General features: G+C 38.8%; 5 protein-coding genes across 8 annotated transcripts; 3 read left to right on the plus strand and 2 right to left on the minus strand.

Annotated features, from left to right (window-relative positions):
- Window positions 1-1,619: 1,619 nt before the first annotated feature.
- On the plus strand, window positions 1,620-8,233 carry cfap144 (cilia and flagella associated protein 144). Its single transcript, XM_052131171.1, has 4 exons — window positions 1,620-1,815; window positions 1,894-1,953; window positions 2,709-2,812; window positions 5,237-8,233. The coding sequence occupies exons 1-4, from the start codon at window positions 1,686-1,688 to the stop codon at window positions 5,348-5,350; spliced, it is 408 nt and encodes a 135-aa protein (XP_051987131.1). The 5' UTR covers window positions 1,620-1,685; the 3' UTR covers window positions 5,351-8,233.
- A 29,922-nt stretch (window positions 8,234-38,155) lies between these two features.
- LOC127646892 (transmembrane protein 125-like) lies at window positions 38,156-64,877 on the plus strand. Of its 3 annotated transcripts, none has more exons than XM_052130840.1 (3): window positions 38,156-38,383; window positions 48,236-48,349; window positions 62,036-64,877. In XM_052130840.1, exon 3 carries the CDS (start codon window positions 62,100-62,102, stop codon window positions 62,766-62,768), a length of 669 nt encoding a protein of 222 aa, XP_051986800.1. In that variant the 5' UTR covers window positions 38,156-38,383; window positions 48,236-48,349; window positions 62,036-62,099; the 3' UTR covers window positions 62,769-64,877. The 3 variants fall into 3 exon arrangements, with proteins under 3 accessions (XP_051986800.1, XP_051986798.1, XP_051986801.1); XM_052130838.1 differs by having other exon boundaries at window positions 48,236-48,314; XM_052130841.1 differs by lacking the exon at window positions 48,236-48,349.
- Window positions 64,878-65,198: 321 nt separating this feature from the next.
- ap1m3 (adaptor related protein complex 1 subunit mu 3) lies at window positions 65,199-92,559 on the minus strand. The gene is made up of 12 exons (XM_052130921.1): window positions 91,796-92,559; window positions 84,107-84,263; window positions 83,899-83,966; window positions 83,571-83,701; window positions 81,195-81,342; window positions 76,214-76,340; window positions 73,371-73,513; window positions 72,886-72,957; window positions 72,456-72,614; window positions 70,610-70,735; window positions 70,210-70,285; window positions 65,199-69,273 (listed from the first exon to the last, which is right to left on the minus strand). The coding sequence occupies exons 1-12, from the start codon at window positions 91,835-91,837 to the stop codon at window positions 69,251-69,253; spliced, it is 1,272 nt and encodes a 423-aa protein (XP_051986881.1). The 5' UTR covers window positions 91,838-92,559; the 3' UTR covers window positions 65,199-69,250.
- Window positions 92,560-92,680: 121 nt separating this feature from the next.
- LOC127646858 (gastrula zinc finger protein XlCGF57.1-like) lies at window positions 92,681-101,163 on the plus strand. The gene is made up of 2 exons (XM_052130770.1): window positions 92,681-92,901; window positions 99,582-101,163. Exon 2 carries the CDS (start codon window positions 99,587-99,589, stop codon window positions 100,808-100,810), a length of 1,224 nt encoding a protein of 407 aa, XP_051986730.1. The 5' UTR covers window positions 92,681-92,901; window positions 99,582-99,586; the 3' UTR covers window positions 100,811-101,163.
- A 935-nt stretch (window positions 101,164-102,098) lies between these two features.
- Window positions 102,099-111,864, minus strand: c7h1orf210 (chromosome 7 C1orf210 homolog). 2 transcript variants are annotated; one of them, XM_052130842.1, is made up of 6 exons: window positions 111,725-111,840; window positions 111,311-111,509; window positions 106,757-106,874; window positions 105,290-105,725; window positions 103,465-103,560; window positions 102,099-103,299 (listed from the first exon to the last, which is right to left on the minus strand). In XM_052130842.1, exons 3-6 carry the CDS (start codon window positions 106,859-106,861, stop codon window positions 102,908-102,910), a joined length of 1,029 nt encoding a protein of 342 aa, XP_051986802.1. In that variant the 5' UTR covers window positions 106,862-106,874; window positions 111,311-111,509; window positions 111,725-111,840; the 3' UTR covers window positions 102,099-102,907. The 2 variants fall into 2 exon arrangements, with proteins under 2 accessions (XP_051986802.1, XP_051986803.1); XM_052130843.1 differs by lacking the exon at window positions 111,311-111,509 and having other exon boundaries at window positions 111,725-111,864.
- Window positions 111,865-130,687: the final 18,823 nt, after the last annotated feature.

The following is a 130,687-nucleotide window of genomic DNA, read 5'->3' on the forward strand; positions in this document are numbered from 1 at the left end:
ACAGGTGGCGTCTCCATTGGGCCTCAATGATGCCAAGTATATTCAGTACAATCACTGTCATCAGTGGTGTATGTGCTCATGTGGTTTATCTACTAGATAAGGATTTTGCAGCCGCCTTCTCTGCTTATGTGACTGAAAGAAAAGAGCATCATTTTAGCTGAAGGTGGTCGACAGAGAATGATGGTAGTAGGTGAATTTATCTGAACCTCAATATATACTTGCGCACACATAAACAAACACACTGTACACATTCACATTGTCCCTTTGTGTGTAAGATAGAGAATTATCGTGGTGTGCGTGTAGACAATAGGCCTTGAGCGAATGTGTTTGTATTTCTGCACAGATTGTGGTTATGGATGACTGCTCATCACAGACATAGCAGAAACTCCTTGTTAGATGCACTACAAACATTCTCACGGCTTTAAACTTCCATAGAACGAATCCAGCATGTGTCTTTAAACACTGCATAATAGACTGTTTAGAAATAATAATAAAATAAAAATCTTCACTGCAATAATTGTACAAATTGTTATCCTCAAACAGACACAATATCAAAGAATTAAGTGCTAATAAATAAACTTGTGAATAATATACAAATATTTCTGAAACAACTAAAAATACTTTAAATTGCTTAACAGTTTAAAGTTAAAGTTTAAAGTTTAAATAATCAAAGGAACCTGAAATGAATAGCTAAAATGCCAGAAGTTAAGCTCAATCGACAGCATTTCTGCCATAATGTTGATTACCACAAAAATGTTTTTTGACTCATCCCTCCTTTTCTTTAAAAAAAAAAAAGCAAAAAACAAGGCTACAGTGAGGCACTTACAATGGAAGTGAATGGGGAAAATTTCTGGAGGGTTTAAACAGAAATGTAAAGCCTATCATTTTTAAGTACTTACATTAATTTTCCTGTTAAAACTCATGTATTTTTTTTTAGCTGTAAAGTTGTTGAAATCGTCATTTTTACAGTTGTTTTAGGGTTTGTTAACCATCATCATGGTAACAAAGATGTAAAATTGGCTCACACTTAAAACATATTTACGTGCATATTGTTTATATCTTGTGGCTATACTTTTGGAAAAAGTGAGTATTTAAATGTAAACAATTGGCACCCACTCACTTCCATTGTAAGTGCCTCATTGAAGCCCAGATTTTTGAGGGATGAGTAAAAAAGAAATGTTGTGGTAATCAACATAATATGTAACAAATGCTGTCGATTGAGCTTAACTTGTATTGAACCCGGAACATTCCTTTAATTAAGACTTTATCATGATTATCCAGGAGTACCATAAAAAGATCCAGGCAATCTGGACATGTTTCTTGAGAATAATTTGACATATTTGTAAATTGTTTCATAAAGACTATCATGAATACATTAAAAAACTACATGAGGAATATTGCATTGGTTCTTGTACCACCGTGTTTGTTCAATGGTTTCTGAAGTAACATTATAACTGCCTGGCGGAGACCACTATGCATGAGGACACATAACACAGCAAGACAAACTTATGGCACAAGTCCGCCATCGCGTGGAGAAATTACGTATCACTTGTCTTTTTGTATTTTCTGTTGCTTAGCAACATGACACTAAAGAACACTAAAGCTGTAGCCATTGCAAGACGTGATTCGGCGAGCATCATACAAGCAAATATTTGTCATTAATAATAAATAGTACATTCTTAAATATGGCAAAACCTACAGAAAAAGATCCCGTGGACATAGTTCATCAAAATGCTATTCACGTGGAGACAATAATGAAGGAGCTGAGACACCAGAAGCTTTACACAGAGTTTAACATCAACCCCTTCAAGAAACGTGAGTGCTGAGTTTCGCTTTAACATATATTTATATACATCTATGACTAAATGTGAAAAAAGCCTCTTTGTTTTTCAGTGCACATCCTGACAGATAAGCCCATGACCAACATCATATATGGAAAAGAAAAGGAGGACCGTAAGTATTTACTCTATGCTTGACAAAATTGTACCAAATATCACTGGACCAAACAATATATTAAACCCACTACAGTTATTGTTACTACCTTAAAACTACAAAATCATAAAACTATAAATCCATACCTCAATCTTTCAGATTATTTTTATAATTTAGTTTGAATTCTTTTCATGACAGTGATGTTAAAATTAATAGTAGGCTACCGATAACCGTATACACTGTAAATACTAGTTATCACACACAACTCTTACAATTTACATCTAATTTAAAATTATCAAGTACTAAATTGCAGCTGTGTGGGATACCCATAAGCAATCTAATTATAAATGTTTGGTCAAGACATGTTAACTTATGGAGAAATATAATTATTGTTATTAAAAATGTGTATAGTTTTAATTCTTATGACTATTGTTGTTGTTTTGTTGTAATGGTGAAGTCACCATTAGGGTGATTAGTGTTACTTCTGGTCCAGTTGGAGCCTGTTAAATTTAAGTAATTTTACTCAATTGTACTTTACAAAATGCAGAATTATGTGCACTAAGAGGTTCTGAGAAGAATCCAAAGTGCCATATGAACATGTTCAGTTCACTTGTAACTAGTAAGTTTACTGTACTTAAGTCAAATAAGTATGTTAGAAAAAGTATTCAAAGAGATTGCATTAAAAAATCTAAAGGTCAACGAATTAGATTTTACATTGTAGTGGCTGGAAATCTGATACACCATTGTAATTTTATTGACAAAATATTTTTACACAGCTGCTTTTCTCAGGATCATTCATGGGGCCTGTCTGGAGCCAACAAAGAAGTACACCCACCCTCAGACTGAAGCACAAGAGATAGGCTGGTTATCCAGTCCTCTGGTAACCCTCCCCCCATGTAGCTTAAAATATTTTACATTAAGGGTAGACAGAGTAGGCTACAGTTGTAATGGAATACACAGTTGTAACTCTGTATGTACACTGATGAGACAAATTTGTATGACTACCTGCCTAATATGCTGTTGGTCCTTCACCTGTCGCAAAAAGAACGAGTGTCTAGTGTCCCGACTTATTCTGAAAATAATTGTGGTTTGTCCCGTATTCCCGCCTATTCCCTTCCTTTCTCAGCCACGTGATTATTCTAATCATATGTTGCCAAGGATTCAGCTTGTAAAACCAATAAAATCACACCATATTATTTGAAGAACATGATTGGATTAAACTATCCAATCACAATCACCTATCAATAGACATCCAGTTAGTGAACTGATTGAAGAGTCAGTTTGTAAGAGCAAACAGATAAAATTGCAGCTGGAAAAATGTAAAGGAAGCGTGCATGTACATTTAATGAGGATCTTCAAAAAGAGTTATAATTTCTTAAAAAGGAGTCACAGACAGAGCCTAGTAAAATGAGGTGTGAGATTTGTGGAGCTCGCTTTTCCATCGATGATCCTTGCACGCCCAACACCCTATCGCTGGTTTGTCCCTCCCTCTGACCACTGTCAGTAGGTACTCACCACTGCTGACCGGGAGCACCCCACAAGCCTTGCCGTTTCAGAGATGCTCTGACCCAGTCATCTGGCCATAAAAAGCAGCTCAGGTCTTCACTCCTGCCCATTCCAAGTTGAATACGAGAACTGATTGTTCGCTTACCATCTAATCTAACCAGACCTTGACATGTGGCCTTGTTAGGAGATGATCAGCATTATTTGCTTCACTTGTGAGTGGTCATAATGTTTTGGCTCATCAGTGTACAGAATTTCCCTTCTCATGCAAGTTCATACTTATCAGTGTTCACATTTGCATTATCATCATCTCTCTGTGTGCAAAATTTGAAGGACATAGTGCACATTATTTCAAATGTATTAGAGCAAATCTGTTTTGAGGGGCAGGTTTGGCATTTTCTTACTCCTCTTTCACTGTGAATAAATCATTATTCCTGTCTGACCATGACAGCAATCTTAGCTTGTTGTAATTATTGATTTGTCTACTTAAAATGTATGGATTTTGGGGCATGCCAGGATGCATTGTTGCTGAGAAAATCAGGTAAACATGCGAAGTGGTCAGCGGGGACAGATGTAACCAGGAGTGTAACTCCTGGGATGGCATTGTGGGTAGACACCTTAGGGCCTGGGGTGACAGGGGGCCTGAAACTGTCGGCCAAAAGGAACCATAAAAATGACTGTAGGCCCGACTGGTGTTAATAAATGACCCAGGCTCCCCAAGGAGTGGGCCCAACAGGTTCTTTGTACTGGGGCCCGTAAGATCCAAGTTACACCACTGGATGTAACACTGTTACAACTGTACCTGCTGCATAAGAAACTTGGTAGCAAATGCTCCTTATATAGTTTCTTTGGGTTTTATTCAGTCAGAAAGCTTTATTCAGTCAAATAAGAAAGACAAATAGAGAGACATATTTTATATTTTTAAATGTTATTTATGTTTGTTTGTTTATGTTTGTTATGTTTATGTTTGTATACATATACATATACATAAACATGCATTAGAAATATTTGAAAACATCAGAGTATAAAATGTGTCAGTTCACTGAAAGCTGAAGTGTTAAAATACTTTCTCTTATACCAGCTTAATATGGAGATACTACTAGAAGCCATTCATAGATTAATTTTCTCAAAAACTGTAAACACTGTGTCTCTATAAAAAATTAATGTTTTTGTTTTGAATGACCTGCTTAGACTCACCCCAACAACATTTCTCAACCAATGGCATTGGGGGCGGGACTATCAGACAGTTTGTATAACAGCAGAAAAGGGGCATATTTAGAAAACATTGTCGCAGAAATTACATACTTCAGCTTTAAGTTTTTAAACTGTAGGCCTAATGCTTTATTTAGCACATTACTAATGAGTGTTACAACTCTCCCTGGGTGGTGTTACAACAGTACCTGGCATGAGAACAGTTGTAACAAATGCATTCCTTGTCATCACACACTAATTGTTGAAAACAGGAAGTGTTACATCTGTACTCGGTCTATCATAAATTTCCTGATTCGCATCTATAGGATCCCACAATACTGAGTCCGAGTTCGGAATGGCATACTACCATACTACTCTTACTATTTCTGGCATAGACATACAAGGCAGAATTTGTAGGAGTAGTATATGTAGTATTCCATTCCAAACTCACCCTTATTTTATCAAGTACGCACTTAACCTTCATCTGCACATTATATTTCTAGTACGCGGTAACAACAGTTTACCTTAGTAACTATGGTTACCATTGTAACTTTTTGTAAGAGAAGTCCATAACCATCCTCCTAATCAGCTCTTTTCTGCAATATTTCAGCTTGTCTCAGATCGGAGCGACAGACGACTAAACTTTCCACGGCAGAACTCTGAAATCACGAAATACATGGACGCTGCCTGGCGCATGACGGAGCAGACAAAAAATCTTGGATAACAGTTTGGGTTGTATTTTCCTGATGCCATATAACATTAATACTATCAAATGCTGGATAGGATATGTGGACATTTTCAAGTGGCCATTCTTTTATGTCGGAAATAAACATACTTAATATGCACGTAATTTTGTTTCAGAGAGAAATATTCCGCATTCAGTACTTCTAAACTTCTAAAGTTAAGTTCAATCGACAGCATTTGTGGCATAGGCTAATATTGATTATCACAAAAATAAAATTTGACTTGCCCCTCCTTTTCTTTAAAAAAAGCAAATATTTGGGTTCAAGTGAGGCACTTCAAATGGAAGTGAATGGGGCCAATCCATAAACGTTATAAAGTATAGCCACAAGACGTAACCAATATGTGAGATAAAATCGCTTTCTAACCTTTTCTGTGCAAAGTTATAGCCAATTTTACAACTTTGTCGCCATGATGGTATAATGTCAACAAACCCTAAAACCTTAAAATTACTGTAAAAATTATGATTTAAACACTTTACTGCTCAAATAATACATGAGTTTTCACAGAAGAATTAATTTTATTTGTTTAGGGACAAGTCACAATAAATATATTGTAACAGTATTTGCTAGAAGCTAAATTTAAAACACAGTCCCTTGGTGGCAGTTGCAGTGCTGCCCTGGATAATTACAATTGTTTATTAATAATAATATTAATAACAATAATAATAATTACCCTACACAAAGTTAAACATTCTAAAAAATACCACATACACAGACAACAGATACAACATAATTCAATCCACAGTCACATCAATATACACAAATCATACCAGCTCAATCTAATGATCACATGACTGTTTTTCTTTCAGCACATTTATAATACCTAATTTAAAAAAAAATTAAGTACTACACTCTCTAATATTTCTCGACAGTGAATTCCAATATTCTACTGCTCTAACTGAAAAAAAGTTAATGTAAAGTGTTCTAACATTATAAGCTTGACAATTGTGCCTTTAAACCCTCCAGAAATTGTCCCCATTCATTTCCCGTTGCTTTTTTTAAAGACTAGGATGGACAAGTCTAAATAATTTTTTGTGGTAATCAACATTATGCTACAAATGCTGTTGATTAAGCTTAACTTGTATTAAACCTAGAATATTAGGCGTCTTTAAATCTAGTGATATTTCTACCTAAACTACAGTCTAGATAGGCAGTTCACAAAGTTTAGAGACACAGGCAGGGTGTTTAGAGTTTAAATTGTGTATCTGGAGATATGTAAAAATGGGTCAAAAGAGCACCATTAATCACTTTGTACGTATCTGTACCTGTCCAGCTGAACCTCTGCATTGTAAACATAGCAGATTAATTCATACATAATCAACTTTAGATAATGTCATAATATACAGAAAAAAATTATTCAAGAAGCTTGTTTTACAAATGTTTCTTTTTCACAAGACAAATCCATACCTGTGACCATAATTCACTTGCTGTTTATTGGAACATTTTATATATAATGCATTGACTCAGGTCAAGATTAATAACCTATTGAATTATAACCTAAAATATATATTCAAGATCACTTCTCTTTTTTATGGTGTCACAGTAATATATATGTTTCTTCTCTCTCACAGAAATGCATTGCATTTTCTTTCTAACTCATGTACTGATTTTTGGTACAAATTATAACATGATATTATTGTCTTAATGATTTACTGTATGAATGGGAAGCTATGTCCATGAATAAGCTAAATGTACAATTAAAACATATCTTAAACTAGAGTTCTTCAATAAATATTAGAATACAAAAATAGAGATCAATTCTCAGTGTGTGCTCTGATATGTAATTTGAGAAACCATTTGAAGATATTTGAACACCTAATATGGGTTTCTTGTCGCATGCTATGCTGTACAAATAACCTGAGATTATCATTACAAATTCAAAACCTTCTCTCTCTTCAGAAACAGCCTAGCCAAATGTTATATTCGATTATGGCCTTGAAATAATCCTTATCTGAATCATCAAAACCTCTTTCTACCCTTACAAGTCACAAATAATTGGTAAGCTTATTAGTGTACATTAGGCAATGCATAAAGTATTTCGCTGAGACAAGCCTTTCTTAGAATTTGTTCCCAATTGATCCTTTTTCCTAGGTCCCTTTTCCAATTATCCTACTCTTGTGTTTAAAGATGTTGTTTTGAAACCATATATTTACTAGTTTCAAGTAAGTATGTTTACCTTTTCCAAGTATTCTACTCTTGTGTTTAAAGATGCTGTTTTGAAACCATATATTTACTAGTTTCACAGTATGTGACACAATGTCAGTGTATAAAATACTTTTCAATGATATGAACATCCTGACTCTTTAAAAACAGTATATGTGCTTTATATCAACATTCTAAACACTATCCAGATTATGCCACATTAAATTGATTTATTTTCTTAGATTGCAGTGCAGTTATCACAAGTTTTTCATAGTTCCTGTTATATTAAGCTAATCAAACAATTAAAAAGTCTTCATCATCAAGGTGAGAGACTTTTCTGTGGAGGTCTTAACATTTCCTTTGAGAAGTCACATCAACCAATTTGTCAGCAAAGGGTAGAAGTATAAATTATCTGTAAAAAAGCTGTATAAATTGATATCTCAAATCAGGACGAACCTGCTGACAAGGAAATGTATTTCACTGCAACATCAAGATGTTCAATAAGGTCTTAAAAGGTTAATTCGAATTCTTCCAAGTTTTGACTTATTCTAATCCTAATGATCAGGATAAAAAGTTATCTTACCTCTCTCTGTCAGCACAGTCACTGGATTTGATGTGATTTATTGAATTGTGTTGAATTGTTGTGATGAGGCAGTGTCACCACCTTTTTCTTCTTTTTCATCCAAATTGGCCAAGACTGTGTAATAGTAATTCAATAAACAAAATCATCAACAAACTTTCTTTGTTTTGTTTTTTCCTCTGCATGTACGTATATACATCTTAAAGGTATAGTTCACCCAAAATTCACCCATTGTGTTCTCACCCTTGTGATGTTATTACCCTATATGACTTTATTTATTTTTCTTAACACAAAGGTAGAAATAATTTAAAAAAAAATGTACTCAGTGATGTTTTATTATGGCAGTTTATGGGGACCACCTCTTTAAGCTTCAAAAAGGATGCAAAAGAATAATTCAGAAGTCTAATAAATAATTGCATGTGACTCATGCCTTGATCTGAAGGCATACAATAAGGTTGGGTGAGAAACAAAATTTATTATTTAGTGAAACTCTTCACCGACCATTGCTCTCCAGTTCATGTTCACGAGAGTGCATGAGAGCAACAGAATATACAGCCCCCGCTTGGGAGATGAGGTGTTAAAGCAAAAACTAATTTTATTTATCTAATAAAGGTCCATCAAAGCGATAGAAACAACGGACACAACACAGTTGCACAAAAACCAGAGAACAGAAGAGTCTTTCCTCAGCCATGTTTGTTTGAACCGGACAACTCGGAAATCAAACAATGAGAAATAGAAGAGGCTGAGGAAGCCACAGTCACATCGTGTCCTAACCAGATGCCAAACAACACGTGATAAAATGTATCTTTTCTATTTTAATTATAGTTTTTGTCCTCTAAAGCTGCGAGACATAATGTTGATCGCTTAGTTTCTATTTGCAATGTCACGCAAGGAGCCCATCCACTGTAAATTGGCACTGGCCCAAAATCTTTCTCATAACAGTATGTTGAAGCCAGAATCTGTGGCAGTGATCACACCGAGGCAGCATTTGTGGATGGTTAGTGTTCTCACTGCGAGAACCTCACCTTGGTAACGTTGCAGTCGTGGCTTTCCTTCTTAAAGAGGAATGCCACTCCAGTAGCCCCCCGCGTCGCTCGATCCCACGTGATTGAGGACGACCCGGCTGGCGATGGAGGAGTTTAGGAATGACAGCGGGCTCGGTTTCGCCAGGTAGATCCCCATGAACCACCTGCCCCCGGCATGCTCGTTGACTTCCGTCCATGCTCAAGGTGAGAGTGGCTCGCCTCACGGCCAGTCTGCTTACTCCCTCAACCCCCCTGAGCTGGATGATGAGTTCGCTGCTACATCGGAGAGCGTTCCGGTGTCTGATGCGGAAGAATCGACTCGACTGCCACCTTCGGGTCAGCATGCCCAGTCTGACACGCCGACACGCTTGCCCGGGCCACCATCAGCATGGGGTTGGACTGGAACCCTCCGTCCTCCCCACAGACTGCGATTGGTTTCTCGGGTCTGGGCGCCGCTCACATCCACGCCTCCCTTCAGGTCAACTGGGAAAAGAGCAAGCTCGCCCCGGTTCAGAGCATCTCTTTTCTCGGCATGAAGTTAGACTCAGTCTCAATGACAGCACGCCTCACCAACAAGCGCGCACAGTTGGTGCTGAAATGCCTCACCTTATTCAAGCCAGGCACAGCATTTCCTCTAAAACATATGGCATCCTCCACGGCGGTCGCACCACTGGGGTTGATGCATTTGGGACCGCTTCAGCACTGGCTCCAGACTTGAGTCCCGAGATGGGCATGGCGCCGCGGCATGGAACGTGTGTCCATCACCCCCACCTGCCACAAGACTTTAAACCCCTGGACAGACCTCTGTTTTCTGCGGACCCTAACAGTCTTGATTTGATCAGATAGCACCGTGACGGTAGCGTACATAAATCGCCAAGGCGGCATGCGCTCTCGTCATATGTCACAACTCGCCCGCCATCTCCTCCTTTGGAGCCAGCAGCGACTCAGTTCGTTGCGCACCACTCGCAACCTCAACAAGGCAGCGGATATGCTGTTGCGACAAGGTACGCTCAGCGGAGAGAGGTGGCTCCACCCCCAGGTGGTCCAGCTGATTTGGGAGCAGTTCAGTAAAGCACAGATAGACCTGTTCGCTTCCCAAGATACCTCCCATTGCCCGCTCTGGTACTCCCTAACGGAGACTCCCCTTGGGACAGACGCACTGGCACACAGCAGGCCCTGGGAGCTGCGCAAGTACAACACCAAAGTGAGCCGGTGCAGTGCAAGGTCAGGGAGGATGAGGAACAAGTCACTCTGGTGGCCCCCTACTGGCCCACATGGGCTTGGTTCTCGGATCTCACTCTCCTCGCGACAGCCCCTCCCTGGCGAATTCCCCTGAGGAAGGACCTTCTTTCTCAGGGATGGAGCACCCTCTGGCATCTACGCCCAGACCACTGGAACCCCCACGTCTGGCCCCTGGACGGGATGCGGAAGATCTAAGTGGCCTACCACCTGCTGTCGTAGACACGATCAACTAAGCCAGAGCTCCCTCTACCAGGCAACTTTACCCCCTAAAGTGGCGCTTGTTCACGAATTGGTATTCTTCCCGGTCTGAAGACCCGCAGAGGTGCGCAGTCGGGTCAGTACTCTAATTTCTGCTGGAGAGGCTGGAGGGGAGGCTGTCCCCCTCCACCTTGAAGGTGTATGTAGACGCTATCGCGGCCCACCACAACGCAGTGGACGGCAAGTCCTTGGGTAAGCACGACTTGATTATCAGGTTCCTTAGAGGTGCCCGGAGGTTGAATCCACCCCGGCCAAACCCGTTCCCCTCCTGGAAACTCTCAGTGGTCCTCTCGGGCCTTCAGAGACTCCCCTTCGAGCCACTAGAATAAATCGAGCTCAAAGCCCTTTCCTTGAAGCTGCAAGCATTCTCTGTCAGCGACACCTGCCTGGAGTTCGGTCCAGCAGACATTCATGTCGTCCTAAGACTGCGACCGGGCTACGTGCCCAAGGTTCTTACGATCCCCTTCAGGGACCAAGTAGTGAACCTGCAAGCGCTGCCCCGGGAGGAGGCAGACCCAGCCTTTTCGTTGCTGTGTCCGGTTCGTGCTTTGCATACCTATGTGGACCGCACGCAGAGCTTTAGATGTTCTGAGCAGCTCTTTGTCTGCTTTGGTGGACAGCGGAAAGGGAAAGCTGTCTCCAAACAGAGGCTTTCCCACTGGGTTGTTGATGCCATCGCATTGGCCTATCACACCCAGGCCATGCCCGCCCTCTTGTGGGTCCGAGCACACTCGACAAGAAGAGTGGCATCCTTGTGGGCACTTGCCAAAAGCACCTCCCATGACATATACAGAGCAGCGGGCTGGGCAACACCCAATACCTTTTTTACAATTTGTACATTTTACAATCTATGGGTTGACTCTGTTGTGTGTTTTATCTGGTCCAAGCTGGTAGAACTCGGTAACGCAGAACAACTGACCGGGTGTACCGCTTGTACCTAGCGCCTTTCCCCTCCACTGAAGCGATCATGTGTGCTCTTATCCCAGGAGATTCCACTAACTCGGCTCCCTGGATAACTCCACCCTAGCTATCTTGTCCACAAATTCAGCTGAGGAATTCCCCGACCAGACCCACTACGGGTACAAAAATTACTCTGTACTGGAATAGGTGCTCTACAGGATGGGACCTTGTGTGGATTAAGCCCCCTGTGTGTATTTTCCACGGTACGGTCCCCCAACGGGTGGACCCGCGTCTCCCTTGGGCTGTCCCCAGCTGCTTTAACTCCCATGCTTGGCATGTCGCTTTGTTCCCCCCTTTGGGGTGCCGGGAACCTAAAAAGTTTATGACAATTTCATGGGGCTTTGGGGAAGGATACGTGCAGTCTGAAGCAGCCTGTTGCTTTGGCACGCAACAGCCTGCCCGCACCTGCATCAGCAAAAAAGACTAGGCTGGTTCAGCTGTGCCTTGCTGCATTGAACTTAATCTGTGTGTGTTTAAATGTGGAGAATACAGATACAAACATTGATGTGTCTGTGAATTGGGACTGATTATGATCAATATAGAAACAAGATAGAAATACCCAAAATTCAACATTTGTGGAAACATAGAAATTTCAGGGAACTTAAAAACTGTAATTTCCAGGCCAGGACCACTCATGGAAATTTCTATAATTAATTATAATTTTCTCTTTTTATATATACTCTGCAATATTTCATTGGATACACATGGCTCTTTGTGAGTGCTTGTGTAAAGTTATAACACCAATCTGGCTGTTTAGGGTAACTGCCTGTGTGATGTATTGGGTGCCAGCTAATAACTGTTACATACCGGATACAAAGTGGCCTTCCTCAAGGGGAAAACATGGGAGCCCAGAAAGCGGAATCCTCTATTAAGCCTCAATTCAATCATTTCTGTCTTATTGGAGACATTACACTACATTTATTCAATAAACAGATCGACACCAGAAATCTGAATAAAATTATGTAAAATTCCTTATCCAGTAATTATACATGTCTGGAAAGGTCATGGAAATGTATATTCCAACCCTCAAAATACAGTATAATTCAGAGAGAACAATCTCAATGTCTATAAATTATCTAGTGCACTTAAATGAGCCACACCTTCCTTTTGTTTGAAGAGTTATAAATAAATAAACCAGCTGAACTGTTGTGATGTTTTGTAGCATTTGTCTGTGATAAGAAGAATGTTCTAAATCTCACAGCTTAAAGTGTGGCAGAGACTCAAATTCAGTTGCTACTGGATACAATCACAACAGCATCCTTTCTGTGGCCTTGCTTTAGGACTGTTGAAATGTGAAAACTGATGACAAGAACGGAAAAATATGCATACCTTTCAATATATCAAATTGCATATTTACACACTGGGGCATGTGTTGTTTTACAATAATACAGGTTTATACCACTGGGGGTGGGGGGTGTTTCTCACTATGTACAGCTTGCTTCTTTTTAAGCATGCAGACAGATCATAATACAAATATCTTAAAAGTCATCATGCTTCTGTATATGTGTGTGTGTGTGTGTGTGTGTGTGTGTGTGTGTGTGTGTGTGTGTGTGTGTGTGTGTGTGTGTGTGTGTGTGTGTGTGTGTGCCTCTAAGCAATTGATGCAGATCCCTACAGCCAACTGTAGTTATGAACCTAGTCAGGTTGTGCATCTGGGATGATTAGTTCATTTTATGTGACTCTGGTCAGCAAGCAGTGACAGAGACTGGCAGTATGCAGGGGTGTAAATATTACTCAGAAATGATACTTGTGAACTAAGTGAAATTATGGATACTGAGTGAAAATATGACTCAATTAAAAGTCCAAGTATCTAGCCAAAAACATACTTGAGAGAAAGTAAAAAATTATTCACATTAAATTGTACTTAAGTATTAAAAAAGTAATAAAGTAACTTATTTCTAGCTAGAATGAAATGAAGAGATGAGATTATGTGAGAGAGGATGTTTTTAAATTCAATTGGTTTGTTAAGTCGTCATATTCCTCAACCAGTGGCATTCACAACCTGGTCATAGAATCATTTTATAATAACAACATTTTTGCAAAATTATTATTATAAATTTTTTTTGGTCTGTTATATGCAACACAGCAATTTCCTGGTCGAATGAACAGTAGAGGCGCTGAAACAATAATTTCACTTATCCCCTTTCACTCAAATCATGAGTAAAACGGTAGATTATCCATACATAAACAATTCCTTTCTGCTCTGTTCCTCACACAATGCTATCTTATGACATATAAGCACTTTAACTATAGCGCATGACTCATTTTAACTTTTGCATAAAATAACCAACTACATTTACAAGCTTGTTTAAATGTGATTAAATTGCACAGTAGCTCAATAGATAGAGTGTTGCATATGTGATACAAAGGACCAGGGTACGTATCCTGAAGAGCATGCAAGAGCATTCACTTCCATACTAAGTGCCTCACTGTAACGTCAATTTTTGCTTTTTTTAAGAAAAGCAGGAACGAGCCGAAATAGTTTTTGTAGTAATCAACATTATGCCACAAATGTTGTCGATTAAGCTTAAATTGTATTGAACCCAGAACATTTCTTTAAGGTTTAGGGTAGAGAGGTCGATTTTGTTGATTTTAAATCTTGTTAGAACATTAACCTGAAAAACCTAATCTATTCGGGGGAACATTTCACTCACTTTTAGCACCACAACATGGACATTTCACCTCGGAACTGCCCTGAGACATGTAATGAACCACATCATTTTATTTTTCAAAAACGTTGCCACAGTCACACAATGTTCGTTGCACGGGTGAAGGCACTCATGAACTGCAATGTCAGAGAACCCAGCCCCTTGAGACATAGAGAAAGATAATAATTTTTAAAAAATGAAGCTTTGAAGAAAGTTAGTAATGTTGTTGGTTTTGTGAACAGTTTGCTACCAAACAAATCTTGCTTTTGGGCAGATTGATGAATTCAATAAAATTCATAATTCATATTTACTCAGATTCCATAATTTTTATTATCAATAGGATTATTATCATTATCATGGCTAGTTTTATAGTTATTATTATAATAAATAGTTGCCTAATAACAACAACAACAATAAACATTCAGCAAATAGGAATTAGAAATTCATATATATGATTAAAATATGAAGGCAAGTGTATAAATAAATGACATGCACACATTTAATTACAAAAGCCTTTAGTATATATATATATATATATATATATATATATGTGTGTGTGTGTGTGTGTGTGTGTGTATTTGCAACATGAATTATAATTTTTTACTTCATAACTGTACAATCTGTAGAAGTAGCAGGCATTTAGAATAAAGTTTAGGACAAAACCCATCAGTGTTTCTCACTTTGTGCTCATAGTTTTCAATGAATACATCACATTCTTTCATGCGGTCACATACGGTCTAGTCGCACAAATATTTCAGTGTATCCAAAGCTCAAATCAGATCCGAAATGCGGCCTCCTCAGATGGTCGGAACTCCATTTGAAATGACTGACCTAGTCTGCTATCTGTCATTTGTCGGATAGGCTACAGTGAAAAGGTGGCTTCAATCCAGGAAGACAAAAGAAAATTATCTGCAATAATTTAATGAGTACTTTTCAAGTTTAAATAAAATTCTAGGGAGCAAAAAGTACTATTTTTCTTTGGAAATGTGATTAAGTAAAAGTATAAATATTCTGTTTAAACTGCACTTGAGTAAAGTAAAAATCGCAAAGGCGAGGGCAGCAGGTTTAACTTGAAAGCTAATATGCTGTAACATGACCAAAGTTTCACACAAAACTTTCACTTGTAGACCAGTTTTAGATTATTGTGCATTGAAATGCAGGACTAATCAAAGCCTTTGCCCTGTCTCTTAAGCTATTTATCTACTGTATATATAATTGATCATTGTAGTCTGTTATCTTGAACTAACCATTCGAATATGGACCTTTGAGAGGTCAGGGAGCTTAGCATATTCCTGAGATTAGCGTTATACTTGCCTATTATTTTGAAGGCTGGGAAGTAGGAATTGCTGTGTAACTAAGGAAGTAAGCAATATTGAGTACGTTTACAAGGGCAGTTACAATCAAGCTACAGTGGGTTTTTGTGTAGTCGAGCTACAGTCTTTATCTCTCTGCCCAAGGATACATGACACCATGCGTAATTGAATAGCTGAAGGAAGGACCTCAGTTGAGGAAGTTACTTAGACGGTTTACAGTTGACCTTTTGCATCATAGTAGTGCAATGAAATAGTCATTCTGATTATGGTGATGTCTGAAGGCAGAAGATTACGCATTTTTTTCCTGGATCATTCTAATTATACAAGCTGTTCTTTTCTTCACTTAGTGCCTTCAATTTCTAAGGACATTATCCTTATAAACTCATTGTAAAGCATCATAATAAGGTTTAGACTGAGGAGAGATGTTGTGAATTAATAGACGATTAATAAAATATATGGTTTGTCTATATTTTCCTAGCAATTGCTAGTATATTAATAGGTTTGTAGTGTACAATTGAACAGTTCTCCATCTGTCACTGGACCTGTCATTTGCTGCAGGTTGCATATTCTATAATTATGCTTTCTGCTTTATTCTATGATTGGAATCTACTTGTAAGTAAAAGAAGCTGTTATAACCACTTGATGTTGATTGAAAGTAAGATATATGCAGGAGATAATGTGTCATTTGTAATGTTTCAGCATTCATGGCATTAATGTTAATGCTAGCCAGCTAATCTTGGCCATAATGCACCTGTTACTCTCTTTTATTGTATTTTATGATGGAATTTGTGAAAATAGTCTACGTAATATAATGAAAACATTTGTATTTATTTTTTTATGTTTGTTTGTTAGACATTTGAAGCAACTGTAAAGATGGGTGTTTTGTGATATGGGTATTATGGCAGACATATAGAGAATTAGGCAATGGAAAAATTACAGGCAAAATAATAATAATAATTAGAAGGAAATCAATGCGTCACATGTGTGAATTGCTTACAGATTGCTGATCCCTCCAAAAGTGGACATTTCGAGCATTTGCCATGTGGGTGCATTCCATTCTGAAGTGATCATTAAAATCATGTTTATTGGAAATTCAGTTTGAAACAATCTCACATTATGACTGTTCATCTTTCGAGGTGCCCTTTGAAGGCTGATTTATCCCATTTGGAACACAGAGACATGTGTTTTTGCTGCTCTTCTTCTAAAGTGTTTACATGATTTCATTTAATGGGTTCTCTTACGAGAGGTTCTCTCGTATTGCGTAAGCTAGCTTACGCTACGGGAAAGATTCATCTTTTCTGAGATATTGAAGCCAAAAAATTATCCTTAATTTTTGTATCCATTGTCAACGCAGTGCGGCAGCTGCAGACCTTGAGCGGGCTAGCTAGCGAGCTCATAGGTTGCTCTGCGGCAACTGCTGCAGCCTATAGACGAGCTTGGGCTGAACTCGCGATCCAATGAGAGGCGTCCGCGCTCACTGCAACAAAGCCCGCCAAAAGGGGCGTGACTAGAGTGCATATAAGCGTAGTTCAGTAGGCTGGAACCCTATTTTTCATCTCTTCAGCGAAGCTCTTCGCATCTCTGAACTGGAAGCCGCGTCGCCGCTCGAGGGGCATCAAGCAAGCGTGGACAGCGCCGAAGAAGCCGGCCGTCTTCGCCACCTTCAGCCGCCCTGCGAGCTACGCCATCCGGCGACGTATCCTTTTAAAGCAAGCTAGTTCTTATGAACTTCACAAAAGAGTACGAGCGTCTTTTTAAAGATGCCTCGCTCCACTTGCGCCTCATGCCGCCCCTCTCAGCACCGGAGACCGCCACGCCATCTGGCGCCTCTGCCTGGGACTGGGGCATGCAGAGCTCGCCTCGCTGAAGGCGGATGCGATCTCTGCGAGGAGCTTCGATGTCGACCCTGCGGGCTCGACTCAGCGCCAGGACCGAGCCGCCGCCGCTTTCCATTCAGCCGCGCAGTAAAAGCGCCGCTCTCAAAGGCTGCCGGAACCAGTGGTAGAAGCGATTGCCTCGCCGAGCCCCTCCCTAGAGCATCGCCTTCACCCTCCCCGCCCACCCGGACACGCAGTTGCCGCCGAGCGGCTGCTCTGCTGCCATCTCGGATGAAGAAGCGGAGGATAAGGGCTGTTCCATCATGGCTTCGGACAGCCAGGAGTGGTCAGGCTCACACGCTCCTCCTCGCCCAGGAATCCAGCAGGACCCGCGCCGAGTCGGCGGGGAACTAACGCCTCCTCACACAGGCCGCTGACCGCCTCGGGCTCGAGTGGTCACCGCCCCTGAGCAGGCTCCCAACAGACTCCACGCCGCACCTTTGCCCGCCCTCCGCGAGATGGCGGTCTAAGCTGGTGCTCCCGCCTAAGGCCTGCAGAACTACTTCCGCCTGTGTTGGCCGCGCTTATACCGCCACCGCCAAGCTGCATCTGCTCTGCATTCCATGGCCGCCTTACAGACAGAGGCTGTTTCAGATCTGACTAGCCGACTTGGGAGAAGCTGAACACACTACGCCGCTCTCTCTGTCCGGTCTCTTCAGTTCCGCGGTGAGTGGCATTGTTGACCGCTCGAGCCCAAGCCATGAATCTCTTTCTGCCTCGTCGCGCTAGCTCCTCTGCAGGCCGCCCACGTGACCAGCCTCCTACATGAGCCTCTTCACAGCGCCCAGCTCAACAAGCCAGACTTCTCAGCGCCGACAGGGCGGCCGCCTCGATCGCGCTCAGACAGCCGCCGCAGACCGCCGCCTCTGCGTGGCCTCGGCCTAAGATTGTACTGAAACCTGAGCAACCGAAGTCCTCCTAGCGTTGTTGAGAAAACGACGGCTCAGTCCCGCCACGGCCGGACCACCGTCAAAGCTTCGCCCCTGTCAGTCCCCTTCTCTCAGGCTACTGCAGTGGTGGAATCAGCAGCCAACAAGCCGGTGATACTACCCGCTTGCCTGCAGACTCAAACGCCGCTTTCACGGCGACCCAAAGAAATCTTGTAAAGAGTAAACATGCCTTATGTGTAGAAAATGTGCCCACAATCCAGTGCTCACCCCTACACACAAGCATTACACATCCCGTGTCCCTATCAGAGCACACTCACATAAGCGGTTACGACCCGCCGAGTGTTAGAGTTAATAAACGCCCACGCAGCCCGTGGCGCGCTCTCCTCTGCCCGCTCTGTCACACGGCCAGCTGTATGTAAGTTCCGTAAGCCCCTGTCAGTCCCCTTCTCTCAGGCTACTGCAGTGGTGGATTCAGCAGCCAACAAGCCGGTGATATTACCCGCTTGCTCTGCACTCAAACGCCGCTTCCACGGCGACTCAAAATAAAGCCTTATGTGTAGAAAATGTGCCCACAATTCAGTGTTCACCCCTACACACAAGCATTACACGTCCCGTGTCCCTATCAGAGCACACTCACATAAAGCGGTTACGACCCGCCGAGTGTTAGGGTTAATAAACGCACCCACGAATCCGTGCGCGCTCCATTCTCTGGCCGCTCTGTCACACGACCAGCCTTATGTGTAGAAAATGTGCCCACAATCTAGTGTTCACCTCTACACACAAGCATTACACGCTCCGTGACCCCATCAGAGCACACTCAAAAGCGGTTACTGAACCACTCGAGTGTTAGAGTCAATAAATGCGCCACGAATACGCGCGGCGCTCCATTCTCTGCCCGCTCTGTCACACGGCCAGCAAACACTTCTCTGTATGTAAGTCCCGTGCCCGTGGCTATGCTTGTGCATCACTTAACAGACGTGACTCTTTCCCCATTCACCTCAATCGGAAGTCACTCACAGAACAGCCTGTCCATGCTGTCTGCGAGCAGTCCAACATAAGCACAGTAAGCGCTCACACATTCTGTTCAGCGCTGTGTGCGCAATCAGAGCGATTTGGCCATTCACCCTCTAACATTACGCTTCAAAGCGTGGGAAGATATTCCAGGGATATCCGAATGGGTGTTAAGCACAATAAAACAGGGCTATTTGCTACAGTTCGATCGCCGTCCTCCTTGCTTCAGAGCTGCTCGAAACTACTTTGAACGCGGAAGCAGCGTGCATGCTTCGTTCGAAATAGCAAACCTTCTGTGCAAAAGGGCCATAGAGAGAGTGCCGCCTCCCTGAGCTGAAGTCGGAGTTTTATAGCCGTTATTTTCTTGTCCCCAAGAAAGACGGCGGCCTCAGACCAATATTAGATCTCAGGGTTTTGAACAAAGCGCTTGCAAAAGACCGCTCAAAATGCTTACAACCAGCAAACTCCTCGCGATGTGCGCCAGGGGACTGGTTTATTTCTCTCGATCTGAAAAATGCATACTTTCAGATTCAGATAAATCCCTGTCACAGGCCATTCTTGAGATTCGCCGACGGCCAGGTTTATCAATACACCGCCCTTCCGCTCGGCCTGTCCTTAGCACCTCGTACTTTCACGAAGCGCATGGACGCTGGCGCCGCACTCCCCGCGGAGTCAAGGTTTGCGAATTCTGAACTATTTGGACGATTGGCTGATTTTGGCACAATCACATACGGAGCTTCTGTCTCACAGGACAGTTCTCCTCAGTCATCTGAACAGTTTGGGCCTTGCAGTCAATTGGACCAAGAGCTCACTACAGCCCAGTCAGGCAATTTCCTTCCTTGGAATAGAACTAGACTCAGTGGCAATGACGCTCGCTTATCTACACAGCCGGCCGTGTGCAGCTTACTCAGCCAGCTCATTTCAGATGAACAGCCTCACACCTCTGAAGAAATTTCAGAGAGTGCTAGGCTACATGGCCTCAGCCGCAGCAGTACTTCAGCTGGGTTTACTGCACATCGCCCGCTTCAGCATTGGCTACACACCGCGCGTCTCGCCGGGCTTGGGCCACAGGCCGCCAGCCCATCAAGGTGACTCAGACCTGTATTTCAGCTCTGCAGCCCTGGACAGTGGCCGAATGGTATCAGCGGGAGTGAATGGGAGCTGTATCTCGCTGAAAAGTCATCTCGACAGACGCGCCCAACACGGGTTGGGGCGCGGTCTGCGAGGGCTCTCCGGTTTTCGCCTATGGTCAGTTCAGGAAAAGCTCCTTCACATAAATTGTCTGGAAATGATAGCGGTCGAGTACGCCGCGGCGCTTTCTCCCGGTCATTCAGGGTCACCACGCCCTGGTCCGCTCGACAACAGGTCTGTGGTATCCTACCTAAACCGCCAGGGCGGTGTCAGATCCAGGAACCTCTTCCATCTGATCTAAACGCATACTGAGTTGGTCCCAGTGCCACCTGCGCCGCTGAGGGCGACGCGACGTGCCAGGCCACCTGAACGACGGCCCGACGGACTGTCCAGAGACAATATTCCCCAGGGAATGGTCCCTGCATGCTCAAACAGTCCAGACGTTATGGCACCTATTCGGCAGAGCGGAGATAGACCTCTTTGCGCCCAAAGAGAACTCTCACTGCCCAATATTTTTCTCGAAGCGAGGACGCCGCTGGCCCAGGACTGGCCCAGACGCCCGCTTACGCCTTCCCTCCCGCCTCGCTATTGCCACAGGTAATGCAGAGGATCAGGGAAACGCGCCACTCGGTGCTCCTCATAGCCCCACGCTGGGAGAATCAGACATGGTTCCCGGAGCTTACGCAGCTGTCACTGACAGCCGCGGGCCCATCCCAGTGAGAGCAGATTTCCTCTCTCAAGCTCGCGGCACAATCTGGCATCCCCACCCAGAGCTGGGCTGCATGCGTGAGTGATCAACGACTACCCGCCGCTCTGCCAGAAGGAGTAATAAACACCATCATACACGCTAGAGCCCCTTCCACGAGAAGACTCTATGCGCCAAAATGGTCTGTGTTCTCAAAACGGTGCACCGACCGAGACCTGGACCCGCGGACATGTGGGGTGTCGCCGCTGCTCAGTATTTCTACAAGAGCTGCTGGATAAGGGCAGATCCCCATCCACTCAAAGTGTATGTGGCGGCCATTGCGGCGTTCGCTGAACCCTGCACGGCCAGTCATGGGGTAAAAACGAGCTGGTCATCCGCTTCCTCAGAGGAGCTAGAAGGATGAACCCCCGCGCTCCATCGGTTCCTATCTGGGATCTTTCTATAGTTCTCGAAACTATGAAAGCCCCCTTTCGAACCACTTCAATCCGTGGATTTGAAATACCTTTCACTCAAAACCGTTTTTCTGACTGCCCTGTCATCAGTCAAACGTGTGGGAGACCTTCACGCGCTGTCTGTCAGCGCTGCGTGTCTTGAGTTTGGACCAAGTGACTCCAAGGTCATTTTAAAGCCTAGACACGGCTATGTTCCCAAGGTGATCGGTACTCCTTTCAGAGCACAGGTCATTTCCCTATCGGCGCTGCCAGCACCCGATAGCGAACGCGACGCCAATCTCCTTTGCCCGGTCAGAGCACTGAGATTGTATACTGCCAAAGGTCTCGCCGCCTCGAAACTGACACTATCTAGATGGATAGTGGACGCTATTGCTGCTGCATACGCGTCAAAAGACCTGCCATGCCCGTTGGGCATTAGGGCTCACTCCACTAGAGGCATGGCGTCCTCGTGGGCATGGTCCAGCGGGATTTCCATTCACGACATATGTGTGGCAGCGGGATGGACTTCCCCCTCCACCTTTGTCAGATTTTACAATATGGAAGTGCCCGCTCTGCAGGCAAAACTACTAGCGGTTTAATACGCTACAGCTCCCCTGGTGAGCTGCACTGATGGGACACATTCCACACAGACCGGCACCGCCGCTCTGTCGCTCCCTTCCCACTATGTGCTTATGTATTACACAATCAATGACCCGCATTCTTGCCGGCCAAATATTATTTCCCCACTCATAAGGGCTCCCCGGTCCCCCTTAATTCCCTGGGGCTCATACAGTGGATGCTTGGCGCGACGGCGTTGACAATGGGTTCCCGTAGCGTAAGCTAGCTTACGCAATACGAGAGAACCTCTCGTAAGAGAACGTATCGGTTACCTAACGTAACCTCGGTTCTCTCTAGATGAGGGAACGAGTATTGCGTAGCCGGCCGTGCTCGCGCCACCGGCTGACTTTTCGCTTCAGTCAATGAAAACCAGGGTTCCAGCCTACGAACTACGCTTATATGCACTCTAGTCACGGCCATTTTGGCGCTTTGTTGCAGTGAGCGCGGACGCTTCTCATTGGATGCGAGTTCGCCCAAGCTCGTCTATAGGCTGCAGCAGTTGCCGCAGAGCAACCTATGAGCTCGCTAGCTAGCCCGCTCAAGGTCTGCAGCTGCCGCACTGCGTTGACAATGGATACAAAAATTAAGGATAATTTTTTGGCTTCAATATCTCAGAAAAGATGAATCTTTCCCGTAGCGTAAGCTAGCTTACGCAATACTCGTTCCCTCATCTAGAGAGAACCGAGGTTACGTTAGGTAACCGATACGTTTTATTGTAGGGGGATGTGTTATTTTATGACTGTTGTACAGCACCTTGGTTAGTACTCATGGTGCTTTTAAGGTGCTATATAAATAAACTTGACCTCAACCTTGACCATGACATTTTAAAAAGGTGAATTTTAGTCTGACTGAAATCGAACTTTTAAAGTGCATTTAAACGCACTCATTGTTTTGACTGTATCTTAACAATACAAAACTTCCTAGATCCACCAGTTTTATTAGAAAGATCATGCTGGACAACCACTTTCACAAACAAAGTTTTGCTAGTGCTGAAGAATGGAGTGTGGATGGAGTTGTATTCTGTAGACAGGGATAGGCAGTATTTCAGATACATGTATTTGAAATACGTCTTTGAAATATAAAATACTATTTTGTAATTTGTATTTTAAAGTCTTTGAACAAAATCTAATTAATTTAATTAATTTGTATCTACAGTAAATACATTTATGTTTGGTATTTGTGTATATCAAAAAACATAAAATGCTTCGTGCCAGTCAACCTGTTTAGTAGGCTGATGATTCCCTGTATCATTCAGGCATGCCCCCCAGTCCCAACATTCATGCATGTGAGCTGCATATGCAGCAGCTAGCAAGCTAGTCTAATTATGGTTACCGAGTTTACTAGCAATCGTTAGCTAGATTGCTAGCTTGCCAGCTTAAATGGAACATCATTCAGATTTGCCTTCAGGTAAAATTAAGGAATAAAAGAGCACTGGCAAGGGGAAAATAGCATTAGCAATAGCACTGAACATTAGCGCTAGCTAGTCAGACTTGCTAGCTAATTGGTAGTTGGTGTTAGTAACTGCTTGTGTATTAACTAGCTAGCTATAATCAAGTGTGTAAAGCATTACTCCTTGCTAGATTTTTCATGTTTTACACATGATTTATTTAATAGGGTTCGCCACAAGTAATAGCAGGCTGCAGTGTAACATGGACAGAAATAAGTATAGAAATGTCTAACATTTGCATTTTGCACTATTTAAGTTTGTAATCATGTACCTGTTCATATATACACTGATGAGCCGAAACATTATGACCACTCACAGGTGAAGCGGATAATGTTGATTATCTCCTAACAAGGCCAGATATCAAGATCTGGGTAGATTAGATGGTAATCGTATCAGTTCTCATAGTCAACATGTTGAATGCAGCCTATGGGCAGGAGTAAAGTCCTGAGTGACTTTGACAAGGGGCAAATTTATATGGCTAGACGACTGGGTCAGAGAATCTCTGAAACAACAAGGCATGTGGGGTGCTCCCAGTCAACAGTGGTGAGTACCTACCGACAGTGTTCTATGGAGGGACAAACCACAAACCGCCGACAGGATTTTGGGCACCCAAGGCTCATGGATGCACAAGGGCAATGAAGGCTATCCTGTCTAGGCCAGACCGACAGAAGGTCTACTGTGGCACAAGACACAGATCGTTTTAATGATGGTTACAGGAGGAATTTGTCACAACACACAGTGGATCACGCTCTGCTGCGTATGGGGCTGCATAGTAGCAGACCGGTCGGCGTGTCTATGACTCCTGTCCACCGCTGACAGCACCTACAATGCACCTAGTGTCGAAACTGAACCTTGGAGCAGTGGAAGAAAGTTGCCTGATCCGATGAGTCTCTTTTTATTTATTTTGCGGCCGAGAACGTGTGTGCTGTTTACCTGGGAAAGTGATGGCACCAGGATGCACTGTGGGAAGACGACAAGCCGGTGGAGGGAGTGTGATGCTCTGAACAATGATCTGCTGGGAAACCCTGTGTCTGACCAGTCATGTGGATGTAAATTTGACACCTGCCAAGTACCTAAACATCTTTGCAGACCAGGTGCATTCCTTCATGGCAAAGGAATTCCCTGATGGCAGTGACATCTTTCAGCAGGATAATGCGCCCTGCCACACTGCACACATTGTTCAGGAATGGCTTGTGGAACATGATGAAGAGTTCAAGGTGTTGCTCTGACCTCCAAATTCCCCACATCTCAATCTGAGTGAGCATCTGTGGGATGTACTGGACCAATAAGTCTGATCCATGGCGGCTCCACCTCACAAATTACAGGACTTGAAGGATCTGCTGCTAATGTCTTGGTGCCAGATACCACAGGACACTTTCAGGGGACTTGTAGAGTCCATGCCTCGGCGGGTCATGCTGTTTTGGCGGCATGCAGAGGACCAAAAGCATATTAGGCAGGTGGTCATTATGTTTTGGCACATAAGTGTAATTGTCTTTAATTTATAAGTTTAAGTTTTACAAAAAAGTACTGGTGATGGCATCAAATGGTACTTTGATATTACCATAGTTTATGTCAGGTGCTATGTCCAAAAACATACAAAACACATTCATAACACATACAAAAAAATACAAATAATTCTAAAAAAAATTTTTTGTAATTTCTTATTTCCTACTGTTCAGGGGAAGGAAAAATGTAGGTGAAACGAAGCAGTTGTACACCAAAATGTGCTTTGCATTCAGAATAGGTCCAGATAGATTTCAGCCTAATAATGATACTAAATTGAAAGGAAAATTTTACATGTATTTTTTGTATTTTCAAGATGTAAAATATGGTATTTTATTTTGATAATTTTTTTCAACACAATATTTGTTTTTTTATTTTGATACATTTAAACTAAGGTATTTTGTATATTTATTTGAAATACATTTTCATGTATTTGTGCCCATCACTGTCTTTAGATTGGTTTTGAGTGGAATATCATCACCTGCAACAGAAACAGAGATCACAGTTGAGCACCTGCTGTCTCATCAGAATTGAAATGCATGTTTGCTCTGGGGTGAAGACAGCTCTCTGAAATTACAAAGACTCAGTAATGTCAGTTAAGTCAATTAACCTTTTTTCTTGTGTTTGAGTTTACCATGCACTGTCTGCTGTTATGGTTTCAGTTAAATCAGCATTAATAAAAGATCTTGATTTCCTGGGAACCAATTTCATGCAGATAGACTAAACACAATAATGGATCTTCACCCAAGACATACAACTCAAATAGCTTTTGGATGAAAAGACAACTTTAGTTTAAACCATCAGGTTCTCCTACAAGACTTCATTTGGTTATATGATTCCTTGGATATTAAAGCTGCACTACAGAAATTTGAGCTCCCTAGCAACTGTGGTTTAAACCTAAAATTGCAAGCAACTTGCAGATAAATATTTTACATGACTTGTGTTTCGGCACTGCTCTTCAGTGTGGATTAATCTCATAGTTAGGGATTTCCAGCTTTGCTTGTGATCACTGAGGTATTCACCAGCAGAACCAGAGTAATAATGTGCTATTTTCATGTTGATATAATGTTATTCATTTAAACGTTTATAAAAAAGATATGTCTTGCATTGAGGAAAATAAGCAAAAACCTTATTTACACATTTATATATGATAATTCAAGTGTTTTATCCACTATACATTATTATACTACACATATCAATTTAAGAGGTTAAGCTAGTGATATGGCTGGTATGAGTTCAATTGAAGACACTTATTTTTATATTGCAATCTACAGCATAATTGAACAATGCAAGTGAACCATAATACTACAATAGTATCCAGTCCTGCTGTCCTGATTTGAGACATTAACCCAAACACCAACCCTTAACCTAACCATCTGTGAATTAAAAATATATTTTCAGACAAAAAAAATGCAACCTCCAAATCACTCAATGTTTGTATGAACTGTTAACTTCCTACTGGACCAGAAACCGTGTCAAGCACAACATGCTATCAGTAGCGCTAGAGGGAAAGGTAATGTTCTTCCAAAATGTCTGATGGGGATAACGCTTGTCAGTAATTTGGCAGAATGGGGCTGATTTCAATATACATGAACTTACAAGAAGCAACATATCAAGTTCTAGTTGTGGCGAGCAACGTGTGGCTGAGTGGCATCTGGACAAAGGAAGGGCGGAGAGATAAGAGGTGAATGAGTTCCACCTGTGCGTCACACCGGTCTTGCATTTCAGTGAGGAGCAGCAGGAGTGACTGGGAGAGAGACGCACTGGGCTGTGTGTACATCTCAATGTGTTTGTGTGTGTCGGAGACCACTGAAAAGCAAACTGAACCTGTCTGTTTGTTGAATGTTACGACCAAAAAGACTTATGGTGGGACACTGAAAAGTGTATGTGCAATAAATGTCTTACGTTGAGTGTTCATCTGGCTCCCGCTTCCTCCTACAAAGGAAAGGCAGAGGTCTGCCACACCAGTCCTATCATGTTTCTTTTTCAAGTCACAATTATTATTTAGTATGACTGAATCAACCTATTACATAAGTTTAACACAATAACAAGTCATTTTTAAGGCTTAAATCAAGTAATTCCTTAAGGCAACAACTCATAAGATATATTACTTGTTACAGAGTAAAGAACTGAAGAACTGAAAATGTATTTGTGGAATTTTAAATGGTTTTCCTTTGGCATCAGGCTGTAGAACCAGCTTTTTTCTAATGGAAGCCTTTATTTTTAAGAGTACCGAACCCTCCTAACACCTTGAGCTGATACTCTTCTAATAGATAGCTCAGCCTTATCTCTCCATATCTGCCTTTTATCTCTTTCTCCAGTGCACATTGAGTGGGAGTATGGAGGAGGCTAAGGCTAGTCACCCCTCTTGGTGAGCAGGTTGGTACATTACTTGGTGTGGCAGCAGTATGACTGATATTAGAAAGGTTCTCAATTCTGTCAGACCAGCAGCAGTGCAAAGTACAAGAGATGGTCGCAAAGTGTGTATTAGAAATATCTAATAATTATATGCTCTCAACGTGTTTATTAGAAAGATCTATGTTGCCATCTACCCTGTAATCTTGCATCCTCATTTTTACACTTAAGCTGTCCAACCAACAGGACACAGTGTTTGTGCATGTCCACAGGAGGGCAAGCTCATAAAACTGGCCTATGTGTGAAAGCTGGGCATTTTTTAAACACATGGCATTTCTCTCCCGCTGTGACACTGATTAGAAGAGAGAAGGCAGATTAATCAAAAGAATGCTGGCATTTCGCCGAGGACATCACTGCAATCGCGAAGGAAATGCAACTTCTGCTTCCATCAATCCACGGGGGCTATAGAGCGGCAGGATGAAAGACAGATTGATGAAAAGCTGAACATAATCACTGTTATTTTACTCTACAGTTCCTACAAAATTAATCATATTATTCCCTGGTGCTAGCGATACCACCCTGCATGAAGATGACTGTCTTAGACACAGGACTTACAGAGAGCAGTTTAAGTGACATCAACATCTAAGCATCTAAAACGTGTCCAGTTTATGGACGAGCTATCCTCAACATGAACTCTACCTTCTGTCCTTTTTTGATATTTTCCTGTCTATAATTGGATTTTCTCCTAAGCTCTCCCCATTTTTTATTACTCGCACCTAAATTGTATTTATTTTTTATTTTTCTGTTTGCGTCGTTTCTTGTTTTCTTCTTCAATATTATCATCATTTTCTTCTCTTCAGCCCTGTTTGCTAGGGGGTTTGTGCAGTAATGGAGCATGCAGTCTTTCTCACACTCTCCCTCCCACACACACACACACACACACACACATACATACACACACACAATGTCAGGAAGACCCCGTATCCAGGTAGGGTGTTTGAGATGCTAAAGAGGCAGATGGATGAGAAGGAAGACAGACAGATCCAGGACATATGAATCAGTTAAGAGAGACGTCTGAAGGGCATGACAGAAAGCAGACTGCGGAGGAAATTTGACATGGAGATCTTAAATATGATTGTATGTCATTTTGAATGTGTTAACCTTAAAATGCATGGGTGTTTCTCCAAACATACCTCGGGTCATTAAAAACCTGGGCTCGTATTCACATAGATTTTTATCTTACAACTAGGAGTTCTCCAAAGAGTTCCTAGCTAGGAGTTTTTGCTTAAAACCTATTCACAAAAAAGCTTTGAGCAAGTTTTACTAAGGAAATCTTAAAATAAGATTAAGGCAGAATTAACGTTGCTATGGATGACATCACATTTTATTAGCACGCTCTTTTAAATCAACCTCAGTGATTGTAGACAGGGAACTGCTATTTTTCAGAGAAGATAGACAATGATATATATATATACATACATTCAGTAGACAGACAGACAGATAGATATGAAGAGGGTATACATTGTTTGATAGATTATTCTGCTGATTGATAGCAGAAACTCACAATTCATACATGCTACACTTTTATTTTGATGTGGCCAGGGAGCGAGTTGTCATAACCTTTATCTCCAGTGTAATTGTTTTTTGTTTGTTTGTTTTTTGTGAGAGATAATTACATCTCTAAGTTTACAATAATAAAAACACCATTGTGATTCAGACAATACCGTTTTAAAAGTTAATATCAGCATTATAATATTTATATGAATATTATATTATTAGAATATTTAGACTCAACTGTGATTCTGGCGATGCCTTTTTAAATGGTCAATGTTATAATAATGTTCTAATACATCGTTTTTAATGTGGATTGACGACAGCAGCATGCTCTGGATCGTTTCTGAGTCCTCAGGAGGACCTCTACATTTACATTTATGCATTTGGCAGACACTTTTATCCCAAGCGACTTACAGAGCCCTTATTACAGGGACAATCCCCCCCGGAGCAACCTGGAGTTAAGTGCCTTGCTCAAGGACACAATGGTGGTGACTGTGGGGATCAAACCGACAACCTACTGCTTAACAGTTTAGTGCTTTAGCCCACAACGCCACCACCACCCCAGTACAGCTCTCTTGGGTTTAGGAGCTACTTTTAGTGTTAAAAGACTTCCTGAATTACTCTTAGAAGAAAATGTTAGGAGTCCTAAAATTAGGAGTGACGCGGCCCTAAATTTTCGCATTACAAGCTACTTTTAGCATTAAGATGTTTTTGTCAATACAGGCCCTGGCACATATAGCAATCACAAATGGATCTGCAAAATGCCTATATAGTGTAAGATTTTAAAAGCATTTATAAGACAATTATATATATAATAATATATTTTGTTATGTTTTGCTGTTTTATTTATTATATATCAGAGAGATAATGCAACATATGTTAGAATAAGATTCCATACTGAAATTTTATGAGATGCAAATGGCTGTCAAACTCATTTTGAGCAACACATATGTATTTTCTCAGGCACTTGAGAAGTCTAAATAGACGTACAATTTAAAGAATTTCAGTAGTACACCCAATGGCAATATCATATCATACTGTTCATGTGTTGTACTTGCTATAGTTTACTTTCACTTCATTATATTCAAGTCAATCTCTGAAACAGCAGCACTACCTTGAGTAAGAAATATCAAAATGTGTCCAAACATATGGGATTCTGATAATTCACCATAATTGCACAGAAAATCAACATGCTACAGTAGTCATTTCTATGAATATAGGACTCATTTGTCTCGTAATAAACAAAGAAATAGAAATCATATGATAGTTATTATATAGATATGAAATAATAATAACATTTTGACTAACAACCCTATTCACTTTGGGGAATTAAGTGAATTTATTATTATTATTATTATTATTATTATTAAAGTTATTCTATTCATAAGAGAAAGGTTGAGGAATTTAAAAGAGGTGGGGACATATCTCTCAATACACTGTTATAATATGAATCTAAAATTAATTAACTTTAGGGATATCTGTATAATCTATGACATATATTTTTGACTGAGAGCACCATGTCATCAAACAAGTTATTGTGTGTTTACACTTATACAGGTTTACTAAGAATAGGGAGTGCTCAAAGTCATAATTACCACCAAAATATGCTACAATAAATAAGTTGTTATTTTCTTGGTGGTGGTGTAAGGTGTTTCTGTTTGTTTGTTTGTTTGTTTGTTTTCATTACTTTTAACATTTATTTAATTTTATCTATACTTTTCTGCTTGCAGTGTTGTGTTTTTCTGTGGCCTCAATATTTATGTTTACATTACTATTTATTAAGCTCACCCTTTGACATGTTATTAAACAGATTTCTCATATTTAATACAGTAGGCTATATCTTGGTGTGGTAACAGTTTTCAGGATATCTGAAAGTTATTATAAGTATTTTATGCTTTAAATACGACAAAGCAGTTAAGAAGTACACTGAAGATGAGTATCATTTATCTGCTCAGTTATGGCTCTGATATACAGAAATAGGAGTGGAAGTACTTCCTTAAATGCACTCATAGAACACCTGTACACCTACATATTCATGCAATTATCTAATCAGCCAATGATGTGGCAGCAGAGCAATGTATAAAAATCATTCAGATTTGGGTCAAGAGCTTCAGATAATGTTCACATCAACCATCAGGATGGGGATAAAATGTTATCTCAGTGATTTAGACTGTGGCATGATTGTTTTGTACCAGACAGGCTGGTTTGAGTATTTATGTAACTGCTGATATTCTGAGATTTTCACACACAACAGTCTCGAAGTTAACTTAAAATGGTGCCAAAAACAAAAACACATCCAGTGTGTGGCAGTTCAGTGGACAGAAATGCCTTGTTGATGAGAGAATGGTCAGACTAGTTAGATCTGACAGAAAGGCTACAGTAACTCAGATAACAGCTCTGTACAATTGTAGTGAGCAGAATAGCATCTCAGAATTTACATGTCGAACTTTGAGGCGGATGGGCTACAACAGCAGAAGACCACATCTGGAAAATTATTAGGACCATAGTGTTCCTAATAAAGTGTATATACTGTAGATAGAAGCAGTTAATTTCAAAGTATTTGAGTAAGAATGTGTACGTTTCTCTTTCTTTTTTGCTGACCAAGGACATAGTTGCTATCAGGGGATCTGGGATAATTGTACACAATCTGAATTTTATTTCTCCACCGGAGGACTATAAATTACAAACTGATTCTTGAGCTACAGCAGTAAGACAGTTTGATGATGATCTATAAGAAATTATCTGTGTATACATAGAGTAGTATAAACATTGTAAGCAACAAACAAAATGTACTTTCACTGCTTTTACTGGCACATCTATCATATACTGTCTTTCACTCCTCAGTCCCTGGACTTTCATATTTACTATTATTAAAAGTTCAGAGATATGCGTTCTGCATTAGCAGTCTGCAAACCAGCAAAAGGTCTTGTTCTATATAGACCTCTATAGTCTCTTTCTCTATTTCTTCAGTTTTACAGCCCATAAAATGAGATCAGTGAAGCGAATGTGAGGACTGAGCACATAAAGTAGCTACAGCCAGCAGAAGCTGCGGGCACAGTAGAGAGACATCTTTACCTTGCAGAAAGAAACTTAAAAGAGAGCTGAGCTGTCAGGGCAAAGGGAGGATGTACACGCATGCAAATATATTGCTTTTGTTAGTATGAAATAATCTAGGGAGACATGGTCTATTGTCACATGAGGAATTGTCACAAGGGCTATATCTCAAAAACACAAGCTTTATATTTAATTTCACCAAGATATTAAATGTCTAATCAATCAGCCAATCAGCATTTGAACTTTGCTCTGAACTTTACGAATATTAAAAATAAAAATTTCACAAAACTTAATTGTTAATATACATCAATGGAAACATAACTAACAAAGGTACATTTTTAGTGAAAGGTTAAACTGTGTTCATAGGACAAGTGTTTCATTTATGTCAGGTCAGGTTGTCAAATGTATTCCAAATGTTATACAATTATGCAATTTACAGTATTACTTATTATATTTGTTGGCTAAAACAATAGGTTTCCATGTTTGTGGATTACTCTTTTGGTATTTGAACAATTGTTTTGTGTTTTATCATTGTTCAACTGTTTACATTTAGCTTAAAAGTAAAAAATAGGCTGTGTAATGGAAGGTTCCACTGTCAAACTTACCCCATACAGTGTGACAACATGCCCCACTATTGGGGCGTGTAATCACAAAAGGTCAATATTTGTTCCATTAACTGTATTTTTTACCTGGTTAATAACTGTAGAAATATTCAATAGCATTTTTGTAGCCAATTCTTTAAAGTATGTGCTCAGACATCGACTTTAAAAAATAGCCATACCCTGAGAAATATTCACTAAAGTAAAAAGTGTGCCGCTTACTTTGCTTTAACTTAAATTTCAAATGACATATTAATTTAAATTAAAAATGTATTTAACGTCTATCCTCATATCTCTCATTGGTTTGCTGGTTAGGCCACAATAGCAGTTATAATGAGGGCGATATTTCTATATATGGCTCAGTCAAGGTGACTCTGGGACACGTTCTCAGTAGAGAGCCAGCAGCAAGACTGCAAGTAATGAATAATCACACACCATCAGCATGTGGAGACACACACCTGTTTTAATTCTCACTCTCTCTCACTCTCTCTCTCACTCTCTCTCTCTCTATTTTGTTCAGCTGTCTCTTTATCTCCCTCGCAAAGCATTTGAAAGAGCACATCTACAGTATTACTTGTCATTTATTGCATCCTCAAAGCCTCCAACTTCAACCACACCACTCTCCATGCATAATAACTGCCAGCACAAGCTTCATGTCTTGACGCAATTGATGTGTGACACCGTATGTATCTGTTCTAGTTTACAGAGAGAGTCTGTATTGTATCATCTGGATTATGAGTGGGAAAAGGGAATACACTCTGTGCTACCCCTCTCCGTGTTACACTGACTAAATTGCAAGTTTGTATTGTCTTTTAAATGTCATAGACTTGGACTGGGTTTTATTGTCTTCGGAAAGTAATTGGATTGAAGCTACCAAAAATACTGATGATTAAACCCTGAAATCCAGAGTCAAAGACATTAATTAAAAAACTCAGAACAAAAACACTCATCACTTTCATCGTGACTATTTAATCTGATGGCAGTAGGATGGGTTCTGAATAATATTGTATGATAAAAATGAAAAAAAATTTGATGACTGTGGTGGCAGTCTAAAACAGATGATGTTTTTAAGGTTAATGCCCTATGAAGTTTTAAATCAACAAAAATGTATTCCCTATAACCTTGAGAACAAAACCTAACTGATAGAGTCATAAAAAGCAAATGCAAGATAAACAACAGATGAGGTTTTCAAGATTAATGATCTGTTGAGTTTTAAATCAACAAAACCAACCTCCCTACCCTAAACCATAAACCTAAACCTAACAGATAGTGTCATAAAAAGCAAACATGACATGAAAAACACAATTGCTGAAGCAACCTAGTCATACTGTATATGTGACTTTGAGGCTCAGATGTGTCAAATGTAACATCAAAGCATAGCTGAAGACAGTCCTACACTAGTATTGGCACGGCATTGACAAGAAAAGGCCTTGTACAAAACGTAGCATGTCACTTCAAGGCCTGGCAATTAGAATACAAATGAGCCCAGGATGAGGCAGTGGGGGAATAGATCAGCAGTAATGACTGAAAAGAGAGATCGATGCCTGATTTGCTTTCCTGTGGGTGGATGAAAGAAAAACTGAACTCTTCCACAACAGAAAGACTAACCAAGAACTAAACATAATTCGAATCAAGCCCAAACTCAATACCACCGATGAGGAGATCCAAAGTGTGTGTTTTCCCATTACACTGACAGGAGAATGATGAGGAGAGACTGGTGCACAGGTTAATGAATAACCTTCATGAATATGTACAGTAAGCTTCATCCCAAGAGCCCAACAGACTAAGGGACAACATCAAAGATCTGAAAGACCAGTACATCAGGTAGCATGAGTTGGTAAGGCCAACATCTGTCACAAGATAAAGAGGTAGAGGGAGAGAAAGAGAGAGAGAGAGAGAGAGAGAGAGAGAGAGAGAGAGAGAGAGAGAGAGAGAGAGAGAGAGAGAGAGAGAGCAGGAACATTTAAGTGTGCCAAGAGAGGGCAGCAGATAATGCAATGCTCATGCTGTATGTGTAAATATCATTACATGGCAATAGTAATATGATAGCAGAACTGGTGAATGGCACACTAACAAAGATTGTACATCATTCCCTTTGCATGAAAAACAAAAACACAAAAAATAAACGCATGGTGCGCGTGGTATGTTTACCATGCAATAGTACTGTACATTCTTTTAAGAGAGATGGTGCCCTTCACTGGCTGTCATGAGAACACTATGCACTTCTCAAGGACACAAGTAGTCATTAAATGCAGGACTCTGTCTCAGATTTACAGGAAGAAAGACATTCCAAAACATTCAATTGAAATGTGCCAAAAAAAATCAAAGTTCTTTTTTGGTTTGGGTACAAAGAAACTTGCATATCCTGTGATGTACATTGACTGATGTCTGTGTATTCAGTAAGGGCACCACTGGGTGTCACCGTTTTCAGATAAGTGATATTTAGTACTACTCCCTGTGCCAATCTTAGAAAATATATAGGCCAGAATGGGGTTGAATTATGTCTGTAATACTCAGAATAAAAAGGAACATTCTATTTTTTATTTTTAAAGCAGACTGACTGACTAATATATATATATATATATATATATATATATATATATATATATATATATATATATATACTTTTTTTCAGGACCACTCTGTTCTGGCCTGGTATACAATACAGGTTCAGCTCTATCAACAGCATATGAGATGCTTCAAATTACACAGAAGCTGTTTTACGACAAGCTGTAAAAACAAACAAAATCATGTTTACATTTACATTTATGCATTTGGCAGACGCTTTTATACAAAGCGACTTACAGTGCACTTATTACAGGGACAATCCCCCCGGAGCAACCTGGAGTTAAGTGCCTTGCTCAAGGACACAATGGTGGTGGCCGTGGGGCTCGAACCAGTGATCTTCTGATTAACAGATATATGCTTTAGCCCACTACACCACCACTCCCTTTACAGTAATGCACTCACAATGGAAGTCTATAGGTTGAGGTATAGCACTGTAATTGATGTTAAAATATACACTGTTTCAAAGGCATAGCCACAAAACTTCAACATTATACTGTACAGTGCATGTTAACAAGAGACTGAAATGACAGAAATGTGCTTTATGTGTTAACATCTTTATTCAAGTCAGATATATTATTTAAATGACTGAATCAACCTAACTAAATTAGGTTACACCAACAAAAGTAAGTTTTATAGGTTATGCCAAGAATAAATAGACTGGACTAAATAGATTACCTTAAGCTAATTGCAGGTTACCACTTTATTGAACCCAGAACATTCAGACAACTCCCTACAACCTCAATACCAAGATACCAATCTCTGTAGGTCTTTATAGCCTTAAACACTTGGTTAGACTTTGGGAAAGGTTAACATTTCTTTCAAAAGAAACAAAGTTGAACAAATTCAAAATTCTTAAAGTGGAAACCTACAAATGTTACTGTAACAGTATAATGACGGGTAAGGAAGAGGCAGGAACCGGCTGTACAGTCAACGTAAAATTTAATCAGAAACTCAACAAAAAACAAACATAAACATAACGTGGCCACTTGCATCTCTCTCTCGAACTGGTGCCTCTGGCTCCCCTTTGTCTCACTCTCCCATTTGTTGGTGTAACCTAAATTATTCAGGTTGATTCAGTTAAGGTAAATACTATTTGTGACTTAAATAAAAATAGTTTATTTAAATGTTACCACACAAAACACATTTTTTAGTTAACATTTCTTTCAGAGTATAAATTATGTGCAAGATTTAACAATGTATTGTTTCTCTAAACTTTCAGTCGATGTTAAAGACAACGTTTGCTCGATCTTATGAAAATGAACATCTTAGAGTCAATTTTAGCAACATTGTAAGTAAATACAAAAACTAAAAATGTCAGGTAAACTAAAAAAATCTAAAGTATATTCTAAACATTTAAATTAACATTTAAATTATTTAGCAGAGACGGGCCACTATTATTAAAATGAATGGGAGAATTTGGGTTGCCCAACAGTCAACAGGTGTAGAATGGAAGTCCCAACTTACAGGTAAAAGAGCCAAACACCTTTTAGATACAGACATCGCCTGTGAACCAACTCAAGATGTGCAATATCTATACAAGCCAGGAAAATTGTGTTTTGTTAGCATAAAATAATGTAAAGCAACACAATTTATTATACCGTTGTTGGCAGATTTTACTTCTGATTTGAAATATGTTCGTTGATTGTAATCTTGACCAACCGTTTTGGTCTTTCCCCATTCAAGTGATAGGATGTGTACTGTCATGACTGGAAATAGCTCTGAAAGAGCTCCCCCGCAGCATTACAAAGATGGCTGCCAGTGAATTGACTTGCTAGAATGACTTTGATTCAAGTCAACAAAAATATAATTTCAATACAAGTTAAACTCAATCAACAGCATCTGTGGCATAATGTTTATTACCATAAAAAAATATTTTGACTCGTCTTTTCTTAAAATACATAAATGATAAATAATAAACAATAAAAGTTATAGTGAGCCACTTACAATGGAAGTGCATGGGGACAGTTTTGGAGGGTTTAAAGGGAGAAATGTGAAGCTTATAATTTTATAAAAGCACTAACATTAATTATTATGTTAAAATTCATGTATTATTTGAGCTGTAAAGTTAAATAGTTATATTTACAATCATTTTAGTGTTTGTTGACATTACATTGTCATGGCAACAAAGTTGTAAAATTTGCTATAACTTTACACAAAAAAGGTTAGTAAGTGATTTTATCACAATAAAATCACGTTAAAACATGCATATATTGTTTGTGTCTATACTTTTGAAACAGAGAGTAGGCCTATTTTAACGTTAATGGACTGGCCCCATTTACTTCCATTGTTAGTGCCTCTTTGTAACCCAGATTTTTGCTCTTTTTTTTTTTTTTTTAAGAAAATGAGGGGCAAGTCAAAATATATATATATATATTTTTATTTTTTATTTTTTATTTTTTGGAGGAAATCAATATTATGCCACAAATGCTGTCGATTGAACTTAACTTGTATTGAACCGGGAATATTCCTTTAACAAGTCTGAATCAACTGGACTACATTAGGTTACACCAACAAAACTATTTTAAGGATTAGATCAAGTAGAAATAGCTCCCTAAGGTAACAATTGCAGGTTACAACTTTTTACCGTGTATATGTGATCAAATAGCAGGTAGGAACTCCCCTCACCCTTAGTCGTTTTGTGAAATAAATAAAAAATTAAGAAGGTTGTTGTTGTTGGGTTTTTTTTTTATTTGAGGACCTTTAACGACAGACCTTTGGTCGAAAGGCTTTTTTTAATCGCTGCAGATATCCCAGCAGAGAGGTGCGGCGGGGTCACACTCCCATTTGAACTAAACGGAGGGGAGCTCCGCGCTCAGAGTAGCAATGAGCAGAGACCACACCCCCGAGCGGAGGGCAAAAGTCCGGACTGAACGAGCAACGCACCTGCAACGCCAGTAGGAATGTCAGCGCGCCGATAGGAGTTGCAACCTAATATAGTCGGAATTACTGCGCGAGACATAGATTAAACATGATGTCTCTATTAGCTCACCACGTTTCCCCTGTCAGTCGGATCAGAGTGGAAGCAAGCTGTGTGTTTGTTGCTGTATATTTGTGGCTGACGGGGTGGTTCGGGATGGTGTGTTGACTACCAGCACATCACAGGTAAGAACTGAAGCACGTAGCCGGATCTGAGTTCTGATAGCAAGCCTTCATAGAGACTCCCGGTTTTACAATTAGATATAAATATATGTGTGAGCTAAAAGTTAGAACGACTGATCAGAGGTTTCGCACCTTCATATATTATCACTGGACAGGTAAACTTTGACCAGGAGTTTTAACGCTTCCTTCAATGATTATACAATATGCAAGTGTAGACATTGCTCTCTCCTGTTACTAATCCTCAATCCACACATATAAAATAATAAACTTATAAAAGTTATTTTTTTGAAGGGGTTGATTTAAGATCCCTTTTCTTTATTATGCATTTCTATGTTATATAGTTAGTGAGTTTAATAATATGTTGTCATAATTATATGTTACATAAAATTTATTATAGGTCAAGTGTAGATTTAATCTTTGAGAAGTGACTGAGGGTTTGACCCATGTCAGAGAGAGTCTAGTAACAGTGTTTACTCATTTAGCTCGGCTTCATCATCAGAAAACAAATGGACTGATGTATAGCCTACTCTTTATATTCTCAAGTTTATCTATCATTAATTTCTATTTTATTTAATGTTGATATTATTGTGAATATTATATGTCTTTTTGTAGTACATTCATGCAAGCAGTGTTCGATAATTATGTGTTTGTGTGTCCTGAGTGCTTTGTACATAAAAGGAAGGCCAAACCTAGTTTACAATGTTCATTGACTGTACGAATACATTCATAGATGAGCCCCAGAAACATTACTGTTAACATGTTTAACTCTATCTAGCTCCTTTAATCACTGTCGATCACTCTTCTCAATATTATATTTTTAATTTACTGTTAAGTGGAAACTTTTGATAGAATTCATAGTGACAATATAATAGTTTAGGGAGAAGAAGAATGTAATTAGTCATGGTTACCCTCTCAGCTGTTGAACCAATGATGATCTATCAGCTAGTTACACTGGGGGGTGTTGATGAAAAGTCACATCATGGTTAGAGAATAAAGTTTAGGCCCAACTTTAAATTTGTTGTCTTTAACTACTATGTACTAACATTAAAATACATACAATATAATGTATTTATTGTGTAACTACATGTTGTTCTGCTAATTTCTCACTGGATTCACATATGCTGCTACTGAGTTTGAGGGTTTAGATTAGGGATAGGAGTTAGGGTTAATGGTAAGGGTTAGGGTAGGGTTAGGTTTAGGGTTTGGGGTAAGGTTAATAGTGTAATTACAGTATTAAATTGTACGTACTTTAAAGTCCAAATGCAATAACACGTATATGCATAATAAGTACATTGTATCAAATGTTTAAATACATAGTATATAAAGACAACTAATATAAAGTGGGTCCAAAGTTTATATATATATTTTATATATATACATATATATATATTAGAGATCGACTGATAATCGGCTTTCCCAATATTTGTTCCAATATTCAAGCATTTTTCTATTATCGGATTTCATTTTGTAATATCAAATCCACTGATACCTGGCCCCATCAAGCAGGAGTTTCTGAAATTCCATGCAAGATGGCCATTGCAGCAGTGCGTTTGAGAGGAAACAATGCTGGGGGTTGTCCACAGGTAAAGTGTAAAAAGGTAAAGGAAAACTTTTATTAAACGTAACAGCCATTCATGCTCTAGTGAGATGGGTTACATAAATGCTCGATGTGTAGTTTAAGTGCTAAGAACGCTCATGTTCCAATGGAATGACTGGCCGTATGCCAGAATGGGCATCATATGCCAGTGCAGTTTTTAACAGGATCCATTTGTTTAAAATTCCCTAAATTATATTAACATTTGCTATTAAACTTTATTTTGCTATGAATCATCATTTATGTGATTACAGCTCTGTGTAAATTAATTATCTTTGCGACACCGTTCAAGTAAAATCTACGTGTAAACGCAAAGGCACTCATGGGGCAAAGAACCTGTGTCACAATAAATGTGTCTAAAATAGCTTTGTGTTGGGTGACAATGATAAAAAAAATATATATCGATTGATCTCTAATATACAGTATATATGTATGTGTGTGTGTATTGTAGGATATATATACTGATGAATGTAGAAGGGAACTGTTAAAATGCCCTCATTCTCACACCATTATTTGTAAGGGAATTTAGGGTCTTGAAATATGTGAGCTATGAACTAAATTAAACTGTCCTTATTGTACATTATTAGGTAATAGGGCTGCACGATTTGGGAAAAATGTCATATTGTGATTATTGAGGCTAATATTGCGATTATGATATAATAAACAAATGGTATCATGAGTCAACTTGCTTGGTTATCAAGGAAAATGCACAAATATATTACTGATAATGCTGAAATGTGTATTTCTCAACTCAAACATACAAACTAGCAACAACAACAACTATAAATGCAGTGTTTTCAAATAAAAATATTTTTACAAAATTAAATAATAACATCTTTGCATTACTGCAAACTTGTTATTTTCTAAATATTACACCTAAATAAAATGGAAGAACATACAAATTTTCATGAAAATAAGATTGTCCAAACAAACAGGGACATTTAATCAGGATGTAACATGTACTTTCTAGAAACTCTTTTGAAAAGGAAACTGGATATAAATGTGTGGTTCACACTAAAACTGTTGTTGTTCTTGTGTTTTTTTTTTTTAAATGACCAACTGGTATTTCCAAATACTCTTTTTAAAAAGTTCTACTTATCGCTGGTACCTCTTGTCCAGTGTGTGGATCATTTTCTGAAATCCCACTTTGCTAATGGTGCATCATGTCTCTATATATCTCTGTGAAGACTTGTCATATGGTGTGACACTCGCAAACACATCAGTAATTGTGCTTTGTTTTGTTTACTGGGCTTTTTAATGTAGTTTTAGTCAATGAAAACTGTTGACATTTTAGTCATATTTTAGTAACATTTAGTCAACAAGTGCGCATCACCTGGCAGAACTTTAAATCTCTCCCGGTCTCGACTCCCGCTCAGATTGTGTCTGTTCTGCGACTGGTTGAAGCGACTCTGACCGCACCGAGAATGACAGTTTTGGAGTTGTGTTTATTTACCTGGCACGCTCCCGTATAATATGAACTTGAATTAAGGATGAAATAAAGATATATCGCCAAGCTATGATCTGTGTTATTTTTTTCTGGCCACCAGTTCAGTGTCTGTCTGCTCGGCGTCTATCTCCACGCTGAACACCGGAAACTCACATGACATGACCACACCTGTCACTCCCTAAATTGAGACTGACGTGTCATCTTTTTATTTGCGGTGTAGAAAATGGGCAAACAGCTCTCAGAGAGAATGGGCTGTCACGTCCACACATGCACTTATTTATTTAATATAATCGCAGCATTTTGCCGTCATAACAGTTTCCTTGCATTCTTTGTGTTGCTTGGTTCTTGGCCGAAAGTTCATTCCGTCAATGTTTTGGACCTCTGTGAGATCGGATAGTTATTGTCTGTATGAATGATGAGTTTGGCTTTGAAGCAAGGCCTTCTGATGAGCTTCCTCGGGACTTCGAGGACCGAGCTTCCTTGGACCTCACATGGCATGGATGTGGTCCCGACGAGATCCAGAAAAGACCACGAGGGAAGAGTCAGAGCAAAGTCTGAGCAGTCATAAGAGCAGGAGAGACAAGCAAAGAGGGAAGACCACAAGAGAGACAGCTCTTCCTGTTTGGAAACATTTGAACTGAAATGGGCCGCATCCCCAAATGTGCCCTGCATCAATCAGAAGTGACTTTTCAGAGCCACATGGGCTGTCTTTTCCAAAAGTTGATTTTATGGTCCTTTGTTTCAGAATCTTTAACAAAATTCTTGCTCAAAATAGTGCATGTTTAATCATTAACTTTATATCTTGCAAATGGTACAAGAGGCATGACATTTGTTGTTATCAGCTTTCTCTGCATATGCCAACGAACGTTTACATACTAAACATGACATTCTTTCATGGATATTATATGTGTAGGTAACAAAATCTGACAATCCCTGGTTACAAATCATACTGGTTAATTCACTGGTTATACAACATGGATAAAAATTTACACACATTTTAAAGAGGTATATCAGGATATAATCATTAATTTGTCATTTATACCAGTTACCACAGTTCAAAGCAATAGTCAGAATTACCTAGCAAGACAAGGTATTGTATGTGGGTCCATGCTGACTTGCTGTCTTGTATATTTTAAAGGATTGATTCAGCAAAGTACTGTGACTTTGTGTGAGATGTTTCTGGATTAAGGAATGTCCTTATTAAGATGCTGTTTGCTGAACAATGATCACAACGTCACGCAATCTGATGAGTCTAACTGTAGCAAACTGGTTTATATTGGAGGACAGAATCTTGTGTGTAGTACTAAATGTATTATATATATATTACTTTAGTTCAAAGTAAAAGTAATTACTCTTATTGAAAGTCAGTAATTGTAATCTGATTACAAGAATTTAAAATGTAATGTGTTTCATTGCTTTTTTGACCAAAACGTAATTAGACTACAGTAACTAATTGCTTTGTAATTGGATACACCCAACACTGAATATGAATATGGTTATTATTCAGTATCATGGTTAGAGGTCGACTGATATAGGATTTTGCCGATACTGATAACTAAGTCTGGAAGACAAGTTGATAACCGATTAATCGGCCGATAGTTGATACTGAATGAAAAAATTACATTTAAAATAGGGAAGCACCGATTCCACTTTTTCTCTTCCGATCTGATTCCGATACCTACACATATAACTACACATATTTCAATGTAAATGTATAGATTATTTAGAAACACTTTATTATTAACTAGAATACTGGATAATGTATCAGCAAAATGAACAGTAACTCCAGTCTTCAAGTCTTCAGTAGAAAAGAAACCAGTGTTTTATTTTTGATTTTTCTTTCTTTTTTTCAGTAAATATTGTTATAAATTGTAAACAAATACTAATGATGACAATAATAATAATAATAATAAATAGTTATTAATATTATTATTATTGACTTTTCATTTTAATTTTGAATACAAGCGTAATATATTTAAGTTGTGCACTTTTTAAACCCTCATGCTTTTATTTTGACATTTCATCCAAACTTTCCAGGAAGTCCTGTATGTGTCTGTTTGTAGGCAAGTTCACAGTAGTTTAATTCACTTCTTATTAAAGTTCTGGTCAAATGCACCTCCGGTACTGTTCTAAATGCATAATATAAGTGAACCGAACTATTGAGCGTCTACATCTGAGATGTTGTTTGTGAGTAGCGCTCAAATATTGCACAACGCGTGAGGCTAAAAATAGCAGCGAGTGTGTGTAAACAGAGCAGCTCTTTTCACTAATGCGCTGGAGCTGCGCTTGCATTTTATATATTTACTTATTAAACACAGGCTTTTGTGATTCACAGAGCTATTGCACATCTTCAAGTGGCTGATCACTTCACTACTGGTGAGGAGTCTTAAATGTGAAACTAGGGCAAACTAGTGAATTGCAATGCTTTTTTTAATGCTTCTATAAGATTCAGTGATATTTGTTTTTGTTACGCTCCTTTAAATTCTCAAAGAAACTCGTCACACACACACACACGATCACTTAATGATTATCTAATAAAAAAGACAAAAATACGTATTACTGTGAGGATAAAAAATTCATTAAAATCAGATGCGTTTCTGATTTGTTTATACGTTTCTCTTGACTGCATGAAGAAATTTTTTCACTAGCTTTAAATATACAACTTAGCTGGCTAAAGCATAAATGTGACTGGATATAAACGAATGCAAATAGATGGTAATCATTTTTATTTAAACATTTAACACATGTTGTTTTGTCACATTTTTCCAACCGCTTGAGGTTAGCTTTAATGTTAGCACCCTCTCAGCTTGGTCTGCAAACATACTGTTGTTCTCTATTAATGCAGCATCTATTCAAGAAATGAATTATTTTATAATGATATGACAACATGTACTGTATACATACCTTTTAGTTGTTGGTGTTTTAAATCTGCATTGTTCAGCTCCGTGCAGTGTTGTGTTGCATTCAACGTGCAGTCTCACATGTCAAAAGAACCACCACGAGGCATCAGTTTATTTAGCCTCTAGAGGACACTTTCATATTGTATAATGACAGCGCGCCCTTCCAGCCACTCCAGCACTGGACACAATGGGACAAAATTATCTGTGTGGATTTTTGTCAATAACCTATAGTTCCAGAAATCGTTATCGGTGCCGATTAATCGGCAAAACCGATATATCGTCGACCTCTAATCATGGTATTACCAGCTGATATCATTACTGTACAATGACAGAAGTCTGATAGATGTGCGGCATGTGGTAACATCTAAATAAAAAAAATATTATGTAACATTTCTGAATGAACCTACATTATATTAGGTTATACCAGCAAAACAAATTTGAAGGATTAGATCAAGAATAAATACCCCCCTAAGGTAACAATTGCAGGTTACCACTTTTAACAGTCTGATTTTTTGTAAGGCACAAATATCCTCATTTAAAATTATGATACAGGGTCTTCACTAATTAATGTGGATTGCTGTCTTGATAAGTTATGTTTCCAGATGCTAGTTGCTCTCCTCGAATTATAGATAAGCACACAGATATTAAGGAAACAACAGGGTGACTATACCCAGTAACATGACAATCAACCAGTGAGTGGATATTTTGGAATATTCCTTGAAACAGAGACAGACAGTGACACTGAAACTATGCCCAAAGAGTGAAGGAGCATGCCCAGGTTTATAACCTGGCTGGTGTCTATGTCACAGATGGAGGTCAGGGCAGAAAGTGGAGCTTAGTGGCCAAGCTGGATAGCTGCCCTGCATTGTATTGCATTATGGGATATGTTCACATTTCGGCTGGCCTGAGGAGACAACTAAACATTCTGTGTTAAGTCACTGTTTTGAGAATGAAAGGGGAGGCAGACAGGGAGAGAGGGAAGAAGAGAGGGAAACCTTTTTCTCATTTTCTGCAGTGTGGAGATGGGTAGACGCGCCTGTTAATTGGTGATTTAATTAGTGTTTAATATTGCAGCTGTGCCCAAACAGAAGGAAATCAGCCCCTGAACAGCAGTCAAAACTAAATATTATAGACCTTGCAAGACGACATGGCGCCCTTACTGACTTATTCTAGAGAAAGTTGACTCACATTATGTTCCCAATTTTTGTACATTGTTTTCAAACCCATAATAGCTGAACCATATCCAGTGTTGTCAAATTAATCATACATAGAAAAATTGAGACATTTTGTGTCGAGTAAGATTGAGTAATCTGTCTTTATTATGTTATTTTGTGTTCTGTTTCCTCCTACGTACTGTGACAGTAATGTGGTAGTAAGCTGCAGTAAGGACTTGGAAAGTGTATTAAGGGAATGAAACCACAGAGTGTAGTGAAATGATGGAATAAGGTACATGGAAAGACATATGTAAACTTTTATGAGAGAAAGAAAAACGGCAATGGAATGGGAGATTTGATTTTTAGATAGGATAACCCTCCCCAGCCAACAAAATGGTAGTATGGAATAAGAAAGAAAGATAGGCAGAGTAAGGTTATATTTAGTCTGACTGAGAAACATGCTGAAATTAACTGAGAAAGTCAACATAAAGAGCAGAGAAAGAAATACATGTAATATTAAGGGGGGAAATCAGAGGTGGCGTATAAAGCTCTGAAGTCAGGGTCCTGGCCAGCTGCTGTTTGCAGTTTGTTCCTAAGGATTTGCTTGACAGTAACCTGAGCCATGTGTGCAGGCTGATAAAATGTGGATTAAGCAGGAAGGAGAGAGTAGAGGGGGCAGCAAGTAGCATGACTGTAAAAGCTCACTCTTGGTCCTCAAGGACCCAGATCTTCATTAGACAAAACAGTCTATGATTAAGTGTTAGGTAGAAAGCTGATTTTTTTCAGATGGATAGAAATTGCTTTTTAGAAATTTAGATTAAGAGACTGTTATGTATTTGTGATGCCTGGGGTATTGTCTGGATTACATTTTAAATGGTCTTTTAGTAAAACTCATATATATGATGTGACATACTGACTCAAGAGAGCAGTCGAAGTCCAAAAATACAATAACAATATTAATAATTAAGTCTAAGGGTTCATTTAAAAGGGGAACAAAAAGAAATGAGTGAAGAAAAGATAACAGAGAAAACACAGATACAGCTTCTGAGGCACCCTGCATGAAGTTAACCCAGGAGGGAAAATGGGCTCCTCCTCTAGACAAGGACTGGACATCTTAAATAGGCAAATCCCAATTTAAAGCAGGGTTGTCTCTTAACTAGTAGCCTGTAGAAATATAGGAAAACACAAGAGATAAACAAAACAAAAACAAACAAGTCAGGGCCAAAACACCTCCCGCCTTAAGGGAGAGTGTCTCCTAGGAGGGCTTCTACATTAATCTCTCAAATGGTGAACATTTTCAAAACACAGATTACCTTTTCTATAACAGTTAATCCAACTACAAACCTTACTCAATGGTCACAAAGCTACCTTGACGGTTCAATTTCCCTTCAGTCCATACCCAATTTGATTTCATAGTCCAGCAATTTCCCAGCACCTGTAAAAAGCAACATTTAAGAAAAGGAAGACCAAGATAAAGGGAACAAACAGAGAAAAGAACAGTTTAAGGATTGCCCAGCTTTAGTCCATTTAACATGGGGTGAGGGGCAATACATCAGCTAAAACATTGTCAGTCCCTCGCACATGCCGAATATCCAGTGCATAAGGCTGTAGAAAAGAGACCATCTAATGAGACATTGATTTGGATTATGTAGAAAGTTGAAAGAAGTAAGAGGATTATGGTCAGTATACACCTCTATTGGCATAGTACCACCAGACACATAAACCTTGAAATGTTTTAGTTCCCAAATTAACTCCAAAGCTTCCTTTTCAATAGTTGAATAGTTGGCCTGGTGAAAATTACATTTCCGTGAAAAATAGCTGATGGGACGATCGATGCCGTCCTCATCAGACTGCAACAACACAGCTCCTGATCCAACTGACAAGCATCCACCTGGATCTTAAATGGTTTATTCATTCGAGGAGCAGTCAGTACAGGAAAAGAACTGAGCAATCTTTTTACATTCTCAAAAGCCTTTTCATATTGAGGAGTCCACTCAAATTTGGCTTTTGCTCTCAATAAATCAGTAAGCAGAAGAAAAATTGGGACAAAAACTCCTGTAATTCCCAGCCATTCCCCAAAAACACATCAGCTCACGTTTAATCCGGGTAATAGGACATTGATCAATTGCTATAACTTTAGCATGTATGAGTTGCAACTTTCCCATCCCAACCACCTTACCCAAATAAGTTACAGTACACTTTGCCAGGTTGACTGTGAGTTGAGCATCAGGTAAACATTCAAACAATGCATGAAGACAGCCAAGGTGCTGGTCCCAAGTGTTGCTATAAATGACAATAGCGTCAAGGTACACGGCGCAACCCTCTAAACCAGCTGTCACTTTGTTCATTAAGTGCTGAAACATTGTAGGGGCATTTCTCAGCCAAAACTCATAACAAAATAGGAATACAACCTGAAAGGTGTAGTAAAGGATGAAATTTCCTGTCCTCAAGTGGTCAAAGGCAGTTTGCCAATAGCCCTTCAGCAAATCAAATTTACTGACAAATGTGGCTTGATCCACACAAACTTCCATTCTCGGCAATGGATAGGAATCAAGTTTAGTTAAACTATACACCTTTCGCTAGTCTGTGCGAAAACATTGAGTTCCATCTGGTTTAACCACTAACAAACAAGGCAAAACCCAATCCAAGAAATAAGGATTGAAATGAGGAAATAAATTCCCTCTCTGTTAGAAGTGCACCTTCATAACAGCACTTCATCGTCAAAAATGTACCCACTAATATATCTCTCTGCTTCAACAGGGGATAAAGCAGCATCAAACAGACTTAAGCGATGGGTCCTCTATCTGAGCAGATGACCAATCCTGATGGGAAATAGAAGGTAAAGCAAGAAGACCAGGCATCAACCTCATAGAGGTCAGAAACAGAACCTTGGAGTCATTCAATTTTGTATCATCTGCTTGTTTACACATGGCACACATAACTGCACAAGCCACAAATACCTCTGGATACTGCTGAGATATATCAGTATCATCCAAAGAAACAGGAAATTAAGTGACAACAGGTGGAGGTTGTGCAAAACATGATCACCAGCAAAGTTATTCCCAAAGATAGCTTAAACTCCCTCCACTAGTAGCGAGGGACGATCTCCCATCACTACTGATCCATTAACCAAATCTGACCGAAGGACTTTATGCAGGGGAACAGACAGAGTTTGCAACCCAATACCCCTGATCACCACACAGCTCCCCGTATCAGACCCCTGTGAAAAAGACAAAACAGATTGCAAAATGAATGACTCCGATGCACCTGTGTCTCTAAGAATTTTAACAGGAACCTCCTCAGTTCTCCCAACTAGTGGCACAAAGCCATCTGTAATAAACAGCGTATTGCCTACGACTCCAACATTACATAATACCACTGATTTCTCTTAATCCTGCAAGGTGTTAATACAACATTCAGAGTTATCAATGTTATCAGTCGTTACGGATGAAACAGCAAGAGCAGATCTGGGATCAGATTTGACATGCATCAACTTTCTTTTCAGTGCCAGACAATCCTTCTTCCAATGACCCTTTAAATGACAATAGGCACATCGGTCACTTTTATCAGTAGTATTTTTCAAATATCTCTCTACCCGAGAACTATCAGGTAAAATAGTGCAAGTCACAATACGTCTGTTCTGTATGTCTCCAAATGTTCTAAAATATTTGTTGTAAGCTTCCGGTACTAACTAATAAGCTTTCAGCACTGCTTCTTTGACCTTGCAATACTCTTGGCTATCCTCAGCACTCAAAGTAGAGTATGCTTTTTGTGCCTTACCTCCCAACACACACTGCAACTTCAGTGTTTGTTCATTATCTGGCCATTTCATAGCATCTGCCAAATGTTCAAACAAACTGAAAAATGTGTCAACATCCACTTCCTTAAATTGGGGTAAGAGTTTAATATTATGGGCCACATTAAACCCCTTTTTAGGTAAACTGATTATCCCGCTAGTACTGTCTTCTAACTTACCCTCGCTAATCAACTGAAAACATTGTGCTTCAACCTCTAACTTACGAATCTCAATTTCCCGATTCAATATGGCTTTTTCTATTTCTAAGAGCATAAGCTCTCTTTGTTTTTCAAAAGAGAATGATGAAGCAGAAAAGTGAGGTTTATCACTGTGACGAGGTGGAGGGTAGGGCCGGGCCGTGAGTGTGCACAGGCGGCCCCCAATCGGGCTAATCAGCCAAGGAGAGAGATAAAGCCGAGCCGGATGTCGCAGTTCGAGAGAGATAGAGCCACATGCAGCTGTCGTGTGTGTTTATGTTTGTGTCTTTTTAAGTTTTCATTACACAATATTTTGACTGTTCAGCCAGTTCCTGCCTCTTCCTTGCCCATTTTAAACCTTGTTACAATCGCCCCTACCCAACTCCCCATCAGAAGATGTAGGTTTATCAGTTACAAAGACACTCAAATCCATAAGAGCTGATTTAAAATAAGCCCAATATTCTCCTTGAATCTTTTCTCTTTAGTAGTCAGACCTATGTCATAATGAGCTGCCAATTCTAACATCTGTTCTTTTGTCAGCTGATATAATAATGCCTCAGTAGGAGACTTTAGTAGAATTACTCCAACTCAGTATCCATTTTTGTCTGTAACAAAACTCATTAACAACAATTTAAATGTTCATTCAAACAAATTATAGTGATACTAGGTATATTTTGATTAGACCTACTTCACAAGCACAGCAAGTGATTATCCCCGCCCCCTAAAATAACTCAACCCTAATCTTTGTGTATCCACCAAGAGCCAAGTCTCTTTAAGTACTCAAATACCTTCGGCAGCGCAATCTCACGGACAAACCAGTGAGATATAGCAACCGTGGCAGCACTCTCAGCCCAGCATCAGCACAAAAATAAAATAGGGTCAATGCAGTGAGTTGCTATACCTACATCACAACACAAAAAGTTTGCTAAAAAGATTAACTTTATTTATTTACAACTACCAGCCTACTGAGCATTGCACAAAGTGAATGTACACTACACCTAGCGTTCATACACAAAATCCTGCAAGAGCTAAAATATTCTCAAAATATAACTCATGGAAACATATTTCACTAAGTGTGATGTTGAGAGCAAACAACATTTGATGCGGACAAATTCCAGTTCCGAACTTATCTTTTCCCTTCCTCAAACATGCGATGGAGAACAAAGACGAGCAAACTCAAAATATCAGAGGCCACCGGAATATTGCTCACTCACATTTCCAACTCAGTGAACAAACAATACAACCGATGTCTGCTACACCGCTGAGCAACAACAAGGTGAATCAAACTTAGACGTCTAACATGCTCCACCTACACAGTTAAAGGCGCTAATGTGAATTAAATAGATGTACCATTTTCCTATCTACAAATTTACTGGACCTTTCAAAATAATTATTAAATTTGTAATTATAATGTTCTACTTTGGGAAAAGCCCCCAATTGTTACATCCTGACTCATGGATGTAACAAAAGAGAGGAGTTGAAATCCAAATATACAATAACAATATTAATTTATTAAGTCTGGGGGTTCATTTAAAAGGGAAATCAAAGAAATGGGTGATGAACAGGTAACATAGCATACACAGGTCCAGCTTCTGAGGCACCATGCATGAAGTTAACCCAGGAGGGAAAAGTAATCCTCCTCCAGACAAGGACTGGACAACTCAAATAGGCAAATACCAAATTAAAGCTGGTGTAGTCTCTTAACTAGTCTCTTTTCCTATGTAGAAACATAGGAAAACACAAGAGATATAACAAAACAAAACAAAATCAAGGCATGGCTGTAACAATGAGGATCAGTGATATAGTAATCAGTTAAGCAATGAGAGGCTGTGCATTACAGTGACTTTAACCCCCCTATCTATGGTAAAATCTCAATATCACGTGGACTTGAGTGGCTTATAGCTGTTATAAAAATCTACCAATACCACTATAATAAAAATACACCAATGTTCCAAAAATATGGTCTCATAGAATCACATTAATATACCTTAGGCCTACATTTTAGCAAAATAATTTTTACATGGCTCGTTGTACGAATCACAGCAGTTTCCTGGTAAAATGAACACTTGGGGCTCTACAACAACTATGACTTTCACACAAATCCCAAGTAAATGGCAGATTATCAGTTCATAAGCACTTACTTTTCACCCTGTTCCTCACATAATGCTAACATAAGACATTTAACCACTTTTACTATGGTGTGTGACATTAAAGTTTATTCAAATGTGAACAAATTGTGCTATTGCTCAACTGATTGAGCGTTACACATGTGATGCAAAGGGCCGGGCTGTGACTCCTAAAGACTCAACATGTGAGCCAAACTTGTCATAGAAGCATTACAAAATTATTGTTTGCTTCAGCAAATGTGTTTATCATGTCACATTAGCTTTTTATGTCACTATCGGTTAGGTTTAGTTGAAGGTTTAATGTAAGGAGGTATATTAAACTTTACATTGATTTGTTCACACTTTATATTAGGTGTCTCTAACTACTATGTATCAACATTACAATGCATACAATACAATGTACTTATTGTGTAAATATATGTAGGGAAATTTGGTTAATGTAGATGTATATGATATGGGTTAAAGTGACCACGTACCTCCATAATTATGTAAGGAAATTTATAATGGAATTAGTCGTGTTCGACAACCATTATAACAATTATAAATGACAAATAATATGATTATTTTGTCTGAATAAAATTCTCCACCATTAAAACGGATTGTTGTATCCACTCACAATTTCTATTGTAAGGAATTAGCTTTAATAAGGGAATTATGATTAATTAACTTATTGGAGTAATATTATTCTCATGACTAATTGAAAATAATATAACAAATATTTTAGGTATAGCTTTAGGGCTGGGTCTTCAAGTGACCCAAATCAAGTGATGATATTATATATCAAAATATACCATAGTCAAATTATCTTTGAATACAAACAAGCCTTTATTGCTAATCTAAACAAAACTAATCTAACACATACAAACATGAAACAGGTTGTTGTGTAAAGTGAACAGAGTGACTTGATCTAATGATCTATACAGAGAATAAAGGAACTTTATGGAGTCTGTAGACAATGCTTGAAGAACCATTGATCATTCTTTGAGCCTAAATCTATTTGATTATCTGATTACCCAAAGTATCTAAATAATACATCAGCACATTCAGCAAAAGTCTGGAGATGTACTTGCATGTCATTGTGTTTCCTTGCGTTGCTTGGTTTGGGTGAAAGTTTGGGTGGTTCTGTCGATATTTGGACTCGTGGATAGTTTGTTGTCTGTTGCATCGATGGATGATGAGGGCTGTGAAGTGAGACCTTCCGCAGGGAGGACTGCCACGTGTGTGTCATAGCACAGAGAAGAGAAGGGCTTCCTCTGAGCTTTACTCTGAGCCTTCCTGCATGGAACTTGAGTGGCAAGAGGCTACAAACCACAAGGGCAAGAGCGCAGATCTGCAGAGAAAGTGAAGAACGGAGAAGAGATCCGAAGAAAAGGAAAGAAAGGGCCGTTCATCCTTGGTACGAAAGTTTTTGCGTTGAGATTGGCCACACCACAAAGGTGTCCTAAGCCAATCAGAAGTACCTTTTCGGAGGCACATGGTAATTTCTGTCCCTCCTTCTGATTGGTCATTTATGAGCCTTTGTCTGTGAAGACTCCCGTTTCCCGCTCAGAATAGGGCAATGTGTAATCATGACCTTTTATATTTTGAAAACAGTGCAAGAGACATGACATTCGTTAACATTAACATACTCTATGTAAACAAGCAAACATTTACATACTAAAAATGACATACTTTCATGAATATTCCATGTGTAAGTAACAAAACATGAAAATACCTGATTACAATTCATAATGGTTAATTCATTGGTTTTACAACATGGATAATACATTACATGCTATGAGAAACATGATTGTCAGGGTATACTGTATTATCAGGTCAAGCCTTGAATAAGAGTTGTAGGCATTTTAGCAGAATATGTACAGAATAAGATTACAGTAAATTTAAGTTTTGCAATTGTGTCAGAGGTTATAGATTCAAATGCTGTTTTCAGGAAATGATCACAATGTCTCGTGACCTGATGAGTCAAGTTTAAGTGTAGCAAACTGGTTTATATCGAAGGACAAAAAGACTCTTATCCTCTCCTGGGGTTTCCAGTGAGTGTGATCTAACTTGTGGTGGTCATAGTGGATTTCCTTATTTACGACATGTATGAGAAGGGATCCTCTGCATTCACAGATCTTCTTTTACTCATTTTATTGGCCAAATGTGGATCATCTCATTTAGCTGGGCCATTCCAGACTTTAGGAAGCCATTTTGGCAGCTCTTAGTTTTATGGCTTATTGGAATGTCGGGGGTTAAAATGTTGAGTTTTCTAGATTCAAGTCATTTTGCTTATCATTTTTCCTGCCTTCAGTCACTACTTATATGTTTTTTTTTTTGCATAATTCTCACAAGATTCACATTTGCTACTACTGAGTTTGAGGTACGAGTAGGGTTAGGATTTAATTAAGAGTTTAGGGTAAGGGTTGGGTTGGGTTAGGGTTAATTATGCTTGCCAAGCTACCTTCATGTACTATCGGAATTATCCTAAATACAAATTTCCCTCTCTGTAGTTGCACGTGAATGACCCCTCAATTCTTAATTATGACTGGGAAACGATTGAGAGACTTCAGCGTTTTCTAAATGGGGAAGTCGTAAACTTTCAACATGGTGGAGGAGAGTACAGTTTCTGTAGTGAATGACAATGATCAATGGAAAGGAGGAGGCGAGAACCGGCTTGATAATATAAATAATATTTTTAATGATAAACTTAAACAAACACACACGACGGACATGTCCGTAAACTATCTCTCTCTCTAGTCGCACCACCATCTGTCTTCGGCCTTTATCCCTCTCGGAGGCTTAATTTGCCTGATAAGGGACCGGGTGTGTATGATCACGACCCGGCCCCGCCCTTCGCCCTGCCACAGACAGGTTTTATTAATTTATCTAAATACGGCTAATTTTTAGTGCTTGGCATTTTGATCATATTAATTTATGTATATCAGCAAACTTTTAAATAGCTTGTATTTGACCAAAATTTCATTATCATCAGCAAGCTAACTGATATAGTATGTAGTATAGTAATATTGTATGACTGTATTATGGTGTCACAATAAAAGTTCCTCAAGGAATATGTATGAATTAACCCTGCGTTTTCCATATTTCCTGTTCTTTCCAACAACAAAGCACTTGAATGCCACATACTCATAATTACCACTTCAGAAGTGGGAAGTTGGATAATTCCGATAGCACATGAAGGCAGCATAATATAGAATGTGTGGTAAAAAGTGTGTGTTTAAAGTCATTCTAAAATGGCTTTGAAACAGACTCTTTTTTTAATCATTGACATTATATCTCACATTTCTCTTTTAATAGCAATGTCCTCTTGTAAAAATCAAAAGCAGTTAATTAAACCCTTTTGATTCTTTTTGATCTTTCACATGCCCACCCGACACATATAACTGTCAGTCTTTGCTTCTATTGTCTCCAGACAGATAGTGACACGTATGGTGGCCGGACATCTAATTTTTCCCTGGACAGTCCTGTATTCAAGCACTTTTTCTAGTCTCCTGACATTCATTTCCCCTCTCCTAAAATTTCTCAATCACCTTTGCGGCTTTCTGAGTTGTGAGTATTCTAATCAAAGGTAGCCAAGGAAACGGCTTGTACAACCAATAAAATCACACCATGTTATTTAAAGTACATGATTGGATTAAACTATCCAATCACAATCCCCTATCAATAGACGTCCAGTTAGTGAACTGATTGAAGAGTCAGTATGAAAGAGCAAACAGATGAAATTGTGGCTGGAAAAATGTAAAGGAAGCATGCATGTACATTTAATGAGGACCTTAAAAAAAAAGAGTTTACATTTCTAAAAATGAGTCACATACAGAGCCTAGTAAAGTGATGTGTGAGATTTGTGGAGCTCGCTTTTCCATCACCCATGGAGGCCGCACCGACTTTGCGCAGCATGTTCATACAAAATGCTGCTAAAAGTAAGTGTTAGCTATGTTTTGGTGAAGCAAAGTTCAGAATCTGACAATGTGCCCGCAAGTGAAGGACATTTTGCTTATCATTCTGTTGTGTACGCCCATAGCTTTGCACATTCATGACCTGAGAAAAGTCTTGCAGGCAAGGCTGGAGGAATCATTTATACCCTCTGACATTAAAAAGCAATTGGATACCCTTATTGAAGCTGGTGACATGCGAGCAGATGATTTCTTTTGTGCAGTGAGAAACTTTTATTCAGCATCGGTGGATTACCTCAAAAATTGGAGCCGCTCATTGGAGAACACAGAAAAACATGAGTGGGCCCTTCTGAGAGACATACGAGAGTGGAAAGACATTTAGAGCAGCCTCGAATACTTCTACTACAGAATCCCCGCTCTCAGTTTGACTGACGAAACCACGCACTTTGATGAGTGGACTTGCGTGAAAAACATTGTCGCATCACTGATTGGAACATGAACAAGATGGCCATGTCTGAGAGATGGACAGATGTTTTTTGTGAGCTGGTGAGTAAGTCCATCAACTTCGGAGTCTTAGCCAAGGCCATGGAGTTTGTTTTATGCCTGCCTGGGACATCTGCATCTGTGGAGTGTGTGTTTTCATTAATGAATGCAGCATGGACACCAGATAAATCTTGACTCAGTGTAACAGTCACGAAGGCAATACATTTCATACGTATTCATTTTGGACTGGGCTGCTCTACACTTTATGTTAAACTCTTGAAAGACAAGCGCACACTGAGAAAAATTGCTGCCAGTGAAAAGTACATGGTAACAACAGTTACAGATGTGGATGCACCCTCTAATTTGCATTGATCTGCGCCTAGGTAAGGATACTTCAATTTCACATTTGCTGGGAGGGGGCTGTCCTGTTTTCCACAAGGAGGAATCTGTCACCCTAGTGACTGTCTCATCCTGGCTTTGAGAAGGACACAGAGACTTGCGCCATTGTCTCTGTCTAGGAACCAGGCTGCTAAACAAGGCATCAGCTGTTGTATGGTTACCAGAGACAAGACAAGAGCATGCTTTATGAATGGTTCTTTTTCAGATACCTCAGAGATCTGCAGTCAGATATACTACACTGTGCTGCTTGAATAGAGAATGAATAGTGCACCTGGTCTGCAACAATGCTTAGCATTCACACCTGTCGGGAATTGTGGTGTTTCCTTTAAATCTCCAAGAAAGTTGCCAAACATCAGTAGCCAAGAGTAACATGAACCAAGAAGGAATACTGCTGACCTAATTTGTGGATAACTACTGCACTGACAGACATTTGGCCAATGAAAGACCTTGATGGACAATTTACACTGATTGGAAATATAGAGGATTGCTTTTAAAATTGAGAGTAAAACCTCTACTAACAGGTTTGAAAACCTTTGAAAACCTAAAGGAATCCAACCAATGGTAATTATACTGCCTTCAGAACTTTGTTCAAAGTCTCTTTTCCATGTCAACTTTTTTTGCTATCAGTTGCAAAAATAACAATCTCAATCTCATAATTATACTCTTGACTACACCACAATGGCATAACTAAAGTGAAAAGGAGAGTTTCAAAGGAGCCCAATCCTGAGGTGATATAGAATATATCATATATATATATATATATATATATATATATATATATATATATGTATAATTCTATTGGGAAAAGTACTGTACGTAGATGCACCAGCAAATGATAAACTGCTCACCTGCCACATGCAGAAAGACTCAGACCACAGATGGTGTCTAATTTTGAAGGGTGAGTACTCTTATGCTGTAACCCAAGGCACCCATCCTGGATGACGTTTTGGATACTATTTTGTAATAAGCTTAATAATTTAGAAGGTTGAGTCCACTTAGACATGATTGAAGACCTGTCAAAACCAGGTTTAATTCATTTTTTTAACTTAAGTAGAGACGCAGGCTTATTATAGTAGGTACTGTATCATTCACATCTTTTACACTGGGCAGATGAGATAAGACAGGCTGTACAACAGTTTGGTGTGTATTCTCTGTCTGTATAAAATAACTGGACACGTAGAGGGGAATTAAACTGGTTGAAATGCACAATGTCAGCAGACTGTGAATTATGCGACAGTAGGTTGAAAGTTCAGCTGCTGAAATCGGTCTTGTTTTACCAAAATTCTAACCTCTGCCACCAGTGGCCATAGCAGGAATTGTTGTTGTAAATTATGTTATACTGTCAACAGGAATGCATATTTTATTAACTCTACAAAGCCTAAACCTAAATGCCAATATAAACCTCTGTGACGAACCTATGTCTGCGTAGCCTACGTCGTAGTCTGACGTGGACCTCTCCAAAAAATTTAACAATGTGTCACACCACTGCTGTGACCAGAAACCGTCCCCCAGCATGACAAAAAAAAGGTTGCATTGCATTTTGTCATTTTGTTTATGTTTCATGAAGTTACAAGCAAAAACCTGACAAAAGGAAACAGCTGTTTATAACTTACAACTTATAAACTCTAAAAGCTTTTTTCTCTGGCTTTTACTCAATATATATTTGGTATGTGAGCGACACAATATTTGTTGTGATCTACTTAAGAACTTTACGATCTGTATGATGTTTTGATCATATGTTTGACAGTATGGTGTATAATAAATAATGATATTACATAAGTGATGAAAACGGAACACTTATAAGTTGTCAGCAAAATAAAAAGCACCTGTTCAGAGTTGTTTATATTGCCTTAATACATTACAAAACTTCTATGCTTTAATACCACACCCATATTGTTTTGGTCAAGTGCGTAGTAGTTATTAATTTGTTTCTTTTGTTGTTTTTTTTCAGTGTCAAAATTATGCCAAAATATTTATTTAGCATTATTTAAGCCAATCAAGAGCAAGCATACAGTATATGCCTGATTTATTTTCCCTCTGCATGGCAGACTCCATCTATAATAATAAATAAAATGTCCTTAAATCTCAACATGTTCACATACATTAATTAACTTGTTTTTAATGCTATAATAATTCAATAAGTACTTTGGAATCCACAGTGTACCAGTATGTATGTGTAACTTAATGAACTGTGGGCTGTCTTGTTTTCACTCTTCCATCTTCTCTGTTCATGCCTCACCTCAAACAGGGATGCAATATGTCAGTGATATAAGACTCAGTTCTTCTGGGACTTAATTAACACAGCTTCACACATGTACACAACCCTTTTGGCCAAACATGTGCAAGGCAACAGACTTTGAACAAACAGTACAGAATAATGGCACTAGTCCTGGATTAAAAGGATAAAGAGTTGAACTAAGAGTACACTTTGGTCAATGATTGTAATGTATGCATTTATTGTTGTTTAAGAGCAGACGGGCACTAAACTGCAGTAGAAATGCAAGCTCAGAAAAGTAGAGCGAGTAGAGTTGAGGTGAGTCGAACCGTAACGTGCTGTGGAAAAGTGACTTATGGTTCTAATAAAGTGCCAAATGTGGTCTTCTGCTGTTGTAGCCCATCCACATCAAGGTTCGACATGTTGAGCATTCTGAAATGATAGTCTGCTCACTACAATTGTACAGAGTTGTTATCTGAGTTACGGTAGCCTTTCTGTCAGCTCAAACCAGTCTAGCCATTCTCCATTGACCTCTCCACAGAACTGCCTCTCACTTGAAGTTTTAGTTTTTTGCACAATTCTGAGTAAACTCTAGAGACTGTCGTGTGTGAAAATATCAGGAGATCAGCAGTTACAGAAATACTCAAACCAGCCCATCTGACACAAACAATCATCCCAAGGTCCAAATCACTGAGATCCCCATTGTGATGATGGTTGATGTGAACATTAACTGAAGCTCCTGGGCTGTATCTGCATGATTTTATGCATTACGCTGCTGCCACACGATTGGTTGATTAGATAATCATGTGAATAAGTGCACTACCGTTCAAAAGTTTAGGGTCACTTACTCGTTCTTTATTAAGTTGGCTTGTAAGAGCCAACTTACTGAAATCCTATTTAAACTTATTATTATTATTATTCTGTCAAAAATTTACAACTCTAACTCCTCCTAGAGCTTTAACTCCACAAACTCCAAACTCGGCTCAGACACTCAAACTGTTCTGACTCGGTATGCTATATCTTTTCTAACTGATCGGACTTACGGTTTTCCTAAAAATTACGATCAAACTCGGAAAAAACTCCCATTGACTTAACATTGCGGAATGTTCAGAAATTTAAATCCCAACTGACATTTTCACACACACAGACAAAAAGGGCCTGTCAGCCCTGCATCTCTCCCTCTCTCTCTCCCTCAGAGGATTTCTTTTATCAAGCAGCCAAAAAGTAATGACCTAAAATCTTCATAGCCACATGCTAAAAGCGTCTTAGCATCATGGTAACACATGCTTAGCATCGCCTAGCGAAGTGCTAAAACATGCTAAAAGCGTGCTAGCATCATGCTAACACATGCTAGCATCGCCTAGCGAGTCGCTAAAACATGCTAAAAGCGTGCTAGCATCATGCTTAACACATGCTAGCATCGCCTAGCGAAGTCGCTAAAACATGCTAAAAGCGTGCTTAGCATCATGCTTAACACATGCTAGCATCACCTAGCGAAGTGCTTAAAACATGCTAAAAGCGTCATAGCATCATGTTAACACATGCTAGCATCGCCTAGCGAAGTCGTTAAAACATGCTTAAAAGCGTCTATAGCATCATGCTTAACACATGCTAGCTTCAGCCTAGCGAAGTGCTAAAAAATGCTAAAAACGTGCTAGCATCATGCTAACACATGCTAGCATCGCCTAGCGAAGTGCTAAAACATGCTAAAAACGTGCTAGCATCATGCTAACACATGCTAGCATTGCCTAGCGAAGTGCTAAAAAATGCTAAAAACGTGCTAGCATCTATCTGTCTGTCTATCTATCTATCTATCTATCTATCTATCTGAGGGTCAATATCTATCTATCTATCTATCTGAGGGTCAATATCTATCTCTCTCTATCTATCTATCTATCTATCTATCTATCTGAGGGTAAATATCTATCTATCTATATCTATCTATCTATCTGAGGGTAAATATCTATCTATCTATATCTATCTATCTGAGGGTAAATATCTATCTATCTATCTCTCTATCTATCTATCTATCTGAGTGTCTATCTATCTATCTATCTAGCAACTAAGTTAAACCTGAAACTACTTTAAACTACAAACTACTTTAAACTTTAAACTAATTTAAACTACAAACTAATTTAAACTTTAAACTCATGTAAACTATAAACTACTTTAAACTTCAAACTACTTTAAACTATAAACTACTTTAAACTAATTTAAACTAATTTAAACTTCAAACTACTTTAAACTTCTTCAAACTTTCTGGTCCAAACTTTCACAAGCCAACTTAAAGTTTGTCTCGACGAACTTTTTCTAGTTTTATTTTAGAATAATATTAAAATCATCACAACTATGGAATAATAGAAATGGAACTATGGGAATTATGTTGTGACTAAAAAAATCCAAAGTAAAGCATTTTCTCAACCGAATTCTTGAGGTATCACCCTGGGATGCTTTTTAAACAGTATTGAAGGAGTTCCTATCTATATATACTTAGTGGCTGCTTTTCTTAATTATTCAGTCTATCTTCCATTTTAAATTGTATTTTTCATTTTGTTTACATTTTAGTTTCACATTAATAATAGTAATTCCATCAAAACTATGGAATAACATAAATGGAACTATGGGAATTATGTTGTGACTAAACAAAATGTGTTATATTTTAGCATCTTCAAAGTAGTAACCCTTTGCCTAGATTTTGCAGAAATGTAGTTATAGGATTCTTTTCTTTATTATTTGTTCCAAGTCATCAATTTCAAAAATGTTTTTTTATTACATTTTAGTTTTATAATGAAATAAATTAATATGGTGGAACAATTATATTTTTGTCTACAAAACTAATTTCAAACATTTAAGCATACGCCTTCAGATCAAAAGGTTTTTAAGATCATGAGAAACATTTCAGGCAAGTGACCCCAAACTTTTGAACGGTAGTGTAGGTTTACAGGTGTTCTAATAAAGTGTTAATTGAGTGTATATACATACACAGTGTTTGTACATATACAAATTTGAAAGGGATAGTTTACCCAAAAATGAAGATTCTGGCATTATTTATTTACCCTCATGTTGCCCCAACCTGTCTGAATTACCTTCTTACATGAAACACAAAAGGAAATAAAAAAATATGTTTCCTCTTTATGTTTTCAAACCTGTTGTGTTTGATATGATATAAGAGTAAATGATGACAGGTTAAAAATTTTTGAGTGAAACAATCCTTTAAAATGTGCTTGTTTTTTGGAGTAGTGAGAGTGATGAACAGTTTAATGTACCTGATTCTAGACTTCACCTTTAATTCTTTGTGTGTTTGGTCCGATGACTGTTTAGCATGCTATTGTCTTTAACTTTTCTCTTTAACAGATGGGTAACATTTTAGGCATGCATTTATTAGCCACATAACATTTCTGTATGCATGGCATCTTCTTACCTAATTACTGTATCAATTTCTTCTCTCCAGGAGGTTTTGCCAGACATCTTCTCACAGCTGGGACCTATCCTGAGCACCATTAGCAGCAAAGAGCATGTCAGAACTGGAGGATTATTCTTCTCCAAGGAGCCAATCGCATCCTGACCCTGCGCGAATCCAGCAGAACCTCCTGGAGGAGCAGGTGGAGCTCTGGTGGTTCAGTGAGCCGCGCAAATCCTTATTATGCGACTGCGCCTCAGTGAGCCTAATCTTGGGCTGCGGACTGGGCGGCGTAGGCCTTCTTTCCACCACCACCAGTCTGTCTAGTGAATGGAGGTTGGGCACCGGTACAGCTCTTTGTCTTCTCGCGCTGGCCGTCCTCCTTAAGCAGTTGCTGAGCTCCGCTGTCCAGGACATGAACTGTGTACGAAACAGAAGGCGGATTGACATGCTAAAGAGTGGCGGCTTATCTGACATTCTGGTGATGTTGATCACTGGAATCTCACTGCTTATTTGTGGGGCTGTGCTCCTGGATGTTGCTCTGGCCTACCATATGCCTAAACCTGGCATGGCACTGAATGACATGTTTATATCTGGGGTGGTGCTGTTGGTGGGTGGGAGTTTTACAGTGTTAGCGGTCGGGGTTTACTCCACAGTAGTTTTCCTCTTAGAGAGGACAGGGCCAGGACAAAGACGGTGGGAGAGGACAGTGGGGATCTTCTCCATTTCAGGCCATATGCAGACAAGGAGAGAGACTGCATCAAGCCTGGCTCGTCTGATATAGCCTAACAGAGCACAACAATGCTCGTCAACTTTTCAGCCATCTTGATTCCAAAATGTTTGTCCTATAAATTTTTTCCATAGAGATTTCATAAAATTCTTGCAACCTAGTCTCTTAGCGTGAACATTGCTATAACTACATTTTTGCAAACCGAATTTTACGTACCACTTTCTACAGTTTGCTGCAGTTTCCTGGTGAATTTAACACTAGAGGCGCTACAACAACTGTGCGTTTTATTCTTTTTCACACAAATCATGGGTACTATGACTTTATAAACTCTTATTTTCACTCTATTACTCACCCTGCTATGTTTTTATTGTATATCAAAACACTTAAACACATAATTTGAAAAAAAATATTAACACTTGTATTACAGACCCCCCCCCCTCCATCTACACACTTATTCCGATGTGATTCACTTATGCGGTAGCTCAACTGATAGAAAGTTGGTCTTTGGTCTTGGAGACCCAGAAAGGAACACTCAAAATGGAAGTGAATGTGAAGCGAAAGTGCCATAGAAGTAACATGAAATGACTTGGTTGCTTCAGTAAATGTGCTTATTATGTTGAATTTTCTTCTAAAACACTATCAGTTAGGTTTAGACGTAGGTTTAGGGTAAGGATGTCTGTTTTGTTAACTTCTCATTTATCTTTTCTAAAAATACTGGTTAGGTTTAGATTAAACTTTAAAATTAGGGAGGTATGTTTTACTCATTTTAATATTCATCTGAAAAAGCTTCTTTATTACAACATAATTTCACTTGCTTTTGGCGCTGGACATTTCACTGGGAATCTGCAGCCAAACTTGTAATGAAGCATGTAATTTTGGTTTGCAAAAATGTTGCCATTGTCACATAAATTTCAGTAGATCAGGCAAAATTATTTTTAAAAGTATTCTGAGCCATGAACCAAACCAACCAGATTACAAGATTACAAGATTAGATTTGAAGCAAAAAACTAAATTTGTATTTAAAAATCTTATGAAAAATACTTAAATGTCTTTAATGAGAGAATTAACTACAATACTATGAAGCATAATTAAACACTATGGAAATATATAAATCTATTTATTTGAAGTTTTTATAAGTTTAGAAGTAATATATTTTAATTTTAATGCAAAATATTCTATATAATACAATACAAATATATAAGTCGTTTGAGAGTGTAGGGAGACCGACTTGATTGCGTCATTCACCATACGTCATGGAGGTGGGCGGTTGCTACGGAGCACATTTGCTCTGGTTTATTTGCCGCAGTTGGTGGATCTTTCTATTCAGGTTTCACGGGTAGTATAATTCTTCACCGGGAATTTCACTTTAAAACGTGAAGTTTAAATAACGCATTGATGCCTTCAACCGAATATACCATTGATTAACAACCTCACAGTAGGTTTGTCTTTAAAGGTTTATAAGTTATCCTCAAAACTCAATTTATCTATGGAGAAAATGAATGGGATTTTTAACTCTGAAACCTGACTGTTCCACTGTTGTGTGACTACATATATGTCATTACTACTGGAAAAGAACAAAGACTCAAAACTGTGCTCTCTGCAGTCTTGGGACTCAAAACCCTAAATTAAAGTTTGCACTCATTACACAAAGGCACAAATCACATGTGACATTTACAATTACATCCCACAAATAAACTGATTTACACTATAGCTCAAGGGTTTACGCATTAGACCTTTGAGGGTTTAGACACAAACATTGAAATTTTACATGCTCCACTCCAACAAAGTACAATGAAGGAAGCTAAAAAAAATAATAAAAAAAAGCACAAAAGCACAAAAGCAATCTAAATGAACTGTTTGATCATTAATGGATTGATTTTAGGCGAAACATGCTGCTTTCTCTCATGTATCGATTGCCTCTCTCCAATGTTATTGGACACCTGTGTGTGTGCCCTTCACTGCTTTATTTATGTGGGCAGCGGTGAGCATGCCAAGTGGGTGTCCATTTGGGGATGTCTTCAGCTTTACAGTGGCTCTAATGTGTGTGTGTGTGTGTGTGTGTGTGTGTGTGTGTGTGTGCGCGCGCGTGTGAATGGATCGGCCGTGTCTGTTTGCATGCCTGTGAATTTACACTACTGTTTGCTGGCGCTGCTAAAAATCAAATAAAGGATTGAAATCTAAAATTTAAGGATATGGTTACTTATTGGTGTTATTTTTATAATTTTGCAAGAAAAGAAAAATATATTTTATTTGTGGAAATACTTGGAACCTGATTTACACTTTGATGCTGATTGGTATTTCATTTTAGAGGGCTCATGAAATACATTCACAAACAGATAGAAATAAACAGATGGCAGGTTGAAGCCATTTAGAGGAAATCTATTTCAATTTTTATGCATAATAAACGAACATTCAAACTCTAATGTGACAATGTTAAGAAATTACTTCAGAAAAAGAGGCTGCAATATTATAAATCTGCTCACAAAGCCTGGAAACTTCTACAGTAGCCCTAAAAAGTATTTCAAAATGTAATTTATTTTAAAGACAGCACAATCACAAAAAAAAAAAGTATACATTTTAAAGTATAAATGAAAAGACTGTTCAAAATGAAGACAAAATTGATTTAGATGTTACGTTACTGGAAAATGTCTATAGTAAATGTGTTACTCTGCGAGGCCACCTTTGTAAACTTAGACTTAATTAAAAGTTACCTTGGAAACAGTTGGTTATGTCATTTCAAAAATGGCTAAGAAAAGTGAAGTTAATTACAGTGGCCTTGGCCACTTGGTTACATATTTTCCTATTTAATATAATGAAATGCACACATTTTAAGTATATTTGGGGCCTCTTTAAACTGGATTTAGACTTCAAGATGGTCTTCATAATGAGATTTGTTTATACAAGTTCTTTTTGCAAGACAATCATTTTAAAACATTTAAAAATATGAAAACAACAGCAACATCTGACTGGTTAAAATGTTTTGTTTGGTCCTTCTTGTGTGTGAGTGTGTGTTTAAGAAACAGTGCGTAGCATACTCAACCATGCAGCTGAATCATTCATTCACAGCCCATCCTGAGAAGACAGAAGTAGGTTTTGAAATGGCCAGTAATGGGTGGAGGATGACTGGGTCGTGTTGAGAAATGCCTGCCTGTTCTTACCCATAACAGGCTGGCTATTGTGCAACAGTCACCATTTAAACAATAGCTGACTCTGTGACCCACTGTCACCAATCTATTGACCTGTCATGTGTTGAGACTGATAAGAACAATCCTAAACTTAGTCAATCTAAAATAGCAACACATAGAGTCAGCATCCATATTTATTGATGATTTAAAAAACAAAACAAATCTATTTACTCGTACTATGATAATACCCCAGATATATTTAATATTTTGAGCCCACGGCTGCAGCTGAATAAAACAGCAATTTATTTCAACAGCTATTGCAATATTCACATGCAAATAATACTAAAGAGACCATATCCCATACAGGTCAGAAAATTATCACAAAACACTTCCAAAATGAAAGTCCAGGTATTTTCTCACAATGACCTTATAGTAATATTGAACAATAAAATATATATATACCTATATAAAAAAAGATAAAAACTGCATAGAGTATTTCAGAATCAGCATCAAGGTGGAATAAATATCGGGATGTTACCACACCGCTGACCTTTGGTAAATAAATGAGGATGCCGTTTTGATGTGAAAGACTAAATAATATATTCTGCAATCTCTGCAAAAGTGGCAGACTTTATTCCACACACACATCTGCCACATTGATAAAACAAGTGGTGCAATGCATGCTGTATGAAGGGAAATCTAGGAGGATTATCCCAACATTAACATTTGCAATATCAGGTCCAAAAAGAAGAAAATGAATATGTGAATTAAAAATGTGAACAATCAGGTGGCGTGTTGACTGCTGTGGATTAAATAACAAAAAATGCAATTGCTGACATCAGTGTGAAAATGGGTTATTTGCTGGTAGGTTAATGGCTATGTCACAGGGCAATTATTCCCAACCAGGTGTACATGTACAATAGGGGGTACTGGAAAAGATTCAAATTTTGCTTTGTAAAACCAATAAAACAGAAACGATGACTTATAGTTACTAGGGCTGTCAAAGGAAAAAAAAATATTTTATCGAAAGATAATGTGTACGATAACAAAATAATATGTATGTTTTCTAAATGTGTGTGGATGACACTCATAGCACAACAAATGTGTAATTGATGAGTCTGTTGACCTTTAGAATTGATTGTTCTTTGTTCAAAGGTGACACTAATAATATTAATGATAATGAATAATGTGATTTAAAGGATTAGTTCACACAAAACCTTTTAATTATCTTATCATTTACTCACCCTCATGCCACCCAAAACGTGGATGACTTTCTTTCTTCTGCGGAACACAAACAAATATTTTTAGAAGAATATTTCAGCTCTGTAGGTCCATACAATGCAAGTGAATGTGACCTTTCAAACTCCAAAAAAATTAACAAAAAGGCAGAATAAAATTAATCCATATGTCCCCAGTGGTTAAATCTACGTCTTATGAAGCAATATAATAGGTGTGGGTGAGAAACAGATAAATATTTAAGTAATTTTTTTCTATCAAGTGAAAGTGATACTGGAGATTTATAGTAAAACATCTAAAAATGTATGCTTCTCACCCAAATTCATTGCATCACCTCAGAAGACATATATTAAACCACTGGAGCTGTATGGATTACTTTTATGATGCCTTTATGTGATTTTTGGAGCTTCAAAGTTCTGGCCAGCATTCACTTGCATTGAAAGGACCTATAGAGCTGAGATATTCTTCTAAAAATATCAGTTTGTGTTCAGCAGCAGAAAGAAAGTCATACACATCTGGTATGGCATTAAAGTGGGTAAATTATGATTTTTGGGTGAACTATCCCAACTATACATTTCTTGTTTGGTATCACTGAAGGGGTACTTGACCATTGACTGATGGGTCTGTGGAGGTACTTAAACGGGAAAGAAACTGTCATAAAGGAACATTAGCAATTCCACTTTTCAATCTACCAATGTGAGGTTGTGTGTGTATGCACTGCTGGTATTTTGAGTAAGCACATACAAACCAAAGGCAAAGATACAGAGCCACTGTGGTAAAATATAGTGTTACAGTGCTGTCCTAACAGTATGTTGCCTTATTAATCATTGATTTTGAGCACTAGGTATTCATTTCACTGGGCCTGTGGATATCTTTTCAACTCTACAGACATTAGATCATATCACACTGTAAGATAGCTCATTCACCTACAACAGCAATAGAAATAAACAGCTGATACCAATCAAGCAAATATAACAATGTGAAATAATTTCATTTGCTTGATTTAAAATGCAAAAGTCTAACTAGAACACATTATAAATTGAAATTAAACATAGAAATGTAACTATATATTGCAGTAACTTGCTTTAAATACAGCATAGTTAAACCAAATGCAAAATAGGGCCTGTGACCAGTTGCAACAAACCCCTTAATTTTAAGTAATAATTGTAAAGATATTTTCTAAACTTAAAGGGTTAGTTCACCCAAAAATGAAAATTATCCCATAGTTTACACTCCCTCAAGCTATCCTAGTTGTATTTTACTTTATTCTTTCAGCCAAACACAATCGGAGTTATATTAAAAAAATATTCTGGCTCTTCAGATTTTGAAGCCCAAAAATGTGCACCTCCTCCATCTCCCGGAGTTTGTAGTTGGTGTACTCCGGTTCAAAAAATCAGGGATGGGCAAAAAACTAAATATCCTCTTCTCTTATATCGAAATCCTCTGACATTTTTCTTTAAAAATCCTTGTTGTTGTCTTCTAATTCGTGACCGGCGTTTTGTTTTCCTCTATCCTCTGCGCTTCCACGTTCGTCACTTCTCACTGGAGCTTACTACGCCTACGTCATATGGCAGACCTTGACTCTCTCGTGAACGCGCGGAGGGCCGTTACCGGAAGCCAGTGATTATAGTTTATAAAGTTAAAAATATTACATCACTTTGCTTCAGAAGGCCTATATTAACCCCCTGGAGCCGTATGGATTACTTGTTTGATGGATGGATGGATGCACTTTTTGGGCTTCAAAATCTAAGGTACCATTCACTCCCATTATAAAGCTTGGAAGAGCCTGGATATTTTTTTTTATATAACTCCGATTGTGTTTGGCTGAAAGAAGAAAGTCATATACAACTAGGATGGCTTGAGGGTGAGTAAATTATGGGATAATTTTCATTTTTGGGGGTCTGTTGCAACTGGCTACTAAGGTGTAATGAAAAATCAATTGTTCTGTGGGGTTTTCTCAGTAGTTTTGTGGTAAGGCTTCCTTGTTGGTTAATTTGTTAAAACATGATCTCATTCAAAAGACCTGCACATCCAGAAGTGCAGAATATGAGAGCAAGAGGGAGGATTTAGCCGCCTGCCTGCTGTGTGAAGGGCAGTAGTTGTCTCACTGATGAAACAGGACATACAGGAGACGCAAGACACACGGCCATTGTCCAAAATACTGTACATCTTCCCTCAGTTGGTCCTCAGCTGATAATCTGTAAAAATTAATGTCAGAAAAATGCAATTTATAAAACATGAATGTTCAAAGGAAAAGTCCACCCAAAAATTAAGATTTTGTCACCATTTATTCACCCTTGTGTCCTTCAAACCCCATATGATTTTTTTCTTTGGAACACAAAAGGAGAAATTCAGAAGAATGCACTGGCCACTCTTTTACATGCAATTACAATGAATGGGGCTTTCAAGCTTAAAAAAGGATGCAAAAGCACCATAAAGTCTCCTACAAGTAGTCCATATGATACCTTTGTGGGTTGAAAAAACTAAATTAAGTTGTTATTCAAAGATAATTTTATTTGGTGCTTTTGTGCACTTTTTGTAATTGAATGGAAAAAGAGCATTCAGAAAAGTCTTCAAAATGTTTCCCTTTTCTGTTCAGAGAAGAAGAAATGTCATACGGGTTTGGAATGATATGAGTAAATGATGACAGAATTAGCATTTTTGGGTGAATTATATTAATTTAACCCATCTGTTAAGGTTGATCAAATGTTTTCAAAAGGTATTTGAATTTTGTTATTGATATTTGGGTGTTCAGATATATCTGTAAAATTCCAGTGAGGTTTAAGGTTTGATGTCTGCTTTACATTTCTTATGAATAAGTGATCAGAGCTGAGGGATTATAGTGGCTCTCTCTCTCCTCTAGTGTCGCTGATGCAAATGGAAAACCGATAGTCTTCACTATATCAAACTGTGTGTGTGTGTGTGTGTGTGTGTGTGTGTGTGTGTGTGTGTGTGTGTGTGTGTGTGTGTGTGTGTGTGTGTGTGTGTGTGTGTGTGTGTGTGTTTGACAGCAGAGAGAGCCAGGCTCATGTTCACTGAACTCTCATACAGGGTAAAGGTACATTTATATCTGAATGATATTTGAGTATCAGAGTAACAGTGTGTGTGTGTGAGAAATTTTTAGTATGTCTTACCTCCGCTCTGAGTAATATAACGCACCCATGGTAATGCCTCGTAGCCACTCTTCTCAATAATTTTCAAGTATCGCACCTGTGTTTCATAAAAAAGCTTTAAAAACAATTCTACCAATTCATGTAGAAATTGACCGATGTTTTTTATGGCCGGTCCAGATACTGATTATATTAATATAATCAAGTGTCCGATAACCGATATGCAGAACCGATTTTAAATAGTTTATTTCTGTTTTTTGACACAATAATATCGAAAAAGTTGTGAAAATAACTAAAAGACAACAACAATAAAATGATAACCAATTAAGCAGAAAAGTGTAATTATCTGTAAAAAAAAATATCAGTCAAACCAATTATTGCTGTATTCCTAATTTTACAACTAGAATGTGTTTTATTAACAAACCTGAATGCCAGAGACTGTGAAATATGGGATCTCAAACTTCACTGTGATTGGTCGCTTTCCTTCAAGTTCATTACTTTCCACACTCGGCAGTCCAAAATGAGCTCTCATCATGTACTCCTTCCCCCCCTTTAACATAAAAAAGACACATCATTAAATTTTGACCATTCCAACTGTCTAATTGCCATTGCAATAATCAACACATCAGTAAAAAGCCCCAATTAACAGCTCAGTTCTATATAAGTCTTGTGAGTCATATTCCTGAGTGGCTCATACAAACTTACACTCTGTTAGCTTGTGACAGCACAAACATTCAAGACTAACTTAAAGTCTTTCAACATTCAAATGCCCAAGGCATCATTGGGAATTGATAAACCTTCTCACTCAGTGTCCCGCATGTCTCACTTCTTGGAGAAAAAGATACAGATGGTTTGTCAGTATAGAGGTAATGATAAAGCACTTATAAGTATGTCTTTGCTTAGGTAATATGTCCTTTTTAAAGGGATAGTTCACCCAAACATTTTCTCGTAATTTACTCTCTTTCATGCATCCCAGATGTGTATGACTTTATTTCTTGAAGAAGATTTTTAGATGGATATCTCTGCTCTGTAGGTACTTCCGATGCAAGTGAATGGTGTCCAGACCTTCTAAGCTTCAAAAATCACATAAAGGCAGCATAAAAGTAATCTATATGACTCCTGAGGTTTAATATGTCTTCTGAAGCGATCCAATCACTTTGGGTGAGAAACAGTTAAATATTTAAGTCCTTTTTTACTATAAATCTCCACTTTCACTTTCAGAATTTGAAAGAAGGACCCACACCTATCATATTGCTTCAGAAGATATGGATTTATTCACTGGAGTATTCACTTGTATTGTATGGAGAAACAGAGCTAAAATATTCTTCTAAAAATCTTTGTTTGTGTTCAGCAAAAGAAAGGAAGTCATACACATCTGGGATGACATGAGGGTGAGTAAATGATTAGAGAATTTTCATTTTTGGGTGAACTATCCCTTTAAGACTAGGTAAAACAGGAAATGGTGCCTCCATGACAAACACTTTATTTAGTGTAATTGCAGGTTTTTAGTAAAAAAAAGATTATGGTATTTTGGCTTTAATTCAACACACGTTTGTACTGTATGTCCTTAAAAATGTACTGTGGGATTACTTGGCCACTGTATAGCTGCAAACATCCTCATAATTAAGACTATTTCGATTCCAGGTTTTATCTGCTCAAGTGCCTTGAATAATCCATTCAAAATTTTTACATTTTGAGTTGATGGGTTTGATAAGTGTGAAATGGCCTTATGCCTTTTTTATTTCCTTTTATATTTACTGCTAAAACACTGCTTTCTCCCTCACCCAATGTATCCTCTGGCTGTAAAACACAAATAGCCAATGGTTTACTGTGGGATAATTTCTGTACAAAACAGCCCCAGTGTGTTTGTGTAAGCATTTCACTGAATACATCAGATCACTCAAACCACACTCAGAGGTAGTCAAATACGCGTGTGACAACACAGCATTTGTAGTAAAAGCAGAGGACCACCTACTCACCTGTGTATCATCCATGCACTAAAAAAGAGTACAATTATATGAGCTTTTCACTCAAAAATGTATGTTTGCAGTGTGATTAAATTCAAGTTATCAAGCAGTAACACACTGAAGCCGTAAGTGATGTATGTAGTCAGTAAAAACAGAAACCCTCTCCTTGTAATCTAATCACAATTGGTCATAGGAGACATATTTGTGATGCATGTTACCACCACAACACAAACATGACTGCAGCTATACTAAAGTAGTATACAAGTCTGTATATTAGAAGGTATGAATCTTATTGGTACTTACAGGGAAGGATTTAATGTTCCACTCTACAGCATTCTTCTCAGGGACCCATTTAGCCTGGCCTGTGGTGGTCTTAAATTTGGGGGAGTCAGCATCACTGGGAACAGGCACTAGGATGGATACACTGTTGGCAGTGGAGCGGCTCTTGAACTGACTGCGGGCCTGTAAAGCAGATAAAGGAAGTACAGCACAACTTTGCTGCAGCAAATATTTCAAAGCTTTAAATTTGAAAAAGCTAAAGTTTCACAGTGGCAAGGGCAATGGGACAAAGCATGTTCACGTCAGAATCTGACATGTCTTTGGACACAGCTCAGGTAAACTCTGAGCCATTCCCCAGGATAGAAGCTTGAAAGCTAATTACTGAAACCAGGGTATGTGCTAGAAGTGGAATCAGTGGAGTATGTGGAGTGAGTGTGTATGTGTGCAGCTCTACCTTAACCTTGATCTCTACTCGACTGTGAGAGAACTTCTCAATTACGCTCTCAATCCATATTAGAGGCTTCACCTGTCAAAACAGAGCAGTGACAGAGAAAGAATGAAGTTGTGCTGTCACTTATCTAGACACTGAAGTGCATTTTTTTTTATTTTTTTTTTTTACTTTTCATATCAATTAAATGCATGTTAAATGTAGTATTGCTGGGTTGATTAAACAAAAACAAGTCTGGGTCACATTTTAACACCAAAATCAAAAGACAATATAAGAAATTATTCTCTTAAAAAACATTGTATGTGTTCAGCCAAAGAAAGGACGTCATACACATTTGGGATGGCATGAGGGTGAGTAAATGATGAGAGAATTTTAAGTTTTTGTGAACTATCCCTTTAAAATCAGCATAAATTAAAGGCAGTACCACAAATGCTACCATGATGTAGAAAGTATTAATCATTTTCTATACACATTCAATGGTGAGTGCTGACCGTAGTGTTGAGTCTGTAAGACATGAGTTCACTTTCTCCATCAGGTGGGATGAAAGAGATCGTCCTGTCATTCTCAAAGCGAGAGAGACGCACACACTGATGAAACTTCACATCTTCCAGCTCCACAGACTTACTCTTCTCTCCTGAGAGAAACCAGAAATGGTTTATACTGCATAAAACAAGTAGACTGATGATTATGATATGTGCAAAGCTCATTAATCAACTTGAAGAGTGATTAGACAACATGAGTGTTGTCTAATTTGAAACAAATTTCCAGTACATTTAGTTTTTATTTTAGTTTTAGTTTTATTATGTAGGGCTGCCAAAGGTAATGCATTACCTGATATTGTTTATTTACTGTATGTTTAATGCGGTTACATTTCTCAGGGTGTCTAGTGTTATTACCAGCTAGTGGCATTTTGATGTTTTAATGAAGGCAGATTGTATACTATCAAAAACTAAAACTAGTTTGTGATCATATTTATTTTATTCAAGTTAATTTTCGAGTCATGAGTATTTCCAATTATGTTTTTTGTTTTGTTTCAGTGAACAGTGAATTGTTGTTTTTGTTTTCTGTTTTCATTTAGTTTTCATTAAAGAAATATTCCGGGTTCAATACAATTTAAGCTCAATCACAAGCATTTGTGTCATAATGTTGATTATCACAAAAATGTATTTCGACTTGCCCTTCCTTTTCTTTAAAAAAGCAAACATCTGGGTTCCAGTGAGGCACTAACAATGGAAGTGAATTTGTAAATGTTAAAATACTCACAGTTTCACAAAAGTACAACCACAAGGCATAAACAATATGCATGTTAACACGATATCAGTGAAATAAAATTGCTTACCAATCTTTTTTGTGTAGTTATATCGAATTTTACAACTTCGTTGAAATGGTGACATAACACCATAAAGCCTAAAACCTTAAAATGTAAAAATCACAATTTGAGCAACTTTACAGCTCAAATAACACACAAGTTTTAACAGAATAATTGTGCTTTTATAAAATAATAAGCTGCACATTTCTGTCTTTAAACCCTCCAACAATTGGCCTCATTCACTTCATCTGTAAGTGTCTCACTGCAACCTCGATTTGTGCTTTTTTTTAAGAAAAAGTGGGATGAGTCAAAATTATTTCTTGTGTCAATTAACATTATGCCACAAATGCTATCAATTGAGCTTAACTTATTGAACCCAGAACATTCCTTTAATGTTAATAACATGGGCACACAGACACTCACAAACACACTGCATATACACACATGCATACCTTTCTAATATGTTTCCAGAAAACTGCAAACAATTGCACTTTTTGTGCACCCAGATAACCGTGGAGGTAGTTTATTAGCTTGACCTCAGCAAAAGGGGAAGGCAGTGACTACAGAAGAGCTTCTTAATGACTCAGGGCCTCTGAGCCCCAAAACTCAACAATAGGTATTTCAACAGCACAGTCAAATCAGAAGCCTGTGAAATGTCTGCAAATGTGTGTGGGTGTGAGCCTCGCTTTTATATTTATGAATGTTTTCCGCTTTATCTAGGAGTGACATTTACAATGGAACATGAAAGAGCTCTCAGAGGTTTGAGTTGGAACACAGAGGTCACAATCACAAACTCTCGCTCTCTGTGTCCTCTGCCACAGACGAGGCCTGCTGGGAGCTGCTGCAGCACCTACTGATGACATCAACCGCAGGGACTAAAGGTCACAGAGGGGTGAGGATGCTCTCTTATAGCTCTCTGATTGGCTCCCCTGGGTCCACAGGCAGAGGTTTCAGTGGAAGTGATTGGCGCTCAGGTTCTCTTTGTTTGAGGTACACATCTTTGGATTCAGCTGTAAATTGCTCTAAAGTGAGCAGGGCTACAATGCTATAATGTCTGAATTTCTGAGATCTATAATATTTGAGGTTCCATTTACAGATGCACAGATTTAGGTTAAAATGTACTCTATATGTATGCATAATGGTAACTGTATATTTTAGGTCCTGAAACTGATCACCATTTCTTTTAAGTTTTTCTCCATTTTCAAACATTTTTCCTTCACTGGTTTATTTTTAATAGTCCTGGGTGTGACAAATACCTTTTTAAAAGTATGAATATTCATGAAATATTTTCCGTCAACATACTTTCAATTCATCTTTACCATAATTAAAAGACAAGCATTTGCAAGTTGGTGCCTAGAGAGGGCGGTATTTCACTTATCTCATTTTCATTCTACTTCTGAGCTGAAACAAGATATTCCAGGCTTTATATTAGGACTTAAAACACAACAGAAGAAAGCCCAGAATGGCACCTTCTACCTTCAGTGGTGTTTACAAAAGCTGGTGCCACTGAATAACTTTATAATGGGAAGTGGCACAGGAAGCGAGAAGGTCTAGTTCACTTTCCTGAAACTGTATCTGATAGAACAGTTTCCTGTTATACTAAAACCAGAAGGTAGCTTGTCTTTGAAATGTTGCTCATGGTCAACTACTCTGTTTGCTTTGTGAATACAGTACATATAATTATTAGAATCACATTAATATCCACTTATTTGCACTGATGATCGACGCTCAACATTGTTGTATTGTAACTTTGAACAGGTCCTGATCTTAAATGCATGGTTGCATTCAAATTGCACATGTAGAATGCATAATTGAGATGAGGTCTACTGTGAGACAGACACCCACTGTGTTAAGCCTGGGGTGGGGATTAAAAAAGAGAGTCAGAGGGAATTGAATCCATCTATCAAGTGCAAATGAGAGAGCTGATCACCAAAAACAGGATGAGACAATGAACCCCAGCACTACTATAGAAGAGCTAAACCATATACATTGAAGGTCGGTGTACTGAAGGATGTGTGTACTCACTGCCGGTGACCTCGAAGAGAACTTTGTCATTGAGTCCCAGTCTGAGCTCAGGCATGCCTGAGAGAACAACTTTGAGTTTGATGCAGCCCAAAATCTCGCTTCGCAGAACACTACCTGTAGCACTGACCTATAACGAACACAAAGAGAGAAGAGAAATGCAAATCAGAATCAACAGTGGCAAGGTGCGATGCATCAACACCATTACTGCCATCTACAATTTATTATGCTCTGTCAGGTATGGCAGTAAACGTGTGATTTGTGTGATAATGCTCTTTCAAGGAGAGGAATGAATTATGCTGCAGTAAGTAAAGACATGAGAATGTACTGCATTATATTATGGTAAAATATTAAAACCATACAAGCTAGACTTACAGAAAGTGGATGTGATCTACAAAAACTCCACATTAGGTCAATACCTCTGAGAACTCACAGAAGACAAGAGCCAGTGAGAATAATGCATGGATGAATAGCAATGCTGCATTTGAAAACAATAGAATGTGATTCAAGTCTTAATCAGGAAAGTGTTGCTGCTCGGCGCTACTGTCTGCCAACGTTAAGACCCCAACCCTGAGGAGCAGTAATTAATCCACCAAAAGCCAGAGTGGGGGTGGAGAAGGAGAGAAGAAAGTCAACAAGAACTTAAAGAGGGCAGCTGCTTCCTCACTCTCTGAATGTAAGGAAGTCTGGAGGCCTGGCCCTTAACCCTAAAGAACATGGAGGTCAGCTGAGGTACAGTTGGATGGTGGGGTGATTGTTGGATGTAAAAATCCTTTCTCCTATCCCAGCTTAAAGGAATGCTCAATATAAGTTAAGCTCAATCAATTGCTTTTGTAGCATAATGTTGATTGCCAAAGAAAATAATTTAGAATTGTCTCGTTTATTTAAAAAAATAAATTACAATAAGGATCTTCAATAGAAGTAAATGAGGCCAGTTCATAAAGATGAAAATACACACTGTTTCAAATGTATAGCCACATGACGTGAAAAATAGATGTGTTAACATGATTTTAGAGTGATAAAATCGCATACAGGGTTTACCAGTGTTAGATCAGCATAGCAATGAAGTTGAATTATTGCATATAACTTTGGACTGATTGGTTAGTAAGTGATTTTATCACACTAAAATCATGTAAACCATATAATGTTTACGTCTTGTGGCTATACTTTTGAAACAGTGTGTATTTTAACTAGAGCTGTCAGTCAATTAAAAATGTCTATCGCGATTTATTGCATACATTTTGAAAATGCTGAAATTTGAGACCATATATACGTATTTTCCTGTTAAAATACATTTATTTCCATCTTAGGAAATACAACAAAACAATATGTAACAAAATAATGCTTTTTTAACATTTTCCGAACAAAGCCTTCCACGGTATAAAGACAGAAATGCACTACAATAGCAACAATTTAAGTAACATTAAACGTTTCCCAAAGGTTGAGTGGGAGCTTGACTAATTGAAAGAACTAGTCTCCCATAGGTTGCATATTCATTGCAATGGGCATTACATTTCAAACTCTTAAATGCATCACAGTGTCAACGGCAGCATCAAGCATCTCTTTGAATGAACCATGAAAACAGTTTACAGTCAAAAACATCTTATTCTGGGTTTTGGTGACTGTTAAGACTTGTCGTGCTTCTGTGGTAATTGAAATGCACCTTAAATAATTATGGCTGAAAAATACTAGAGTATTTAATTGAAATAGTCCCATATGGACTTTTTTTGTACTGTACATCAAATAGGTCCTTTCTCCATCATTTTATCACTGAGAGGGAAGTGCTGTTGTGTGCGAGTTGTGGTGTGTGTGTCAGTGTAATGACTACGGGCGGACACATTACAAAGGTTCTGCCCTCCCAACAAGTGTTTATGCTGGTTTATGCAATATTAAGAGGAAAGGCGTTAATCTCGATTAAGAAACATTTACAGGTTAAACTTTTTTAATCACATGCGTTTACACGATAATTCTGACAGCTCTATTTTTAACGTTTATGAACTGGCCCCATTCACTTTACTGTACTGTACTTCCCACAGTATAAATGAGGGATGAGTCAAATTTATTTTTTGTAGTAATCAACAGTATGCCACAAATGCTATAATTTAGCCTAACTTACATTAAACCCTGAACATTCCTTTTGAGAAAACTATTAGTAAGACTTTAGTAGGTGATTCCCCTGGAATCCCCTGGTGGTTCCTCTTGATGCTATCAAAATATTGCTCTGTTTGTTTGTGCATTCCAATCATCCCGAAATAACAACTCTAGCTCAATCAATGACATGAATTTGGGGTGGGATTTTGGCTGTATCTCAATGTGCGTTCTTATGTTCTCGTGGACTTGTTCGGCATCATCATCCACTGTCGAAGTTTAATTCCAATCCTCAAGAATGCAAGTACCGAAAATGCAAAACAATTACCCGGATGTGTTGTTTTATTGGGCTGAATATCAAGGCTGCGTCAGATAGTGACTTGTGCGCAAGAACCCATTTGAAGTCCCAAAAGGCATAGCAGCACTACAAAGGGCATTTATCATGTTTTCCCTCAAGAGATTCCTGCTATAAGCTTGCGATAGTCTGATGGCTTAACTGACTTTATTCATTCAACATGTCTTGCAAAACCTCACTGGTGTAATGATAATAATGCTGTCACTGGTGTGTGATAATGCCAGTAGTTCTCTCACTGGCTAAAAATGTCCTGGGACATCGCAGCATATCTCAAAGCTCGTAATAGATGCTTTCTACATCCTCCTATCCATCCGAGTTCATTCTACCAAGGTAGCCTGGCAAGTCTGTTCTCTGTGTTCTTTGCATGGAGAAACCCCCTATATGTATGTCAGAGCAATGGCAGATCGTGGGAGTGTTCAGGAAACCTGATTGAATTTAAAGATGCTAGAGGCGCAGAAATTACACACTTAACATTTAACGTAGCTTTGGCTTAATTGAAGAAGGTAGAAAGTCACCTTTGAACAATTATTCTTTATTTATAAGCTTTCAAGCTTGTACAGATTTTGTGTACTGAAATTTGATAAGGATCAAACATCATTGTCAACTGGTTGGCCCAGAGTAATTAATTGCATGTTTAATTAATATGAGCCACATCTAAAGTGACAGTGAAGTAGGACATCTTCCATGATCAAAATCTTTTGTTTGTCCTGGAATAACATTCCTCTCAAATAAACAGGGTTGGGAATCATAAGGAATTTTATGATACTGGTTCCGATTCCGATTGCTCTTAACGATTCCGGTTCCTTAATTGTTCCAGTAACGATTTCAGTAATTCATCTAGTACTTTTTTTTAAAATATATATTTATAAATGAGAAATGTAAGCACAGCATAGCAGCTGTACATCATCGCACCATTAGCTGGGTAATTCCTAGCCAATCACATGTAAGCCATTGCTTTATAAGTCTGCTCACAATCTATCACATTGCTGTTTCAGTGTGCTAACACTGCAACCTCCACCACCACACCACCATCAGTCGAGTCCCGTTCTACACGGGGGTAGGCTCCTCGCCCCAGCCTCCTGTGGGATATGACGGTTCCGAGTACAACTTCCTAGGACCGCCAGACGGGGCCAACGCCAAAGAGAGACATTGATTTTCCGTTTTATATTCATCAAATAAATGTCATCTTAAATTCCACTCAAGTCTGCGAGTCTTCCTGATAGAAATGCCATTATTATTGCATTTAATAACCTCTGCTGTCTGTTACCAAATAATCAGATTTGTAAAGAGCAGATATAACAAATCAGAAGCAAATTTAATACAGTTCTTGTAAAAGGTGTGTTTTCAGACATCTTAGAGACATAATAATAGATCCTTAATCTATTTTAAAAACAAAACTTGTGTATCTTTAATTATACATTGTCATATGAACAACCAGTCAGTAACTGCACTGCTTAATTTAGTAGAGATACAGGTCATCATTAAATAAATAGTAACAGTTTGAGAGACACTTTAGACTGTGTTTTGTAGCCTAATGTTGTACTTCAGGCTTGTGAAACTTCAATAGTTCTTATTTAATTTCGAGCTGGACATTCATATCTTGCATATCAGAATAAGATTACTTGTATACTGGAAGCGTTGTATGTTTCGCACTGTAGATTCAAAATAACTGGCTTATTAAAATGGTTCTTTAGGGATCGGACTATACCGGAAGCACCATATATTTTGTGCTGTTGATTCAACAGATCCGGCTCCTGAAAATAATTATTTTGGGAATCTAACTGTACCGGAAGTGCATATGTTTTGTGCTGTAAAAAGAGCCAGCTTGAGACATGTTCGATTGGGAATTTTCAGTCAGTAAAATTCAGTAGAGTCAGTAGAGGGCAGCGCTGCGGCAAACACTGTCAGAGTATTTGAGGATGATGTTCTAGCCACATCGGTGGAAAGTGCACGCTGGAGAACCGTTAACGGAACCGGAAGTCACGAAGATCATGTGATTACAGTATTTTTTCAAGAACGGAACCGGTTCTGAACAAGTACTGGTTCTCGATTCCCAACCCTAAAAATAAACAATCCTATAACTACCCTAACCCTTACCATTAACAACCTTTCAAATCTGAGGTATAGAAATGATAAGAAAGCCTAACCTTAACCCTAAACCTTACCTTAAAATCTGCTTGGTCGCTAGAAATTTTGTAGCAGGACTACCAAGGATGTTGATCAAGAAACACATCTTAGCAAATTCGATCATTTTTGTAAATGTCATTAACATTAATGTATATTAGTATCCATTTGATGCATATTGTACATTTTTTACACAGAGAAAATGTTATGTATTTGACTGAAATCCCAAGTGTCAAAATAGGAGTTCCCCAAGAAATATGCAAGAATGAACCTGGAGTCCTCCATGTTTCCAATTCTCTCTGACAACAAAGCACTTGAACGCGACATACTCGTAATTAAAATTTTAGAAGTGGAAAGTAGGATAATTCCACTAGCATGTGAAGGCAGTATAAAATGGTTGATTTTGAGTCAACTTACCAGTAGGTTGACAGACTCAATGACGTCCATAAAAACTTCATTCTTCCTGTATTTGATGCCCTCTGACCTCCAAGACACAGCATTAGTTACTGTAGCTGGTGGGCGTGGTGCTCCCACATCCAGCTTATGCCCCTGCTGTGTGATGTACCTTGGGTGGAAATGAAAAGAGGTCATCAGACCATGGTAACATTGATAAAAACAAACAATGCTGGCATTCAATATTAAAACAAAAAAACAAATCAAAGAGTAGATTAAAGATTGTATCAGCCTAACAGTGCATGTCAGCAATTTTCAATATGATTGCCTAGTGTGAATATTTATCATCTGGTCTGTCACAGACTCACTTTCCAGATCTAATAAGATTTAAATTAAAAGAATCAGTGAAGCAGGTAACTTTGTTGCGTGTGTAAATAGACCTCTGATGTTAGAATGCTGAGATAACAGACTCATGGGAAGAACATGGATGCCCCTAGGGACAAACAGGCTGATAAACACCTGACCTTGTTTTTTGTTTTTTGTATTTTCATCACTAATGATCCTGTAATGTTTACCTTACTGCACATTCTTCTCCTATCACATACAGATGGAAAAAACACACTCTCCTATGCAAATGAAAGTGAACACTCACACTGCATACAAAATACATTGAGAGTGTTCTATCGTCTCAGCTCAACATCAGCATACATTAGCAGAGTAAATACATTTACAAATTAGCAACATTAGCAGTGTAAACACATCAATACAGATATTCAATTAACAAATAAACAAGTTTCTTTATTGATTCTACAATTTGGTCCTTCTTCAATGAGATTTAATATGCGTAGGGGTGTGTGTGTGTGTGTGTGGTTAACGAGGAAATTTTTTTAGGTTACAAACTGGTAATTACAAGGGTATTATGCTATAAATGTGGTTTATGTGGACATTTCTAGTGACCCCATAATTCAAATCACTTGTACAATGTTAAAATGCTGAAGGTTTTTAGTGAGGGTTAGGTTTAGGAGTAGGGTTAGGGGATAAAATGTATAGTTCGTACAGTATAGACATCGTTATATCTATGGAGAGTCCTCATAAGGATAGCCACACCAACGTGTGTGTGTGTGTGTGTGTGTGTGTGTGTGTGTGTGTGTGTGTGTGTGTGTGTGTGTGTGTGTGTGTGTGTGTGTGTGTGTGTACATGTTTATAATACACTGTAGGGACCAAATGTAACCACAAGAATAGTAAAACCTGAGATCGCCTACTCTGTGTATTCTCTAACCTCAAGTGTCTCCAGCTGAAAGGGTATTGTGTTGCTGTCACTGAGGACTTGCAGCATTTAGCTCTCTGCTAATAAGGGGTAGCTTACAAAGACTGCAAACTAAATCCAAAAAGCACTCAAAGTTGAGTCTATTTAACTGAATTATACGTTTTCGGAATTATATAATTATGATTTTTATTTATTTATTTATTGTTTTGGCTGATTATTAAATGCAGGGCAATAAAGAGAAGACAGGAAATAAGAGGATAATGGGAATGAAATGCAACATGAGTCAAATTCGAACTTCAAGTGGCACAGCTCATTATGTCAGAGCACATGCGCAACTGCAAGCCCATTCAACATTTAATCATGTGCATGATATGATCTATAGATAATTCTAAATATCTATAATTCAATTTTCACTAGTTAAAAAATTATCATTCAGCAATAGATATCAGCAATAGAATTACTGCTACTACTAGTGAAAATGCTAATTATTTGATGTTAGTAATTAGGTTTGCAGTTTGCACTAGTAAAAACATAGTAACACTAGTACAAAAAGGTTCCATTCATTAACATTAGTTGATGCATTAGGTATCATGAACTAACAATGAACAATATATTTTTACAGCATTTATTAATCCTTGTTAATGTTAGTTAATTAAAATACAATTGTCTGTTTTTAGTTATGTTAGTTTATAATGCATTAATATTGCGACACATAAATGTAATATTCTTCACGCCATGGAGTGGTGCCATCTAGTACAGTAAGTTTTGCCAGAGGGAGAGGAGGCCAACCGTCTAAGACTTGACTATCAGTTGTAAAGATTCAAGTGCTCAATGCAAAGGACATATAAACTATATAAACCATACTAACAGCAAAATGATTTTGCCTACATGCCACAAGGGAAAGGCGAAGCCAACAAATAAACTGTCTCTTATTTCTCTAGTCTGATAATCTGTCTGTGTTCTAAAACAAATGAATAACTGCATATTGTGAAACTGTGCCCACTACATAGAGCATGCACAGTGACTAATGAATAGTCTGAGCTTGAATAGTGAATGGTGAACAAGCATAGTAATGCTGTTTGAGTAATGAATAGTGTTCTATGAGCAGTGTGGTTTGAATGGTCAGAACTCACTCCAGTAAGATCTTGCTGTCAGTGGTCTGAGGGAAGCCAAAGTCCATTACTTCATCCATTAGCTCATATACTGTCACAAAATTGTCTCGAATACTCTCTTCTTCCACTGACTTGAAGTATTCTGTGAACACCTGCAAATACAGTACATGGTCAATACAACATTATTAAATGCACATAAATCTGGCATTATAATATAGAGGGTAAACTTATAGAGATAAGAATATGTCATGTGTATCTGTATATAAATATGTGTTTTTGTTGTGTTGTACTGTGTAAAGTGTTGTGCAAGGCGTTGTTGTTGTTGTTATGATAAATATGAAACACTTACCTCCACTATTTTGTACAGGAAGGAGTATACAAGGGCAGCATTAGTATTCTTCTTAGTCATTGCAACCACTGATTAAAACCTGTTAAGGTGAAAGTGTGCTACACATTTGCAGAGCTATTACAACAGAGGCAAAACAGTTTGCTAAATTATATTATCAAAAGATAAAAAGTGTAATGTTAAATTTGAAAATGGAGCAGATGGAGGATACAGTACAGGTTGCTGTGCTTAATCCAGAGAAAGTGGGTGGACCCATGAATAACAACAGGTGACAGATCTGCGTCTTCCTCTCTCTTCATCATTATGGGCATGAAGCTGTCAATCTCATTCATGTCTATGTTGCCCATGTAGTTCCGGCATATAAGAACCTTAGGGATGGAAACAAAGCTGAAAGCACTGAAATATTTGTAATGTTATAGCTTCATGTTGAACAAGTTCTTGCAAACTCTTTGCCAAAATAAGTTACAAATGACCTTACATGGCAATTATATGATAATTCACTAAATCAGTACACCATAAAGAGTAAAAAGGGTAAATGTATTTGGCAGCTGCGCTTAAACAGGTTGACTGACACTGTATCTCTTTGAGACACTGTCCCTTTGCCATCCATTTTAATTACAAAATGTATTATTTTAAAGCCAGTGTGAGCTTGATACAATGACTACGTTTACATGGACACCAGAAAGCGAATTATTGTGAGAAAGCAGCATTCGAGTTTACATGCACTGTTAAGCGGTGTACTCCAGCTGTATACATGCGCCTCGGTCAGTCAGCTGCTTTCTCCACAGTAACGTAATTTCCCTGCTTTGCTTGTTTAACCCTTAAATGCATGGACATTTTCCCAAACACTCTTACAAAATCTGATCTTTAGAGGCCTATTAGACAATTAGTACATTTTTAAAAGTTTTATTTTTCATATATCAAAGAGATAATGCAACAAATCAGGACAAATCTAGAACAGGATTCATTATATGCACACACTGAAATTTCATGAGATGCAACTGGCTGTCAAACACATATTGAGCTACATATAACACATAATCTACACATAAGATATACATCAACTACACCCAAGTTACACATATGCTACACATATGTGTTCAGGCACTTATTGAGTCTAAATAGATGAACAAAATACATTATTTTAGAAGTACACCCAAATGACAATAGTCATATAATATTATTCATATTACACTTGCTATAGTTTACTTCTATGTTTTTTTTTTACATCAGCTAGCAATGTCTAATGTAAATCAAATCAATAACTGAAACATCAGCGCCACCTTGAGGAAAAAAATAACAAGTATAATATGTATGTGTATACGCATATGGGATGCAAATTCACCATTGATGATAATTGATTTTTGCACAGAAAATCAACATGATATAGTGTTTATTTGTATGAATATAGTACTCATTTCTCTTATAATAAACAAAGAAATAGATATCTTGTGATAGTAAACTTATGAAATAATCATTAAAAAAAAGTGTAAGAGAAACCCAGACACTCTTACATACCTAAAGTCTCTAAAGACCCTATATACTTTTGGTACTTATACCATTATAAAAATAAAAATATTTTTTTGCAATTTTTCCAAAATGTGTGTGTGTGTGTGTGTGTGTGTGTGTGTGTGTGTGTGTGTGTGTGTGTGTGTGTGTGTGTGTGTGTGAGCGTGTATTTATCACTTTGTGGGGACCAAATGTCCCCATAAGGATAGTAAAACCCGAAATTTTTGACCTTGTGGGGACATTTTGTCGGTCCCCATGAGGAAAACAGCTTATAAATCATACTAAATTATGTTTTTTGAAAATGTAAAAATGCAGAAAGTTTTCTGTGAGGGTTAGGTTTAGGGGTAGGGTTAGGTTTAGGGGATAGAATATAAAGTTTGTACAGTATAAAAACCATTATGTCTATGGAAAGTCCCCATAAAACATGGAAACACAACATGTGTGTGTGTGTGTGTGTGTGTGTGTTACACTATTTATAAGAGATACTGTAGATTGAGGAGTACTTAAGAGGTTTGGGCACAACTCCAAAGAATGATTTACCAAAAGTACAGAGGGTGAAATGAGGTCCCAGGTCTCTAAAGACCCGAAGTATAAGTTTAAGTGTTAAATAACAAACATAGCATCCAAGGAAGACTGTGCTTTTTCATTTTCCATTGCTTTGCATTGTTTACAGATATTCCAGAGTTGTTGCTGTTTTTGTTACCTTAACTTTCCATTGCAACCTGATGCGGTATTGCGCTGCAATAGCGGGGGTTGCCTCTTACGTAAAACTCTGGGATTCACCCAACGAACCATTGCATATACACAAATGTGAGGAGTCGGACAGTCGATAATTTACTTTGGTTTCTATAAATGGGTATAGTTTATAGTGTATGTGCTTTTCCCACTGTACTCCCAGAAATGTTGAATTCTTTCCACTGTGGTGACTTGTTGTTTGGCTCCATCCTATGGCATTAGTTATACAGTTTGTTCCACCCACATGCGCACTCCTAAAAAACTTGTAAGAATGTCACTTTTGCGTTTGCATGATGACCACATTTACCTTAAACAATTTTTCAAAATTTCACTATTTTGCAATTTCAAACACTCATTTTTAAAAGCTCACATTCACACATACTTTAGACAAATTGCAAACAAATTCGTCTCATTTTTCAGAGAACCACCCAAATAAAGATAAAAAGACTTAAATTATTCATAAATAATATTGTATGCGTTTATAATCTTATGATAAATAGACATTTTTCTGGGGGGAAAGTTTTTTTTTGTTGTTTTTTTGGTCCTAACTTTTAAATGTAATTCTGGTTCTGTTAACTCAACCTCTAATCACATTCCATCACAATATACAGATCTGAAATGTAGGTGGCACTTTAATGCATTTTAGCCCTCACAGATGCACTCATCTATAGACATTGTTTAATTTTTAGTTCAAGAACCACCCTTGATGTTTCATTGAATATCTTAGCCTCTGAGTGGACTAGAAGCTCAAAGTGTCATTATAAAGCTGAGATCGTCACCATTGTGGTGATGTAAATGTTATCATCAATAGTCATCAACATAATTTCTGATGATTTGTTTTGTTTGCTTTTCCTTCTGGATAGCATATTTAAATCTAAGATATAACATTGGATTATTCAGCCAAGCAAGCTCACAGACAAATAAACAATGGCTAATTTTATAGAGGTTTTCCTAAGGTAAAAGCAGATATAAACTAAAACTTGTTTTAAAACTGTTAGCTATTTGGGGCTTACAGCAGTTATTGGAGTATAAAGAGACATTTGTATTTGATGACTTACAGAAATCATATTTCACTTTGTGATTCTTTTGAAAATCTTTCGAACTTTGGTATTAGGGCAACAACATTACTATTTGTTCAGTCACATCTGCGAGTTAGAGCTTTCATTTGATATTTGACTGGTCCGTTTATGTGCTATGTGAAGGACTTTTTATATAAATATTTCTACCCCATTACCTCTGGTGGGGTGGGGTAATTCAAAACAAATGTTTTGAGGCCTTATATTGTTATTGTAATTAACATAAATGCAGAACCAGGCTAAAGAAATGTAAACAAATAAATCAATAAGGACTATGACCCTATATCCATGAGTGTTCATTAATTGTCATTTAAAGTTACATATAAACTGTAATATAAAAACTAGTTACAGTGTATAGTATGGTGAAACATAAGATATCAATGAAGTCTGCCTTTTACCAGGGATGATACTGAGGTATTCCTTCAGATGGAGATATTGAATTGCTCAGGGATCACAGACAAAAATGCTTTCATCAGCACTGCCAAGATCCAGGGGCATGTTTGAGTGTAAGCCATTCCACTGAGGCCCTAAGACTCTCTGTTTTCATTGAAACATTCCCATCCACCCACCAAACCATGCTTTCAACATCTTACACCAAAGCTTCTGTGCTTCTGTTTATGTTGATATAGCTATGTATAAAGTCTAGTTTAATTCTTAAGAGGGAGGGTCAAGAAAGATGTAATTTAGTGCAAAATTTTGTTGACTATTGGTTTATTATTATTGTGAAGCAACCCTAAAGATTACAATTGTATCCTAAGTACAATGCACATAAAAAGCAACAATTAAACTTTTAAATATATACAACCATAATATTCTTCATTCTTGGTCACATTGTACATTACATTGCTTGTGCTGATGTAAAGTGTTATTGCATGATTAGTTGCCTAGTAAGTAATAAACAACATGTTAATATCCCTTTAAAAAAGTAGAGTGGTAGCTCCATGGTACAATGATGGTCTCAGAGTTAATACCATGTTACTTTGAAATGCACTATCATGGTACTGAATGATTACCATATTCACATATCATACTATTTACAACAAGGTAACCCAAAGGCAAGGTTATTATTGTAAACTAAAACAAAAATAACAATCAACACAATTAGAAAAATTGAAAATAAACTAAAATATATTTTCATGGCTCTGAAAAAACTAAACTAAAATACAAATAATCTTTCCCTTTCAACTCAGTACACTTGACGTTGCGTTTATTAATGCACAAGGGGGGTGGCTTCTTACATGACCTAGTTGAAACCTCTCTACAATAACGCCAATATTCTAATATTGGCTACTGGGTTTGAGCTTAACCTGGATTGGTCTCCCCCAGAGGAACCTGAACAGTCTCTCCTCAATGAATGGTTCTAATGTGGATCACAGGGAAGAAAATGGTTATGCCCAACTGCCCCCTGTGTAGGAGGCAGTAGCAGCACACCTCTGCCCAGTGAGTAACAGGGCGTGGAAATCTCGTCCCATACATCCTTCCAAGCCGTGTCGACAAACGTCCACACTGGCTGGAAAAGCTTAATCAGCAGCAGGACAAGCTGGATCAGCACTCCACGCAATGGTGGTGCTACAGGTATTTCAAGCCAAGCTCCTTAAGCAAATGGATGAGCAATGTTTCGATCCAGAGACATTCAAAGAGCTGCGCATTGCTACAAACTTAGCGCTGCGTGCCACGAAAGTAACTGCACAGGCCATCGGCAATTCCATTGGCAACCTGGTAGTTCTGGACCGACATGTATGACTGACCCTCACAGAAATGAGTGATAAGGAATAAGCCACTCTGTTGGATTCTCCAGTGTCTCCAGCCAGCCTCTTTGGCACCTCTGTGAATAAAATTGCTGAGCATTCCGTCGCGACTCAGCAGCAATCACAGGCTATGAAGCACATTCTGCCGAAACGGAGTACATCACAGCTGGTTCACCCTCACTCTGTTTCGAGCCAGCACCTGACTAAAAGCCCACAGTGCCGGCACCTGCTCCCACTGAGCCACCGGTGAGGCCACGCAAGCCATGGCCCAAACGGAAGCAACCGTATCACAACAAGCGGTGGAACAAGGCACTTCTCCACGTGCGTGAATAAACGCAATGTCTGTCTCCTTCGTCTCAGGGAACTAAGATTACATATGTAACCTAGACGTTTTCATTTTTGTTGTGATAGGTTTTTAAACCTTTAAACCCACTGGCTGTGTCTCGTTTCGAGGGCTGCGTGCTAGGTAGGATGTGTCTTTTGAATGCTGAAGTATACCCAGCGTCCTCCTTTAAACAAATCTCGTTTAAACGAGATGGCCAACAATGGACAAATGGAAATGGAATGTAACATGGTTGCTATGACAGCACACCACTCTTTAACAAGCGCAAATGCTTTGAGTGAGATGGTAACAAAGTCCATTTAGAAGGGAATGTATGAGGTACATTTTAGGAGAGTTATATTGATGCAAAGAGAAAAGGTGTAGTTTTAGTCTAATACTTTATTTTGTATTATATATTAATATAATAATAATACATGTTATATACTCTGCACCCATCTACGGAGATACTCCAACTTGGGAATTATCATTACTTGCATTTGAACTTATTGTTTTAGACATTTCCACTGAAGCAAAGTATTGTGGGTTGTGAGTGCACAATCCCGTGAAAGAAGTTAGCGTTCGAAGGCTGCATTTGAAGTGTCCTACTGCTTTTATGAACCGAGACAGCCTCGATGGCGTATGTGGCCGAGAAATGCGACCTCCGGAGGACACAGCCTTCCAAATGAGACCCAGACATTATCGCCTTAACTTGAAGATTAAATTAGGCAGCCATAGCACACGCAGATGGCCTATTCCCCTCATTATATTAGCAACGACAGAGTGGGAGGGAATCACGACAGTATATCATGGAGAGAAGCAAAGCAGGTAGAAAACTAGGGTGACCAGAAGTCGTTCCCGGTTTTGCGAGGTGTGTCCCAGTGTCGTGTCAAAATTTCATAATGTCCCGGTTTCAGCTGTTTGGCTCACTGATTTTTTTATTTGAAACTATATATCATCAACGTTCTTCTTGGTATCATGTCTGGAATCGATTGCAGGGAAGGGAAGATATTTTATTGCATTGCACGATGATTTGACGATACTTTCATTCTATCAGTCTGAAGCAATCCACTCAGAATCTATCTGGTTACCATGACAACGACTCATGCACTTGGTGCTCTCTGCTGCTCTCTGTCATCATCCGACACAAATTAGAAATGCCCAAATGAAATTGCATGTTCAACAAGCTGAAAGAAGCCGATCTATTTCTTTGCACAACACCTGAAAATGGAATTGAAATGTTTTGCTGTCACTGTAAATGTTCACTTTCCCATGGCCACAGTTAAATAAGAGTTTGCAGTTTATATTCATACAGCTCTATTTTTTTAAATAGTACAAGCACTTAAATGTGGAATTGTATTTTAACATTTAAGTTCTAATTTTATTTATTTTTTGCTGACAAGAAATGTCAAACACTGATAAGTTATATCGTTATTACACATAAAATATGACATCACGTGGACATAATAGGCTATATTTAATTTTTACAAAAATTTTCTAAAAGGTGGTTAAAATTATCTAAAATAATATATAATAAAAAGAAATTTCACATACTAAAAGATGTTACATTGAATTGAATTTAGTTACATATTTTAATGCAATGTGTGTGTGTGTGTGTATATATATATATGCAGTATATATATATATATATATATATATATATATATATATATATATATATATTGTGAACCTCACCAGCCATGTCTGGGACTTCAATTATGACACATTTGAAACTTTATTGGAATGACTGTTCATTTTGTTGCCAATGCATGATGTTAAAACAAAGAGAACAGAAACAATACAATATCCAGTAATTCATTCTGACTTTCTTTCTTTCTTTCTTTCTCTCTCTCCCACACACACACACACACACACAGTCTTTTCACTCATTCTGTCTTACATCATCAATCAATTATTTGTTTTACATTTCATTTGGAATTGGTATAGAGTTTTGTTTGATGCTCAGTTTTCAGAGTTGCGACAAGGTTTACTAAGTTAATTAAAAAAAATAAGCATTTTTAAGTCTTGATGTGATTAAGAATATGATGTGTTATCTTCTGCTGTAATATCAGTAATGAAATTCAGTTGATCTTATTAAAATGAAGATTTTTTAAATTATAAGTATTATTTTACAAATTGTACATTTGGGTGTCCAGCTATATGACCCACGTTGCAGAGATGCCTGTTTTCCCCATTCTAGATGTATCACTTGATATAAAAACTAAAATAAAAGCTAATTGTAATGACAAACTAAAATAATACACATACAAAAATTACATAAAAAAATGTAATGGTAATCTATCATCTTGTCATTTTGACATCATGTGACATCACATATTTGTATTAAAACCCCTACAGGTATTGATTTGTGGTATCACATGCAGTTTACTTTTGTAACCAACCTTTAAACCTTGAATATATTGGCTTAATATAAAGTCATACTGTCTATCCTAAGAATAAAGGAGTAGTGTGACCTTTATTCCTCCTCTGACAGGTGCACGTACACTTCTTACCTTGCCTTTCAGGTCCAGGATGAAGATCGCGGACGCTGCCATCCTGATCAAAGTAGTATGACAAGGAGTGACAGATGGATGTCGAAGTTTTGTGTTTTTCAGTAAAGTTTAATCAAGTGAAATGAAGGAAGATCTTTTCCATCCTTAACCAGCGTGTCTTCCGGGTTTTGAGGCGTCTGACCGGTTCTGCCGCTTTCGGTTGAGCTGTGCCTATTCTGTCACCCCATCTACATTGCTTGCGTTGCGAAACGTCAAAACTAGAACGCTTTCCTTATAAACGAGGCGCAGTCTACGCTGCCAGTTTAGTTTCAAGAGACTGAGCGCGAGCTGTCCACACACAGAGTTTTAAGGATTCACTCAGCTCACTTCAATACGATTACTGTTTCATTCTATTTTAATTTTTTTTTATCATTCATTCAATCAGAAAGCTACTACTTTATCATTATTTTCCTATTATCTAACCTCAGTTACGCTTACAACACTGTAGCATCTAAACCTACAGCGGCGTTCAATAAATTGTTAACATTAACCTCTCGCATTACAATTTGTTATCTTTATTTTATAGGCTGCATGCTACACAAAAGACTACACAAATAAAACATTATAAATTAGTCTACATAAACAAAACACGCAATTTACACGGTACACACCATTCTACAGGTTTTACACGTACTAGCTACTTTTAGACAAACAAATTAAAACTAAACTATAATCATAAAAGGCTCACTTATACACAAATGTCTACATATTCATTAAACTGTTGCTAGGTTTCAGGAAGTTCTCGCCTTTGAATAAACAAATATGGTAGTGTTTACATTGCAATTACCCACTTGTGACCAGTAGATGTCCACATTGTACCGTGTTTCGGCCGCTTCGAAATCGTGGCTCATTTGCGAAGCAATTGGATGAATTTATTCGATGTATAAGTAATCCTAGTTTATTTCTTTAATATATGAAGTGAAGACCGCCGTTTCAATATACCTCGTTAAAACGAACCCAGCCTTCACTGTTGCTTTAGACACGAGACTTATCAAGTACATAGCGCCAGTGACGTCATAAGGGCTGCGCCTCTCGTTTTCAGGCTACTGTACTTTGGCTGAGAAAAGGTTTGTATTTTTGAGCGATCTCACATTTTAAGTGTATACATATAACGTTAAAGCGTGTTTTAATGATTTTACAACAACATGGTAGTAGTAAGTTAGCACTGTGTTACTAATGTATATCATTAGTGAATGTATTACTAGAATCCTCTGTCTGACGTGCTGATAGTTGATCTGTTGTAAATGGCTCAACATGTACGATGTACTCAGAATGAAGCGTATTCTCACACGAGGAACGGATTGATTTTGATTTTTGTCTATGATTTTATTTCCATATTGATTCGCAGCCTTTTTAACGTTGACGAAGACACGTTTCCAAACAAGCAAGAACGGATGAAACAACTAAAATCTGCGTGCCATATCACTGTAAACATGAAAAGTGAAAAACAAAAAAACAGAGGAACAAAGAGGTTGATTTTTCATGAATAATTGCAGGGAAATATTAAAGTAATACACCGTCTTATAGTTCATTAACGGTGTTGTTTCAACTGGGGATATGTTAACTGGACGTTCAAATAGAACATAAAGGTAGCGTAAACGTTATCCATAAATCTCCAGTGGTTTAGTCCATGTATTCTAAAGCGATCCAGTCAGTTTTGGGTGAGAACAGACCAATATGTAACTCCTTTATCACTATAAATCTTGACATAAGAAGTCTCCTTGGCGATCATTATTTCAAGCTCGATAACACTTCCTAGCGCTCTGTGCTTGCATCAAGCAATAGGAAGTGTAATCGAGCTTGAAATCATGATAGTGCCCAGAGACTGCAATGGAAAGATGTATCTTAAAAACATAATATATTTTGGTTTGTTGTCACCCAAAACCGATTTGATCAAACCACTGGAGTCTTATGGATTACCATCATGCTGCCTTTATATGCTTTTTGGAGCTTCAAAGATTTGGTCAAAATTCACCTTCGTTGTATGGACCTATAGAGCTGAGATATTCTTCAAAAAATATTTGTTTGTGTTCTGCAGAAGAAAGAAAGGCAAACACATATGGGATGGCACGAGGGGAAGTAAACAATGAGAGAATTTTTATTTATGAGTGAACTACTCCTTTAATGTAACAAGATCCAGTGTTATGAATCAACTGGGGATCATGTTAACTGGGGATGTGTGCGTGCATGTGAATATTTTACTTGCCTTTTCAGCAGATTAATTCAATGTGATTTGTGAGTAAAGAAGATATGCTTTGCACATTATGGTTGAGTTGTTTAATCAATGTCTGTTCTAATGAATTTGACACAGTTTAAGAGCAATTTGAATTGTTTCACAGGGTAACATCTGGTTTCCCATGTTGACATGGGACATTGGTTTGAATGCGAACTGACAATTACACTTTTCAAGAGCATTAAATCATAAGTGAAACACTTTAATTTGCAAAACTAAATCATCATATGCTAAATGTGTAAATAATAGGGATATACTCTTAAATTACTTCCGTTTGTTTAAAAAAAAGAGTAATAGTTTAAGTTAAAAGAAAATTATTGTTTGCAAGTAATAGAAAGTCAGTTGGTCTAGCAGTAGCATGATCGTAACCATACGAATAGACCAGGATTCAATTCCCCAGTTAACATTTGTTAATTCAATTAAATTGATATAATAATATCCTTTACTTTTCAAAGGTTCTGTGCATGACAACGTTGTATATTTATGATTACCCATGACACTGCTAAAATATGTTTTTGTGTGGAGACTGGAGAGCATGTACAAACTGACCAATGATAAATTATACTATGAGAAAGTTCTTCAGAAACAATGATTTCTTTTGTTTGGCAAAATCTTAAGATTGTATCTTAAATACATTTTTTGACCATTTAAAAAAGCCTGTAAACTCAGAATTCTCAGAAAATTCAGTAGGTTATACTGTGATTACTGGCTGTCAGATTCAGTTGAAATGCTGATAGATTTTTTTAATTAATATAATATTTGTGTCTGTGTTTTACAAAATAATTTTCAATATACCTATTTAAAGTACATCATAACCTGCAGCAAAGATACAATTGCTCTTGATGAACCAGGATTTGAACCCAAAAAGCTGAGTGATATATCATTGTGACTTACCACTAAACTAACAATCCAGTACTTATTAGCAGATCACTTTGTTAGTTTTCAATGGTAGTAGAAAGTTACTCAAACTATCATGGTTAATTAAGCCATTATACATTATAAAAAACAAAAAGCAATTGAAAGTATATTATTCACACACACATCAGCCTATGATGCTTTAGTGTTGTATATAAAAGAATTACACTTGTGATTTACTGCTCTTGACAAGTTTAATCACCAGTACCCTTTCAAAACAATGTTCCACATCAACATGTTACCCTGTGAAACCATTCATATTGCTCTTACTGTGTCAAATTCATTAGAACAGACATTGATGAAACAACTCTGTTTAATAATAATACCAAAATGTTTTAGAATGTCCAAAACGTTTTTTTCTTTACTCACAATTCACATTGAACGAATCTGCTGAAAAGGCAAGAAAAATTATTCACATGTACGCACACATCCCCAGTTGATCCATAACTCCGGATCTAGTTGCATTAAAGGAATAGTTCACTCATAAATTAAATTTCCCTCATTATTTACTTATCCTCATGCCATCCCAGATGTGTGTGCCTTTCTTTCTTCTGCAGAACAAATGTGTTTAGAAGAATATCTCAGGTTTATAGGTCCATACAATGCAAGTTAATGTTTACCAAAACTTTGAAGCTCCAAAAAGCATATAAAGGCAACATGATGGTAATCCATAAGACTACAGTGGTTTGATCTAATCAGTTTTGTGTGACAACAACCCAAAATATAATTTTGTACTTTTTTTAAAGTTTTTTACTGTATATCTTTCCATTGCATTCTCTGGGCACTAGCATGATTTCAAGCTCGATTACACTTCCTATTGCTTGATGCATGTACAGAGCGCTAGATGGCGCTAGGAAGTGTAATCAAGCATCAAATCATGATCGCCAAGGAGACTTCTTATGTCAAGATTTATAGTGAAAAAGGCATTACATTTTGGTCTGTTCTAACCCAAAACTGATTGGATCGCTTGAAATAACATGGACTAAACCACTGGAGTTGTATGGATAACGTTCATGCTAACTTTGTTCTATTTGGCCTTCCAAATTTTAGTCACCATTCACTTGCATTGTATGTACCTACAGAGCTGAGATATATTTTTTTAAAAACCTTTGTTTGTGTTCTGCAAAATAAATCTCTGATGGCATGAGGGTGAGTAAATAATGAGAGAAATTACATTTTTGGGTGAGCCATTCCTTTAACATAATTCAAAATCAAAGGTCACTTAAAAAAAGTTAATTAATTTGTTTTCTTACAGTTGAAGACAAAATGATTAGCCCCCTATGAAATTTCAATTATTTTTCAAATATTTCCCAAGTGATGTATAAAAGAGCAAGGGGATTTTAACACAGTATTTCTTTTTATATTTTTCCTCTGGAGAAAGCCTAATTTATTTCAATTTGCCTGGAATAAAATAATTATAAAAAAAAAAAAACTGCTAAGGTCAATATTATTAGCCCCCTTCAGAAATTATCTGTTTGATTGGCTACGGAACCAACCACTGTTATCCAATGACTTGCCTAATTAACTCGCTTAATTAACCTAATTAATTCCCCAAGCCTTTAAGTTGCACTTCAAACTGAGGATTAGTATCTTGCAAAACAATTAGTGAAGTAATATAAAACTGTCATCATGGCAAAGACAATAGAAATTTGTTTAGACTTGAGAAAAAGAATCGTTAATGCTCACAAAGCAGGAGAAGGATATACACGTTTATCAAAGCGTTTTCAGGTGTCAAGAAGTATTATCAAGAAGTTTGAAGAGATCCACACAGTGGAGAACAAGACTTGCAGAGGCAGGAAGCGAAAGATTTCCAAAAACCTTGGAAAGAAAACTGGTGAGAGAGGTTTCTAAAGACCCGAGAACCACTGCCAAGACACTAGTGAATGATTTAGCAAAGTCTAGGATTGATGTCTCAGCGAAGACAGTCACTAGAGCCCTGCACAGGAATGGACTGCGAGGTTGCAGACCAAGAAAAACTCCACTTCTAAAGAAGAGTCACCTCCAAGCTTGACTGAAGTTTGCTGAGGACAACCTAGAGAAACATTATTCATACTGGAAACGTGTCCTTTGGTCAGATGAGACACAACTAGAGCTCTTTTGCCATAGAGATGTTGCCTATGTTTGGAGAAAGAAGGGAGAGGTGCTCAACCCAAAGAGCACCGTTCCCACAGTGAAACATAATGCTGTGGGGATGTTTCAGTGTGTCTGGAACTGGGAATCTCATCAGGGCCAAAGGAATCATGAAAAAGGAAGACTATGAGAAGATTTTGAAAGACAACCTCGGGCAATCTGCAACAAAACTTGGTTTGGATCGACATGTCGTCTTCCAGCATGTTAACGACCCAAAGCATACCTCACTTCTGTTGAAGAACTACCTCCAAACGAGCAAAGTGAATGTCCTTGACTGGCCTGCACAAAGCCCAGACTTGAATCCCATAGAAAATCTGTGGGCCACACTTAAGACTAGAGTCCATGCCAGGAGACCAACAAATCTGGAGGAGCTTAAGAGATTTGCTAAGGAGGAATGGGCTGCGGCGTCTCAGGAGAAATGCCTAAAACTTGTTGAGAACTACAACAAACGACTAAAGGCTGTTATCAAGCAAAAGGGATACACTGCTGACTATTAACATCAGAGGGTTCATAATTTTGACCTGTAGATTTTTTTATTCTTGGTTATAATTTTGTTTCTATTTGTATTATAAAAACTCTTAAATTGCCTAAATAAACTATTATGTTTAGAAATGCTATGTTGAAACAAATCTTTGCTCCATTAAACAGCACATGGGAATTATTTGAAAAATAACTACATATTTCATAGGGGGCTAATAATTTTGTCTTCCACTGTAGGTTGAAGTCATTAAAAACTAATTTGTTTTTAACCACTCCACAGATTGGCAAACTGTAGTTTTGGCAAATCATTTAGGACATCTACTTTGTGCATGTAACAGTAATTATTTACAGACCAGTTGTTTCACTTTTAATTGACTATATCATAATTCCAGTGTGTCAGGATTTTACATACACTAAGTTAACTGTGCCTTTAAGCAGCTTGGAAAATTCCAGAAAATTATGTCAAGCCTTTAGGCAATTAGTCATGTCAAGTAATTTTTATTTTTATAGTGCCTTTCAGAACATGCGTAGTTTCAAAGCAGCTTTACACAAAATCATGCATTAACAGAAAATGAAACTAATATCTATAATGCCTTAGAGTCATCATTGTGTAGTGTTGTGTTGATAAATACAATTGTGAATTGTGTTTAAAAACAAGTATTATAGGCTTCTATAGCTTCTTATAGGCTAATAGGCTTCAAAATAGGGTTCAACCCCCAGCACTGCCAAGATACCACTGTTGGGCCCTTGAGCAAGGCCCTTGACCCTATCTGCTCCAGGGGTGCTGTTTCATGGCTGGCCCCGCACTCTGACCCCAGCTTAGTTGGGATATACAAAAACAACTGCATTTAATTGGCTCTGTACTCTGCACAATGACAATAAAGTTGAATCTTAATTGGAGGTGTACCTGTGGATCTATTTTATGCCCTACCTTCAAACCCACTTTGCTTGACATCAAGGGAAAATCAAAAGAAATTAGCCAAAACCCCAGAAAAAATAATTGTGGTCCTCCACAATTCTGGTTTCCTTGGGAGCAATTTCCATACGCCTCAAGGTACCACGTTCATCTGTACAAACAATAATATGCAAGTATAAACACCATGGGACCATGCAGTCTTAGGAAGGAGGTCTCCTAGCGATGAACGTAGTTTGATTCGAAAAGTGCAAAGCAACCCCAAAACAACAGCAAAGGACCTTGTGAAGATGCTGGAGGAAACCGGTAGACAAGTATCTATATCCACAGTAAAACGACTCCTATATCGGCATAAACTGAAAGGCTGCTCAGCAAGGAAGAAGCCACTGAAACATGGGGGTGGAAGCATCATAATGTGGGGCTGCTTTGCTGCTGGAGGGACTGGTGCACTTCACAAAATAGATGGCATCATGAGGAAGGAAAATTGTGTGGATATAATGAAGCAATTTCTCAAGACATCAGCCAGGAATTGAAAGCATTGTTACAAATCGGTCTTCCAAATGGGCAGTTACCCCAAGCATACCTCCAGAGTTGTGGAAAAATGGCGTAAAGACAATAAAGTCAAGGTATTGGAGTGGCTATCACAAAGAACTGACCACAGTCCGATAGAAAATTTGTAGGACTGAAAAATCATGTGTAAGCAAGGAGGATTTTAACCTGACTCACCAGTTATGTCTGGAGGAATGGACCAAAATTCCAGCAACTTATTGTGTGAGGCGTGTGGAAATTACCCAAGTTAAACAATTTAACGGCAATGCTACCAAATACTAACAAAGTGCATGTAAACTTCTGACCCACTTTGAATGTGATGAAAGGAAGAAAGCTTAAATAAATCATTCTCCATACTATTATTCTGAAATTTCACATTCTTAAAATTAAGTAGTGATCCTAACTGACATAAGACAGGGAACATTTTCTATGATTAAATGCCAGGAATTGTGAAAAGCTGAGTTTAAAAGTATTTGGCTAAGGTGTATTTAAATTTCTGACTTCAATTGTATGTATGTTCTTTTTAGACTAAATGGAAGTGAAAGAGCAAAGACATGAACTGAAAGAAGTGGAGGAAGAAAGTCAAGAACAGAAAGAAGCTGAAGAGGAAAGACAAGAACTGAATGAATCGGAGGAGGAACATCAGGATCAGGACCCCCATAATGTCACAACTGGAGAAGCATCCTTTAATTGCTCAAAGACTGAAAATAATTTATCACAAAAAAGAATAGAACCCAAAAATTTCCCTTGCCCTCAGTGTGAAAAGACTTTTGCACGTATAGGACACCTTATGACTCACATGAAAATTCACACAGGAGAGAAGCCTTACATATGCCCTCAGTGTGGAAAGTGTTTCACATGTAAAGGAGGCCTTAAGGAACACTTTAGAATTCATACTGGTGAGAGGCCTTTTAATTGCCCTCAGTGTGAAAAGAGTTTCACAAATTCAGGAGGCCTCCGGAGGCACATTAGAACTCACACTGGTGAGAGGCCTTTCATCTGCACTCAGTGTGAAAAGTGTTTCCCAAATTTAACAGAACTTAAGAGGCACATAAAAAGTCACTCTGTTGACAGGCCTTTTTCATGCCCTCAGTGTGGAAAGTGTTTCAAGCAAAAATGTGTTCTTAAGGAACATGCAAAAATTCACACTGGAGAGAGGCCTTTTGCATGCATGTTGTGTGGAAAGAGTTTCGCACATCACAGCACCTTAAAATGCCATATGAAAACTCATTCTGGAGAGAAATCACACGAATGTCCTCAGTGTGGCAGGAGATTTGCAGAGGCGAACAATCTGAAAACTCATGTGCTCGCTCACTCTGGAGAAAGGCCGTTTCACTGCGATCAGTGTGGTAAAAATTTTCTTTTGGGAATACAACTGAAGACACACATGAGGATTCATACAAATGAGAAACCTTACTTGTGTTCTTTTTGTGGAAAGAGTTTTGTATGGCTGAACGGTTTAAAAGACCATCAGAAAACACATATTGATGAGAAAAACTATGAGTGCTGTGAGTGTGGAAAAACCTTTAAGAGAGCTGCTGAATTGAAAGTGCACGAACGAATCCACACTGGAGAAAAACCCTACAAGTGTTTATTCTGCGAAAAGAGTTTCGCTCAGTCATCAGGCCTAACAGTGCATGAAAGAGTCCATACTGGGGACAAACCTTATCAATGCCCATTATGTGGGAAGACTTTCAGTCGATGTGGAAGTCTCGGGAAACATTTAAAAAAGGCTTGCCGGAAATTGTCAAAGTGAGCGAAGTGCACCTTCAAGTCCATCAAAGTTCTTGCAAAAGAGCAATTTAAAAATTGAGACAAAGGAAATATAAGGTACTAAATTATTAGTTCAGAAAACAAGTGAGTTCAACTGAAATGCCACATATGTAATAATTACTGCAACCCTATAATGAAAATGTTTATAGAAAATAGACCATTTCTTTATTCCTTTTTGTTTTGTGAAAAATCTATCAAGTTGGTATGTGTGGTAGTTTATGGTACGTTAAGTAATTTATCTGCCCTATAAAGAAAGCAACTAATCTGTAGTGTGCTTATTGTACATTATATTTACCAGAAATAAAAATGAGTAAAATAATGTGTTGTGTCACTTATTTAATGAGCAAAGAGAATAAATTGACTTAAAGGAATATTTCACCCAAAACTACAAATTCTCTCATCATTTACTCACCCTCATGCCATCCCATATGTGTATGACTTTCTTCTGCAGAACAGAAATTAATATTTTTTGAAGAATTTCTCAGCTCTGTAGATCCATACAGTCAATGGTGGCCAGAACTTTGAAGGAACAAAAAGCACATAAATACTGCCAGGGTTGGGGAGTAACTGAAAACATGTAACAGGATTATGTATTCAAAATACAAAATATTAGTAACTGTAGAGAACAGTTACAATTTAAATAGTTGGTAATCAGAATCCAAATCATTTTTACAAACACTTTCTTAAGATGTGGCATATTTATCCAAATACACAGATAAGTACATTTGAAGTTTTGAGCTGCAAAAATAGAAATAAAGATCATATTTTTATCAAGAAAATCCATGTTAAATTATATTTTCTTTCTCTCTTGTAAGACCTTTGATATAAGAGTATTTTTGTATTGTTTTTCTGTAAAAGAAATATCTAAACATCCTTAAAACAAGATTAATTTGCTTTATCATGTTTTAAAAGCAACACTGCATAAGATATGTAGACTTTTTTCAGATAATATATTTTGTACATGTTTAAGTACTGTAGAGTCCACTTCTGATAGATGCATTAAAATGTGGCTATATAGCTTGAAAGGAAACCTGTGCCCTGTTATTCGTTCGTGGATAGCTGGATTTAATTATTAAGTATTTGGCACAATCCTGGATTGTTTTGTTCTTCAAAGGCAATCGTGGTTATGTCAGAGTTTCCTCATGCATACAACTTTGCATAGTTTTTATCCTAGAAGTATGTGAAAGCACACAAGTTTTCAGATTCAGATTTATAAAACTGTATGTAGGGCCTAGAACCTGCGCAGAGTTGGTCAATAAAACAACAATATGGTCAATAATACCATTTAATTTAGAAATGGAGTAAAACATACAAAATACATCATGTAGATGTTTGAAGAGACAAGTAATAGTGCCCAACTGAGATAAGTAAATTGAAATTCAAGAAGAACAGATCTTAAAATGTAATGATTATTACAATTTTCACTTAAAAGAAATAAACAGTAACCCTCGTTATAAAATTAATTAACATTAATCCATAATACATGGTTCCCACTGCCATGGAAATCCTGGAAATATCAGGGAATTGTTAAATATTGATTTCTAGGCCCTGGAAATCTCAGGAAAATATATAAAATCTTTATAGTGAATATACATTTTTCTAGTTTTCCTCTGCTCTAAAATATCTGCTCGACAATGTTCTTGTGTATAGTAAAATGTTCTCGCAAGCCACAGTGATGTCTGATTTGTGAGCTAATTGTTCTAATGAGTCAGATCTTGAATAGGACAAAATGATTTACAAATCAGTCTGAATTATTCATTAGCAAATCAACATGAATCAAAATGATTTTTAACAATTCGTAAACAGCACAGTCAGAAAATTTCACTGGTGAGAAATGGTGGGAACCATGATATTATTCCATAATAAACATTATAAAAACATGTACTTTTAAGTGTCATTAAACTTTGATTCATAAATGTTTCATATTTATAGCCCATATATCAATGTACATTACTGATCTGTTTTGATTAACTACAGATCTGCCCATTATTTGAATCTTTTTTATGACAGTTATTATAAACTGTTTCCAAATGAGATTTTACAACATTATATTTAATAAGATTAAATAGTTCAATTAGATTTAACCAATAGTGAATTCAATTTCCTCCTCTTCATCATCATCATCCTTCAGTTCTGCTGCTCTTGCAGCTCTCTCACTCTCGCTTGCTTGAATATAGTTATCTTCAATAAATCCATCGTCATCTTCCTCAATATCATTAATAGGTGCAGCTGCCTGGGTCCCTGGGCCACCATGTGTCGAGAAGCCCACCTCAAAGTTTGCAGGGTCACACTGACTTGTGGCATCTACTTCGCTGAGCCTGGAGTGTCTGTAGCTTGCCAGATACTTGTGTATAAGCTTGCACTTGGCAACCACAGCAATAAGAATTGAGAGGCAGATAGCTGACACCAGGACAGCCACAAAGGCCTTCCAGCTGTCTGAAGAGTTTTTTGAACTATTTGTTGGATATGAGCCTGAAAACATTGTTATTGAAACTGGTTAGAGTCTCAGTTGTATGCAAGATTATAAATGTTTGAATATAGAATTGTAGTACAAATCATAGATAATAATCTACATAACTTTATTGAAGAAAAACTCTATGTTGGCAATATACTGTATGTATATGTAAAAACACTGACTATTAGTTGTGGAAGGAGGGTATGTAGTGTTTCCTGGGTCAGAATTTGCCAGTAGTTTACGAAGGAAGTCTCCATGTTTGACATTCTTAAAATATCCTGCCTCAGTCAAAAAAACAAAACAAAAAAAATCATACAGAAGTTATAGTGTGCGTCCATTTGTATAGCTCAAAGTAAAATAAATGTATTTTTTTAAAAGGAATAGTCTACCCCAAAATTAAAATTCTGTCATAATTTACTTTTCCTGATGTCGTTTGAAAACCAGTATGACTATGGAACAAAACATGTTTAAACAGCAATATATCACAGCGTATTGTCTCCACTAGTGTGTTCTCTTTGCAGTCGCTACCATTCACTGGCAGAGTTCAAAAGGATCTTTGAATACTTCAGATTTCTATGGATGTAGCACCATGAAAAAAGAAGGATGCATTTGTTGAAGGATTGGTTATGGTACTGACGCTGACTACCACCCCTGGAGTCATGAGTTCGAATCCAGGGTGTGCTAAGCGACTCCAGCTAGGTCTCCTAAGCAACCAAATTGGTCACAATTAGTGGTTCTCGCTCTCAATGGGGTGCGTGGAAATTTGTGCGTGTATCACGGAGAATAGCATGAGCCTCCACATGCTGTGAGTCTCCGCGGTGTCATGCACAATGAGCCACATGATAAAATGCGTGGATTGACTATCTCCGCTTGACTATCAAGCGGAGGTAACAACATTGCATAAGATATTTAAGTTTTTCAGGGAATGTATTTTTAACATGTGTATTTTGTCTTACTATGCTGGCAGAGTTTTTATAGTCAAAACAAGTGGAAAAAATGTAGTGAAGAAGTAATACAAAGTATTTAAAATGCGTTGAGTAATCTAACAGAATACATTACAAATTACATTTTACAGCATGTAATCTGTAGTGGAATACACTTAAAAAGTAACCCTCCCAACACTGTGTGTGTGTGTGTATATATATATATATATATATATATTGTATTATTGTGTATTTCTATATGTACTTATATTTTCTATTCACTTTTTATAAATGTTTTTATTATTATTATATCTGTCTTGTCATTGTATTGTTTGTGCACTGGAAGCTTCTGTCACCAAGACAAATTAATTGAATGTGTAAGCATACTTGGCATTACATCCCGCAAAGCCTGAGACATGGTCACCAAATTTTTAATGGTACATTTTTAGCAACCACAGCTGCAGGCAATTAACTGGACATTTTATGAAATAAAAGGGAGTACAATGATTTTTTATCAAATTACAGTAAGCATACAAAATAAGGATGATGCAATAGTGGCCATCCATCTTGTCTATGTTTAATTATTTCAACGATGTGACCCATGACTTCTCCTTTTCTCTCTCTCTCTCTCTCTGGCCTTAAATAGAAAAGGTTTGGACACATGTGGTCTATTCAGTACTATGGAATTGATGTGGTAGATAATGGAATGTGACGTTGACTCAATATAAAGCTTAAAAAGGACCCAAAAGTATAATAAAATTAGTCTGTGCATCTCATGCATTATATTCCAGGTCTTCTGAAGGCATTCGAAAGGTTTTGGTTATTATTAGGTGAAAATCTTGCATGAGACACTCATTCACAGGCTTGCGTATCACGTGAGAACTTATGTTGTTTTAGGGCTAAACAATGCAGGTTCTCATGTGAATAAATTATGACAGGGTTTGAATTTTTGGGTGAACTATCCCACTCAAGCAGCTAATTTCATTTTCTGTATAAATAGAATTAACATAGATAAAGGTTAATGGTGCTCTACAAAAGAATTGGCAAGTCAAATATTAGAAAAACAAGATAAAGGTGTTCATACCATCATAGTGGTTATCTTGGACTATGCCCTCTATTGTTCTGATCATCATGACTCCCTCTCCCACTTTCTGACGGTCATTCAAACTCAAGTCTCCAGGTACACTGGACAGGGGGCCTTGTAACGTTTTTCCCCCCAAGAAGAGCATCTGTAAACTGGGGAGGCTGTTCAGAGTGCTTGACTCCACTGCTTTCAGCTTGCATCTACTTATGTCCAGTACTTTGAGAGAAGGGAGGCTGTAGAGATAATCTTTTAGCAATAGGGGGAGGTAGTTGCCTGATAGATTTAGTGTGATCAAGTGGCCAAAGAGGTTTAGCTGCCTGAAGCTGTCAGTGTGGGTTAGACTGAGAAGATTGTCAGAAAGGTCCAACTCGGTCACATTCATCCAGATATGTTGTGGTACTGATGTAAGTTTTTTTCTACTGCAGTCAAATGCTGCCTGGAAAAAGATTTGCATATGAATTATGGAACTAGAAAGAATCACTAGCTGATAAAACAAGTAGACTATCTAATAAAAAGCCAACAAATATTTTTCAAAATAGACATATGAACTTAAAGGGTTTGTTCACCCAAAAATGAAAACTATCCAATTATTTACTCACCCTCAAGCCATCCTAGTTGTATATGACTTTCTTCTTTCAGCCAAACACAATCGGAGTTATATTAAAAAAATATCCAGGCTCTTCATAGCTTTATAATCGAAATGAATGGTACCTTAGAATTTTTGAAGCCCAAAAAAGGGCATCCATCCATCAAAAAAGTAATCCATACAGCTCCAGGGGGTTAATTATTTAATATAACTCTGATTGTGTTTGGCTGAAAGAAGAAAGCCATATACACCTAGGATGGCTTGAGGGTGAGTAAATTATGGGATCATTTTCATTTTTGGGTGAACTAACCCTTTAAGGGGATATGGCCTTAAATTTACTTAATAATGTAGTCCACAAAAAAAAGAAGAGATTATTTCATTATTTATTCACCCTCATTTGTTCCAAACAATTATGACTTTCTTGCACACAGGAAAAAAATGGTTAGGTGGAATGACAGTCTCAGTTAACATTCACTGTACATAAAAGTGAATGGTGACTGAGGCTGTCATTGTGCCTAAAATCTCCTTTTGTTGTCTGCAGAAGAAGGAATGCCATACAGGTTTGTAATAACATGAAGGAGAGTAAATGATGACAGAACTATCCATTTAAAAATGATCACAGCTATTCAAACTAAATATATTTTTACCACATTCCATAAAAGGCCAATTAAAAATAGAGTAGATTAATCATTTGTGGTTTCAGAAGAGAAACAAGAAATGTATTTTCTCACGAGATAAACATGAAGCCTGTGACAGACTGAGTAAACCTCTTTCAGCAAAAACAGGAAACAAGTGCGTGCAAACAGGATACTCCACACTTGTAGCCACACTTGCTCTGGCTGAGGGAACAAGAGGCCAGAGTGTGTGTTGTTTTTCCTTACCGTCTCTCTGTTGACTGTACATGGGCCCACAGTCTGGAGTGTATGGCATAATCCTGATATCCAAAAACATTGCAGAAGACATAATGTGCGTGCAACAAATCCCATGTTTGCCCACTTCCTGCAGAAATCATAATTTAAAAAAGAAACCATAATTAAAGTGCAATTAAAGAAAAGATAATAATAGCAACCAAGGAGGTTTCCTTCAGCAATGCAAGAGATAAGGCTATACCACTTCATAACTATTTTGCAAAACTAAACTCAGCAAAAAAAAGAAACGTCCTCTCACTTTCAACTCACTTTTTATTTTCATCAAACTTAACATGTGTAAATATTTGTATGAACATAAGAAGATTCAACAGCTAAGACATAAACTGAACAAGTTTCAAAGACATGTGAAAAGAAATGGAATAATGTGTCCCTGAACAAAGGGGTGGGGTCAAAATCAAAAGTAACAGTCAGTATCTGGTTTAAACCAGCTGCATTAAATACTGCAGTGCATCTCCTCCTCATGGACTGCACCAGATTTGCCAGTTCTTGCTGTGAGATGTTACCCCACTCTTCCACCAAGTCACTTGCAAAATCCCAAACATTTATGGAGGGAATGGCCCTAGCCCTCACCCTCCGATCCAACTGGTCCCAGACGTGCTCAATGGGATTGAGATCCGGGCTCTTCACTGGCCATGGCAGAACACTGACATTCCTGTCTTGCAGGAAATCACGCACAGAACGAGCAGTATGGCTGGTGGCATTGTCATGCTGAAGGGTCATGTCAGGATGAGCCTGCAGGAAGGGTACCACATGAGGGAGGAGGATGTCTTCCCTATTACGCACAAGCGTTGAATTTGCCTTCAGTGACAACAAGCTCAGTCCAATGATGCTGACACACACCGCCCCAGACCATGACGGACCCTCCACCTCCAAATCGATCCCGCTCCAGAGTGCAGGCCTCGGTGTAACTATTATTTCTTCGATGATAAACGCGAGTCCGACCATCACCCCTGGTGAGACAAAACCGTGACTCGTCAGTGAAGCGCACGTTTTGCCAGTCGTGTCTAGTCCAGCGAAGGTGGGTTTGTGCCCATAGGCGACATTGTTGCCAGTGATGTCTGGTAAGGACTACAATCCCTCAGTTAAGCCTCTCTCAGCCTTTTGTGGACAGTCTGAGCACTGATGGAGGGATTGTGCATACCTGATGTAACTCCGGCAGTTGTTGTTGCCATCCTGTACCTGTCCCGCAGGTGTTATATTCGAATATATTGATCCTGTGCAAGTGTTGTTACACGTGGTCTGCCACTGCGAGGACGATCAGCTGTCCTTCCTGTCTCCCTGTAGTGCTGTCTTAGGTGTCTCACAGTATGGAAATTGCAATTTATTGCCCTGGCCACATTTGCAGTCCTCATGCCTCCATGCAACATGCCTAAGGGACCCTTGGCATTTTTCTTTTGGTGTTTTTCAGAGTCAGTAGAAAGGTCTCAGTGTCCTAAGTTTTTATAACTGTGACCTTAATTGCCTACCCGTCTGTAAGCTGTTAGTGTCTTAACTCTTTCTCCGCCAAACACAGAATTTTCCGGGTTTTATGAAAAAACGCTTCCTCGCCAAACACGGAATTTTCCGGGTATCCGTGTTTTAGGTGGTATACGGTAAGAAAGACCTGCACGCATGTTTTGAAACAGTACGCAACTCTTTGATCAAAGAAACAGACTGCGATCGTCTCAAACGTGAAGTGGAACACCATACTAATACTAAAGCACTTGTTTGATAAAAATGCCTTTTTCTCAGCTTTTTGTCCGAAATGTTGTTTTTGACAAAACCTACCTCTGTTCAAGTGGCAATAAAAAAAGAACAAATGAAGATAAAATAAAATCGTTTTTTTGCCTAAAAGCAGAGGCTCAGATCTTTATTTTGATATATAGCATCTTCATATATTCATGGAAGAAAATATTCTGCAGGCCATTAAAATTTAGCGAAAATCGTCAAAAACCCTGGCGGTGGCTGGCAACTTTTTTTAAAAACGCTGGCGGGGAAAGAGTTAATGACTGTTCCACAGCTACATGTTCATTAATTGTTTATGGTTCATTGAAAAAGCATGGAAAATGTTGTTTAAACCCTTTACAATAAAGATCTGTAAAGTTATTTGGATTTTTACAAAATTATCTTTAAAATACAGTGTCCTGAAAAAGGGACATTCCTTATTTTGCCAAGTTTACATATTATGATAAAAACAAATAAAAAAAACATGTTTATTAGGCAGTTAACCTCAGCTCACATTAATCCTTAAACACATGTGAATATGGAAGACCAAACAGTCTTCCATATTCAGGTATTTGGAGATGCAGCATTTATATTTATCATAGATTGATCTCCAAAATGCCCAGAGACTGTTCAATTTTTTTCATATTTTCAAGACAATTAGAATAAAATAAAAGAATCACATATATATATGTAACAAATCAGAACAAATCTAGAACAGGATTCATTACTTTTGCAATTAAATTTTATGAGACACAACTGGCTGTCAAACACATATTGAGCTACACATAAAACATAATATACACATAAGCTACACATAAGTATTTTCTAGGGTACTTTTTGAGTCTAAATAGATGCACAACTTACATAATTTCGGTAATACACCCAAATGACAAGTCACATCATTCTGTTCATGTGTTGTCCTTGCTATAATTTACTTCCATGTTGTTTCTTCATTAAATAGCATTGTCAATCACTGAAACAATTGCGCTGCCTTGAGTAAGAAATACAAGTATAATATGTATGTGCATGCATTTGTTATACTGATAATTCACCATTGTGGTTAATTAATTGTTACACAGAAAATCAATGTGATATAGTGTTTATTTCTATTAATATAATACTAATTTCTCTTGTAATAAACATAGAAATAGATATCATGCAATAGTAAATTTATATAGATATGAAATAACCTACATATATATTTTATGGAAGAAAAAAACCATAGAAAAAAAAAGAAGACAAAAAAAACAACAACACTCTTACATACCTAGGGTATCTAATGACCCACATACACTTTTATTATTTAAAAAAAATTATATTATATATTTTTTTTTGCAATTTTATTAATTTTTTATACACTTTATAAGAGAGAGATTGAGGAATACTAAAGTGGATGATAAATACTAAAACTGAATGAGGTACAGGGGGTGGATTGAGGTCTTGGGTCACTAAAGACCCAAGGTATGCTTTTAAGAGTAAAAAATAATATTTTTATATATATAAACATTTAAATTGTTTGTGTGAATCTAAATTGGAATTGGAATATTTTACTTTATCATTATTCTTATTTTAAGATTCAGAAAGCAACTGTGGAAACTGATGTTTATCTCATGTTACATTACTGTATTGTTAGCCAAAGATGTGTGAATATTCAAGATTTAAGATAACTGTATCATCACAACATGCTGACACACTCAGCAACACAACACAAGACTCTACTCTAAACCACAACAGCATGTGTAAGACACATTGCAATAAAAAATGTGAAAGGGGTAATGTCCACTGACTGTACATTATCCCGCTTACTACACAGCTACTTTCCAAATAAATCAATTACATTAAATATTGATTCGATGAGTTTTTATTTGAAATCAATTTATTATGCGAGAAGAAAGAGACTGCAGATTGATATGACAAACGTAAAGTTATTACAGTTATGAATTAAATCGGTTGCTTGGAAACAATTCAGTTAAACAATTTACGGTTATTACACAAAAATATTCTACCAAAGAATATGGTGACTTCCACCTGAGCCCCTTTTCATAGAGGGTTCAATCATTTTTATATAAGGGCCCTTCCTTTCACTCCCTCCGTCTCCTGCTATTCATTTAGCAGCACTGCTGGCAGTAAACAATCCTCAGGAGCTCCTTTTATCTCTTCCTGTCTCAGCACGGCCCCAAACAGCATACCTGCAGGAGCCAGCCAACTTGGAAGTGTTTGTATGTGTGTGTATTATTATGAATGTGAGAAAGAAAGGATTTATCCAGTACAGTGATATGACATTTTGGAGTCACTTTACATGAAGCATAATCCTTTCGGAAATGTTGTGGTAAAGATAAGAAGTGATAGGATCCCAGCCTGACATTTTTCACTCTCTGTCTTAAGCACTTTTATCTCATTATCATTATCCTTATGCTATAAATGAACAACCGCAAATGCTTTCCTAGACCTCACTGCATGGGTCCATGTGCACTGTGGAAATATGCCACAAAAAGAAGTCCTTGACTTGACCTCCTTAAGATCAAGTAATACAAGCACACCACCTTCCCCCATCTTCCTACGTTGTTTAGCACTCTGTTTGTTACTGATTACACTGGCACCAAAGACTGCATTGATATTGTTGCTTAAAGTTGAAAACTATATGTTTTAAACAGCTTTTTGTGTAAAGATGTAATATTCCAGAAAGACCCCCTTCTAGAATGTTTGTTTTTGTTTACATTGTCCTAAATATTTTTTTTAAATCAGCATCATTGGCATCATCAACATAAAAGGAGAACATAGTAGTAGTTGGTGTTTGCCTACCTTTTCAAATCTTCTGTAACGCATTAGATAATATTTTTAAGTCTTTTCTGTCCGCTTAGTAAGTAGCCTAGGTGTGGTTGTCTTGATTCCCACAAAACTCCTCTCTTATCGGTTTGCTTGTTGTGGTTACAACAGAATATAAAGTGGCATGAGGGTTTACAGGTGGGAATGTCTGATCATTAAACAGGAAACTAGCAACCTGGAAAGGAGAAATACTGTATATTGATGCTTAGGCTCATTTTAGACTCTAAGCTGAAGATCTGCAACATAGTGATTACACTTACAGTATGCTTTTTGTCATGTTACAAACCAGAGTTTACCAAACAGATACAGTAAGTATGCATTGATAATGAAAGGAACCATCGTCGTACAGTGCAAAAGGGTAATGTTGAGAGCCAAACAGAAATGACTTACCTGAGATTTGGCTTGTCCAGTAATTAAGAATATGTAAAATCAGTGGCTTTTCTTCTCAGACGTCACATTTTATCATGGACAGAAATTTGTTTTGTCAACCATTTCCAATATTAAGGAAATGGAAGGCAGGTTGTGCAAAGGTTGTTGGAAGGTGTGTCTTTTGCATGTCATTCTGAGATAAAGTTAATTTGTAACTGAATGTCTGAAAGTAGCTCTGCCTCTTCTCTTTCACCTTAGAATTGAAAGGAACAGTTATACTAAGCCAAGTGGTTAAAGTTGCAGTTGTTGGTTAAAGGTGTAGTTCACCCAAAATTGAAAAATCTATCATCATTTACTCACTCTTCTGTTGTTTCAATTGTACTGAATTACTTTTTTTTGTGGAAGACAGGAAAGGTTGAGGAATGTACTAGTACACTGTACTAGGGTTTGCAATATGGCCAAAAATATTATCATGATAATTATTCCAAATCATTTGATATCGATATTTGTCATGATATACATTTTGTACCACATGTTTTATAGTCCTCAAGAATGATTGTAAACATAACTTGTTTACAAGTAAACTTTAGAGCTACCTTTAAAGTATATTTAGTTTGGGATTTAATCCTACATAAGGTGTGTGGCCTTTTTTAGATGACATTTTGCCAATTTGTTCATCTTCAGCTGACATTTGACTCCACTGAAAGACTTTGTGATGCTCCATACTCCACCTCAGTAGGTGAAGATAATGCACCATAACATGGCTTGCCAACTGCCAATAAACATCACAAAAAGAAGAAAAAACTTCTTGCCTGTCACAGCTCTATGGATCATGTAAAAATTTTCAGTCAAATAGAACATACATAAACCGCAATGGCGTTGATGTCGGAGTTGTTGTGTTCAGTCGATGTTGCATTGCTGGTGCTGTCCTTTTGGTACACAACGATATCACATTAGCCAGATGGCTAGTCTTATGTAGCCAAACCTATGATTACAGCATAGGTGTGGGGTCTACAGCCGTTTCAATGAGCCAAGAACCTCACATTTAGACAGAAAAAGCCATCTAACTTACATGTAAAGTGACCAGCACAGTAATTTTTGTCATTACGTGGTATCATACCATAATAAAATACAGACATTGGGGGAAAAATTATTTGTATAATGGTGTGCGAGTCTCCGTGAGCAATTGCTCAGAAAACACACGGGAGAAGATCAGAAAATGTGTAGAGTCTACAGTGCATTTAGAAAATATTTAGACCCCTTATGTTGAAGCCTTATGCTAAAATGCTTTAAAGTATTATTATTTTCACATAAATCTACATCCATACCCCAAAATGACAAAGCAAAAAACAGATTTTTGATAACTTTGCAAATGTATTAAAATAAAAAACTGAAATATAACATTGATGTGTTCAGACCCTTAACTCAGTACTTAGTTGAAGCACCTTTGGCAGTGATTACAACTTCATGTCTTTTGGGGTATGATGCAACAAGCTTTGCACACCTGGATTTGGGGATTTTCTGCCATTCTTCACTCAAGGACATTCACAGAGTTGTACCTAAGCCACTTTTGTGTTATCGTGGCTATGTGCTTAGGTTCATTGTCCTGTTGGAATGTGATCCTTCAGCCTAGTCTGAGGTACTGAGCACTCTGGACCAGGTTTTCATTAAGGATATTTCTGTATTTTGCTGCTTTCAGCTTTCCTTCAACCCTGACCAGTCCTCCAGTCCCTGCCACTGAAACCCTGTGACCAGAGACTTTATTTATGAAAGGACTCTTATTGTGACACAAGACTGTGAACATACATCAACATACATACACTTCCTGTTGTAACACCAAACATAAATCATATTTGTTGCTCAAATGAACACTAGTTAACGCAGATATGTTTGTACCACTGCTCTTGTGTATTGTTTAATATTGTTCCTGTCCCCATCGTAGCAGTATTAGTTAATTGGTTTAATATTTAATGATTTATATATTTTGTTATGGTTGATTAATGTATTTCATTGTGTATTATGTTAAGGAAATGAACAAGACAAGTTTTCATGTTAAATGTTTATTTCTTTATTTCCATATACCCACTTACATACAGTGTATAAAAAGTTATACTTACGTACTGGAACATCTTCTCCATTCCAAACAGTCAAAACCCAATCACAATGAATGCCACCATTTAAAGTTCTCAATAGAAGGCACAGGTCATTGTCTAATGCTTAAACATTATGTTAAGGCTTAATGATTTATTGATTATTTTCATTTAAAATACTTAAGTATGTTGTATTGTGATAACAGTTTACCTTTTTTTTACTGTTATATTGCCAGGGATATAAAGTAACGAATTACAGATACTAACGTTACTGTAATTATGTAATTTTCCCCAGGAATTGTACTTTTTTAAGTAGTTTAAAATTTGTATACTTTTACTTGAGTACATTTTAAGTGCTGTAACTGTACTTTTATAGTGCTATTTTCCCACCGTCTGTGTTTGCTACTCCCCTGTCCTGATTTAATTTTATAAATAAATGCGATTGGCTAGGGAGAGTCTTGTGACTCCCATCCAATCAGATCACACGTAAAAAATTTGAACAGCAGCTGTAGATCTAGTGCCAACTGTGGAGAATGCCTCAAGCATAGTTCAACACCTGAAAATCACAGCAGAACCTAAAAGGGCTTTTCGCGGCGAAAAAAGCCAGTTGCATGATTGTGTCATGTGAGTTTATCTTGCTCAAGCCAGATATCAACATTAATCCTACCTCTAATTTGAAGAAACATATCAAGGTAAATTTCATATTTCTGCTTACTAGATTCTGTGTCTATAACGTATAGCCTGTAATTTAACTATCTATCACTGTGATTATTGGGTTAATGTGAGAGATTAATGCAATGTTATCAAAAGGGCTGGGCGATAAAACGATCTAGATGTCCTCGATCAAACTTTTGAGTAATTTTCTATATTTATATTTACACGATCTACATCTAGAACAGGGGTGTTTATTACAACGATCGTTATAGCAAAAGCACCACTGGTTGGTTGATCTAGATGAAATATAAAAGATTGATGTTTGTATGCTTTACATGCGCGTCTGTTCCGAGAGCGATTATGCATTCATGCCTAAATGGTCAAATACAATTCATAATTCTACCAATGCCCGTCTTGGTGAGGCATTAATGTAAACGCAGTCGTTTATGTCAAAAGTGAACATAAATAGTGTGACAAAAAGCGTATTCGCATCAAAATGTTGGACGTGAAGTGTACATGTATACATGTATACATTAGCCCCCTTCCTCTTTATCATAGTCCTTGATTATGCGCTCAAGAAGGCAATCAGTGGGCGAGAGCAGGAATTTGGCTTTACGTTGACACCAAGGAAGTCAAGTCGGCACCCGGCAGTAGTCTTGACAGACCTTGACTATGCGGATGACATTAGTTTGCTCTCCAATAACATGGAACAAGCTCAGGAACTACTACGCAGGGTGGAGCTAGAGTGCACTAAGGTAGGCCTTAGGGTAAATGCAAAGAAAACAGAGGTCATGACCTACAACGTACCACCGGAACATCAACCTCTGATAACAGTAGGAGACACTGTGCTGAAAGAAGTTGAGGACTTTAAGTACCTGGGCGCATGGGCCAACTCAACTCAGCAAGATCTAAAAGTGAGGAAGGCACTTGCATGGAGGGCCGTGAATGGCATGAACAGTGTATGGAACTCCAACCTCTCCCGCCAAATCAAACTCAGCTTCTTCTACGCGACGGTAGAGTCTGTTCTCCTCTATGGCAGTGAATGCTGGACCCTGAATCCAACCCTAGAGAAGTCCCTGGACGGGTGCTACACCAGGATGCTGCGCGCAGTGCTTAATATCAGTAAGAGTGTGCATGTAACCAACAAAATCCTGTATGAGGGAGTATCAAGAGTGAGCAACAAGATTGCTGTGAGGAGAATGAGACTTGCAGGACATTGCCGAAGGCATCGCGAGCTGCCAGCCAGCAAGCTGGTGCTATGGGAACCAACACATGGCCATCGGTCAAGAGGACGTCCCACGCTAACATACGTGGACATACTCAAGAGGGATACAGGAGCCCAGAGCACCAACGAACTGGCCGGATGCATGGAGAATCGGGATGCCTGGAGGCAACGATGGAAGGCTCGTCTGAGGACGACTTAGAGAGATACCGAATTAACCACAGTCTAGCAGACTATGACATATAAAGGCTATTAATCAAACAACAATAATAAGGAAATGAGAAAACCACTCACTATTTTTGGCTGAATAACTTGAGTCGATTTAAAAGTATTAATGTAATAGAATAAAACAGTAACATTTTTAAAAATAATTATTAAATTTTTTTGACCCCTGATGTAGAGAGTGTGTTAACTGGTATAATAAAATACCAGAAAAGTAGAAATGGTAAAATTATTTATAATTATGCTTGGCCTTTATAAAGATCAACATTTGTAGAGCAATACTTCAGGCAGATTATCCCACCAGTCACAAACTTAAGAAAATGTTGCATCATACATGAGAATGAGAACTATTTCTGGGCTTAAAAGATACAAGAACTAAATCAATGTGGTACTTAAAGAAATAATTCACTCAAAAATTACAATTCTCTCATAATTTACTCACCCTCATGCCATCTCAGATGTTTATGACTTCCTTTCTTCAGAACACAAATTAAGATTTTCATAAGAATATTTCAGCTCTGTAGGTCCATTCAATGTAAGTGAAGGGGTGCCAAAATTTGTACACTCCAAAAAGCACATAAAAGCAGCATTAAAGTAATACATACAACTCCAGTGGTTTAATACATGACTTCAGAATTGATATGAGAGGTGTGGGTGAGAAACTGTTCAATAACTAAGTCCATTTTTGCTAGAAATTCTTCTCTCTGCCCAGTAGGTGGCAATATGCATGAAGAATGTTAATCACTAAAAATACAAGAAGAACAATATGACATTTTGTGGAGAGTGGAGATTGACTGAGCAGGGAGGAGAAGAGTAAAAAGGAATTAAATATGGATCTGTTTTCTCACTACATCTATCATCATCATATCGCTTCTGAAGACATGGATTAAACCACTGGAGGCACATGGACTAGACTGCTTTTATGCTGATTTATGTGATTTGTGGAGCTTCAATATTTTAGCATCGATTCACTTTCATTGTATGGACCAAAAGAGCTGAGATATTCTTCTAAAAATCTTAATTTGTGTTCTGCAGAAGAAAGTCATACACATCCAGGATGGCATAAATTATGATAGAATTAAATCTTTTGGGTGAATTATTAATTATTAAGCATGATGTAGCCCCTGTACCAAACAAGTTTTCCCATGCCTGCTCTACCTCCTGTATTGTGCAGGACATGATGTGCCAAGTAATCCTGCTTATTTAGCATTTTTTGCATTCCTTGCATTGTTTTGAACATGTTTATGCACAATAACGCTCTGTCTGCAATCGGTGTTATTGGAAATGTATACCCTACACATAAACTGATTTTAATGTAATTCTTTCAAACATTATGATTTAAAATGGTGATCAGTGTACTGAAAATAACTTTTTACTCTTTTAATTTCTGTTATTATGTATCTCTTTTTTTTTTTATCATATTCATGTAGTGTTTAGTAAGTGATGTATTTTAAAAGTTGGCATACAGTGTTCATTAGAATGGGGAAAAGGTTTTGTACTCAATACTGACTACTCATGAGTACTTTTAAATGAGCTACACTTTTACTCTTACTTGAGTAGTTTTCAGAACAGGTAATTTTACTCTACTCACACTACATATTTTGGGAAGTAAAAGTACTTCTAATTGAGTATGAGTTTTCAGTACTCTTTCCACCCCTGTATATTGCATTTATTTGTCTTTCTTTATTTTCTTTATTACCTTTCATTCCTGAAATGGTTTAGTCCAAGTAGGAGGTGCTTGGCCTTTTTAAGGGCACTCCACAGAGCTGTTTGTTGCTCGTTGAGTGAGTTGGAGTGTGAAGTTGAGTTTGTAGAGTGTGATTATTGTGTTTTTGGTCAATTAACATTGTAAATATTGTACATTATATTGTGCAGTTTACTTTTGCTAATATTTTGTATACTTTTTTTTTGCATATTTTTCGATGATTTGTCTCTCACTGTAAATATCTTTGCACATCACTGGGACACCACCATTTTTTCACTCTTGTGGAATTATATACCATCATCCCGTAATTTCCTTTTTACACCTCCAACCACTGGTACATTTGTAACAATTGGTGTCAGAAGTTTTTGTACCACTGAAGTGACATGGTAATTCCTGTTTTGTTGCCATGCCACCAAAGACAAGTAGTCAGCCTGAGGAAGGCGCCACTCCAGATGTGGACCAGAGTGCTATGGAAGGAGGCCCAGAGGATAGAGTGCAGCCTGCGATTGTTCCTGCTACTGGAGCAGATGCTGCAGTTGCTGCTCTTGCGCAGATGTTCAATTCCTTCATGGAGTACCAGATGGAGTGTGACGATTGGCAGAAGAGAGAGAGACAGTTCGACAAGAGCAACATTACAAAGTTCTCAGTCACCAAGTCGCCCGATTCAGCTGAACATTGAGCGTACCCATCTTGGAGCCGACTCCGATAAACCAGTACCTAGGGTGATAGGCCACAAACCGTGACTAGCGAGACTGGAGGTGTTATGGATAGAGACAGAGGCAAACGGGAGGTGTGGATCCAAACACGAAACTTTATTGTAAACAACTAAAAATAACACAAAACACAGGAACAAAAGAAAACATCCACGATGGGAAAACGGAGAATAAACCTAACTAAAAATAACACAAAACACAGGAACAAAGGAAACATCCACGAAGGGAAAAACAGAGACTAAACCTTGACAGAACATGTAGACATCTACGAAGGGCACAGGAACCTCGAACGAGTAAGTGATAATAGGGAACAGGGCAGGAAACAAGCAACTAACACATACAACGATCAACAAACAAACAGAGGAAAGGCAGGGTTTAAATACACAAAGGAACAAACAAGGGAATGAGGGACACCTGGAGGAAACAATCAAGGGAAAACCAATCATAAAAATGAACTACAAAGGACTACAGAAAACCAAACAGGAAACAGGAACTAAACTAAACTTCAACATAAAAGCATAAAACAAAAGACAACAGTGAACATGACAACTACAAAGGACTACAAAAAAACCAAACAGGAAACAGGAACTAAACTAAACTTCAACATAAAAGCACAAAAAAGAACAAAAGACAACAATGAACATGACAGGAGGACACGGATGATATTAAACATTATTTATTGACTTTTGAGAGACTGGCAGAGGTTTACCAGTGGCCTAAAGAAGACTGGACCATACATCTCATAACGTTGCTTACGGGTAAGGCCAGGTGTGCATTCATTGCAATGGACCCATTACAAACACAGGACTATGATCAAGTAAAGAAAGACATACCAAAGAAGTATGAGATAAATTCTGAGACATATAGACTGAGGTTTCTTACCCTGAGTACACCTTCTGATGTGTCGCCACTAGAACTTTACACCCGAATAAAGGATCTATTCTGCAAGTGGATACAGTACTCCAGCAGCACTAAGGAGGACATTATGCAGGCCCTGGTGCTAGAACAGTTCCTGCGAGTCTTGTATCCAGAAGTGAGGACTTGGGTCAAAGAGTGTGGGCCAGCTACTGCCGCCGAAGCTGCTTACCTGGTGGAGGCATACATCACAGTTCGAAAAGGAGTGGGAAACTTCCGCTATGCAGGCAGCCTGCCTTTGGCTAGAGGTACGTCTAAAAGATCTGGGGGGTGTTCAAACTCTCAGTCTAAAAACCTTAAATACACAATGCGCTACGTTCAGGAGCTGGTTTGGTTAATAGCAATAATTAATAATTATCAAAGATAATTATCAATTATTAAAATCAATAGAATATGTTCTCAGGATGAATCGGAGGCAGACCTCCGGCCCCTGGCAGACAGAACGCCCACCTCTTTTTTGGTGGAAGGTAGGGGTCTCCCCCGCCCCTGGCAGCGGTAACCACTCCAAGCAGTTGGTTGGGAGTCCCTCCTCCCCTCGCGGCCATTACTCCGTTTTCAGGCGTCCGGGCTCCTCCGTATTCTGGTGGATGAACGTGGCTGCTCCATTGGGGTGGATGGTAGTGGTGAGGACTCTACTACAGTGCATCTTCCTCCTTCCTGGATTTTGGCACCAGTGTAAAGGTATTAATGGAAAGGAGGAGGTGAGAACTGTCTTGACGATATAAATAATAGTTTAATGAACTAAACAAAAACCCAAACACACACACAGGTGTCGGACATCTTTATCCCTTTCAGAGGCTTGATTAGCCTGATTAGGGGCCAGGTGTGTGGAATCAAGACCCAGCCCCACCCTCCGCCCTGCCACATATGCCCACCAGGTTACAGGACCCCTAAGGGAGAGCTGGGTGGCTACAGAAAAGCTGAACAAAAAGAACATCCTCACCTATGTTATCAAGCGGAGGGAGAAACTGCAACAGACCACTACACTAACACGAGAGAATCTGCTACAGTTCCAAGCACAACAGAAGCAGTGGTATGATAAAGCAGCCAGAGCATGAAGCGTCGAGCCCTGTGAAGAGGCTCTGTTACTACTGCCAAAATCAAAGAATAATCTGTTAGTGAAGTGACAAGGCCCATACCAAGTGAAAAGAAAAGTAAGTCCAGTGACTTACGGGATCGAAATTCCCTCTCGAAGCCAACCTCTGCAGAAATTCCACATTAACATGCTGAAGAAAAGGCATTCACTGGTAAATTCAGTGGAACCAGACAAGGGTGCCGATGTTGCCATGCTGGTGAGAGCCATGGAGGGAGAGGAAGAAGTAGAGGACCAGTACTTGCCCACTTGTCTGAGTGACAGTAAACTGAATTAAGAGCACCTAACTGAGGAGCAGAGACGGCAGCTGCTACAATGCTTACCTGATCAGCTCTTCAATGATACACCTGGAAGAACAGAAATGGTCAACCAATCCATCGTCCTCAAAGACCCAAATCCCATCCATCAGCCATTGTATCGAGTTCCTGAGAGACTACTACCTGTCATGACAGAGGAATTGGAAACTATGCAACAACTGGGAGAGATCGAGCCATCTACAAGTGAGTGGAGCATCCCAATAGTGCTGGTGCGAAAAAGGATGGTACCCTAAGGTTCTGCTTGGACTTCCGTAATTTGAACAGCATCAGCAAATTTGATCCTTATCCTATGCCACGAGTGTATGAACTGGTGGAGAGGCTTGGAAGGGTGAAGTAGCTCATCATGCTGGATCTTTAAGGGATACTGGCAGGTGCCACTGAAACCAGAATGCCTTCAGAACCCCTTTCGGCCATTTACAGTTCCACTTCCTTCCATTTGGGTTCCAAGGGGCTCCTACAATGTTTCAGAGGATGTTGGATCAGATCCTCCATGATACAGAGTAATATGCTGCAGCTTACCTGGATGACATCATTATCTTCAGCCAGAGCTGGAAAGAGCACCTTCAGCATCTTAAGTGTTGACTCAAATTAAAACTGCAGGACTGACCATCTGCCCTGACAAGTGGGCCCTTACCAAGTCAGAAACCCAATATCTTGGATTTGTGTTAGGTCACGGGTTGATCCGACCGCAGGTTGGGAAGGTGGAGGCCATCAAGAGTGTGGAACGGCCTGTTACTAAAAAGCAGTTCAGATCTTTCCTGGGACTAGTTGTCTGGTATCGGAAGTTTATTCCCAATTTCTCAGCCTGGGCAGTAGCTCGGGCAGTAGTAACGAACTTGACTAAAAAGAGCCAGCCTAACAAGGTAAACTGGACAGAGGACTGTGAAAAAGCCTTCCAAGACTTAAAGAATGCATTGTCAGGAGCCAGTCCTGACTTTAACAAACTATTTACAGTACAGACTGATGCTTCGCAGCAAGGCATTGGTGCAGTACTGCTACAAGAGGAACGGCTTAAGCCAGTCATCTACATCATTAGGAATCTCCTTCCCCATGAGAGCAACTATTCTACAGTAGAGAAGGATTGCCAGATGTTAAGTGGGGCTTGGACCCTTTAAGGTACTATTTGCATGGGCGGAAATTCCACTTAGAAACTGACCACCTAGCACTGACCTGGTTTGGCTGGATGAGAGACATTAATGCTCAGATTACCAGGTGGTTTCTGGCCATACAGCCATTTGACTTCGAGATAATGTACAGGTCAGGGTCGCAAAATTGCACTGTGGACTTTCTCTCGATGACACCGCAGGCAGTGTCTGGAGACGGAATCTTCTCCATTCCAAACAGTCAAAACCTGATCACAGTGAATGCCACCATTTTAATTTCTCATTCCCGTCGATAGAAGGCACAGTTCATTGTCTAATGTATGATGGGGAGAACGGTGTGCTGTGTATTTCCTGTGTTAAACATTATGTTATGGATTAATGATTTATTGATTATTTTCATTTTAAAAACTTATGTGTGTTGTATTATGATAACAGTTTACCTTTTTGTTACTGTTATATTACATTTATTTGTCTTTATTTTTGTTATCACCTTTCATTTCTAAAATAGTTTAGTCCATGTAGGAGGAGCTTGGCCTTTTTAAGGGTGCTCCTCAGTGCTGGGGGGGGGGGTGTATGTACATCTATTCTTGGATTATTCATCTTTAACTGTAAATATCATTGCACATCACTTGGACACCTTCATTTTTGCACTCTTGTGGAATAAACACTCTGGAATAATATACCATCATCCCGTCACTTCCTTTTTACGCCTCCAACCGCCGGTATATCTGTAACATTGTCCTTCTGCACGTTTCTCTCATCTCCACACATCACATGTTCTCTGGAGCTCAGCCAGAGTGACCATCAGGTTCTTGGTCACCTCTATTACCAAGACCCTTATCCCCCAATTGCCCAGTTTGGCCAGATGGCCAGATCTATGAAGAGTCCCTGTTGTTTCAAACTTCTTCCATTTAAGAATTATGGAGGCCACTGTGCTCTTGGGAACCTTCAACGCAGCCAAAATGTTTTGTAGCCTTCCCCAGATCTGTGCCTCGACACAGTCCTTTCACTGAGCTCTGCAAGCAGTTCATTTCACCGCATGGCTTGGTTTTTGCTCTGTGCATTTTCAGCTGTGAGACCTTATATAGACAGGTGTGTGCCTTTCCATATCATGTCCAATCAATTGAATTTGCCAAAGGTGGACTCCAATCAAAGTGTAAAATACATCCCAAAGATGATCCAGAAAAATGGGATGCACCTGAGCTAAATTTCATGTCTCATAACAAAGGGTCTGAATACTTATGTCAATGTGATATATCAGTTGATAACAGAAAAACTAATTGAATAGAACTAAGTAAACATAGCAGAAAAATGCAGCTCTGTTCATGGATATCCACATTTTCTGTTGCATGCCTCAAACGCAACTCTTAATATCTTTAAAAGATTTGATGTTGCTAACCTGGCAACTGTGGGCAAATTCTGTGATAATTTAGTCCTCAAAAGTGCATATTCTATCAATGCAGAACCTTGTGAACACAACTTGTCTTCGAACCAGCCAATCAGATTTGCGAGTTGATTGAGAAAACTTTTTCAATTTTTCTGTGCTATCAGATGGTTGGAGAACAAACTGTGGGCGGTCTGTTGGCATGCCGTCAGATGTTAAGTCTACTGGATAGCTAGCTAGTGGCTACCGAGCCTCATTTCCAATTTCCATGAGAGCTATGTAGCCGCTAGCCAGCTAATACTTCCTAACAAGCTGATTTCATGACTGTGATTCAGTTAGCTAGCTATGTGTATAACTTTGCCTTACTGCTTGCAATTTTAGCGAGATGCTCCTGATCCGAATGTCTAGATGTAGAACACAGGCTAAATATCGATACGGTTTATCATCAAAATCAATTTTGTAATTTGTACTTCATGTCAAATTTATGTTAAAGGAATAGATTTAACATACCCCAAGATGTGGACAGTTTACTGAATTATAAGGGTCTACATAGTTTTATCAATTATTTTTCATACAATAGACAACACACATTTCTGTCCCTTTTATTGTGATAAATAGCCTATAATTCGTTTATATATATATATATATATATATATATATATATATATATATATATATAATACAGCACAGACAAAACACTACAGACCAGAAACATTTTGTGTGATCTTTTAGCCATTACTGCTAGACACTGCTGGTATAACATATAGGTTAGAGGACATTTTTTGTGAAAGTAACTATAGTAGGCCATATTTTATTTCCAAACTATATTGTTGTTGTGTATTTATAACATGTATTTAGTACTGAAATATTAGATAAGGGTCTTATTACACATATTTTATATAGTATTTTAAGTGTCAGTGAACATTTTTTCTGTTTAGTTCATGATATATTAACTTCAGTAGTACAGCTCCCAGCTTTTGTTAGCCTGATGTTCAGACAGAAGCTCTCAAAAACAATAGGGTCATTTCCTGTATATCACAAAGGTATGTTTGGGTTTTCATGTGTGTTTTAGGTTTTGTTATCCTTGTAATTACCCAATCCCCCTACAAAAATTATAAATTCTGATAAACCTGTATTGTAGAGAAGCGCCAATTCATAAAGACACTGAATAATGTTAAAAGTTTAGGGTTAGGGTACTCTACAAATAGCTTAATTTAATAACAATAGAAAAACAGTAGTAGATCCCCACATTGACACTAAAACAAGCATGCGCATGTAACGGACATATCACACTCTCTACATAATCTATATTAATTGGACACACTAGCTGCTTATCATAGACACAGTGTGTGTACAATGAAAGAAGAGGGAAGGAAGGATAGAGAATCTATTCAGCACGCTATGGGTAACTCTCCTCAACAGGAAAAAACAACCCAAGATTTAAAACAATGGACAGTTTGTTTTTGACAAGACACAAATTAACTGGTCAAGGTGTTCATGTTTGGCACTTATAGGCTACTGCTGTAATTGCATTGCATGAGAGTATCTGGCAGCATCTGGCATCTAACACCACAATTTTCTTTCTCTATATTAATCTTTATTTTAACCCTCCCAAGGCATTTCCTTGCATTAAATCAGGGCTGTTTCTGAGTATATGGGGGCTCTCAATACATATATGGCTGTCCACAAGGATTTGTGTACCTAAATGCATGAATGTTCCTAAATATTTCTATATGGCACCTGTAAAATATATATTTTGTTTTTTCATTAACAATTTTTAATGATTCCAAACAATCAGCACATGAAAACACAAAATCATAAATCAAAACTCTTGAATCTTAATACAATACCAAAAATCCTGATTGGCATCGCCAATGGGTGGGTGTATCTTTAAGACCAAGCCTATGCAATCTAGAGGGAGTCCAATAAAAACGATGCAGAATCTTAAATTGAATGAGGTGCACCCTTGCATCCTTTGTGTAATGATCTGGGAAATCAGGAGAAGGCAGACGGCAGGTTCGGATCCACACGCGGCTTTTATTAGCAAGCACAAACAAAAACAAACGAAAAGTCCACGATGGGAAAAAACAAACTAAATGAGGAAAACATAAAGGGGCTAAACAGGTTGGGGAAACATCCATAGAAGACAGGGAAACCTCGAACGAAGACAGCGAATATGGAGAGCATGAAACAAACCGTCAACATTCAACAACGATTGACAAAGACTGAACAAAGAACCAGGTTTAAATACAGGAGAGAACAAACAAGGGAATGAGGGACACCTGGAGGAAACAATCAGGGAAAGATAAACAATCAGGGGAACACCAATGATACAAAGAAACTACAGAGGACTACAAAAACCAAACAGGAAACAGGAACTAAACTAAACTTCAGAATAACAGTACAAAAACAAAAGACAACAGGGAACATGACAGAATAAAAGAAACTACAAAGGACTACAAAAACCAAAACAGGAAACAGGAATTAAACTAAACTTCAAAATAACAGTACAAAAACAAAAGACAACAGTGAACGTGACACCTTGCATCCCTTGCATCCCTAGACTTGCCACATTCTTCATCCTCCAGTACTAAATTCAAGTCTCTCTCATTACTTCTTAAGAGATGTCAAAACCCCATCCCCTAGACGCTGAATTAGCCAGGAATAGTACGCTGAAGCCTTGTGACCCTTTCCAAAAGCCGCTAGTTCCATCTCAAGAGTGTCTGCAGCTTTAGGGGGCTACGTACTACACTCAAAGGTGGCACAAAGTAGATGGCGCAGCTGTAAGTACCTGAAGAATTGAGATCTGGGAATCCCAAACTGCTGTATAATATTTTCAAAGGATCTCAATGTTCCGTTTTCATACAGGTCACCCAGCATAGCTACTCCCTTCTCAATCCATTCTGTCCAGCAAAAGGGGGACTTGTTAATACACAATTTAGGGTTTAACCAAATACTTGCAGCAACGTTCAGGTAAATGTCTGAATTGAGCACGTGGGAAACCTATGTACACACTAAATGCATGTGTAAGCTAACGGGATGTGTCTTTACTTCTCCAGGAAGCTTGGTAGAAAGACATTGCAATGGCAAGATAATGGCAAGGAGCTCCTGTTCAATAAAGAGCCAGGGAGGAAAAAAATCTTAGGGGGACCCAACTCACTGTGACCCGACACACACACACACAAGTAGAGACAGTCACAATGTCAGTGAGAACTGCTTTTAATGTGTTTAAAAGCAGTGCAACAGTACAAAAAGGGGCAAGTCAAGAGAAGAATGGTCAAGGTGAGCGTTAGGTCAAAAGCCGGGGAATCAAGATAACAATAACAAGTGGGAACGAAGACAGGGGAACAAGTTGGCAAGCTAAGAGGTGACGAGTAGGGGCCAAACTAGAAGGGACTAGCAGGGGCAAAACTAGACGGGACTAGCAGGGGCAAAACTAGACGAGACTAGCGGGGCAAAGGTACGGGAAAATAAACATACAATAACCAACACCCGTGAAACGGAAGTGCTGGGTATTTATAGGGGAAGGTGCAGGTGTAACGAATGACAGGTGAGAGACGAGTGCAGGTGAAACTAATGTGTGAAGATAGGAAGCGCGTGAGTGCAAGTGGGTCAGAGGGGGGAGAGAGTTTACGAGCGAGAGCTCGTAATAGCAGAACGAGCGTGAGAGCTCGCGAGGGAGGAAACAGAGCGTACGAGCTCAAGGGGGCGGAGCGAGGAAGTGGGAGCGGAGTGTATGTGTGCGTGCACGAGGAAGCGGAGATGGGGCAGAGGAAAGGGGTTCGTGACAGTACTCCCCCCTCTGAATAGGACGGCTCCTGACGGCCGCGCTCGGCTACGAGGAGCGCGAGGGAACAGAACGAGCGTGTGAGCTCGGGGGGACAGAACGAGCGTGTGAGCTCGAGGGGACAGAACGAGCGTGTGAGCTCGCGGGGGACAGAACGAGCGTGAGCTCGCGGGGGACAGAACGAGCGTGTGAGCTCGCGGGGGCAGAAGGCACAACAGGGAAATGAAACAGTCCATGGGGGTCAATGGGCAGTTCAAGGCAAGGTCAGGGGGAACATAGTGGACAGGCAGGTGGTCGGGAGGTCTAGGGGGCAGCCATAGGGCAGAGACTGGGTCAGGAGGTCTGGAAGGTGACTGGAGGACAGGGACTGGGTCCGGGGGTCGGGAAGGTGACCACCGGACAGGAATAGGGTCCGGAGGCCAGGGAAGAGGCCACAGGACAGGTAGAGGGTCAGGAAGTCCGGGCTGAGCCGTGAAAGGCGAAGCCATCAGAGGCGGCACCATAGGTGGCTCTGGAGGTGGGGTCCTGGAAGGCTCCGGAGGTGGAGCCGACGGAGGCTTTAGGGGCGAAGGCCTGGAAGGCTCTGGAGGTGGAGCCGAACGAGGCTTTAGGGGCGAAGGCCTGGAAGGCTCTGGAGGTGGAGCCGAAGGAGGCTTTAGGGGCGAAGGCCTGAAAGGCTCTGGAAGTGGAGCCGAAGGAGGCTTTAGGGGCGAAGGCCTGGAAGGCTCTGGAGGTGGAGCCAAGGGGGGCTTTAGGGGCGAAGGCCTGGAAGGCTCAGGAAGTGGAGCCCATGGAGGTGGCGCCGTAGAAGGCTCCAGAGGTGAAGCCCTGGAAGGCTCTGGAGGCAGAGCCGAGGGAGGTGACGCCGTGGGAGATGGCGCCGTAGAAGGCTCCAGGAGTGAAGCCCTGGTAGGCTCTGGAGGCAGAGCCATAGGAGGTGGCGCCGTAGGAGGCTCCAGAGGTGAAGCCCTGGAAGGCTCTGGAGGCAGAGCCGAGGGAGGTGACGCTGTGGGAGGTGGCGCCGTAGAAGGCTCCAGGAGTGAAGCCCTGGTAGGCTCTGGAGGCAGAGCCGGGGGAGGTGACGCCGTGGGAGGTGGCGCCGTAGAAGGCTCGGGAGGCGAATCTCTAGAAGGCTCTGGACTCTTAGGGAGCAGAGCCGTAGGAGGCTCAGGTGGCGGAGCCGTGGAAGGCTCGAGAGGCGGAGCCCTAGGAAGCTCTGGAGTCTTTGGGAGCAGAGCCATGAGAGGCTCGGGAGGTGGAGCTGTAGGAGGCTCTGGAGGGGGAGCCGTAGGAGGCTCGGGAGGCAGAGCCATAGGAGCCTCTAGTGGCCGAGCCCTGGAAGGCTCGAGAGGCTTGAGGGGGGGAGCCATGAAAGACTCGAGAGACGGAGCCCTGAGAGGCTTGAGAGGAGGAGGAGCCCTGAAAGACTCGAGAGGGGGAGCCCTGAGAGGCTTGAGAGGGGGAGGAGCCCTGAGAGACTCGAGAGGCAAAGCCTTGAGAGGCTTGAGGGGAGGAGCCATGAAAGACTTGAGGGGCGGAGCCCTGAGAGGCGGAGGAGCCCTGAGAGACTGGAGAGGTGAAGCCGTGAGAGGCTTGAGGGGTGGAGCCATGAAAGACTCGAGAGGGGAAGCCCTGAGAGGCGGAGGAGGGAGGGGGAGCCCTGAGGGACTTGAGGGGTAGAGCTCTGGGAGGCTCGTGAGGAGGAGCCCTCGGAGGCTCGAGAGGAGGAGCCCTGGGAGGCTCGAGAGGAGGAGCCCTGGGAGGCTCGAGAGGCGGAGCCCGGGAGGGCTCGGAGGGGCGAGCAGAGGCTGACAGAGCCGTGGTAGACTCTGAGAGCGGAGCAGAGGCCGGCAGAGCCGTGGAAGACTCTGAGGGCGGAGCAGAGCCCGGCAGAGCCGTGGAAGACTCTGAGGGCGGAGCAGAGGTCTGCAGAGCCGTGGAAGACTCTGAGGCCGGAGCAGAGGTCTGCAGAGCCGTGGAAGACTCTGAGGGCGGAGCAGAGGTCTGCAGAGCCGTGGAAGACTCTGGGGGCGGAGCAGAACCCAGCAGAGCCGTGGAAGACTCTGGGGCGGAGCAGAACCCGGCAGAGCCGTGGAAGACTCTGGGGGCGGAGCAGAACCCGGCAGAGCCGTGGAAGACTCTGGGGGCGGAGCAGAACCCGGCAGAGCCGTGGAAGACTCTGGGGGAACCTCTGCGGTCTTGAGCACAAGACGAGACTGGGGAGAAGGGGCCCTCTTCCCTCTCTGACGTCTTCGGCCAACAGGGGATGTGGCCATGGGGACGGTCGAGGCTACAGGCGCTGGCTCTGGGGCGGTCGAGGCTACAGGCGCTGGCTCGCTGACCGTGGCAGACATGGGCGCTGGCTCGTTGGCCGTGGCGGGCATGGGCGCTGGCTCTCTAGCCGTGGCAGGCATGGGCGTTGACTCGCTGTCCATGCCAGGCTTCGAGGCTGGGGCCGTGACAGGCCTCGGGATTGGGGCCGTGTCAGGCTTCGGGACTAGGGCCGTGTAAGGCTTCAAGACGGGGGCCGTGTAAGGCTTCAGGACGGGGGCCGTGTAAGGCTTCAAGACGGGGGCTGTGTAAGGCTTCAAGACGGGGGCCGTGTAAGGCTTCAAAACGGGGGCCGTGGTAGGCTTCGAGAGGGGGGTCTTGGTATGGAGCGCTGGTTCAGTGTCTGCCTCCCCCACAGTGAACGAGGAACCAGAGTACAGTAGGGCGAGGTCAATAAACTGAACCAGGTTAAGGGGGCAGCGACCACCAGGCATTAATGATGAGGTTGGCTCATTCAGTCCACATTGAAAAATGTCTTTCAGAGCCACCTCATCAAAATCCACCTGGTCAGCCAGGGCACAAAAATCAAAAATAAAAACCTCCAAGGGTTGACTCCCCTGACGCAACCCCAAGAGTCAGGCCGCTGGCTCCATAATGTCAAGGGCGGGGTTATGCGTTACACAACCGCTGCCTTGCATAGAAAACCCTAGGTTAGCGCCCGAAGAGTGCACGGCGCTCAGAAATGCACTGGATGCATAAACGGGCTCGGGGGCAGACACAGGTGAACAGGTGAAACAGGGTGACATAAATCAGACATTGTGCATACCTGCTGCCCCCCGGGCCGTGGGCGCGTGGTCCTCTCTCCACACTGTAGCTCCGCGCGCCGAATGAGATGTGCTTCTCCGCTCTAGAGAGCTGCGCGAATCCTTAGCGTGAAACATTGTGACTGTCTGCGGTGAGGTTGGTTATTCTGTGACCCGACACACACACACACACAAGTAGAGACAGTCACAATGTCGGTGAGAACTGCTTTTAATGTGTTTAAAAGCAGTGCAACAGTACAAAAAGGGGCAAGTCAAGAGAAGAATGGTCAAGGTGAGCGTTAGGTCAAAAGCCGGGGAATCAAGATAACAATAACAAGTGGGAACGAAGACAGGGGAACAAGTTGGCAAGCTAAGAGGTGACGAGTAGGGGCAAAACTAGACAGGACTAGCAGGGGCAAAACTAGACGGGACTAGCAGGGGCAAAACTAGACGAGACTAGCGGGGCAAAGGTACGGGAAACTAAACATACAATAACCAACACCCATGAAACGGAAGTGCTGGGTATTTATAGGGGAAGGTGCAGGTGTAACGAATGACAGGTGAGAGACGAGTGCAGGTGAAACTAATGTGTGAAGATAGGAAGCGCGTGAGTGCAAGTGGGTCAGAGGGGGGAGAGAGTTTACGAGCAAGAGCTCGTAATAGCTGAACGAGCGTGAGAGATCGCGAGGGAGGAAACAGAGCGTA

The sequence above is a fragment of the Xyrauchen texanus genome, chromosome 7 (assembly GCF_025860055.1).
Source record: "Xyrauchen texanus isolate HMW12.3.18 chromosome 7, RBS_HiC_50CHRs, whole genome shotgun sequence".
NCBI lineage: Eukaryota > Metazoa > Chordata > Actinopteri > Cypriniformes > Catostomidae > Xyrauchen > Xyrauchen texanus.

Coding starts and splice junctions, on each gene's coding strand:
- cfap144 (XM_052131171.1), top strand. CDS start 1,686: ATGGCAAAACCTACAGAAAAAGATCCCGTGGACATAGTTCATCAAAAT. Junction 1,816..1,893: donor CATCAACCCCTTCAAGAAAC/GTGAGTGCTGAG, acceptor TTTGTTTTTCAG/TGCACATCCTGACAGATAAG. Junction 2,813..5,236: donor GCTGGTTATCCAGTCCTCTG/GTAACCCTCCCC, acceptor GCAATATTTCAG/CTTGTCTCAGATCGGAGCGA.
- c7h1orf210 (XM_052130843.1), bottom strand. CDS start 106,861: ATGGGATTTGTTGCACGCACATTATGTCTTCTGCAATGTTTTTGGATA. Junction 103,561..105,289: donor CCAAGATAACCACTATGATG/GTATGAACACCT, acceptor TGACTGAGGCAG/GATATTTTAAGAATGTCAAA. Junction 103,300..103,464: donor CCCTCCTTCCACAACTAATA/GTCAGTGTTTTT, acceptor CAATGTTTTCAG/GCTCATATCCAACAAATAGT.
- LOC127646892 (XM_052130840.1), top strand. CDS start 62,100: ATGTCAGAACTGGAGGATTATTCTTCTCCAAGGAGCCAATCGCATCCT.
- LOC127646858 (XM_052130770.1), top strand. CDS start 99,587: ATGGAAGTGAAAGAGCAAAGACATGAACTGAAAGAAGTGGAGGAAGAA.
- ap1m3 (XM_052130921.1), bottom strand. CDS start 91,837: ATGGCAGCGTCCGCGATCTTCATCCTGGACCTGAAAGGCAAG. Junction 73,514..76,213: donor TCTCTTCGAGGTCACCGGCA/GTGAGTACACAC, acceptor GGTTTCTCTCAG/GAGAGAAGAGTAAGTCTGTG. Junction 72,958..73,370: donor CTTACAGACTCAACACTACG/GTCAGCACTCAC, acceptor CTGTTTTGACAG/GTGAAGCCTCTAATATGGAT.